The sequence below is a fragment of the Erithacus rubecula genome, assembly GCF_903797595.1.
Source record: "Erithacus rubecula genome assembly, contig: SUPER_Z_unloc_2, whole genome shotgun sequence".
Taxonomy (NCBI): domain Eukaryota; kingdom Metazoa; phylum Chordata; class Aves; order Passeriformes; family Muscicapidae; genus Erithacus; species Erithacus rubecula.
In genome coordinates this window covers 14297638-14429767 of record NW_027635860.1, presented here as the reverse complement: position 1 = coordinate 14429767, position 132130 = coordinate 14297638, and the positions used below count along the sequence as shown (strand labels likewise).

The following is a 132130-nucleotide window of genomic DNA, read 5'->3' as shown; positions in this document are numbered from 1 at the left end:
TCATGCCCTCTTGTGCTGCTGAGGCCTTAAAGCCCCTGCTAGTCCCAGGAGAACAAGGGAACTGCTGCACTTTTATCATTTTAACTTGCATGTTAAAATAAGGACCCTTTGCTGGTTTGACACCTGTGACTGGAAACTGATACTCTCATCTGAACCAGACAATACAGAAAACTTTGTAGTGCAATGTGATTTGTTGTGATTTGAACTTCTTTACTACCCCTCTTCAGTAAGTCAGCTCAGCCCTGTTTTTTTCATCAGGGTGTACCATGCAGGGTCTACAGTCTTGTCTAAAAATGTAAATTAATATTACTATTTTCTTCAATCAGAATAAGCTCTCTTATAGGTAAAATGACCTTCTGAGGGTGACTGTTAGCTCTGCTATTTATTAGAGCGTAATTAAACTATGAACAGCATTGCAGTAAAAACTGGCATTTTGTCTCATGTCATGGTGCCAACTCACACTGTACAGAGAAATAGCTTAATGGAAATCAGATTCCTCTAATCAGCATCATTTTATCCTTCTATAATAGGCAAGAGGAGTACTCAGAATGCAAAAGTACTCTCTTTAATAACGTGGATATTTGCAATTTTGGGGTATTGTAGGTATTCCCTCATCTGAAATTTACAGAGTAGTATCACAAAATTGTACATAATTAGGCAAAGTGTAACCATCTTCCCACTATCATAAAAATCCCTCAAAGTTGTTTTTTAACTGACACCCTCACTTTTCAAGGGTTCCTATAAATAATAGATGCTCACTTCAGACATATTCACCATATATTTAGGGGTCTGGGGAGGATTTCATGCACCTCACTACCAATCATCCACATGAATTTTGAACAATGTTTCTTGTCTGTGAGCCCTCCCAGCAAAAACAAAGCTTTAATCCCTCCTGTTAATATTTTGCAGCTCACAAACATGGAAAAAAATATTACCTCTCCCCTCTTATAGGAAAGAAGATTTTTGGGTCTTTTTCTCCCATTTTTGTCCACTTTCCTCCAAATGTCTGGGAAAAGTTCTTTCCAGCAGTTTCTCAAATTTTTTGTGTGTGGGACCTTAATCAGTTTCTTTAAGGAAACTGCAACTTAGTTGTCATCAGACAAAAATTTTGCATAATAAGCAGGTGTTTATTAAAGGGATTTTGCCTGTAAGCAGAGGCACATCCGATTTTAGTGTGGGCTGTGCATTCTATTCCCTTGAAAATTCATTACTATATGCAGTTTAAGGAAAAGGAAAACTTCACATCAAAATGGATGTGGCATTTGGTCACAGAGCTTTCAAGAGGCAGAATTCCTGGCTGTGCACAGACACACTTCATAATGCCAGTAAAGCTCGAATGATGCAAAGCAGCTCAGGCTTGCATAGTTTCAAATGAAATTTAAGCAGAGCCTAAAAGATAGGGACAAATGGTTTATTCTATGCTCTGCACCACTCAAAAGGTATTTTCCTTCTCTTGTTTTTTTGAAACTAGTGTTGTGATAAGGATGTAGAATTTTGGCAGGGAAAAAACCCAACAACCCTCCGTTCCAGCAGGCCCTCAGAGATCAGAGGGGCTGGAAGCAGCAGAGTTTCGTTTCTCTTTTCAGGCAATTTTGCACTATGAGCCTGATCACATCCAGTAGGAACTTTTGTGACCATGGACTCACAAATAATGCACTTTACCAGCTTCTGATGCCATGTCTCAGTTCATGAAGAACCCACACAACACAGAATCACTAACTTTTATATGAATTCACCCAAATTTCACAAAAGATTAGTGGATCGGTTTATTGAAACAACAGAGGGCAGACTCAGAACTACCAGTGAGAGGTGCACTAGCTACAGTGGCGGGTGCAGTAAGGGAGATCTTTTAGAGGCATATATATAATATAATATAATATATACATGCTTATATATATATATTTATAATCTACCTGTAATACACATATATAAATATATTTATAACCTCTCTATAGGTACATATACATATACATTTATATATATATAAAACCTATCTATAGACACAGTTAAATAAACATTCCCTCGCCTGCTCTGACCCCGCTGGAAGCGCAGAACTTACCCAAAGGTGGCTCCTCAGGGAAAGAGAAGAGACAGGAGTCGTGGACGGATCCCAAGCGGACTGCTTTTGCAGTCAACAGTCCCCTTCTTTTATACCCTAATTTTGGCCTTCCCCAAGGGATGGATGGTTGCCTGTCATAGGGTGGCAGGTTGGTGACCGTGGTCATACGTGTAAGGCGCGGGTTTTTTTCTTTTTTTTTTTCTTTTCGGTTGGTTTTGATCAGAATTTATAGTTGATACAAACGGCAGAAAAAACACTTGGGTCCTCCTCCACCCTCTGAGGCAGCAGTAGAAGCTCTCTGACCTTCAACAGAGAGTTTTTTTGTTATCTCCTTTAGATTTATAACAAGGCTGGTTTCTCACAGTGAAGGGGGAGTGAGGCCAGTGGCTGGTGCAGAGATGCAGATGTTTGTCCTACACCTCACTGAAAAAACATCAGCTGAGAGGATTCACTTGACTCCAGATATATTTCAGTCTTCAGGCCTTGCCTGAACCAGGTGCAAGATAAGCACAGGGCCCAGCTCATATTGTGATTCATCAATTCCTCATCAATTTAAGGCAATTCTGAAGCAAACCCAAAAATGTACCACAATCTGCCAGCTATTATGTAGCACAGACATTCAAAATTATTTAAGTATTTTTTTAACTTAATTATTTGGTCATATTCAAGCTTACTTGAAGATATTTACCCTTAAAATTAGTATTTGTCATAGTAGGATTAAACTTACACCACATTTACCCCATGGAAGGACAACTTGCACAGTATAAAACAGTTTTCAGTTTTTAGGCTTAAGTTATCAAAAGGGGCTCAGAATGTTGAAAGAAACCAGTCATTTCAAAATGCAATAATGATTAAGAGTTCTACAGGAAAGTTACCAAACCTGTATTACTAAAATAATTTAGGAACATGTCAAACTAACAGATTTTAAAGCACAGTTATTTTTGTTCATGCTTCAGAAAAGGAAGACAGCTTAGATCAATATGAGATGATGTGTTGAGAGGCAGAAGTCACTGTTTTCTAGGATTCAACAAAAAAGCAGGATTATCATAGTTCTAGCTCTGAAACCTATAGTGTCTTGGTAGATTGTCAAAACACAGGACATCCAAATACTCAAACTGGAAATACAGCCCCATTTCCAATTTTCTTTTTAAAAGAGTTTTCAAACATGTGACTTTAATTAGAAATATGCAGGACATGGAGTAAAGGAGGTGCAAAGTATTCCCTACTGAAATTTAAGAAGGATAGCACCTTTTACCCAAATCTCATCATTGAAGTAATGTAAGGAAAGAATACCCAGTTGGAAGAAAACAGAGGTGCTCTTGGATGAAAAGTGGCACAAAAAGAGATGTTAAGAATGAAAATTGGTACATTGGTGGTGTCAGGAAAACCTGTTCACTAGACATTCTGCAGACCCCTGTGAAGAGATTGGCACCCACCCAGTTCCTGTGAAAAAAAAAAAAAAAATTAAAAAAAAAAGATACTTATGCAGAAAAGACTTATGGCAACACAGAAATATAGTTATGACAACAAGGAACCTATGTCCTTTTCAAGCAGATGAACTGCATGCAAATGTAGTTCTTAATCCTAGGAAAATTTCCGCTGTGAAAATGAAGCTTGCATGAGGCTTACAGCCTCTCTTGTAACCCATCCAAAAAGAAAGACAGAGGTCTCAAAAATGCTGAAATTTGGAAGTGTATACAATGGGCACTGACCAGTGAGAACCTGTCTGGTTCCTCTGAGGAGGGGAGCAGGGGGTACCACAGGAGACAGCCCTCGTGGGACACTACAGAACCTCCACAGAGGCTGCTCACCTGTGGCCTTGCAAATATCCCTATTTGGTCTCAAAGCAGTTCATATCCTCTTTTTTTTTTTTTTTTTTTTTTTTTTTTTCCTATAAACAGGGAAGACTGAGGAAGTCAAGGACTGATTATCTGCAGGCACACCAGCTGCAGAAAATAATCCCCTATCTTGTTAGCTGTTTCCAGCTCCCCATGAAGATACTGCAGAACTCAGGCCCGTTCTCATTATCTAGACAAAGGAGAGTAGCATGATACTCCTTCCCTAGTCCTGTGGAAAGGGAAAAACAAAATATATTTTTCCCTCAAAACAGTTCAAACTCTTGAATTTTGTTACCTGGTGAAAGCTGCCTTTCAAATATATTCTGTTCAAACTTCAGCAGAAAATCATACAAGAGGGGAAAAGGAAAAGAAGGAAAATCAAAAAGGAAATAAAGCCATGACAGTAAAATAAGATTTTAAAAGAAATTTAAAAAGACTCCTCTTTCTCCTTATGCTGGAGAAAAAGTGGGACAACAAAAAAACATGGGAATCCCAGAAGTTCAATATAAAAAAGTAAGAATTGACAAGAGAAATATTTTCCTATCTAAAAGCTTGAGCTTATCCCCTGAATAAGCCAAAGTTTTAATTCAAATTACTGAGAGTCCATCTAAGTATTAGCTATTTCAGCCAGATTCTTCTACCTGGTAAGTGAGCAATGCCTGTCTCATAACTAGCATTATGCATTAACCGCAAGCCAACCAAACTTATGTGAAGAAAAGGTTTTATGGCTTTCTTTTTATTAATTTAACAAAATATTCTAATTCTTACACTTAGAATATAGCCATTTCTGCTTTCATTAATGTTATTCTATCATAGATTCTAACTGAAATACAAAAAACTCCACTTTTAAGTTTTAAGGGAAAAAAAAGAAAACCATACTTTTATTACAGAGGGCGTGAACACACACTAGAAAAGGGTTTGTAGAGTTTTCATCCTTGGAAATGTTCAAAACCCAGCCAGACATGCCTCTGAGAAATCTGCTCCTCCTCTGTCTGGTTTGTGGGGTTGAGCAGATGATCTGCAGAGCTGCCGTCCCACTTCAATTAGTCTATGACACAGGAAAAGAAAGAATGTACCAGAAAGAGAAGGAGCTTCTGAAATAGGTGCAGCTGCTCACAAACAAATCCCCTTGTTTCAGAAGGAATGAAGAACCATGGTAAAATGCAGTGTATTTTTGCAAACCATCTGGTGCTTTCTGAGGTTTTCGTGTGTGCTGCCAGTCTTGGTTGTAATTCCCTGTGAAGAGTCCAATAGTCTGATGTATAAGATGAGCAGATCTACTTTACACAGGGTAGGTTATGTGAAGGAAAGTCGAATAAGGAAAAAACTAAAAGGATAGAAGAAGGAAATAAAGTGTTTGTAAAAATACTAAGTTTTCCTGGTGGTAAATGTACATAATTGTGGTCAAAGGATCAAAGATCTCTCCCACTGACCTGTTTTAGGTCTGTTTGTGCACCCCAACATGATAATCTTTTTGTTCGTTGGTTTTCAGATAGCCCTGTATGCAACAAGAATTTAAGTAATTGCTACAAGAAAAATAAAATCTTTTAAATTAACAAAAAATGTTCAGTCTGAGCTGGCAAAAATGTTAATGCAATAACTTTCTGGAAGTAAAGCACTTGCCTTCTTGGTTACTGAGTGTTCCCTGAAGGTTTTGTGTGCTTTTGAGAAAGTGGCTCCTTCTAAACTGATCTCCCATGTCACACTTCCAACACACTTCCAACAGCCATCTTTCTGACAAATGAATCTTCTCATGATAGAGACACTTAGAGACTAAACACAAGGTGACTCCCATTAGCCAAGGCCACGAGTACAGCTGATGCAGGTGACAGGAGGACTCCTGGGATGGGGATGCCAGAAATCACTCCATCCTCCCTCCTCCTCTTACTTTCCCAAGATCAAGTTACTCAAGTGCTTCAATCTCAAATCACCATCTGTTAACAGTATCCACACAAATGCCTCTGGGAGATTCATAATGTTAGACTCAGTTACCCTGGAAATGTCCTTCAGTTTCACTCTAAATGAGGAGCTGTAAAAGCTCAGCCATAGTACTGGAAAGTTTAAAACACAAAAAATGAAGGACCTCTGCAATCCAGAGGTCCAGAAGAAATGTTTGGGCTTTACAAACATCTGTCTTTTTCTGAAGTTTGTCTTTAATGGCCCCTCAGAAAAGGCTAAGTTCTCTCACTATTCAGAAAATTATTCTTTAAGAAGCCATTAATATAAATGAGTGAAAAGGGAGAAAAAGTTAATTAGAAACTCTCCTGGCTGTGTTAAGGATAGATTTGTGTACATTTGTATGAATACCTGGGGATTCTAGGGAGGCGTTGGAGCTGAAGTCTGCTTAAAAATTATTTATCTTGTAAGGATGGGCAACACAGTGAGGGGTGTAAGTGCTAGAGTTAAAAAAAAAAAACAAACAAACAAAAAAGAAAACCAAAACCAAAAACACAACAAAATAAAATAAAATAATCAAACAAACAAAGAAAGAAGAAACTTTGAAAATCAGTAGTCTCAGGTTGAAGACATAAGTTTGTCCTGACCTGCCAAGAATATAGTGTAGTTTCCCTACTGTGCTCTAGAGGAAATATGAAAAGGACTACTTAGCAGTAACAGAGAGGCAAAGAGATTACTGAGATCTAAGATAGGACTTCAGCATTACCCACTGGGATGTTAGCTGTACAGAAAAGGACATAAACGGGTAATTAAAACCTTTCCATTTTCTTTTACTTTAAATCCGGCTAGGAAAAACAAAACAAAACACAACAACTTTAGTCCTAAGCTATCCCTGTTCTACCAGCTAGCAAACACAAATTTTATGGTTGACCTGAACAACATGCTGGCTAGCTAGTGAGGAATTTTCAGTGAGTTATGAGCACAATTAAAAGCTCATCTCAAATACTGTGATGACTTTTAGTTTTATGACTGCTATGTCATAAAGATATATAAGACCCATCATTACCTGTAATATCTGAGCCATAAAGACATTTGTGTGTGCAAACTGAAGATTTTAGAGCCTCTTAGTTCTTAACTGATCTGGTTAAGGGAAAATAAAACACAGAGGTCCAAGTATGAGAAAGCAGCTACAAAATACTTTAGTTAAAACTGTAACTTTTTGTTTCAGGATGAGAATGTCCTAGAGGAATTAATCTCAGGAATTACTATAAAATAGTGAGTGTACCAGAGTCAGTAAATAACAGTAAAAGTTAAGATAGCAAGAGACATACTCAGTAACAGCCATAAGTGCAGTATTTCAGCATAACTGGGACAGATAGAAGTAGCAATTGTTCTTGTCACTTTCTTCTTCAGCCTTTCCCTTTTTTTTAATATGTCAAGAATAAAAATCCCATTTTGACCAACACAATTGTGCCCTACGTACAGTAAAGAAGATCTTCAGCTGGCAGAAGGATGCCTCTAATCAGGTCTGTCAAATCCTCCATCTCAAGGGTAGCTGTTGTTAAGTGCTGCAATTTGGGGCAGAAAAAGTGTATGTGCCACTTCAGTCTGTGGAGAAACACTGAAATCAAAGCACTGCAAGGAGAAGTGTCTGTGTGGGCAGTAATTCACCAGAAACAAGAAGTCTGCAGCCCCAGGAGCAGGGACACTGAGGGAGCTTGGTGTGCTGCCCTGGGAGGGGCAGGAAATGAAGGATGGAGTGACACAAAGGGGTTGTGGTCATGCTCTGCTTAAAACAATGCAGCCAATGGGAGCTAAGCCAAGGAAGGGGCCAGCCATGAGAAAAAGCTGAACTTTGCCTCATTAATTCATAAATACACACTACTTTTCATGCTCTGCATAATCTAATGAAGTAAAACCTCTAAATGCTTTACACATATGACTGAAGTCACTCAAATCCTGATCGTGCAATTACATCGGCTTTACTTTTCCCTCATCCTCAAAGGAAATAATGTAAGTATAATTTCAGAGAGGAGATGTGTCACCCTTCTGTCCTGGGACAGCTGACAGACTGTATCCATATCTCCCCAGAAGGATGGCTATCAGGTAAACCTTACTCCATGGTAACCAGTGTGCTCATAAATAGTAATTTATGAATCCTGTTCTGTTACAGCAATCACTAAACTGCACTATTTGTGAGTCTCTGATCATCAGTGTTTCCAGGCTTAGTCTAAACCACACTTTGAACCTGTGGTTGTAAAAGTTCATATTGAAAATTAGCGTATTTGTTGTGTCAAACCGGTTAGTCTATAAAATTATCTGTGACTCTGCATCACAAAGGTCCTACAAGGACTTGGAAGACAGATAACATTCAGACTAATAAGAGCAAGGTCTAGTCAGCCCTGGGCCCAGTAATCTGTGGGTAATCTGGAAAGCAAGTGGGTCTCTCTTTCCTAAATTCTTACATGGCATGGTCCCATCATGCCTTACACTATAAACAGCAGAGCCCCTGCTTTGTGTCACACCAATTTCTTCCTACCAGCTGCAAGAGACAAATTCCTTCTTGAAACAACACAAGCTGTAGATCCATTTTAAAGTGTTCTGTCGCAGATTTTGCAGGTAGTGCTCCTTTGCTGAGGGCCATGTGACAATACTGTGAGAGCCTTTACTGGTTCACTTCACTCTCCTTCAGTGACTTTGAGGGCATTGTGGTAAAGAAACACAAACAGCTTATAAAGTGAACTTCCAATGGCAACAAGTTTAGAAACATTTCTCTGGTTACTCCTTCCTGGTTACTTCTTGCTCTGTACTGAGCAAGAGGGAAATTTCCTGATTAAAAAAGGGTGAATATACCAGTGATCTGCTGCATCGGTTTTATCTTTCAACAGAATTTTGATAAGTGCCATGTGGTTTTGAGCCAGACTTTCACTCCTCTTCTTGTTATCCATAAATTTCTGGAGAAACATGCAGCAATCAATATTTATCTCTACTGGACAATATAAATTCTGTTAAGCTTGCCTGAATCAATCATTCATAAGGCCTGATTTAATTTGTCTCAAACTTCTTACAACAGAGAGAGTAGTCTCAAGATTAATTCACTTCTGAGTAGAGAAGAGCAGAAATCAGGGTACAAAATCCCCTTTGCACTCTGCAGTGCTGTCAATAAGCATCAGGGGTATCAAAGGAAAACAAATTTTCTGTCTCTCCTAGAAAGTTATTGCTTCCATTAGGCCACTCTCTAACTTTAGTCAGAAGATTGAGACACACAACAGACAACCAGAATGAGAACAAAGAGGTATAGTTATCAGAAAAGGTAGGGATTACTCTTACTGCATAGACTTTACATCAAATACTCCCAAGAATCCTGTTGAGACACTGAATGTTGGGTTGATGGAAGCTTCCCACCTGGAACTGCATTTCAGTGAAACTGAAATTTCAGAAAATAGTCCCTGTGCTGAATGGCCTGCACTAAAAAGCACCAAGTAACATAGAAGGATGCACAAATATTTAAAATTTACCTTTGTGATTTCAGCTTCTGGTCTTCCACTGAGTCTGGGTATCTTTCCATGCCCAAATGTACTGCCTTGGGAAATATTGGTACTCCTTGAATTGATCTCTTGTATTTAATTTTAATGGAAAACTAATGCAATAGATCACATTCATTTCATACCAGGCACTGACAGAAAGCTGATGGGTAGAAGTATGCACTTCTGAATTATTATCCCAAGAACAAGATGTAAAAGACCTAGAAACTGTGTGGAACTGTGAGTCATTCTGACCAATTAAATATATTAATATTTTTTGTATCCTTACTCTCTTTAATGCAGAGAAGATCCCAGCTTCTGACAACCATGGAAGCAGATGTTTCAAAAACTGAAGTGATGTAAAGTTCTGTAGAGGGTGTTGAGAACAAGCAAACACCACCCAATCAGTTGCCACTGTATGCATGGATGCAGATCGAGAGGCAAACATGGGCCAGAAAGCTGTTGTCAGCTTTGATACTCTCTAGTAACATCAGAGGAACACCACGAACTGATGGGGGTCTGAGTGAGTATTTTGTGTTAACTCTTCTGGAAACATGAATGAGTGCCCAGAATAAATCAGTTTTATGCTAATTAGATCTGTGAGTCATTTGATATTGGATTATGCGAAATCTTCAAAACACCAATATCCTTCTTCCTCATGTGTGTAAGTGATACTAAAACTCTTCACTGGAATAAAACAGAACAAAAATTCTACTTCTTTCTTGGTCAAATAATTGACTCTGCAAGCAAATACCCAGGGAATGGTAAGAAGTTTGTCAAAGTTGAGGAGTGTTCTGCAAATGTATTGAAGGTGCTTCTGCTAAGCATGTGTTTTGACAATAAACTGGTATAATAAATATTCAAGTTAGAATGTGGCTTGTGTTTGATTGAATTTTGTGGAATCATTAATTAAGATTCCATATCTTAACTCAGTTGCTCCAGATAGGAAGATGATGTTTAGCCTCCACCTCATCCAGCAAAACTCCAGCTGACCATTCAGGAATGTCCATGTCTTGTCATACAAAAAATCATACCCTAAAATACAAATTTTAGTGGCATCAATCAATATTTCAGAAGTGGTTAATTTCTTATCATCAGGGAGCCATTAGGACATGTTTGCTGTAAGGCATTATTTAAAATTCTATCAATTCCTGCAGTTTTCATTTTTTTGGTGACCAGCCTATGTATTTAGGTTGTCTGCTGCTTCATAGCAATTACAGCATCTGAGCCCTTGTGTCAACAAGGGAGTTTACAAAAGCTTGCTTCAGCTCCATAAGGATGGAATCGGGGACAATCAGAACCTTCCTCCATCTCATTGTTATCAGCACCATGCCACATGTCTCCATGCCATATTTTGGGGTCTGAACAGTTTTCCATTTTTGGCTTTCTTTAGGTAAACCAAGAATTTAAACAGGTTCTGTAAGAGGCCTGATTTTTCCTGCAGCTGTTTTTTCTTCGTTTTCAGCAGCAGACAATACTTTTTCAAGTATTATTATTCCTGTTTTTAGGTTTTGGGTTTCAGTCATGAGGAGATCTACTCATATACAGAACTTTTCTCAGTACTCTCTTTCAAAAGTCAACAATGTTTTCAAAACTTTGTTTTTTTATTTCAAAATAGTATTCGAAATCTGGAATTTTGGGGGGAGACAGTACACTGTGATTTTCTTTCACGCATAAAATAAGTTAGACTATAATACTGTGAAAATAATTATTGTGTCATTATATTTTTTTAAATATTTTACACACTTCTATAGTTTCACAACTACTATAACACTTTATGCTCATTTTCCCAAAATTTTTGGGCCCACTCTATTCCCTCTCAGAATTATGCACTGTTATATTTTTGCAGCAGTTCATCCATGGCAATCCTGCTGACTACGCTTCTTTTTTTTCTATTGCATTACAGGATGAAATTTGGCAGAAAATAAACCAAATTGCATCCCAGCTGGTACTCAGAGATCAGAGTGGCTGGGTGCTGCTGGGCTTCATTTTTGATTATGATCAATTTGGCACTGTAAGTCTGATTTCATTCAGTAAAGGCTTGCACAGTTGCTGATTCATGAGTAGTGTGGTTTACTGAAGCAACAGATAATGCAGGTTCAGAATTGCTGTTGTTAAATGCACTTACCTCTGTTAGCACTAAATATACTGAGGCCAATGACTAACTAAACCCTGTTCACTAAGCTCAGCTTCACCCTTTATTAAGCCCAGTTTCACTTGTGTGTGCTATGATGCTGTCAGAGGCACAAATCATAGGAAAGATGAAGTTCCAGCTAGTGCCATTCCATTATCAGGCGGAGTCTGAGTGACTTTGGTCACATCTGTGAAGCATGTGGAGGTTTTTCTTCATTAACATATGACAGGCTAGCAAATGCCACCGGGTTGGAAAAACAATATATATTTTTGAGTTAATAATGCAAAGTTCAGGTTTCAGGCACCAGCTGGGCTCTTTCTTTGGCTTAGTTCCCACTGTATTTAACAGGGAACGGCCACAACACCTGCGTGCTGCCCCATCCTTTGATTCCTGCCCCTCTCAGGGCAGCACCCCAAGCCGCCTCATGCCTCTGCTCCTGTGTCCCTGCAGTTTGCTGCTGGTGAACACTTGCTCACATGGACATGTCTCCTGGTTAAGCTTCTTCTTTAAGTATTTCTCCACAGGAGTCCACCAGAGCTCCTTGGCAAAAATTAAACAAGTTGGGAACAGCACAAGAGAAACCTTCTCCCAGCTTCACCAATTTCCCAAGCAAGAAACCATGGAAGATTTTCAAACTCTCTCGAAGTTCAAGCCTCATGGTTCCAGCTTAACTAGAAGAGATAACAATTTCAGGAGTTCCTAGATCTGTCTGCATATGGATTGTACTTGGATAATTGAGTGGCTGACACTCTTTGCTTGCTAATGGAAGGTTTTCCAAATTTGGCATAAGAAATAAATTCTGTCCCACCACCTCCATCCCCCACCACTAAGGTCTAGTTTGATCAATTAAAGATATTTGTCAGCAGCAAACTGATTACCATGCCCTTGACACCTTTGGAGGAGGACGAGGAAGAAGGCAGCCAGATGCCATCAACTATCAGCATTTGTACTCGATAATACAAAATGTTAATCATGTTCCTTCTCTGTAGAGCATCAGGAGTAGTCAGAAGAGCCAAACACAAATTCTTCTCTTAGCTTATATAGAAGCGACTGGCTCATGACTAGTTTAGTACACCTAGAAAATATCTAGGAGATAAACCAATATTTTTATGCAAGGCATGTTTTCCTTGCCTGCAGCCTTAACTCTTTAAGTATCCTGCTAGACAGACACTCATTGAGCTGCAGATAGCTTCCTGACATGATTGATGCAGAGATAAAAAGGTAAGAGGGGAGAGTTTGACTTCCCTGCTTCAGCATGGAATGCATAAGTTCCTGTAATTTGAGGAAGATCACATATGCAGTTTTTGGATTTTCTTCCTCTGTACTGGGACTTTTTCATTATAAAAACATTTGTGTGTGTGATCTAGCACCTATTTCTATCCTGCCTAGATAAACAGGCTAAATCTGTGCTCTCAGTCAACATAACTCTAAGCACTCAAAATTAGATTAGTCTAATCTTTCTATTAAAAATTATTTATTGATCTTTTATTATTGATCACATAACTTGCCTTAAAACATGCTAATTTTTAAATGTTCTGGATAACAGTCTTGCTTTAGAGTAAATATCCATTGCATCCCCAAATGGCTACCTGCAACCACAGGTCCCTTTCTTCTTGAGGAAAAGCTGTAGATCTCCAAAAAAGCATCCAAGCCTCTGCAAGCTCCCACATTAACGAGATGAGCATCTCTAGACAGCCCCTAATGTGTCTCATTGTCTCAGCCCATTGTTCAATAAACTACCAGCTTTAGGCTATTTCTGTTAGCTTCTCTGTTTGAGATCAGAAACATCCACTGCCAAGAACAGCAACTTCCTCCTCTGCCCCTGATCCAACACCGGGATAAGGACTGGGGAGATGAAAAGTAAAACTTGTGGCAGGAAAAAGAATGGTATTTCTACCTCTGCTTTCTCTCCTGCTTGCAATTGCAGCCGACTTGGCAACATGTGTATGAAAAAGTATGACAAAATTCCCTTTGCTCCTCATTTATTTTCCTCAGAGCAATCTGTAATATCTTCGTATGGTACAGTGTATTAAGGGCTTGAGAGAGAATATAACCATCAGAGGTGCTGCTCCAGCAGGAAAAGTTCACACCTGGGGCTCTATAACCCATTGTGGGAGAGGGTCTGCATCTCCCCTCCATAAGGAATATGTCTTTCCAGGAACAAAGTTCTGAGTTGCAAGACTGGCAGGTCTGACTACTGTCTCATTTTGGTTTTCTGTGAAACAGATTATTTCAGTGTAAACTGAAGTTGCCTTTCATTCAATTGTTTGAACCTTTGCTCATTTCTGATTTCTCCTCCCTTGTCTTTTTTTTCTCTTTTTTTTTTTTTTTTTTTTTTTTTCAGTTTGACCTTATCTTTTATGCCCTTCAAAAAAACAAGGTTAATGTGATGCCTTTCAGTTAATATTTCTGTTATGGTACCAAAGGTTCAGTGCCTGTCTTCTGCAGAGTCAGTCATCCCTCTGGATATAGGAGCCTCCTAAGATTGCTTGGTACAAACTATATCTATGCTGAGAACAACTCTTTTCTCAAATATCCATCCATAATGGATTATGTTATGTTCCACTTTCAGCTCTAACAGGAGCTGTCCTAGCTGAGCACAGAAATGTTAACTTTGCTGTTTCAAGAGGCTGCTGACTGCTTAAACAGAAACTCCTCTCAGTCATCTGTGCCATCACTAGCTGTCAAAAAGGATCAGTTGTGCTTGCCCTATATTGTTCCTATCTGCATTTACACATAAAATATCCCCAAGACTAAATTATACCACTAAAGTAAAAGAAATTGTGGGGCCAAGAGCAGTGATACCCTCCTGTATGCCTGTCTCCAATATGTGCTTGCTATGACAGATCCTATGGCTGAACACAAAAATAACCTTCCCCAAGTTTGGCTCTTTCTCTTTTGCAACCTCTGTCTTTATGGCAATGCTCATAGCTGGAGCATGTCTAAATAACACTGAAAAAGTAAACACATTACTGTTGTGAAAGCTGCACACAAAATGCCCTTTTTAAAACTGAAATTATATCTTGGAAATGATAGTATTCATCCTTTTCTGATTCCTTTAAGTGCAGTGAGGTGTATCCTTGAAAATGTTCTTATCTCCTGATAATTGCATGGGAGCATCCAGTCCTGTAATAAAAACCATCAGAAATTTGTAGGCTAGGGATTTTTCTTGAAGGTTTGTTTTGGTTTGCTGATGTTGTTGTTGTTGGGGTTGGGTTGGTTTGTGATTGTTTGTTGTTGGTTTTTTTGAAGTTAATTTGTTCATTTTTCTGCACAGCTTTGCTCCAGTATTGCTATCTAGTGTTTTACCCAGATTTGAATCATCACATAGTACAACTCAGGGGGAACACACATTCTTTAATTAACAGTGAAGCTTGCATTGTCAGATATAGGCTATGAAGTGTCAGAATGTTAGTTTATTCCATCTCCTTGTGTGGAAGTTATTCTGGTTTTAATCACAAGATCATCATTTCTGCATAAACTCTTCCCTGTCAGCTCCTGTGCAAGCACTAGCTGGCTTTCCAAAATTAGGATTAGTAGTAGTGTTATATAAAGATAAAAGCAGAGTCACTTTTATTTGTTGTAGAGGTCAGCACTACAGGTTGTCACCAAATTGTGAGACATATGAATCCAATGGGAAAGAACTGTTAAATTTTTATTGGGTTTTCTCCTTTTTTTTTTTGTTTGCTTCTTTGTTTTTGTGGGTTTGTTTGTTTGTTTTGTGAATTGATGGATGTTGCCTCACATTTTGACTCATAGCCTGGATTGGCCAAGAATCTATTTTTAATACTGTCCAGTTTTGATCCTGTTATGCTTCATCTCTAAAATGAAGATAATAAAATTTGAATGTGTTGAACATCCTGGAAGCTAAACATTTTAGTATTTCATGATACCCAGATTACTGTGACACAGCATCACAAAGCAGTCTGAGGGAATCAAGGCTATTTTCAGAAAGAGGTTATAAAAAATACAAAATAAAATGAAATGTTTTCCATAAATTCCAGGTTTTCAAGCTCCTCATCCTAGTCCATGGCCTCCTGTGAAGAGACCTCCAGATGCAGCTTTGTGCTCTCCATTCCCTCAAGCAATTCTACAATTCCTTTGGAATGCCTGAGGAAAGTCTTTTCCACGGTGGCCTAGAGCCTTTCAGAGCATCTGTTTAGATACTGAGGGACACCCAGAAGAGATTCAGGAAGCTTTGCATTGCCTGTGGGGCAAGTTCAGAGGTTTTCTAATTTCACCCCACATGACAGCTCAGCCCCAACCCAGTCACTGCCCCCATGCCAGTGGGGGGTGTGGAGGGAGAGAACTGGAAGGATGAAAGCGAGAAAAACAATGGGCTGAGATAAAAACAGTTAAATAAGTGCAGCAAAACCTGTGTGCACAAGCAAAGCAAGGCAAGGGATTCATTCACCACTTTGTATGGACAGGCAAATGCTCAATTATCACCAGGAAAACAGGGACTTTGTGAGAGAAATGCTGCTTCTCTGAACAAAAACCCCTTCCTTGTCCCCCCCACAGCTCCCCATGCTGAGCACGGATATTATTCTGGAATATCTCTTTATTCAGCTGGGATCAGCTCTCCCAGCTGTGTTTCCCAGCTCCTGGCTGAGAGGAGCAGAAAGGCCCTGGCAGTGTGTAAACACTGCTCGGCGATAACAAAAACATCCCGTTTTCAACGTGTGTTCAGCACAAATCCAAAACACAGCCCACACCAAACCCTGGGAAGAAAACGAAGTGATTCCAGATAAAACCAGTGCAGGTAACCTGCATCTGTAACAGCATGGATTCAAGGAGCAGGGAGCAGCTGAAAGGGTGCAAAGGCTGGGGGTAACTCCACTCCTACCCCTTCCACAGCAGGCTCAGTCTGCTCCTGTTATGTTCCGTAAAGCAGTGGAAAGTAGCAGCATGCCTCAGTAAAACCAGCTGCTGAAAATCAGTTATCAGTGTTTATCAATACACAGGAGAGTGAACTTCCTTCAGACACTTCTCCAAGTAAAAGTTGTACCCCTGATTTCTGAACGGGGATTTGTAATATGGGTTGTTTCCTTATTCTGGCTCTAAAAGGAATGAAACACCAAAGTCAGACAGAAATTGACAGATTTTTTTTTTTTTCAAAGTAAAAAATCCAATATTTTTACTGCTGAAATCCATAAGTAGGGTTTGTAATTATATTTGTGGGCATCTCCATTCTTCTTGATGTCTGACATATGGCCATGAATACTCTAATTTGAAGTTCACAGCACCATTACAGAATTACGCATTCTGATACTTTCAGCTGGGCCATCATATTTTCAGAAGCCATTCAATGCCACAGAAATTTAGATTCCTGCTAGAATACAGCAAAATACTGACTGCTTCTGGAAACTTACAATTTTCAGTTTTTACTAAAGAAAGGAACCTGCTTAATGTTCATATTGTCTGGCACATGCTGTGTTAATTCTAACACTTAACATCAAAAATCCCTTATGTGCTCTTTGTTTAGATCTGCTTCCCCATATCTAAACAGTGCCACACACAGTAGGATTTTGGTTGTTATAGCAGCCTCTTGAAGCCATCACATCATGTATATAATATTCATAAAGTTATAATTTCATCCCAAGCATAGTTAAAGTCCAGAATTCATGCTGCATGTAAGAAGACCGCAGAATTGCACAAAACAATGGGCTGGGAAAGGGAAGAGACAGACCTTCGAAAGAATGTGGCCTCCAACAACGACCAAATTATTTTCTGAAAACACCTAATCTTTAAATGGCTGCAGTTTGCAAGGGCTGCGCTCAAATTCAGAATGTTTTTGGAACATTAGGAAAAACAATGGAAGTACAGCAAACACCACAGTTCATGGAGCACCCAAACACACTCTTGGAGAAATCAAAACTTGTGGTGGAAAACAAGGTCTTTTTTTCCAAGGCAGCAGATAAAATGGAAAAAAAAAAAAAAAAAAAAAAAGAAAGAAAAAAAAATATAACCCACCCAGTGTTACAAGGTCCATCCAAATTCACCCTTCACTGGGTATTTAAAATACACAACACATCCATTTTCCATATTTTCCTTCTTACAAGTGGCATGTTCTGAGTGATTCATGCCTGTATTTCCCAGAGCATTACTCAATCAAGCATGTATCTGCAAATCTAAAAATTCCTGCCCTCAGATCAAGAGCTAATGGCTTCAGTTCAACATATCCATATTCTGGATAGGGATATTCCCTTACATGGGCAGTATTGAAATGAATGACAATGTCATGAATTCAGTTTTATGGAATATGCGTAGAGAGAATTTGGGAAGATTGGGAAAATTTCTGAAAAGAAACAGCAGCTCACACGTGATGCAGCCTTTCTAACAGTGAGGTGTGGACTCAGAGTGAGTGTGTGGATGGGTGCTGGGGATTTCTGACAGCCCTGCTGAGGCTTCCAGAGCTCTCAGAGGGACTGGTCCCACTCTGTGGGGCTCTTACTATCCACTGCCCTCACTGGATTTTTAAGGAAGCAACCAGCAAGATTAGAGCTAAGTACAGTTTCATCTGCTGCATTTCTTATCAGCCTAGGAAATAGTTGTGGTTTTTTTTTTCTCCAAGTACTACTTATTACCAGCCTTTAAATTCTAATGCCTCCTCTTATTATAAGTAATTAAAATTAAATTTAAAAACTTGATTTAAAAATTAAATTAAATTTAAAAAATAAAATTTGAAAAAATTTTAAAATTATAAAAAAGAAAGTTGAAGAATGAAGCTGTGTTTTCCAGCAAGTGTAATTTTGATCAGCTCCATTGGCCATGTGTTAATGGTGAATGGGGCACAAAAAAGTCTGTGTCTCATTACATACCCTCTGCAGGTCCTTCATGGATTAAATACACCTGATGCTTGAACTCCACAAGGCCTCTAATAGAACCACTATCAAGATGCTGGATCAGGATAAAAGCCCCTAGAAGCAATACAAAAAATAATTCAGGGACTTTTGGGTTCCTTTTAGTGAGTTCTGTTATGCACAAATACCTTTCACCAATAAAGTAATCACCCCAGGAATAATCTCTACATCACTAGGACTTTGATTAGATTAGGATTATTTTATTCCTTAGATGCATTACTTTCTTATGTGATTGGCAGTTAATTTCTTTGCATTAAAAGGGTTTAAAATACTCACCATTCAGGCTAAAATTACTAGCTGTAAGAAAAAAAGGAGAAGTAAATATCAATGAGCTATACTGTAGAAGAGATGCTGGTGTGCAGGAAGACACCACCCCCTCACCTCAGCTGATTCTGCTGTAGAGCATCCACCACTCTGGAAGCTGGAAGGGGCCACAGGGACACAGTTTTCTGCTGGCATTGGTTAGGCACGAGGTCAGGTCTGCAAGCACAGTTTTCAAGGGAACCAGTGAAGTAAAACTGTACAAAAAAAAAACATCCTGACCTTTCCCCTGTGACAGGAGAGAAAATACACTCTCAACCCACCAAAATCATTGCACCTGAAACTTCCTTTGCACCCAGGCTCAACCTTTCCTCCTGAAACTGCTCCCACAAAGGCCACATAGCCAGGGTGAGAGATAAGGATGCCAATGTCTTAATATTTGTTTTCTCTTTTCAGCTGAATTAAACTATATCTCACAAAAAAAAAAAAAAAAAACAAAAACAAACAAACAAACAAACAAAACCCCCCCCCCAAAAAAAAAAGACAAAAACAGTAATAAAAAAAACTCCACTTAGCCATTCTGAAAGCAATTGCAATTATAGCCTTGCTACACCACAGACTTTCTAGGTTAAAATCCGTGGTTTTCACTCTTCCAAGCCATCTATGACTGCTGATGTTCCAGTACTCTTCAGTGGTTTTGGTCTCAAAGTGATCGTCTCTGGAAGAGGGCAGAAGAGAGAGCTGAAGGAAGAAACCTCTTAATTTGTTGCTGCAATCTGTGAGAAATCTTCTCTTAGAGTCCTTTAAGGCATCAGCATTGTGATGAGAACTGACCTGGTGAATCAACATAACCTTCTCCCCTGGGAAGGTTTCACTTGATGGTAATATTCAGAAATGTCTTATTTCAAGTCCACCCCAGCAGCAATCCACGTACACTAACCTGGCCTTGGTCCCCTCACAGCAGGCAGCCCTGTCCTGACCTGATGTTCTATTTAAGTCAGCTTCAACTCTTGTTCTCAATAAATATTTTTACTTTTCAGTTCTGAGGAGAGCAACCAGGAATACACCAAACACCAGACCATGACAAACTCAGTCAGGGCTGAGCTGCCCTTCTGGCATATCTGTGAGAGCAAGTCATCCTTTTCACATGTGGTCAAGCCTGGCAATTACCTTAACAAGGACAGCTCAGGAAACGAGTGAAGAGCTGGATATCAGCAGGGTCTAAGCTTATCAGGGACTAATTCAGCACAGCATGATAACAACTCCACTGACTAAACCTTGTGGAATCAGAGATTGACTTGGCCCATGGCAAAGAAAGGAAAAAGGCAAAAAAGAAGAAAAAAGGAAGAGATACTCAGAGGTCACTAGGGTAATTCAACACATTATAAAGGAACATTTTCTCTGGCAAACAATGATCCCAATATTTTGAAGTGAAGACACATTGCATATGGCAATTTATAGGTCATAATGTAGAACAATACTTCCAAAAGCAAACCAGTGACCAAGTTTCAATTGGGAAAAAGGGTTGCATGAAGTAGCAGCAAATAATTCCACCAGAATTTCTTATTATCCTTATGCCATGTCTCTCTCCATTTCCTAGCTCATTAGAGGTATTTCCAACAAGACACAGTTTTCTCAGAAGTCATTAGATAATATCTGCCTCACATGCCTTTTTCCCATAGAAATCTGCAACGATTTGCTAGTCAACTTGCTTTTTCTCACTTCTATGAAGAGATACCATATGTAAGATTAAAGCATTTATGTTCTCCTTGGATTTTTATCAAATATAGAGCTACCATAAGGTCTTGGGACAGAGAAGATTCTTGTCACCCAGGTATCTGCAGGCAGAAAAAAAGATACAGCAAAGGCAACAAAATTGGAGAGATTCCACTCTTCTCTCTGTAGGTTTAAAATTCTTCAACTGACAGCCATACAGCAAAAGTGCTGAGATATTACATTTTTATCTTTTGTCAGATTCTCTCATCTTTCTCATGGATGTACAGCAGCAATTACATTTTTTCTTTCTAAGTCATTAACATTGTTCTATTCATGGTAACACATATGTTGCTTACAGGCCAAACACATAACAAATGCAAACAAAATTTTTGGAGCTACACAATGCAAAATCTATTGCACTTGTATAAGAAAAACATGGTAAAAATCATGCACTGATGCACACCAATGTGCATGCCTTCAATTAATTGTGTGAAGGCATTAATTGTCCTAAGCAACTTTAATATTTTTAACTCAAATTGGCATGATTTTTCTTTTTCAGAAATAAGAAAAATATTTACTTAAGATTACTTTAATCTTTTACTTAAAAAAATCTTTACTTAAGTAGGAAGGTATTTCAGTTTTGGAATATTTTTAATAGAAGTAAGAGGCCAGATTTATAAAATCAGAGAAGTATGGAGTAACCCTACAACAATGAACTTTAGGACTAATATGGAAAATAAATAAATCAATTCCTTCAAGTTGCTACAAAAGCAAAGAAATTTCCTTGCATTCTTTCTGCAGCCTCCTAGAAGAGTAAGGTTATAAACCTAATTTACAGTGCTCTGCAAATAACTAATTTCAGTTACTCCTGCTGAAGTGTTACATATCTGCTAGACCTGAGACAGGAAAAATAACTCAGTAGCCAGTAAAATTCTTCCATGAGAATTGGAATTATACTTCTAATGTCTGTCTGACCTCTCCTTGTGGAACAGCCTTGTCCTGAGATGTTTGGAAAGTTTTGCTCTGGAGTTCTTCATGTACCACTTAAGGTAGTCACTAATGATGTGTGAGACTTTGGAGCCAGTCCTGCTGAATCAGGCGAGAGAGGATTTCTACCAAGGTTCCCATGTCCCAGGGGAGTGTGAACCTGTTCTGCTTTGGCACTTCTGCCTCTGCTGTAAAGGAGGTCACTTAAGCAGCCCACTGTCCATTTAGATCAGAGATGCAGTTACTGCTCGTAACTGTAGAGATGACTGCTTGCCCGAATCCTATATAAACCATTCACCAGAATATTTCCCATGCCTTAGTTTCAATAAAATTAAGAATCAAGACATTTACTGGGAGGACTATTTCTCATTGTCCAGATCCTCATGCTATCTGATATTGATGTTATGTCAAATAAGTGGATGGGAAGCACAAGATCAGCCTGAGGTACCCAGCTGGAGTTCTGCAGTATTTGTAAATCTCAGAGCCACAACAGAGTACTGGAGTTACACCCTTAATTAAATATTTGGGACAAGTAAATTTTCTTGGCTAAATACTAAAACAAAAAGCAAAAAGCACATAGACAACATACCAATACTGTGTATATCATGAATATAGACAAAATGGGACTTTCTTCAGCCTTAAATTAAGATTTTGGTTGCTTTTTCCTAAACAAATGTGTTCATTTTTGTCAGTGAAGATTTGGCTATGTACAAATTTTCTGAACAGGTAACCTATATTTACTGTCATTTACTGCAATTCAGTAGCCATTTCAAGATATCATCTGCAACATGGGCTTTGTTAAGTACAAACAGCTGGTAAGTAAGAAATCAAAAACGTGTATTGGGCAAGTAGAACAGAGCCCTGAGGGCAAAAAACTCACCAGCTCTGAGCCCTGTATTGAACCCACAGGCCACAGGTTTGTCTTATTAAAAGTTAAAATTGCTTGGCGTTTTTCCAGTCCCTCTCTGACCAGAAGGCAATGCAGCTGGCACCAGGAGTGGCATGCTGTGCACACAGCTGCTCTCTTCCCAGGTCACTGGAGAAGGACCCACTGTCAAACCACTGAGAACCTGCACGTGGGTGAGGCAGAGAATAAAAAGAGCCAGGGAGAAACTCCCCACTGCCCTGGAGGACATAGAGGTGCAACAGTGCAGAGACCGACACATCAGCAGGGATTACCACTATGGTGGGCTCTAATTAAAAGGAAGGAGGCCCCTCTTTCTCAAATATTTAGGTGGTCTACAGTCCTCTTGTATTCTGAACACAGACTGTCACTCATGAGCAAAATGGAGTCCACTGTCTCGGCATTTTAAAGGTTAAAGCCAAAGGAAGTTTAAAGAATGAGTGCAAGACAACAGTTACAATCATGTACTCTTTCTCCAAGCCAAAGGTGCAAAAATATGGTCCCTGCACCACATGTTATGATCATGTTTTGCACACAAGACGCACAGGTGAGAAATATGTGAGCACAGCAAGATTAAAGCATGAAGAGCAGAAAGTTGAAAAGACTCTCCAGAAGTACATTACATATATTACCTTGCAGGAAAACCACAGAAGAAAAGAATCTCCACAAACAGTGGATTGAAATAACAACATCTTAATAATTTGGCAAAAAAATAATAAGATGGTGGTAAATGAATAAGAATAAGAATAAGAATAAGAATAAGAATAAGAATAAGAATAAGAATAAGAATAAGAATAAGAATAAGAATAAGAATGGTATAATTAAAACCACAATAATAATAATAATAGCAGTAAAAGACAATTCAAGTAAATAAATAAATAAACAAATAATAGATGGGGAGAGAGGGAAAGAGAGGGGAAGACAAATAAAACCCAATTGAAAAAAGTGATGCAGGATACAATTGCTCACCACCCACTAATCAATGCCCAGAATATCTTCAAGCAGTGATCAGCAGCTCCTGGTCAACTCCCTCCACTTTGTACCCTGAACATGACATTCTGTGGTGTTCAGTATCCCTGTGGCCAGTTCAGCACTCCTGGCCACATTCCCTCCCAGGTTTTTGTGCAGTTCTTCACTAGCAGGGCTCAGAAACTGGAAAGATTGTGATTTATTGTGAGCACTACTTAGCAACAACCAAAACATCAGTGTGTTATCAACATTATTCTCATATGAAATCCAACACTAGCACTGTACCAGATTGTGGTGGATTTAGTATTGGCTAAATCACCACTGCACCTACTGGAATTATTTACTTATTTCTTGTTGTGAGATAGATTTAGGGGGAAGGTAAAGCAGGCTCAAACTTTTAAGGGTATAAAGAAGAACTTTATTAATAGGATTGAAAGAATAGTAAGAATTTGAATAAAATTTTCAGAATACTTCTCTCCTCTACACCTTTTTCTTTTCCTTACTGACAGTGTATAGAGACAAATTAGTTTACTATCTCTAAAATAGTCTTTCTCTAGTTTACTGAGGGAGAGGAGTCTCTCTTGACATTTTTTGAAGACTTCTCCACAAGAAAATTATTTTCTTTTGTGGCATTTATGTCACAGTGAATGAGCCACCCAGGAAAATGGAAATCTGATCACTGAATAAAAGTCTCTCCACTCGACTTACAGCTTTCCCCACATTTATTTTGGAGGGCTCACTCTTTGGCCAATGGCCAGTACATTTTTGAGGATGAGCAGATCAGAAGCAAAGGTTCTCTTCAGTCTGTCTCTGAGACCATCTCTGGGAACACAGGTCTTCTATTTCCCTGGGGGCAAAAGCTCTTCACCACTCTTCTCTCTCTCTGTTCAAACTTCTCCTGGGATCACAGGTACTTCAACATCTGCTTGTTTGGCATGAATGCTTTTGCTTATGACTACAATGTGAACCCTTCACACCCCCCACCCCGCCCCCTCCATGCTTCTTCTGTGACTTATAGGGATGTTCAATACATCATAGCTTACAAGAGAATTTCAGTTTAAGGCATTGCCTCATTTCTCCTCCCATGTGGGACTTGACTTATTTTTATTTGACCTTGGTGTTTTCATGTGTCTTCACTCTGTCTTTTTCTCCTACTCCTGAGAGAATTGAAGTCTCACCTGCAGTGAAAGAGTTAATATCTCACCCAAGGTCTGCAGTGGCCCATATGATCCCTGCTGGGTCATGGCCAGAGCTGTTTATGGTGGAGAATTTTTCAGCCAGACAGAGACATGACACCATCTATTCCAAATCACCATAACACTGTTGATTTCAGTATGATTCCTCTGGTATTCATTGATGGTGGATTGAATTCGAAGAACAAATGCAAGAAAAGCTTTATTCAGTAAGGGAGATTCAAAATTCACTTGAGAAATAAGTTTTAATTAAGAAATAGAAAAGTGGGGTGAAAATGAAACACCCATGACACCAGCAATGTTTCCACTGTTCCCAAAATACAAAATGGAGAAAGTCAAATTCCAGCTTTTGAAAGAGACAGTAGTTTCCCAATGAGAAAACCTAACACAGTGCTTACAATAAAAGCCCTAAATTTGATTTATTGATTATTAAAATGTCTGATAATGCAAGAAACAAAAGGAAGTGGGAACAAGTAGCAAAGGAGCAAGGGAGGGAGGGAGGGAGGGAGGGAGAGGAGAAGGACATATGAATACAGGAAGGAAGAAATAAAGAGCCAGCATCAAGGTAAAGAGATGAGGGTCTTTGGAAATCAAAAGGACTTTTGCAACTTTGCAAAAGGACTTTCTCAAACCAGACCAGAGTATCTACACAAGGAAAGTTTGACTTTAACATGTGCAAAACCAGCACTGTCTGTGGAGGTAGAAAACTCACCCTGTTCAAAGATATCACACATTTTCTCACGGCTTTACTTTCATGACCTGCAAGTTTGGTGGGTCTGGATCAGGAAAGCAGGAAAGGCTGTTATTTCAGAATACTCCTTTCAGAAAACTCTAAAAGAGGGAGAGCTTACCCATCTATACATAGTATGGGAAAGTCTGACTCACTAAGGATGCCACTCTGAATCCAGTTTCCTCCAGTGGGGAGGAAACCTTGCACAAGCTCAGAATCTTAAGTAGAACTCTGCTTCTGCACCAAAACCAGAGAAATAACCCCACAGGTAAAAAAGCCCTGTACCTTTCACCCCTTCTCTCATTATGCAGATGGTGAAACATCTGACTGTCCACATAATGTTCAGACTCTTCAAGTAAAAAGGAAAGAATGAAGACAAAGAAGCCATTATGGGAAAACTCTATTTCTTCTGCTTCAAGGACTGTGATTTGAAATGAGTCATAGCTCTCTTCCACTGAGTGTATAGAGCAAGACAGAATTTCACTGCCTGTATACAGAAGAAAAAACAGCAGCCTCATCTCTTCAATCCATTTCTGCCCTAGCACGGGGAGAAAAAGATCCAGACCTCTTTCCAGCACCACCATCAGCACAAGGAGGAGGATTAGCTGGGTCTGACAGACACAGTGAGCAGTCCAATGGACTGAGCCCACAGCTGGAGCACAGTGGGGAGAGGAGGAGAGCACCAGCACCGGCAGCGTGAGTGCCACCGGCACGGAGCCCCCAGACCCCGCTCAGCTGGCACCTCTCTGCAGCACATTTGGCAGAGACATCATGTACCCTTCCAGAGCACTCAGAGTGCATTCCCTTCCTCACCCTCCTTTGCCTTTCAAGAGCCATTATGTAGCTGAAAGTGTTTTGTGAATGCAGCTTCCTTTCCATCTGCTGGTGTTGCAAAAACATCAACACCACCACAAAATCCTCTCTCTTGCAGATTGCAGCAGCAACTGTTTCACCCTGTCGGAACAAGGAGTATTTCAAAAATGCACCACAACAGTAGCAAAAGAAATCAGTTTGGGTGGGAGGGGAGTATAAGGGAATAGAAATAAGGACTTAATTGTCCCAAGGACTTAGATAAGATGGACTTACAGGAAGAACAAGCAGGTTGTTAGTAATAAAGGAGTTTGAAATGCTACGGGTTAAGTTCCCACTATAAAGTCATAGCTTAAACTTTTATTTAATTACACCTTTAATTTACTTAATTGCTTATAAAAATACTTCGTGTGTTCTTACATCTACATTGAGGTGACTAGTGCCGTGCATATACTGAATGATATCCTGCAAATCTAGTCTCTTCTGACAAATCCTCTGCTCCTCTCCCTCTGTGAAAAGAGAAGAGTTTACATGAGAGATCTCCTCTTTGGTCTGTACAGAGAGAAAATTGACATCTTCAAACCTTAAAAGAGGAAAAGAGGACAAAAGACTATCTAAAAATGCTCTTGAATAGAAGAATAAAAAGACATAACAACAAATTCTGCAAGCTAAAGCTGTAAAAGTGAAAACAGATGTGGCCTGTGAGAATAAGCAACATGAAGGAATCTTAATCTTGTGAAGTCTGTGGGTGAATGCTGGGTAACTTTTTGCTTCAAAGCAACAGAAACATTATGACACTGCAAGCAATTCTCCGAAAAGTAAAACAAAAATTTCAACAGTTATTGCATTTTGCAATTGTGTTAGCTGGACTTTATTCTTCTAAACTTGATAGACAGAGCACACCAGATGTCTAATAAGACTTTTGAAAGGTCAAAAGCAAATGACAAATGGTTTGTGTCTCAATTTTCAACATCTGGAAACTATAACTCCAGAAACATGAATGTTAAAAGTCATTCTGTGTACCTTGAAAAGATTGCAGTTTAGTATAGGTATGTGAGGAACTTCATCATTTAGTCAGCATTATGTTCTTCTGTTCACAACTTTCAAACAATCCTCAGTCTCCAGGCTGGCTCTGTAAACACATTTGTCACCGTCTCAACAGTGCAGCAGAAATGACACATTGGAGCCTCATTTTCCTGAATCCCAGTCATCCTGCTGCAGGTTTCAGCACAGCAGAGGTGGAGCAGGCTTCAGAGCTGTGGCACCTGCTGGCAGAGGATGCTGCAGGTCCCAGTGACACTGGATGCCACACAGGCTCCTGAGGATGCCCTGTCCCACACGTGGTGTTGACTCCACATTCAGCTGCCCCATGATATAGGAAGATATCTCAACAGATAAAATATCTTAACATATCTTAATCCTCTCCTGTTTTCACCAGGAAAATGGTCACTTATTTTAACCACTGCACCAGAAGTAATTTAGTGATTACCTGGAGCAGAGTGGGGCTGTGTGATATGGAAATCCTTGTAGCCAGTTAGGCTTTGGGTCATGAGTTTCATAAGCAATTTCAAGCTGGGGCTGCTCTGCAGATTCTCTGCAGAATTTCCTTGTCATTGTCATTATTCTTCATTACTTTGAAGGCAGATTAGACGAAATGCAGCTCATCTGTTATCTCACCCTTTTGATGGTATGAGATTAATGGCTGTGGTAATAGCCTACAGCACAAGTCACAGTAAGGAATTCTGGAGAGTTCACTATCTTCCCTAAATCCCCACGTGGCTGGATTTTGTACTGAATGCAAAGGTTGAACAGAGCCACGATTAAGCTATAGTGTACTTGGGGACCCATCCATCCCCAGCTTTCAGCTGAGAAGCTGGTACCAGCTGGAGACCAGTAGGTGAGGACTGGTACCTCCCTAAAGTGCTGGAGTATGGAGCTGTAAACTCTTTGGTGAGAGAAGGAGAGGGCTGGAGAAAGGTTTTATTTTCAACTCTGACCAGGTCACACCTCACAGGCTGGAGATCCAGGTGTGGCCCAGCATGCAAACCAGCTGCATGTCTTTGTCCTGCACACACAAAGTAAGATTCAGGACAGTGAGAGCACCTTGGTACCCAGTCAGACTGAATTTTAACCCAGTTTTCAAGCATTGCTTCGTGGAATTATTCACAAGATCTCTCCAAGAGGAACTGATCGGGAGGTCTGATGCTTCCTCCTCCTCACCCATGGCCCTCTATAGAACACTCCAGCCAATATTATTGTGGAGACATGGACAGCTAATTGTTACTTTAACCACCATGGTGAAGAAACACATATGGCATTTATATCTTGTGTTTTCACAGAACACTTTGTTCTTCATTCTTGCCTAAATATGGTACAGGGGTCAGAAAAATGAGCTGTTACCTTAAAAGCAGATAAATTTGAATTATCACACCATTTTGCTATGTCTTCCAAGTACAGTATGCAGCTTACACAAATCACACACAAAGAGTCTCAAATATCTGCCTCTGACACCAAAACAACTACAGCAAAAAGAAAAACAAATAGAAAATTATTTTGGATGATGGCTCTTAATAAATATAGTCCATCAGAACATAAACAAAGAAACCTCTATAAACAGTGCACCAATTGCAATGTCAGAATTAATAACACAATCTAGCTAGAAGGTCCAAACTATTAATGCTAATTCCTTTTTTTCCCAGTTGTGTTTTCTCATAATTTTCAAATAGCAAAAGTAATATTTATTTTCAGCCCCTGACCTCAACCTTTTTACTATATTTTAAGAGGCTAAACCAAATAGCATACATAAAGTGGGGAAGCAGCAGTTCTGGCAAATGCAGGTTACAAAGTCTTCAGTCTGGATTTATCCATTTATTCAATTAGACAGGTAAACAGGCAATGAAAATTCTATTAAACATGACCATTCTAATGATTTGCTATATCGGCTCTTTTGACATCTGCATAAAACAAAGAGCAGTTTCTACTCATTAGAGCCCTGGGGAAGGCTCATCTATGATTACTACGGATTGTTCTTTAAGTTTTTTGTGCTTCCCACACAAAAGGAAATAGATGTTTTAAGTCTGTACCCTTCTAGGCTGGTGGGCCTGCTGGCTTTCACATGTGATGTCACTCCTCTCTGTATGGACTGGTAGAACTAATCTTACAAGATATAGGATTGTAGCTTTTGAAACTGAGAAAATCAGAGGGTTTTCATTTTGTTTTTTTCAAAAAAGAGCAGCTGGGAAGAAAAGAACAGAAAGATAGGAACAGGAAGGCAAATATCTTGTCCATCATGAATCTTAATACCCATTGATTCAAATGTGTTTGCACATGTAAATTAAAGGTGTCACAGAAAGACTGTAATTAGCCTCCTAATTTGTCCCTATAACATCTCAGGCTGGTGGCTATTGTTAAAAAACCAGGCCCCAGGCAAGTTTCCTCATTTTCCCTCAATAAAGTGCAGCATTCAATAGCTACTGATTTCAGAGCACCTGTATTCAGTCCTAAATTTGGGAAATATCAGTTACTATATCTTTCAGGCATGCTCCATATCTTCTTGTTTTCACATGGGTGCTTTGCTCTAACAGAAGAAGTAAAATTAGAACGAAACCATAAACCACTATCCAAATCTGGTATCTCAGTATCACCAAAACTCGGGAAGAAAACAAAAACCCTCTAATACTATATTTGAAGTGATAAAGAATCAGGCATTACTTTATCCTGGCCAGGATGTGCCATGTAAAACATTCCATACACACATTAGTTTTACTAGATTTTCCCACACTTTGTACAGTCCAAAACCCATAGAAATGCATTGGTTTAATGTTCCTTGGACCTAAGCTGAGTATTTCTTAGTATTTGGTTTCCTATTGGACCTGGATTTCTTCACCTGTGATATTAATTAGGCCCACACTCCTTGATTTCCAATCAGCCTTTTCCAGACCGGGTGTCTCCAGCTATGCCGGGGGCAGTGTCTGGGGTAGATGTTTGTTGATGTTTCCTGATGGTTGCTGATGTTTTCTTGATGGTCATTACCTTTTCCAGTATCATTTGGACTATTCACAGTCTGTTGAGATGTTAAACTCATCGCTGTTAATCTCATTGAGTGGTACAATGTTCCTTAAAAAAAAACCTTTTAAAATTGCCCCAAGGCAAAAGCAAACCAAAAAGCCTGACTGGACAAAGTAAATAAAAAAAATTAAAAAAAAAAAAAAAAAATTTAAAGTTATTTCCAGCAAAAGGGCAAGATTTTAGTCCTCTAAAAGTCACTGCCAGGGCTGAAACTCCTCCAGCTGTACCTGATGATGTCACTGACACAGACACTTTGGGAGCTGGTGGCTCTTGGATATCAAAGAATAGATACATGCCAGGAAAGCCCTGTTTGTGTTTGTGCTGCCTTTGGGGTTAAACACTGGGCTGGCAGCAGTGCCCTGGGATTCGCTGCTGCAGTGCTCACAACTACTGTGAGCAGAGCCACAGCTGCTGCTTGCACTTCAAGACAGCAGAAGAAACACCATTAATTGCAGGAATTCTTTAGCATCTTGGTGCTAATATTGTCAGCAGACCCTTTATGCTCCTTCCAGGGTATCTTTCGGGAAAGCCTGAGCTCTTTTTTTTTTCCCTGTGGCTGATCAGTGGCTTTCTTGTCTAATAATCTGTGTCTTGGCAGAATTAACTCATAATTTCTTAAATCCAGGTAGATCATGGATATATTTTAAGTTCTTTGCAAAAGTGAGAAACAACGCTCACTTTTAAAATTTGAAAAGCTTATTAAACCTTGACAAATACAACAAAGGACTGAATAAGGAAACAGACACTCCACCTGGAGCATATGACCATCTGCCACACCCTCCCCCTACACAATGGCTGCTCCACCTTTTATACCCCTGGGTTGTGTCAGCCAGCCTTGGCTCCTCCTAAAGTCAGTCAGTTCACTCCTCTTCACCTTCCATTGGTGGAGACTGCTTTCTTGCAGCTTGACTGGAGGTCAAATGTTGTCATGCCATGCCCCCCAGGCTTTTCCCATCCCACGCAAAGGGCATATTTTCACACCTTCCTTCCACAAGTCCTTCACCCCCAAGGCTGTCTGGTGGCAACAATACTGAGGAAGGGGATTGTGAGAAGAACAGGGGATGTCTAAAGAACAAATCACAATAATACATCAACAAAACCTTTCTTAACATATCCACAATATTCATCCCTTAATTGTGAGAGGCAACCATCACATTATCTATAACAAAGCCAGTAAAGGGATTAATTCCTTTCATTGTTAGGGCACCTGATTCTCCACAAAGGATATCTAGCATAAAAAGAGGGATGTGAAGAAAAACAAAATACGCAGATTTATTTCTGTGAATACCAAAGAAAGCACAGTACTGTACCCATGAGATCAAACTCCTTTTTCTCTTTGAAGCATGGTTACATGGCCAGACCAGATCTTCATTTTCTCCTATGGCTTTCTACCTGTAAGGAGTTTAGTGCTGGCCAAATGCCAGTGTACCCACTAGAAATTATTTTCTCATTTCCTGCTGTGAGATATGGACTGGGAGGAAGAGGACAAAAGTGGCTCAGAACTTTGCAGGATACAAAGAAAAAAAACTTTATTAATAAAAACCAAAAGAAAAATTATAAGAAAATTGGAATAAACCTTCAGAACACCTCTTCTACTCCCCTGACCCTCCTTTCTTTCCCACTGACAACACAAAGGCCAGAAGCCAAGAGCTTTCCTAGGCTTTGCTTGTCTATAATTGTGCTTTTCCACAGGAGCATAACAAGCTCTTTGGAGTGGTTTAACCAGGTGTATTTTTCCATGCTAGGCATTTGACTGGTTCTGCTCAGACCCCACAGGGAGGCACTTCTGTAGGGAGCAGAATTCCTCCCCAATCAAAAACCAAACCCACCTTAAACTATGACATACAAATGCCTTCATAACAACAGCACTAAAGAAGGATCTTCATTTTTTAATGCCCCTTTCAAATTTTGTTGCTTTAACCCTCTTATCCAATGTTAGCTGCAGTGTCAGCGTGTGAATGCTGCTTTGCTTTCCCAGTCATTATCAGGCATTTTATTAATGCATAGCCAGTGCCTGCTGTAGTCAAGCTCAGCTGGGAGAAAAATCAGTAATCAGACCAAAAGAAGCAAAATATTTCACTCTATTAAAAAATAATTTTGAATTGAATTTTCTGTTATATTTATTTCAGTGTCACAATCAGAAAGAATTTTATCTAATCTTCTTGCTGCTACTTATTTGGATTTATGTTTTCACTTTTTATTTTAGGTTTTCAGGTAGAGTGTATCAGCTGAACACTGTTCTTCTCTTCATTCAAAAGTATATTTGGGGCAGATGAAGGTCTAACTGCCAAATTTCTGATGCCTCTTTTTTCCTGTCACACTTAACTTACTCAAACCCCTCCCACACACCCACTATTTAAATTACTGAAGAAACAGTTACCTTTTATTAAAACTGTCAAGAAAAGTGCTTCCTTTTCTTAAAAACATGAAGAGATTGATGAGATAGGGAATTTTTTTTTTCTTTTTTCAACAATGAACCAGACAAACCACAGTTTTTACTAAAGCTAATGGATTTGGAGTGTAAAAAAAAAACAATACTCAAACAAACAAAAGCAACAAAACCAGAGGAAAATAACTAAAAAGCTATCAAAGAAAAAAAAAATGCTACTACAGATCATCTGTAGGGGAGCTACAGAAAAGAATGAGTTTGTAACTGTTTCATTTTTGTCCCTCCCTTCCTTCTCAAACACAACTTTTAAAATCCCTGCAATATCCTTTGCTGTATTAATGAATGTATTTGCACGACCTTGCAAATAGAATAATTCATGAAAATGGGTTTCTCTGCTGCACAGCTACTCAGCAACCCACTTCCTCAGTCTGAGTCCTAATAGCAAAGACTGGAATTAATAAATCCTGATCCTGAGTTCTATTTTACCTTCTAAGAGCCTGCAGTGCAGACACAGTTATGTCTGAATTTGTTGTAAACAGAGGGGTTTGGTACTTTTAATTATGTAATTAGATTTGCTTCAGCCGCACTGGGATTGAGGATAGTAGCTCAGGAAGATAAGGAGGTGCTCTGGCGCTCATGAAGCAGAGAACACAAAAACCCAAATTCTTCTCTTGTAGAAACCATGGCTGTGCCAGCTGGAAGGTGTCAGCTCAAGGTTATGGGCTGCAGGAGTGAGTGCTGGGCACTCACCCTCAGACAAGGGTGGAAACCTGTTATTATCCACCCAGACAATTCTGTTCTGAGCTGCTTGGTGGGCCTGAACCCTTCCTACAGCCAGGCTGTGCCACAGGCAGAGCTTCTCCATTCATGACAACCTGTAAGACACACAGCATGGAGGAAAGCATCAATGAGTCGTCCTCAAAATTACCATAAAATGACAAATCCATACATTCCTGCTAAAATAAGCAAGCAGGCAGATTACTGGGAAACAATTTTAAGAATTTTAGCTGTACTTTTCTTTGCTTAGAAAGGAGAAACATCTTTGCAGCCCCATAATTGCTCTTTTTGTCCTTAAATGAAAACATGATGATCCTAGGATTTCAAAAGATAAAAAAAAACTTGTCTGCTAAAATAAAATAAGAGGATTAGTATTATTAGTATTGAATAAATTTAATTCTCTTTTTTCCATGTAGGTCCCTATGCTAAGGGCTCCATCCATATAAAAATGTCCTCCCAAAATCTTCCATGACAACTTATAAGATTCTCTGAGTCTACAGAAGACCTCTGGTTAGAAAAAGGTGCAGAGACCATCGAGGTCACTTTACTTCCTCTAGACATTACCACTTTCCTGGCTGTATTCCAGGTACTTTCCCAGAAAGGTGTACATTTGCCACCACAATGTTCATTTCTTTTTGCATAGAAAGGTGTAAAGATCCATGAGCTCCTCCCTGCCTGAAAGTGTAGGAAAGGCTACCTAACTCCGTGAAAGGAACAAAAATGGTCCTTTTTAAGGAGGTTGCCAAGAGATAAAATTCCTCTTTTCACACACTCTTTTCCATTTAACAAAATGGAACAAAGATCTTTTAAATCCACCTTTAGAAGAAGATGAAAGTGGAAAAGGTCTGATTTAACTAATAGAAGATCAAATGTTTCCTCGTCAGCCTGGTACATTTCTGGAGATCTTCTGAAATTAGAGCTTTTGCCCGGAAAGCTCACAGAGGAAATTCAGCAGAAACCATTTCTGACACCTTGTCTCTTCACTGTCACTACTGAGTTAAATAAGAAAATGGAACAATTGTACATTTAAAAACATCCAGAAGCAATGCACTCTTCTGCTGAAAGAGAAGAGGAGGCCTACAGTTCATGTTGTTTGCTCCTTCTGATTAAGTTAACAAAAAAAAAACAACAAAAAAAAAAAAAACCCAAAAAACAAAAACAAACAAACAAAAAAAAAAGATTCAGTGAAAACAAGTGCCTCTTCAGCCCCCTAGGAGTCCTGAAGGACTCCTAGGAGAAGTAATTTTTCTCTCCTCTATAGTGTAAACCTTATTAGAATTCCTGTATTCTCACCTGTCATGCTTTATTTTTTTTTTTTAATTTTTATTTGTCAGGGGGTTGCAAACAGAAGAAAAGACATGTTTCCCCTGTGTTTTTCTCTATTTAGGCCTAATGAAATACATCAGTAATGAATAGATCAATACAATATGAAAATACCAATACATCTCTACTTTAAATTCCATGCTCAGGAATATTCTCTGAATTTCTTGTGTTTGAGTCATGAAGAGATAAACATAGAATCAGTGAAAAAGTAAGGCTGGAAGGAATTTCAGAGATGTCATCCGATTGCAACCCTTTGCCCCAAGCCAAGAACATCTTTCAGGATTTTAAAATCTATATATATTAATTGTGATCTATTAAACCACACTTGCAAACTACCAAAAGGGAAAAGTAAAGCTTTTTCTGCAGGAAAAGATTGCAGATAATGCAGAGTAGGGAAGAGCACAGCTGCCAAAAGATTCAATACATTTTATTTTGACAAGTCTTTGGTGAAGAAATGCAAGATTATAAAAAATGTGATGGATATAAGCTGCTGTTTACAGGCTGTCTTGCCTACTACCCTCATTGCAATCATCAGCAATTTCCTAATGACAAAGAAAATAATTGACTTTTAAAGCTATATCTATCATGTTTATCTGTCTGCATTTTCATTACATTATTACTGCTTCTGAACACTTCTACAATGTGTTTCTGGCTACCTGAATACATGTAACTGATACTCTGGATACTCTGTCTCCAGAAAAGCAGAAGATTTCTTGAAATGCAAATATCCTTTCAGAAGGACAGAGGCTATGGATATGTACACTCAGCTTCTACTTTCCTGATCCCCAAATTCCTGCAGGAGAGAATTCCCTTTTCCAAGTAGTCCCATCTACCCCTCTCCTGAGGTATAATTTGGTAATTTTAGACCCTGACTAAGTATCTACAAAATATTACTCTCTTTTCTCCTTAAAGCATCCAGAAAAATATATTTCTTAACTTCCCTAGGCAGATACTTTTATTGATCACACATTCTTAGTGTAAAAAGTTTCACCCAGTTTCTCACTTGGTCTCTTTTTCTCTTTTAAGCTATAAGTTTCTTTTAACTTTCCCCAAGCAGAGGTCATGCAGAATGGTTTATTGCTGTCCCTTATGAGAGTATTTTAGTTCTAAAAAACAGCTACTCTTCATGTCCCTTCAGCCTTATATTGCTAAGGTGAGCACAGCTAATTCATTCAACCTTCCCTCACAGGCCCTGTTCCATAAATCTGTCCTCACTCCTCGTGCTCCCTCCTCCAGTTTGCAGAAAACATCCCTGCATCCTCTGCCTGAACTGGGACACAGAGCCTGCCCCTGGCCTCACTGGTGCCCAGGCATTATTTCCTTCTACATTCAACATTTGATCTTCCTTAGAGGGGATATTTTAATTAAAAGTGCCTTCCCCTCCTCCGTCCTTCCCAACAGCACAGCTGATGCAGACTCATTCTGTGATCTCTGCTTCTCTGTCACCCAACTTTTCTTTGTTCACATTTGTTTTTTAACTTAAAATAGTACATTGCATTTGCTCTTACTGGATTTCATCTTGCTGATACCATGCACTTTCTTCAATTTATCAAAATCAAATTTAATTTTAAACCCATTACCCATCATGCTCGCAGCCCTTCCCAGCCCCACACCACCTGGATAGGCACAACATTTCCATTTTATCATGTAAGTCATTAAACAAGACATTATCTCCCTGCTGCAATTGACCCTCATGGCACTACTTGCAACATCTTTCCAGAATAAGACAGAAAATAGGTTCACAGGCCCTAATTTTGCATCATGCTCCACTATCCCCACAGCATTGTGTCAGGAATCAATCACATTTTTGCTTTCTCTTGTGCCCAAAAAACATGTGCCCTGTCAAGAAAAAGCCTTAGATTAGACTTGATATTGACATTTATGGGACAATTTTAGGGCTGCAGCCACAGCCCATGGAAGGCTGCAGAGAGTTTTGGAATGATCAATCTACCAGGTACTGCAGTTGTTAGTTTGGTCTCTAGAGTGGTTTTGGTTTATTTGGTTGTTTGTAGCTCCTGTATGCTCAACTACAATTTTTTATGGAGTTGAATTCATAAAACTGAAACATTCTTCACACCTGAGATCCAAAAAGGAAAGTTCAAGGTGAAACTTCAGGCAGGTTCCCAAGGAGCAGGAACTTCACTCCTTATGGGACATCTCTCTTCCTCCTCACTCTTCAAAATCTTACAACTGCTGGCAATATCAGCCTGTAGTTCATGTTGCTGCTTTGTGGAGTCCAGCTCCAGTTTTCTACATTCTGTTCACAGCATCCTTCCCACTGGATGGTACTGCAAACCTCAGCTACCTGTATGTGAGTACACACAGCCACACAAGCAGATCCAGAGGCTGAAGACAAATTGGAGAAGGAGGAAATGATCAAAGATGTTGTTAACCAGCCCAGCTTCCCGAGTTGTACCTCTGAGGGTGAAAACTGCCTTACAGCCATTGCATCTGAAACACTCTCAGGCTTCTAAATTCTCCCAGCAATGCTTCAGGACCTGGATTTAAAAAGCCACAGCACCTGAGTAATGATGTCCTGATCTTCCACCGCCAAAATCAACAAGAGAAGTGTCTGGAGTGCATTGTGTGGATTGATATGTCACTGTCAGAGACAGGCAGCCACTCACTCATCCTGCAGCCTCTCTATGTTGCACAAAGCACAGGACAAAATGGTAAATAAATGTCCAATCCAAAACCAAGCAGGAATCAGTGATCTTTTACACAGTCAGTGCTCCTGTGCTATAGAAATAGAAAGAAATTTGGTCTCTGTCCCACACATGCCTGAAAATTCTCTGTTCATCCCTGTCTTCTCATGGTCTTCCTCTCCTGTTCACTTTAATACAGACCCCAGACTCAGCAGACTGTCACAAAATTGTGTATCTGTGCTTCCTTGTGGCCCCCATCACTTTGATCCAATTATACTTTGGTGCATAGATAAGAAGAATCAGCAGGAATCGGTTTCTAATTCTGCCACTTGTGACAGAACTATTTACTGACTTGTGTGCAGAAAGCAGCCTTGCTTTGTTGCAGCTTCTTTTTATGGTGATCTAGGACAAGCTTTATCAACAGAACAACTAAATTCCTGCTCTGTGGCCTTTCTTCATGATCTGAAAGAAAATTGGCACTTGATATGTCTAAAATAAGTTCCATAATGGCAGCAAAACTGCCATTCACATTCTGTGTGCTGAAAATATCAGATAAATGGCAGGCTTGGCTCATGTTAACAAGCTTTGCACTTCTTGTGTTCATTTCATCTGTGACAAAATTCAGCACTTACAAGCCATTAAGGCTGCATTGTGCAAGTCAGAAATGCAGGCAGATATTCTGAGAGAATTTTAATCATGTAATCACTGTACAAGACTGTGAGATATTATATGCTCAGATTTTTCTATTTATTTTTTCCCCTCCTTACAAAACATGCACACAGACAAAATAAGGAATTTTAAGAGACCAGCTTTTATTTATGCTCGTCAAAACAGCTGTTTTCAAGGTGGCAGGACAGATGATGCTATCAGAGACCAGGCCAAGCCAAAAGGTCATATCCTAAAACAGAGAGGAAGAGACGTGCTATGATGGGATGTTTTCAGGCTGCAGAAATTTACGAATGGTGTCAGAGGCCTTTAGAGCAGCTGGAGTCTGCACAAGCTGTCACTGGATAATTTAATTGATGATATTCAGACCAAAATCTGCCTGAAATGAACATGGCCATTGCCCCCTCTTGTTTTTATTGCTCCTGGTTATCTGTTCAGTGTGTGGTGATAGGAAGCACTAGCACTTCCTTCCCAAGGACCTGGGGAATGGGGCAGCAATTCAACATTTCAGGGCATTTCATGGGAGAACAACAAAGCAGAGCCTTCAAAACTGCTCACAGATCCAGAACACAGGGAAGGCAACAGAAGGGCAGCTGCAGGAGGTCAGGAGGAGCTACACACAGGGTGCTCAGCACATCTCAGCCTTCCAGCTGCCTGCCCCTCTGTGAACTCTTCAATTCTTTAATACTGCACCCACAAAAACCATGGGAAAGGAGAGGAGTACAAGGTGAGTAGAAAAATGCCTTGTCTCCTGCCATCCATCTTCAGTCCTACAAATTTTTGCCTTTACAAAGAGCAAGGCTTCACTTCACTTGTTTTAATCTGCCTTTCACCATACAGAACACATGGAGGTGACATCCTCAAGTGCACGATGAATGGATGAAAATCAAACAAGAAAGGATCATGGCTTCATGCTGACTTCACTTTTGCCACTTCAAGTTTTCTGTGGGTTTCTGGGCCTGCCAGCTCAAGACAGAGTTATTTCTGAAAATTTGATTTCTGAAAGATAGGAACACGTTTTTCATGGTAGCCATATTTGAAGTTCAAAGCAAACAGAAAGTACAGAAAGGCTGGTGAAACGTAAGAGAGAAAGAGAGAATCTTTCATGCTGTGCTTCTGAATTTCCATGCTTCAGAAACTGCAGAGGAAAAAAATAAAAAAAAGCCAACACTAGAGAGCTTCCAAATTAGGCCAGTTTTCACATCCTTTTCATTTCAACAAAAAAAGTAAGTAAGCTTCAGAAAAATCTTGTCTTTCAGAGCCCTCAATCTCCTGCCCCAAAGGAAGGAAAACCAATACCAAAGAAATTCTCAAAGAGTAGGCAACTCCTGCAGCTTTTCTTCAAAGCAATTAAAAGGCCAGCCAGTGTCTGTTTTGAGAGCAGAGCTCCTCAGAATTGCTTTCTAGCAAAGCTTTGGCTGTTTGCAGAGCCAAAAGATGTGGCTTTAACAACGTGGCAGCTGCAACAAAAGCAAGACACTCTGTGATATCAAAATTATATTTATGAGCCAAATTCCTGGTAGGGACCAGAGGGACAGAAAAGCAGAACTGGACTGTGGTTCTGGTGGGGAGTTTATTTGATTTTAAGATTATGGGTGCTTTTCATCCTGAGATCTGAGTATTTATCAACCTTAATTGGTCAATCATTACAACATCCCAATACCATGACAGGGAAATATTATGAGACTCTGAAACATTACAAGTGAAGCTGAAGTGATGAGAAATTCCTTTTCTGCTATGATTTCAGAGGTTATCTCTGGTTCCTTGGTTGGTATGAGCAGTAAGACAAAGAGACATATTCTGTATGTTGTGGGAGTGGTTTTTTTTTTTTTTATTCTTGTCGAAGCACTGCAGCATTTCTTTATGGTACTGCATTTAGCCAATGGCATGGGTTATAGCAGGTGTTAGTTTCATCTTCATTTTCCTTAAACTGGATGACTTTTTACCATAAGGATTCCTAAGAAGTCTGTTCACATTATGACAAATGTCAGTGAACATCCATGAATCACTGCTCATTTGCTCAGGCCAGTGGCCTCTGGCTATCTCAGCTCCTGACATATTAGCCACATGAAAATATATGTTCCCATTCCTAGTGCATTTCTAGAAACACATCTTTGCCTGACTCTTGTGGTTAACAATCCCACATCTCATTCAGGAGCTTTGTGAAAATCATGGGAATTGCAGAAGAAAAGTTTGTCATGTGGAAGATGTATTTCAACCCTCCTACTTTAGTCCAGAAAAAAGCCTGAAGAAAGACAAATCTAGCCAAGATCTACAAAAAACATATCTGAAATGAACAGTATGACTTTTTGTGTCTATAGCCTAAAGGGTAAGAAAATAAAGACAATAAATCTGTGTATTTACTTATAATTTCATTCAAGAGACTAGGAGCTCTGACACTAGGGAAACAAGCTGCACCATATTTTCGGCTTTTCATTTTGCCTGAAAAATCCTGATTTAAGAATCAGGTTCAAAGAATACAGGAAGTTCTAACTTGCATGCAAAGATATGTTGTAAATTCATAGTACAGCTTTTCCACTTAAGTCAGGCATGTGCAGAGTGTTTATTTATATAGACTCTAAAAAATGAGATGTTTCTATTGTGTCTTTGCCTCATCATGAAATCTGAATGAAGTGGCACATCAGTGGTCAGAAGGTGGTGAACTCAGTCAAAGCATCTGCCTGAAAAGTTTCTAGTAAATACTGTCAGAAAACTTCCTGAACCACTATGACCTTAGTTAGCTGTACCAGAAGATCAGCTCAATCACAATCTGTTTTCCTTGATTCTTCAGAATCTGCAGGTTGTAAAGACACAATGGTCACTCTCTCCTCTTGCTTTCCTTCAAATAATACCAGTCTCTGTCTGGTGCCCAGTCTGGCATTTGACCTTTCACAACATGGAAAAGATGACAAATAACTTCCACTGTTTTCTCTCTGAATGTCAGAATTTAATGTCTCCTATTTTATTCTTTCATGTACTGCCATCACACTTTTTTCACCTGACCAAGACTGAGTATATACTGAGTTGTTGTTTTCCCATTTGATTTGTTATGAACACAGAAGTCTTTTCTTCAGTCCAAGTACATTTCATATATTAGGTATAGGAAAACATTTTAAAGTGTAAGAAATGCATTTGATTCTAATAATAGATGTCCAGAGAACGAGGATTTATTGTTTAGCTTCATTTTACTGGGTTCACCATAAAGAAAATAGGGCAGGAAGACAGCAGACACAAAATTTAAGTCCAAATCTGGATGTGAATTGAGGTTCCCCATTAACTTTTGCTATGATTTCTGATTTCCAAGTAAAACTGACACAAATGCTGTCACCATATGCTTCCAATTGCTCATACCAAGCTGGACCCAGAATAACCCACACAGGCATGATGTGCAACTTTTCCACCAGTTTAGAGGCTGCCATGGAACTTCAAACAAGTTATATTTACTTTGAATTAAAATATATTTTCCAAGAAAATCCTGGGTTTACCTGCCCCTGCAAATGGAGATGTTTGATTAGCAGTGGCAATCAGAGTGGCAGAACTCCCTTTCCACCAGCCTGAATCAGGTTTTGGAGCACAACAGGGAAGATGCAGAAACAAAAGAGGTTCCCTGTGTCACCACAGAAATACACAGCTCTCATTTCCAAGCCCTTACTGCTGCCCAAGCCACAGTCAAAAACCTAAAGGAAGTTATGAGATCTCAGCACTGTGGCAATCTTTTCTGTAGTCAAAGAAGAAAAGACGCATCCATCTGGCTAAAATATTGTATAGGAACTAGATCTTACATGTAGATTTTCAGCTTTATTGTGAGGAATTCTCTTGTTTTCTAACCATGATGTTCTCAGCTACTTCAGACATCAGGAACAAATATGTAACTAGTTATAACTACTTATTTCATGTCCCACATACTTAGATTTTGCTAAAACTGATCAGGATAATGGTATGCTGATTTTCAAGAAAGGAGGAAAAGAAATGCACCCTTTTACTTTAATATGTCCTTGGATCTCTGCAAGATGCAAAAACAATATCAAATTACTGCACATCCAAATATACAATGTTTCTGGGAAAGAAAATTGAATTATTAGGTTAGCTTCATTATTCAAGAATGAAAAATAAACAGGAAAAGTAAAACTGGAAATACAGGCAAATTTTCAATACTACTGTTGTTTTAGTAATGCAGAGTGTCATTAACAAGAGAAGTCAGGTTTTTCCTGGCACGGATGGTATATGAAGCACCAGTTAAATCAGAGCAGGGTGGCAGTTACCTACAGCTGTTATTCCATGTTTTCTTTTACCTGCTGCTGGTGTTGACAGGGTTACAAGACCCAAAATACCTCCTTGCTTTCCCATTCAGGGATCTGCATGGAGCTGCTAGGAATAATCTCAGACAGTTCCTCACTAATGCCAGCTTTGTTTCCTTCACTTGGCCTACCCAGATACAGTAATCACCCAGGACTTGAGGAAGCTCTACCAGCTGTGAGAGCTTCCAGCATGCAGCCCTTCCTGCTCTTCTGTGCTGCACAGTGCAATGTGGACCACAGACTCTGAGTACCCAGAGACTCTGAGAATCCTGGAGTCACTGAGGGTGGAAAAGACCTTTCAGGATCACTGAGTCCACCTGTGAGCACAGCAACCCCAAGCCAAACCATGTCCCCAAGGGCCACATCCACCTATCTTTTAAATCCCTCCAGGATATTTAAAGCCCTCCCCAGGACTCCATTCATTTTGGTGTCACCTTCTCCAAGTGCCATCATCAGAAGTTTATGCAGTTCAGCTTTTCATTTCTCTCACCTGAAGCCTCTTCCTATACTTGGCAGAGCACAAGTCTGCAGCTATAAGAAGGACTCATGTTTGTATGTGGTTCTGCCTCTCATCTCAAAAATCCTTCCTTGGTGTGCTTCAGAGAAAGCATCTAATGAGCAAGATTCCTTCTATAAACCCTTAAAACTTGTTAGCAAGCCCACTGCTTGCTAGGAGCTGAACAGACACAAATGTTTGACATTAAAAAGCTGCACTCAAAGACAGCATAGATTTTTTTAATTTGTGGTAGGTTTTGTCTGCTTTGCAAATTAGCGCCCTGGACAACTGTGCCGAGACAAGGGTGGGAATATATCAACAGCAATGTTACTGAGCCTAGAGTACCTGATATGGTTTAAAATACATTTGGCTGGCCATTGGCTGTCTTTTCTAACTAGCAGCTCAGGAAAAATCGTAGTGCATCATCACATAAATCAGTGCAAATCCTAATCTGAACACGTTCTAGTAGCCATTTACTACCATATTAATAATACTTTCAAGCCTCTTTTCTTATTGTTTAAGCATCTAAATTCTCTTGAATATCAAGCGAAGCACAAAATATCCAGTATCCTCCATGAAATATCCATGGGTTAGAAGAGACAAAAAAACCCAAAACAATTGTAGGGGAGAGATTAGGAGACTGTGTTTATAACCACATTCTAACCAACTCAAGAAAGAATAAATGGATCAGAAGAGAAACAACAGCAAAACCACTCAAAGGAAAGAGGGCAAACCTTGAGCTTGTGTAAACTGCTGCTTCATTAAAGCCAGTGCATCCAGCCCTGTGTGCACCAGCAGAAAATATGGCTTTGGATCTCTCCATCTTCTGGTGGGGACCATATGGCAAACCTTCACGACTGAGTTCTCTTCATAAATAAACGCCTGTGTTGAACTGACTTTTTACATGAGTTTCCTATTAGTGACTTGAGTAACACCCATGAATAATTCATGATGGAAAATTACAGATCTGTGGTGCTTTTCCATCATTTTGCCACCAGGCTTGTGCTCAGTACACTCAGGCTGTACCACTTCTGGAGGCTTTGGCAGCAAGGCAACATGTTTCTTGTGGAAGAAGCACTAGTTTGGGTAACACTGATGTCTGCAATGTCTTTCTCACATAACTCCTTGAATTATGGCAACACTGCAAAGGACAAAACACTGAGAATGAAGACAAGGATGCCAGACCACTGTGGGGACAATTTGATTTACACAAGTTTTCAGCATGGTGAATGCAACAGGTCACCCTCCTCTAAATTATCTGAGAGATGTTTTTCACCTGCTGTCTCACACCCAAGATCACCTATGGCACAGGGCAAACCTCAGCACTGCCCAGAGGGCTTCCCCTTTGCAACAGAACCACTTATTTTGCTCAGTTAATCACAGCATACAGAGCGATTCTCAGTGCACAGACTTTTAATAAAAAAGCATGAGTGCCCTCCCTGCCTCTCCAGCTGCAGAGCATGCCATTCCCCTGTGTCCATCCTTTTCACACTGCTGGCACAGGCAATAAATCAACCTCATCTCTGGCTACAAAAACTCCAATGAATATTCACTTGCAGACATTTTGGAGCTTGTCTGTTTGCAAAAGAAAAAAAAGAACAAAAAACTCTAGATTTGCCAGTGTCCTATATAATGGGAAAATCTTAATCTTAATTTTACTTTTTTTTTTTTTCTTAATTTTCTTTTCATTTGCTTTACTTTTGGTTTTGTGGGGTTTTGTTTGCTTTTAGTTTTGTTTGTTTGGGTTTGTGGTGGTGGTTTTTTTGCTTGGTTGTGTGGTTTTAGGGATTTTTGGGGGTGTGGGGTTTTTCGTTTTCTGGTTTAGTTTGGTTTTTTGCATTTGGGTTTGTTTTGTTTGGTTTGGTTTTTTGTTAAGTTGGTTGGTTTGTTGGTTGGTTTGGTTTGGGTGTTTGTTTGTTTGTTTGTTTTTACTTTTGTTGGTTTTACTTGTTTGGGGGGTTTTTTGTCCTCCCCTAAGATGCTGGCCTTTTCAACAAAATGAAATTCTTCAAAATCAATTAGTAATTTTGGACTCTCCATTTTAGAGCATCCCACACCAGATACATTAATACTACAACATTTTCTGAAATAACTCAGTATTCAGACTTGGAAAATTGGACCTTCAGGATAACTAGTCACTAATCCTTAGCTCTTATTTTACTCCCTAGCCCCTCAGCCACAAATCTCTTTTTTGATGAAAGAGAGAAACTGAATTTGTTTCTTCAATGACATATTCATTTACTCATCAAAGGAAAAAAGTGGTGAAACAAGATACAAGAAAAAAATCAAGAAGCAGCAATGAACCATGAGTCAGACTTGAATCTGCAAGGAATGACTGTCTGGAGTTAGGGCTCTACTAAATCCAACCCATCACAGATTGATGAAGAACACCCTCATTTATTGCCTACAGGAATTTTTCTAAAAGGATTTCAATCCAAAATTCAGTTTTGAGAAGGAGAAGGAAGTTGGTGAGTCATAGGTTGTAATGCATCAACTTTGGCTGTGTACTTGCAGGATGATCTTACTTTCTCTTGCTGTGGATTAATGAAAGGAACTGAGCTGCCCTTGACAACAGCTTGTCAGAATGTTGTCACCTTTTTCACCCAAGATCTTTACAAATTACCACCTGCTTTGCATTATTTAGACAAATTAAACCAACATGAACTATTAAAGAAAAAAAAAAAGAAAAACAAAAACCTTTCAGAGCCTATTTTATGCCTGGCTCTGTATAATGGAGAGCCTGGAATATGATCCATCATGAAAAGCAGAAGTGTCTGCCTGAGTCTGACCTTCAGGGAAGAGTTGATGCTCAGAGATCAGCATCCTTTTCCTCCATTTGCCAATGTTCCACGAGGCAAATATCAGAGAGAAGAGCGGATTACATGAGACACATGGACATTAGAGGAATTCTGTGCAGCAGCCATTAGGATTTCCTCCCCAAAACTGACCTGGGAAATCACTGCCTGGCAGATCATCCCCAGAGGAAGTAGTAGAGTGTGTTTGAAGCAGCTGATCTGAGTATTAATAGGCAGACTCCTCCTTCAGTACCAAATCCAGACCCAACAAGGAGAAAAGAAGGGTGGGAAGAAAAATCTCAGATGAGACTTTATAAAACAGGGCAGAGTACAGAGGAAATGGAAAATACAGGGTTTTTTTGGGGGGGTTGTCCTGCAAAATGGAGTTGTTACAAGAACAAGGAGGGAATGAACTTTCTTCAAAATTCTCAAGAAGAAAAAAAATTATAAAGATTAGCTCTGAAAGCACTATAATAGCTTATGGACCAAAACTCAGGGTGAATATTATATTCTTATAAATATATATTTTATGTAAATATATATTCTTATAAATTAGAAAACACTTTCCGATTCTCTTTGAAAACACCATCATTATCATAGTTTTTTCAAAAAGTTAATACCAATGATAACTGTTCTAAAAGAGTTTCATGATTATGGAATCCAGTAAAGCCCAGTTAAATGATCCCCAAATTTTGTTTGCATGTGTTGCAAGGGTGTGGTTCAGGTGACTTAGAGTAGGACAAGCAAGGAATCAGTAATAGTAGATTTAATATAATTTGCAAAAGCACCACAAACTTTGATGGCAAGGTTCACTCTATTACTTACTACATATGGAGTACACAACGAAAAACTGGAATGAAAGAAATCTGCAATAATTTATGTGGATGCAACAAGAAATTAGTATCAGAACACCCAAACAAAATTAGATCTCTGGGTAATTACCACAGACCATGCTAAGTACCTTTCCTCCCTATGAACATCCTAAGCAGCAAACTTCACCCTTACAACAAGTTCAGTTCTTCCCACTAAAATGTTTCTGTCAGCAGATTAAAAGGGCTCCATGCAAAGGAGCATAAACCAGCTTATTCAGAAAGTTATATTCAGAAGGAAGTTCTGTTCAGAATCTCTTGTCTCTGCTACAGATAAATAAAACTAGTTTATTAGTTCCATCACCTGATGGTGTATAGTATTGAACTAGCAGAAGCTAGATCATTATGATGATTTCCACACCTACAGATGGAAGAAATTACTACCTTATGTTGACAAAAGGAAATAGGAATCCATATCCTGTTCACTCACATTTCCCAAGAGAACTTAGTTCAGATAAAGGCCAAGTAGTTAGTTCAACATATATGCAAATTACAACATAATAAATGTACAAACTTTCTTGGTTTTGTTGTTTAGAAGAGAATAGTTCAGGAATCCTCACATTTTATTTAAAGAAGAAAAAAAAGGAGAAAAAAATCAACACAAATTACATCTGTGTCTCTTTAAAAGTTCCCCTCAGACTGGAAAAGAAATCCCACTTCATATGTACTACATTCAATGCACTATCATGGTTATTAAAATAGCTGAAACAATTTTACAAGGTGATAAAACCCTATACCCTGCATAGAGGAGCAGGCCATGGTTCAAAACTCAAGGTTTTGAAAACCCTTCCTCTGAACACCCCCTCCCATGGGGTGGGATAAGAGGGTGATTGAGGATCACAGGACTATTCATTTTCCAGCTTATGACAAGGATAATCACCTGAGTGAGGTTCACGTCCTAGCCATGATGAAATCAGCTTTGATGGTATTTCTTGCCTATGAAATAGACATAATCCTGTCTATTTCAGGCTAAGAGCTAAATTGGCTCAAATAACAATGGTGAACCCCTAAATTTACAGAAGGTGTATATTTAGAAGATTTCTGGTTCTAGTAGTGAGCAAATCCAATCTACCCATCCAACTATGAATCTGCCAGCAGTGCCTGTGCTGGTGGTTAGAGAAGGACTAAAGCATAAAAGCTGGGCAGGAGTAGGACATAAGACAAATCTCAACAAAGAAGAAACCCCGGACAAACAAAAAACCCAGATCAATCAAAACACGTCTTGCAAACTTTCTGGTTTTTTCTCAGAAGTGGAATGATTTTGCATTCCTTTCACTCCTCTAGCTCCAGAGATAAAACTCGTGGTCTTCACATAACCACTGTGTCCTTTACCAGTACTTATTTCCTTCCTAAAATCAGAGAATGTAGCATCTGCTGCTCTTTCCTTATCACTAGAATCAAACACCTCAACTGAAAGAAGGCAAGCAGGATGGTCTAGATAAAATTGCTTTGCATTTCTGTTGCCCACAAGTATTTGCTGTCCTCAAGCTTGGGATAAGAAAATATCAATATTGCAGCTTTCTTAACTGGTAATATTCTCACCTTTTTTTCTCACTCTTATTTTTTTGTATTTAATTTCCTTTTGGATTACAAGCCTCTGTTTTCTCAGAATTTCACCTTGATTCTTGAACTCATGGAGGGGATTTCCCTTTTAAGACTAAATACTGAATATTGTCCCTTAGCTACACTGGCACTACCTTATAGAGAGGAAAGTGAAATTATCAGGTCTGGAATAGAAAAAGGTAGAAAAAGTATTATAATACAAATCCACTGCAAAGCTTCCATAACTGGGAAATTCTTCCACAAAGTGTCATAAAATAAATAGGAAATATTTTAGAAAAAATAAATAAATAAATGAATAAAAACGACAAAACCAAAAAAAAAAAAAAAAAAACCCAAACACTTAAACTAAAATCTTAACTCTTCTTTGTACTAATCTCCAGAAGCTCTTGTTTTAAAGCCTTTCTCTGTTATGAAATTCCAGATATTAATATTGACATTTTACATCTTGGTGTCTGAAAGCTGATTTTTAAGTAAAAATCTTTTAACAGATAGAGGAGGTTATATCCATTTCAGAAACCGTTGTGAAAATATGTGAAGTTTTTTCAGGGTTTATACACTTAACAGTGAATTCAAAGTGCTGCCTTGTCACACTCCAAGGTGTGTAAATTCTGACTCTAATCTCTAGGCTCAAGGTTTTCTGTTCTTATGACAAACCCTAAACTCATAAAGCAAAAGCAATGTGTAATGTTAGCATTTGCAGCTCTTTTGTTACTACTAAAGCACAAACCTTACAAATCATACACCTGGAGTCATCATTCCTCTAATTAATTTGCCTGTTTAATAGGCCTGCTCCTGTTAAATAACCCAATATCCACTGTTGCGTCTCTATAATGAAGGAAAATTTCTTTGTCACGCCAATACTAACAGAAGCCTGTCATTGGTCATTGTCATGAAAATGAAGAGAAAAAAATGTCTTCTGGAGACACTAGAAAACTGGTTTTGGGAATCTCATTTCAGTCCTAGTGGTCATGCATAGGTGACAGTCTCTTGGAATACAAGAGCTGCACAGGGCACCTTTGGGAATTTGATCCTCAGTCCCTTGAAGGACCCAGCACAAAGAATACTCTTTCAAGCAGTTTCTACTTGAAAATAAAAAGGAGTGGGACATTTGAAACATGCAATTTTCCCATTTATTTCCATGATGTGAAGATCTTTAAATAAAAAGAGAAGCAGTGAGGCAAAGGAAAAGTATCGAGTTTTAAAAAAGACTCTGAACCAACATGAGGAAAATTGCTTAGATAAGCCTAACCAGGTCCCAGAATAGGCTAGAAATAAATAATATTTACATTAGGAATCCAATATTTTGTCATTTCATAAGTCAATAGGCTTGGGTTTGATTTTGCTCATATAGCTTTTATGGCTAACACAATGTGTTAGTAGACTGCAAATATAATTTTTATGGCATATTTCAGACACAGAAATACTCCAGAACTTTTCAGGTGTACCTCACAGAGCTGCAAAAACCCACCGTGCACATCCTCATCTATGCAACTTCACCCTCATGTCTCTTTGAGTAAAATTACTAGCTCACTCAAGGTTTGCAGAGTGGCAGAAAATGGATGTATGAATTACAGACAGGACAGAAAAAGAAATGTTACTGTCTGAGGGGTGACTACTGATGGTGCTTGGAGGTGGCAGAAATTTTTAAGGCAAAGTACTGAAAGATTTCAGGCTGTGGAGATGTAGACAGTGACAGAACAAGGCAAGAAAGAGAAAGAAACAATGAAAGGACACACCTGTCTGACAAGCTCAGCTGCAACCAGCCTCCACTGTGGTTTGATATCCTTTTTTTAAGTGAGAAAATAATTATGCACCACCAGGGAGTTACTGAGTTCATCAGAGTCAGGGTAGAAATAATATTCTATAAGAAATATTCTGAAACACCTGTGAAAGCAGTGATTGATTGATTGATTGATTGATTGAGTGACTCAATCACTCACTTGAGTTATACCACTGACCTTATTTCCACCACTGATGTCACATTCAGACACCCAGATGCAAAAAACTGTGAACACAGAAGAATTACAGAAGAGTTTGGGCTAGAAGGGATCTTTAATGGTCATCTAGTCCAAGCCCTCTGCTGTGGGTAACACATTTACAAGCAGACCAAGTTGCTTAGACCCTGTGTAGAAGCCTGACCTACTAGGTTTCCAGACACAGAATCAGCTCTCAGGAAAACTCGTGCCAGTGTTCCTCCCTTCTCTTTGTGAACAATCTAGCCTGTCTTAGATCAAAAACATTACTCTTATCCTATCACTACTGGCCCTATCATTAAGTCAGCCCCCTCCTTTCTTGTAGGTCCCCCTAAAGTATTAAATGGTGTCAATAAAGCCTCTCTGGAGCTTTCTCTTCCCCAGTAGGACTTAGGAGCAGGAGACAGCAGCATAACCACCAGCAGACAGGAAAACCATCTATTTTATTTCTGTGTGAAGAAAAATGCACAGGTTCGGGGATGAGTAAATTTTTTTACTCTCTCAGATTTGTGGGATTTTCACATGACCTTTCTTTGAACCTCATGAGCACATACCAGAACATAAGGCTGATACAATCAGACAGCTCTGCTTTTGCCAGGTACTCCATGGCCCTTCCTCAAGGAAGCCATCCCAATCAGGAAAGGGCTGACCTAAGAGCAAATTTTTCTTTAATTTGCCATCATAGGTTTGGTTCAAGGTCATCATGGTTTGTGCCATTCACAAACTCTTGCCCTTTAAAATCTTCATTCCCATTGCTGTGAGTTCTCAAATGCAATGGCAATCCTCAGCACAGGCAAAGAACCTCCCCACAAAATGACATCTGTTTTCCACAACACTAATGTCTGCTGTAGGAAATCCTGCAGTCTTTTGGAAGCAGGTTGCTTCTAAAGCTTTTGAGAATTTTCTGAATCCTTCACAAATAATTATTATCTTCTCCAAACTCCTGATCCTCACGTGGACGTAAAAATAAATCTCCACTTTATTTATAACTGCGGATAGAATTAGAAAGTTGCCCCTTATCTAACAGAAAGGAAAATGGCATTTAAAACACTTCTAATTCATTTGGCTTTCAGTTAATTCATTAGTTGAACATACTTTTCACCTGTATTTTTCATTATTCACAGTAAGTCTACTTTTACAAGAGAATTTTGCCAACTTTTTAACTGCAAAGCTCACTGATTTTGTGGCAGTCCTCTGCACAAAATATGCAACAGGATATGCTTCTCTGGAATGGTACCAGCAGAACTCAATGTTTGCTCTTCCTTCTTAATTCAGTATTAATGCCATTTGGAGGGTTCTAATATTTAAAAGTACCCAGTCCTCAGCAGATGCTATGGATATGTAAAACCACATGGACCACAGGAGAGAAACAGCAAATAAACCATCATGGACTCTCCCCACTTTGCTTAATTCTGCCAGGACCCTGCTGTTATTGCAAGTTATGAGATCTGATAAAAAGGCCTTCAGCTGAGATAATTTGATGTGTTCAGTGTGATTAAAGCATTACTACACTCATATGCTTATTCCTCCCACGACTGATGACTTCTTGCTGGAATAGTCAAAGGGAACCTGGTTTCTACTGAATGCCTATTGGCTTTATATTCACAAACTCATTTAGGTCTAGTATTCCATTAACATATGATTCATCTGTATCCAAGCTAACTTTAAACACACAGAATAAGCTCAATTACATTCTCTGCTTTCCTTGACTTTTCAGAGTCTTCAATTTGCAGGTCACAAAGACACAATGGTCACGCTTTCCTCTTGGTTTCCTTCAAGTAACACCATGGACAGCAATCTATGGCTCATGACCAGCCTAGAATATGACCTTTTTCCACACAGAAAATACAATATGCAGCTTTCTAAAAACGTAGTTCTATTTTTGTTTAAAATGCAGTTAACATGACCACTGTCAACACAACCTCAAGTTTTGTGAATAAGCTCACAGGAGAATATAAGTCTTGAACAAAGAACAAACAGTGACAGCTACAGCTGGTGTGTAGCTGCACAAGTAAAATTATCCATAAGAGACCCCCAAACTCGACTAGCCTAGAGTAGAAGTAAATTAATCCCTGGGTGAGGCAATAATAGCTTAGATTCAAACTCCAACAGGGGAGCCCGGCCAATCCCATCCAATCCTGAATGTAAACATCTCGTGGGTCAGTGAGCTGGGCAGTGCTGACACCTCGACCATCAGGTGCTCAAGCACAGGAATTTTGAACCCCCTATAAAAGGGGGTGAACATCAATAGACATTGGCTGCTGTTTCATGTTCTCAGCATGTTCAGCTGTGTGCCTGTCTCCAAAACTGCGATCCAACGCAATAACAAATAGCACAGTTTTAAACAAAAATGTGTTGGATTTTTTTCCCCCTAAAGGACTTATTTAAACCGGTTTGGAGGACTGCATAAAAGAGTTCATATTTTATTCTGAATAGTTCTTATTTTGGATTGTGGTTGTTTCTGTGGGTGTTTGGCACCACTGTAGCCAACTAACATTTCCTATATTAGGCTAAAGAAATTCAGTTTCTTCCTGTAGACAGGTTTAGCTCCTTGACAAACTTGCAGTATTCCTCATCAGCTGTGGGTTGTTAGCAAGGCAAGGACAGCACATCTAGACAAATAATTCTGAGGGTTTTTAATTATTATTAGTCAACAGTGAATAACTCATGGCAGCCTTAGTCAATCTTGTTTCTTTTCTGCTCTGCAATCAGAACAGATTCTTTCTGGAATATTGTTGTTCCCCCAAAAGATTTGTCAGGTGCAGCCTCAGCTTGAGGATCAATCAAAAGCAGCCTTTTGTAAGTAGCTGCTGGACAGAATTCAAATTCGTGGTAGGTTTCATCAGGCACACAGGGCTCAGGACAACTTTCTTGTTCTTTTAATTGCAAAACTATGACTGGAAGGCATGGATTTGAGTTGGAACTCATTCATTTAATTAACCAGGTGGGGATTTATTAGAGAGACTAAGGGAATATTAGCTTCTTCTTCCCACTCTAAGAACACAGGACACAATTATGCAGTTTCCAACTAACCAATATCATTTAGGACTCTGATCACATCTGAACTGATGAAATAACTTACATTTTAAAAATTCATTCACTGAAGTCCAGTGTCCTTATGGAATTTTCTCTTCTTAGTTTGGTAGTACATCAGCAGAACAAAACAAACCCAAGACAAATAAACTTACATGTGTAAGTAATTTCAAGGGGAAAAATACACACAATTCACTCAGTTCAAGTACAAGAACTGTGTTACACACAACTGAATCCACTCTTGTAAACAAACCAGTAGATTCATCCAATAATAAAACAAAACAAAACAAAACAAAAACATTTTCCCAAAATACTAGCTGCAGAAACCACCTGCTATTTTTGGTGGACTCAGGTCATATCAATTTGTCATGAGGCTGTTGAATATTGGATTTCCTGTGCTCACTTTTCTCCATCCCAAAATAATCATGATTCCTTATTAGACAGAGATTTTATCTAAGTCACATTAAGTAATTCTTGTCTTTTTTTATTATCTATTCAGTGGATATATTCCTGCATTTGTCTCTCCCTTACTTTGACCCCCAGCCAAACAAGTAGCTATGCACTCCCAGCTTACAGATCCATAAAAGATATCTCCAAGGCTGGGGACTTTGGGACATTTAAGTAAGGTATGCAGCTATATTATAGCTCTGCTGTCATCCTTACATATTGTTCAGGTTTAGATCATGAACAACTTGTGTGAGTGTGGGAAACAATTCAGCTTGCAATTAAAGATGCCTCCTCCACGGCAAAAATGCCTCTGAGAATCTAGAACATCTTCTTCCATTCATATTGAAATTCAGCAGCTAAAATAGTATCTTCCCAAGTGATGTTCCCAAGGAGTTTCCTGCTGCCTGCAGAAGAAGTCTGAGGTAGGAGACCCTGAGCACTTTAATCTGATCTGCATTCTGAACAGACTCCAAATTTTTTTCTTTCTCTTCAGCCTTTGTTAGCTATAAAAGTGCTTCTGCCATTAATTTAGGAGCCAATGCCCAAGTGGCCAGCTGTTAATGTCACTGACAGACTGTTTGCTCCTGTTGAGTGGTGCCTCACTTCAGCCCTGCTCCCACCGAGGTCAATTTGCCAGGGGCAAGCAGTGCACAAATTCAGCAGTATTTGGCCTTGGTGGGAGTCTGAATCTCTTTATGAAAACTGAATAAAGGACTCTTCTGGTTTCCTGCCCAGTCAAAACTTTTGTGTAATGTAGAAAGGGATAAAGTTCCTGCAGCACACATTAAAAATATGCTGGGGAAAGCAGCCTGGGCTATTTCTGCCTCAGGCAAAGACAAACTCATCTGTGGGATTGATTTTGCTCAAGGACCTGGCTGCACTTGGTGTGTAATTGGAGAGGATGGGGAATTCTGGAGTCTGCCTCAATGGGGTTGATTCTGGGTGAGCATTGGCTTGCTACACCAGCTGCACATCCATCACCAGACCTGGCACACAGTGCCCATCTCTGCCACTCCACATCTGAGCCCAGCCACACTGATGAGGAATGAGCTGTGACCAAATGGGACAAGTGCTACAGTCATGGAGCTGGGGCTGACTTCAGCACAGGACAACACAGCACCACACACCCTCTGTCCTGCCTCTGATTGATCTTCCCAAGAGCAGGGTCTAAATCACAGAGTGTTTGAAGGGGCCCACAGGGACCAAACGAGGCCAACTCTTCAGTGAATCCCCCAAGACAGGGATCAAATTCCCTGCCTTGGTGTTATCAGCACATGGGCCAATCTCAACTCTTTAGCTTCCTTCCTGAGTAAAATAATTTTTATTTCTCACTGTAACAGCCGCCTCAGCCAGAAGCAACAGCCTAAAAAGTGCATGGCAGAGGGTTGACTGTGTGAAATGTTTCCATTTCTGAAATGAAATGCTGGTTTCATTGGGACCCACTGGCAGTTTTAAAATGCCCTTTGCTGGCGTATTTTGAAATTCCTGACCTTTGTTTTTCTGTAATTGTAGAGATGGAGGTGACTAAGAACTACATTAATGGGATGTTTGCATTTACCTTCCCCACTGTGAGTCCTGGTTGCCTTTCCATGCTCCACTCTTCCCGTGGCTACTACCAAAATCAGCCTTCTCCCACATGCTGGTGGGACCTGTTGGCTCACAACCTGGCCAAGAGAACCCCAGGTGTGAGGTTTTGAATGTGTTTTTTGAGTCTCTCTGCAGGTACACACATTTTAAAATTAATTTTAAATTAAATTAAATGCCAACAATGGCACAACTTAAATTGGAAAACATGGAGCCAAGCCTCCTGTAATTGTGTCTTGGCATTGTACAGCAGCAAAAATCCTGGGGTTTTTTAATTTTAAAACCAAAATAATCAATGCACTCATAACCTTTGTGGAATATCACAGAAAAAGACACTGGTAGATTTGGGGGTTATTGGAGATGAGAAGGATTTAACAATTACACCAAATTAAGTAATAAAATACTGTGTTGTGTGTGTTTGTTTGTTTGTTTTTACAGGGCTTTATTAATTGTGCCTATGTCATTGTCATGCCAAAACTGCTCTGGGCATAAACGAGGATTTAAAACAAAATTGGAAAGCTATGCAAGTTCATCACTGTTCATCACAACATAAGAGTTGTAAAAGACTTGCCTGAAAAGCTAAAAGTTTTGTCCAAGCTTCATGCTGCATATATTTAAACCCAGACGTTTGTCACTTTTTCAGTGATTTACTGTGGTTTGGACTGGGTTTCAGTCTGAAAATTACAAGTTGTTGCCTTCAGTCTGCCATAGCTAGACTTTCCCTAATCTGAAATAAGTGTGCTAAGTGTGAATTTTTCTTTGTGTAAAATAGCATGAAATGTGCTACAAACACAAGTTTACACAAGAATAACACCAAACTGCTGCCACTAAGAGGAAAAACGAGCCCTTGATTACTCCCTTACTATACAAACACTGCACCTTGCTATTAGATTTTCAAGCCAGAGAGGCAACATTTTAATTACAGTAGATGAAATAGACTTGAGTAGGAATTAAATATTCTGGCCATTAAAAAACCAAATTCGGTAGGCTTTTATAGGAATGGTCCATGAAGAAAGGGAAAGATAGTTGTTAGAAAATCTATCAAAAGATCAGAAAGTTAATGGCGCACTGGGAAGCATGAGACCTGGCATGACCTAAAGGGTGCCTAAAGGATGGACATTGTCCTGGTTTTAATTACTAAATAGCTCTCATCTCTCTCCATCAGGTGTTGGGGGTTTTCCCCCTCCCCTGACTCTCCTTCCCATCCTACAGGGCAGGCAGTGAGCTGTGTGGCACTTAGCTGCCAGCTGGGGTTAAAACACAGCAAGGACAGATCATAATTTTGCTTCTCTATAAGTGAGAGAAGCATTCAAGCTCAGGGTACCAGTACTCTGTAATTTCTTTCTTTCTAGAGGCATGTAGCAGATTCCCACTCTCACCCTCAGCTCAGTTACAGAAGCTGCTCTGCTGTGCAAATGACCAGCAAAACTGCTTTCTTCTGGAGGCCTGGCATCTTAACTGTCCATGGTCTTATCAACCCAACCACCTTCTCACATAAAATCCTTTTAAAATACAGAAGACAAAAAGGTGAGCTCGCTGAAGAGCTTTATTTAATAATTATAGAATCAGAGATTAGTGTGGATTGGAAAGGACCTCTAAATGGCACATGGTTCAATCTCCCTGCAGCAAGCAGAGACTGCTTTGTCTTCCTATTCAGTACCTCCAATGAAAAGCAAAGATGCAGTTTTCTTCCACAGATCTTTGTCAAGGGATAAGAACACCCAAAGCTTCTGACAAACACACACAAAAATGTTGAGGTCAATATGTAATGATTATATCTTCATTTCTGATGCTTTGGGGTTATCTCTGGAGATTCAAACATTAGCATCTCCATCTCTAAGAGTTACAACTGACATTTAGCTTTTCTCCAGGTTTGCAAACAAGAGAGAAAAGCCTTGACTTCCTTCCTCTTCATTCACAGAGCTCTCGAGTGCTTAAAGCCAATGGCCAAGAGGATGTTGGCTTCAAGATTCTCTGGTGCTGCAAAAGTGGTGCTCTGTTTTCTCAGAGGTGTTTAATTCCCAGAGGCACCCATGTGCCTCCCTGTGGTGGGACAGAGGAGTGCTGGGCTCTGTGTTTGACAGCAAGAAATGGAAATTCAGAAAGGGCTCACGGAGCGCGTAACAGAGCTGGAGAGCACCATCAGTTTCATAGCACAGGATTACATTATCAAGCCTGAGCTATTTCTATCCTTTCTTTCCACATCACACACCTATCCTCTGCTATCCAGCACCATGTTAAAAGTACATGAGTTTATTTCTGTTGTGCAAGTACCCTCTCTCAAAGCAATTTGACACCAGCACTTCTGCTTGGGAATTCTGTGAATGTGCTATTTAAGGGGTCTTGTGTTTTCCAAAACAGACTTTATAAAGATAAGGCTCCATTTTCATTGAAAGATTGTTTTAAATTCTTCAGTTCTTAGGTTGCTTCTGAGTATGACAAAAACCATTTGTCATATGTACATGGCTGGTTGGACTGTTGCTTCTCCTCCACCACTTTACCAGGAGAGCATCCAGCATCACATTATTTAAAGGCTCCCTGGAACAAAAGCCACATATCCAGTTCATTTATTTCCTCCTAAAACCACAAGCTTGGGTAAGTGCTATTCTCACTTGTACTTAATCTCATGTGTCAGCATTTTACAGACATTTTCCTTCTGCCAGCGAAATCTCCTATGTAAGCCTGATCCTGCCAAACTTCAGAATTATTTGCCCTTCTAAGACATTTTCTCTGTCACGTATGTTTTTCTGATACCAGTTTGAAGGGGATTTAGTTGTAATCCAGACCACAGTAGACAAAGCAAGTTATTGGAGAGATCAGCAGCCTGCCCCTCAATATCACAACCATACAGGAGTCTCTTAACAGGTGGTACCACACTTGGCTGGAGGCTAGAATGGACACACCGGATTCAAGGAGGTATTTTCTGCTGTTGAGAGGCTAGGAGGGAGTCTGCACAAGGTTTGGATCCTCACAGGGACTCATATGTATCTTTCAGGGTGGCACCCCTGACAAGCTGCATTTTCTGCTGTGCAGTTCCAGACAGTGCCCAGAGACACTACTGTGTGAGCCCAGAGACTTTCAAGAATGCAGCTGACTCCTGCCCAAATCCATTTTGCTTGTACCAGAAATCCTCATTAAAGCCAGCAATCTGGGTAAGGTCACCCCAGCTGATTTGAGGAAGGGTTTACAAAATCAGTTTCTAAAGCATCAAACAGGAGGGTTAAGCCTACATTGCCTCTATGCTTCTCCAAGGAGATGAGGCAATTTTGCAGCCCTCAGTAAACTTGACAGAATTGTTTAGCTGGACAAATTGGGTGAATTATTTCTTAAATACATGCTGCCGTGGCCTTTCCCTTAGCTTGCTTTTTTCACAATTCTTATAATTCAACTTTGATAAGCACCTGTGATTTCTTACTTTTCCCCCCTCCCCTGCCCTTTACCCCCACCTCTTAGCCAGAGAGAACAGGAGGGAACAAACAGAAAAAAGCCTGGGATCCTGCCAGAGTGATGCAGCAGTGGGTGCCCTCCTAACCTTGTGAAAATTGAAGCCTTTCCCTGAAAGTTAAACAGTCTTTATTCATCTTTATTGAGTGTTTACACCAAGTGGCCTTTTGAAGCCAACCAAAGCAGTGCAAGGGTTGTACACAGCCTATAATAATTTTATATTTGCCACAGAATTTGAGTAGGGGAGAGACATATTGCAAAGGCACCATGATGCCAGCAAAGCAATATTGATATTTTTTTCAAAACTCTGTGTTTGTTCTGTGAAGTGTTTGTCTGACCTCACTACCCAAATTACATTGATGCTAGTAACATTTTGACACTGACTTCAAACAGATTTTTTTCTTCTTCTTCCCACTTCTTTGAATTTTCACAAGCAGTAAAATTGTCATATTGGAATAAAGAAGCAAAAATATACAGGGAGAGATGCATTAAATCCAGCCTGGTCTCATAGAATGGTATTGTGTTTTCATGAAGGATGTCCTGAGCAGGGCCATTATAGGGAATCTCCCAGTGAAACAAAATTTGGGGAAGCAATCTTTTTTTGTGAGCCTGCCTGCTGAAAAAAAAAAAAATCAGGTAAAAATCAGTGTATCACAGCAAAAACACACAAACACATGAGCACACCATTCCAGGAACCAGTTCCATGCTCTGGGTGAGGATGTGCCAGCTCAGGGAATGAGCAGTGGGGATGACTTCTTCAACAACTTGCTGGATATTGGGACAGCATCTTTCTGGTACAAAGCTGGTTCTTTTTTGGCAGGGCTCTGGCCTGATCTTTGCTGTGCCTTCTGGAATATCCAGACAGCTCTTTTCTGTACAATTGGTATCACAAAAGTTCAAGACCCAAGAGAAAGCCTTTATACCCAAGCAGCTCCTGGAGTCCCAGATCACCACCTGCCTAAGACCAGGACCTTCTAAAGGCTCTCTGTGCCACCCATCACGATGCTGTGAACAGTGCTGTGATCAGTCCTGTCTACTGGAGCTGTTTACATCACTGTCATGTGAATAAACAAGAGAGAAGATATGGCAAAATGGAATAGATTTAAAAGGAAAAATAACTAAATGCACTGACAGAAACTTCATATAAAGGATGAAGGTACTAAGCCAGATGCTTACTAATCAACCAAGTCACAACAGAGGCTTTTCTTCCAGTTGTTCCTCTGCCCAGCATTAATGTATCTCCAGGATGAGAACAGCAGGGAGTATTAAAAACTACTGGCAAAGAGGAAAACATGAATAAGTGTCAAACGCAAAACACATGGCACGAACAAAATATGGAGCAAGTGGGGATCTCAGGAGGATTTTACAGCTACTTGTTTAGAAAAATACACACTGTCTACTCAGACAGGGAGCAATAAAAACATTCGACTGGATCACTCACACTGACAGAGAGAACAACGCTGCCATGTGCAGCTGAACACTTCCTCCCTCATCCTGGCAGTGGGAACGGGGCTCATAGAGATTATTTGTGTCTCCTTTGGGCACCTTCAGTCAGTCCCAGCAGTAGAAAGAAGCTGTGATTGAGTACTAGTGACACTCTTTTTTTTTTTTTTTTTTTTTTTTTTTTTAATTCTTAGGTAGTTGTAATGTCTTGAGGCCTTCCTGTGGCAGCATTGGTTTCAGAAAGGAGACTATCAAAGCCAGAGTGGGTGGTAGACTCTGTGCCACTTCCTATCAATGTTACAAGGTCCCCTGCTGCTCTTCTATCCCAAAGGGTCCACAAAGTGTTTGACTGCCTGTTTTCCTCACTCCTGCCTTGAGCATCCTCTGACAGGATCAGTCTGTTTGGATTTATACTGCCAAAAGAAGTGAAAGTTTTGTTCAGGTAGCAAGAGCTGTCTCAGTCTCTCTTGTGTAGCACACAGCCCCTACTGGTGAAAATCCATTTGACTTCAAAGCAGTTGTTTGGATTTGACACTAGGCCTGCCCACAGATGCCTGCCCTGCAGGCATTAAGTGTATGAATTTTGGCAAAAAATAAACCTTCTTGCAGATCAGAGGGGCTGGGTGTGGCTGGTCTTCTGTTCTGATTAGAAGCATCTCAGCACCATTAGCCTGGTCACCTTCAGTAGGAGCAGTCATGATCACAGATTCACAAATAGTGCAGTTTATTGAAAAAACAGAAATAAGATATTCAGAATTGCCATGGACAAACACACCATCTGTGAAAGGACTCTAATGAAAATCATAGTACTGTGTTTACCTGGGTAATAGTAATCCTGCACAGAGGGTTACCAAAAAGGTGACCTCCCTGAGAAAAGAGAGAACAGAGTAACCAATCATCTGTCTCCATCTGGTTTTCTGGGTCCTCCTCCTAGTTAGGTGAAATTTCTACCCTTCCTATATACAGCCCAAACTTAACCTCTTCCTCCCTCTTACAAACAGCAGCATCAAAGTGGACATTGAGACATATAGCCATATATGTGGTAGCAAATGCCTCATATGCAGGAATGTGAACTTTTAAAAAGTGAGGCAAAACTCACTTTTTGGCTGTGCTGTCCTTCAAATTTTCAGTCGCACAACCTTGTTCCATTCTTCACATCTTATCTTCACAGGACCTCCCCCAACAGCCAGCTCAGCCTTCCCTGATGTCAGCCATGCAGATCTCGATCTGCAAAGATAACACAGAATGAGCACAGCATGTGCTGCACACAGCAAGCCTTGGCCCTTCCCTGACTCCTTCAGGGATCACCATCCGTCCCACAGTACATCTGGAGGACTGATGATCCACCACAGCAATGTGAAGATTCTCAAACTCAACATCTTTAATGCAGTTTTAGGTATCTGAAAGTGTTTGAAATTTTTTTTTTCCCTAGCTGGTAAGAGTATGGAGGACAGAAAGTAAGGAACATCCAGATGACTAATTTATTTTCCCTTCAATTCCTTAATTCAAAATCATAGCATTGAAATCTTGAAAACTGCATTTGGATAAATTTGAGCATCTAAATAGAAAAAAAATAGTCCATTCCTAGTAAATGAAAGGATTAACTTTATCTGAACAGTTTATTTTTCCCTAACTTTCATTTTCTAACTATAGTTATGAAGTGAAGTGGGGGGGAATCATCCCAGGCTAACCCACCCCAAGGCTAAAGAAATAGTGTGAGGTGTCCTGCATCTCAGCTCATGACTTGGGCCTTCTAGAAGATGTGAGCAGCTAAAAGATGTGGCAGATTAACATGAATTTAAGTAATACTGTGCTCTGCAAGGCCTTGGTTTTTTTTTTCAGCAATGGGAGCAGAACAACACACATCTGGACAGGAGGACTGTGGTATCCTATTTCCAAACAAGCCCAGTGGCTCAGAGGAAACAAGCTTTGTAGAAGGTCACTGTGATACACACAGGACAAATATTCTGCAGCCCAGAAAGCAAACAAGCCAACCCTACTTTAAAGAAATGACAGTGAGCCAAGCAAGCGGAAAGAGCAGCAGGAGAAACACAGGTGGTGATTTTAATCACATTTCCCTGCTGCATTTTTCATTGCTGAAGGGCTTTCACCAGCTCTAACTGTGATGCCCAGACACCAATCAAGGATGGATAAATTGTGTGGCCACAGTTCTCCAGCAACCAGTGACACCAGCTCTGCTCTGCTCATGGTTACACGGGGTGACAACCAGCTCAGAGGAGGTGCATCCACTTGCCTGGTCTTGTTTCAGTGAAATAACTAACACAAAAAAAGGGCAGAGTGCACATTCCTAGAGCAGCAACCACCATGAAAAAGGGAAAAGGAGGGAGGAGTGCTGAAGGCAGCCAGTCCTTGACATGAAGTTGAAAAAAGTCAACAACTCTGTCAAAAATTATATTCTGTATTTTATTCAGACCTGCAAGAGAGACTCCAGTACTTCTAAAAAGCAGGGTGCAACTGATAGCTGTCTCCAAGTACTTTATTTGACTAAAATAATTGTGCTCTTTTGCACATGAATATTTATGAAAAAAAAGCAGAAAAATTAATGATCCAACTTTCCAAACATATAAACTTCGGTGACAATTATATGCTTTCTCAGGGTACTTTCTGGGAATATTCCATCCTCTCAGAGAGCATTACTTAAGGAATGTTTAAAACAAAGCCTGTGTTCATGCACTTTCTTATATCAGGGACATTGCAGAAAATTTTATTAACAGAAATAGTTGAGCAAAAAATAAAAATAAACACAAATGTCAGAGAAGACAAATTCATTATTTATTTATTGCTATTAATAATCAAGCTGAAAAGATACTCTCAAGATGTAGAGCCATTTGAGTCAAAAGTATTACAAACAACAGTTTGACCACTCTGTACAGTTCAGGTTTCTAACAGTGACCACTTCCTATTACTTGCTCAAAACTGAGTCCAGAGCAGGAATTCTTTTCAGCCATAATCCCCAGAGTTGCCCAGACAACCAAAAAAAAAAAAAAAATCATATGGCAATCTGATTATAAATGAGCCTCAAATGAAAAACAAACAAGCACAAAAAACCCAATAAAACAAAACCCAAACCAAACAAACTAAATATTCACCAAAAAAAAAATCACAAGCAATCCAGGAAAAAGGTAGATATTGAGTGATTTCACTTTATTAATTGATTTCTAGTGTAATTTTCAGAGCCCTTTCAATAATAAGATTTATTACCTTTCCTGAAGCACTTCCATTTTAAAATTAGAGTCACCTGTGCCCAAAAGCCAAAGGAAGATTTGCTCCTGTAATGAAGCTTTACATGAAAGACAATTTAGGGCTGTCTATTAAGATACACACAGGAGTCACTATTTGTTATAAAAATAATTCTCACATGAACACTAGTAAATATCGAACTACAGACCAAAAAGTTTAAGTGCTTACCAGCTTTGGTTTTTTTCAAACCTGACAAACAGGATGCAAACAAAGACAACCCTTCTGGAACCGTACAAATCTCAAATGATCTCTTTCTCACTGCCTGAAAGGTAACTCCTGTGGTTCAGGGAAAAAGTTTTCTCTGCACTGTGTGAGATTTACTATATCCAAAGCCAATTCTCCCAGCCAATAATTCCTTATTACTAACAGAGGAGGCTTGGAACACCTGTATTAATACAATCAATTCCTTCAAAGAAAATGAGGAAAAGTGACAGGAAGAAGCCAGACTGATCAGACAAGAAATAAAAATGTGATTACAAGACTTGAAGAAATAAGAAGAAAACGGGAAATAGGAAATTGTTGCAAACTCTTAGACGCTATCAGCTCAGCTCTACAGGCAGAACATGGAGCAGTCTTGGCTCACAGACCACCACTCAGCCATCTGTAGTTTTCCACGTTTGGAATCAATTTTGCAACCTTGTACCAATTTAGAGAGAGCAGTGTGAGAAACACTAGCTTTGCAGGACGCTGGGGCGGCAACAGCAGGCAGGTGCGATGTGAGCACGCTGGGGATAAGGAAATGACCGGGGAAAGGATACACGAGACAGAGAATCAGCACCACCTCTGCCCAAGACCTGGGTAAGACCTCCCTTTGAAGGCTTTGTACACCTCTGGTGACCCCCACTCAAGAAAGATGAATTTAAATCAGGAAACACACAGTTCAGACCTTTTGACAGGCAGTATCTCCTCTTTTGATGGGAAGTGCTTATTTCTATGCAGATTTAGTGCATACCAATGAAAGAAAAACTAAGGGAGGAAAACTAAGTTTTTTCAGCAAGGGTGGTAAAACACTGCCAGAGGTCCTCCAGAGATGTGGTGACCGCCCCACCCCGGGAACAGTAAAGGTAAGGCTGAATGGGGTTTTGAGCCACACTGATCTTCTTGAACGCGTTCCCCTTATACCAGGAGGGTTGGAGCAGATGGCCTTTAAAGGTTCTTTACAACCTCAACCACTCCGTGATTCTATGATTTTCTTTTCCTTCATAAACTTCTCTGAAGCTAAACCTCAAAGCACTAGGTCGGGGTAAACTGCTGGAGGCATTGCCAAAAGACTTCTAAACACTGCAGGAGTGAATGTCTCAAACCATCCTCCCATGCTGACCAGCAGGACTCTGCACCGCAGTCAGGACTCAGTCAAACGGGGAAAGATGACTGGAGTCCCACGGGCAGAAAATAACATTCAAGGTGTGCTCAAGCAGGCACCCTCGCCTCGCTGCCGGGGAGACCCGTGAGGCGATTTACCCCGATGGCCAGAGTGGCCACAGAGAGGGATTCCTCTGGGATCCCGGCGATCCTCCACAGGCCGCGGAGAGTGTCAGTGCTCCAGTCGTCGCATTGGAGTCTCAGACCACTCAGGATTAAACCCAGCTACCTAGACAAGGACGGGGCTTTCCCCTGATCCTTTCAGACGCGTACAAAAACGCCCATCTCAGATCTGCCCTGTTTTCCCTTAGGACAAGGGTGTTCTATTATAAAAGCCATGTTAGGCAGTGCTTCAGGATTGCGGAATCAGGATCCCGGGTCCCGCATGTCAGAAAATGATTCCGTTTGAAGCAGCAGCGTATGGGAAGGCACCGGGCACTGCCAGCGCTTCCTTCCTCAACAAGCGGCAGCGGCAGAAGCGGCTCCCCCGCCATCCGAGGGGGGGCCGAAGCCCCACAGTTCGCAGCCCTCGGGACACGGAAAACTTCCGCTGCTCGGGTGCGGGGGATGCCCGGACAGAGGGCTCCGTCGGGGCTGTCCCGGCACGCTCCCGAGGGGTGCAAAGGGGCGGCCCCCCCGAGCCCCTTCCTCCCCGGGGGGACGAGTCCCGGAGCCCGGGGAGGAGCCGAGCGGGACCGGCGCTGGCCGTCCCTCCCGGCGGGAGCGCAGCGCAGCCCAGCGACCGCCCGCAGCCTCACCGGCAACTTTGCCCGGCCCCGGAGCCGGCGGGGAGCGCTCGGAGGGCTGCGGGGCACAAGGGCAGGGGGCTGGCGCAGGGAGCCGGGCTGGGATTACAGGGCGGAGACGCTGCGAGGCGGGGAGCGCAGCCGGGAGCGCGGAGCGGCGGCGGAGAGGGGCAAGCCCGGCGGGCTGGGAGCGGAGCCGTGTAGAGCCCCGCCGGACCCCGGGCAGGGGGAGCCGAGCAGGGGGAACCGGGCAGGGGGACCCGGGCAGGGCAACATCCCGCCCCCGGCGGGGCAGCCGGGCGGAGCGAGCGGCGGGGATCTCAGGGGCGGGAGCCGCCCCGGCCTCGCGGAGCCGACGGGGGCGGTCCGGGGGCTGAGCCTCCCCGCAGCCCCGGGGCGGGGGCGAGGCGGCGGCAGCGGCCCCATGGGCGGTGGCGGGGGCGGCTCTGCGCGGGGCTCGCCCGCCGCGGCTGATGCCGCTGTCGCCCGCCCGCGGGGCGCTTGATGCGGGTGGCGGGGCCGGGGGAGGCGGCGGCGGGGGGCTCCCGGCCATGTGTCGGCCGGGGGTGCGCGGGGTCCTGGGCCGGGCGTGCCTGCTGCTGCTGCCGCCCTGCGCCCTGGTGCTGGCGGCTGTGCCCGGCTCCGCGTCCCACCCGCAGCCCTGCCAGATCCTGCGGCGCATCGGGCACACGGTGCGAGTGGGGGCCACCCACCTGCAGCCCCGGGCCGGCCCCGCCGCCGCCGGCTGGCCCGGGGAGGCGTCGGGCGGGCGCCCCGAGGGGCCGCGGGGCCGGCGGGCGGGGGGCGCCGGGGGGACGCGGGCTCGGCCGCCCCCCTCGCCGCGGGACGCGCTGCTGCTGGCCGTGGCCAACCTGAACGGCGTGCCCGGGCTGCTGCCCTACAACCTGTCCCTGGAGGTGGTGATGGCGATCGAGGCGGGGCTGGGCGACCTGCCCCTCTTCCCCTTCTCTTCAGCCAGCGCCTCCTGGAGCAACGACCCCGTCTCCTTCCTGCAGAGTCTCTGCCACACCGTGGTGGTGCAGGGGGTCTCCGCCATCCTCGCCTTCCCGCAGAGCCGTGGGGAGATGCTGGAGCTGGACTTCATCTCGGCGGCGCTGCGCATCCCGGTGGTCAGCATCGTGCTGGGCGAGTTCCCTCGGCGGAGCCTGGTAAGGCGCGGCGGGCAGGACGAGAAGGCGCCGGGCACGCTGCGGGAAGGGTCGGGGGAGCCGGGCAGGGGTCGCGTCGGGAGGACTCCGGCCGAGGGAGAAGCGCTCGGACCCCGGGCCGCCGGCATCCCTCTTCGCTCCCTCCCTTCTTTGGCACCCCGTTCCGCTCTAGCCCCGGAGTGGCCGGGACAAGCATCCTCTCTGTGGAAAGGCAGACAAGAGCGCGGTGGCACAAGCTAAGTTGTTAGTCTGAAGTCACGCACTGCGATAAGTTGTAGAGCCGAGAGCAGAAGGGTCCAGGACCCGCTTTGCATATCAAGCGAAGGTTGTTAAGGGGGGAGGGAGAAAAAGGCAAACAGAAAAAAAAAACCCGAACAGCTTTCAGAGTGTTTGTTACTGTTCTTAATGCTGTGGTCTGGATGTATGGGCACTGCAATTTCTTCACCAGGTGACACTTCTCAGGGAAGTTGTTCAGTGTAACTTGACTTGGCGTCTAGCTGAGCTGTAGCACCCGGATTTTCTGTAGTTCAGTTTCACCTGTAGTTCATACACTGGTACAAGATCAATTTTTTGCTAATTCGAATTGCCTAACTAAAGTAGTGGGAACTGCAGCCCATCCTGTTTCTTTGATTGCGTAGCTAAAATAGCAGAAACTGAATTACTTCGTGTTTGATTAAAGTCTTAGGCACAAGTAGCATCAGGAGTTAAACTTTCTATCATACAAAGATGTCAAACGTAGTATTACACACTCTGGAGAATGGTGATGGGTGCAGTATTTTGCACCTATGTGTTTGATTCCAGGAGTGATCTTCAGGTGAAAGAGTTGGAAGAAAATGCTCTATCTGTAAAGCCTGGGCAAGGGAAGTCATAAGTAAAATGGTATAAGCTATCTTTTAAGTACGGGATAAATAGCTGTTTTGTATAAAAACAGGTAGCTCAACTTTGGTCACAAGATGTAATCAGAAAAAATGATTGCCAAGTGAATTTGCTTTGGAAAGACAAATATGAACCACAGCCCGGAACACATTTCTGTAGGTTTGGGTTTTTTTCCCAGTTTATCTGTGTTTGAATTGTGACATAAAAGATAGAAAAAGTCTGTGTTAGGTAGCTCCTGGTCTGTAACTGAAGGTGTGACTGCTGTTTGCTGGTCTGAATCACAGAATGGTTTGGGTCAAAAGGGACCTAAAAGATGATTTCATTCCACCCCCAGCCATGGGCAGGGACAGCTTCAACCAGATCAGGTTGCTCCTTGGGCACCTCCAGGGACAGGGCAGCCTGTGCAAGGCCTTCATCACCCTCAAAGTCAAGAATTTCTTCCCAATATCCCATCCAACCTTGCCCTTTGATATTTTGAAGCTGCTGCCCCTCCTCCTAGTGACAGGAGGATGTTCTTGTCAAAATCCCCTCACCAGCTCTTTTGTAGCCCCTTTAACTCAGCCAGGCTTCTCTGGCAGAGCAAAACCCATGTAACTCAGGTCTCCCTAGATTTAAGCACAAACTCAGAGGAATTAGTGCTGCTGAATTCTGTTGTTGATGGTGTCAGTAGCATCCAGGTTTGCTGTTACATCTACCAGCCTTGCAGCTGCAGTCACAGTGGTGCTGGAGTCAACAGCCAAAGCTCCCTGAGGGCCAAATCCTGAATACAGGATTTGCTCTGGCTGCTAGCATTATTTTATCTTCCATCTCAGAGAAGGGTCTAAGTTCACCCAAAGCTGCCTGAGTTCTCAAAATGTGTTCAACACATGCAGCACAGGGTTAGGTTTCATTACTGTTTTCACAGACTTCAAAGCTCCTGCTTAACTTTCAGATTTTTCTTAAGTGGGGAGCCCAGTGGATCAGTCTGTTCAAATTAGGACTTCGTTCTTAAGTACATTTTAACTGGCATTGTCTTCAGTGACAGTGAAACAAATGCCTGACACTGCACCTGCTCTGAACATACTCCATTTTTCCGTGGGAATGAGTTAAAAAAACATACTTTTTAAGAATTTGTGGATTTAAAAGAAAGAACTCAGTCTTACTCAAAGGCCAGCAGGTAATACAAATGTGTTAGTCTCTCAAGGTTATCTTGAAGGGACTGACATCTTTCTGAACATTGTTATTTTTTATCATTTTACTTATTACATACCATTTTAAAGCTAATGCTGGAGGCAGTGCTACAGCAGCCTTGCCCTGCATACTTCCTGGAGTTACAGGATTTCCAAGAGCGCATTGGACCCAGGAGTCCCTGGAGCTGTTGCCCTCAGCAGTCTCTGGCAGGTATTTTGTGTTGCTCACACAACACCAGCACTGGCATAAAATGAGCACACCACAGACCTGTCACTTTTGTGTCTCTGTAGACCTGAAGCTGCAGACTGGTCTCTTCTACTGACTGGCCATCTTAGAGGAGGCAGTTGCAAATGACATCACTGTAGAAAAGGCAGATTTTGCTGATAGACCCAGCATGCAGATTTCCAGAGAAGACTGATTTCCAACCCTGCTTCTGAATTGGCACCCCTGGGCTCACCCCTCCTACTGATGCTTGGATAAATCATCTTCCCTCCCACAAAACCACTGCAGCATGCCCTTGGGAGTGCCTGCAGGTATCTTTCTTCCACTCAGGGACAGAAGCAGACACAAAATTTGTTTGCTCTGGAGAGCATTTTGCACTGTGTGCGTGTGAGGACCACATGCAAACGTACCAAACCCAGTCTCTAGATGCTGTCTCATATTGCTTCTCCTCAGCTTTCAAATATTTTATTGGGGTGGTTCTAAGGTAGTAATATCTAGTTAAGTCTCATTTTCCACACTCCATCAGGACAGAAACATACACATGCAACGTTTTGTGCTGCTGCTGAGTGTTAATGTCATTACTTCATGAAGAAATTTATAACAGGCAAATGTTCACTGTAATTGAAAAACACATTGGTCTTGGAGCAAATCTTCTCTAATATAGCAAAAGGCAATGCTTACAATGAAAGGGAAGGTAAAGAAACAGAACTAAAATACATCTCAATAATACCGACTGTTGTCTCTGTGGTATTTGATGATAGTAATACTTCAGATGTGTAACATGAGAGGAAATCCACAGCATCACAGATGGGCAGCTACAGTCATGTAAGATACCTAGACTGTGTTTTCAAAAGTTTTGTGTTTGCTCAAGCGTATTTAAAAATCAATTTCTCATTAACTTCTACTACCCTGAGGCAAAAAAAAAAAAAAAAAAAAAGAGAGAGAGAGCAAACAGTCTTTTGGCATGAACAATCACAAGACAACAGCCATCACAAGGTGTGGTCCTACACTTGTTCTCCCACAAGCAGAAGCTTATTCTGGAGGTTCAGGAGTGTGTTGGTTTCAAGGGAGGCTACAAAGAGTAAAGTGTGACACAGTTTTTATTTTATATCTGTGATTTAATTGCTAATGTACACTAACAGTGAGTCCAAGTGCTGTTGTGACCTGAAAAAATGCTGTTTATTTTTCCCATTTTATTATCATTTCAGTAAATTTTCATGCTCAGTAAGCAAAAGTAACAATTTAACACTGTCATTCAGCAAGGGAAAAAGCCCACTGGATTTCTTCACTACTAACACAAGTGCAAATTTGTTGTGAAGCTTTGACAGCTCATTATTTTGGAGACAGCAGCTCACAAGCACTGATGCCACTGAGGCAAGGCTTGTCACCTTATGTATGTTTGTATCAAGAGAAGCACTTAATTTTTTTATTCCAAGATTGCCGGCATCATTCATAATTTTCCCATGGATGGAACAGGGAGAAGATCCAGGGAACATGAACCATATATAAATACAGTGATACTGCTTCTAGAGTACAGCTTAGAGCTGAGAGTCTGGGAAGAATAGCCCGTAATATCCATTTATGTTGCTGATAGTATCAGAAACACAAGGGAGGTCATGTTTGCAGCACTGTTCTCTGAATTTAAAGGAGTATTTTCAGTGGGTTTCAGATAAATTGGGACCTCTGATGTCCGTTAACATGAAAAGGAATCTTCTCAGAGAAACTAAACAGAATAAAGTAATTGCAAGTCATCAGTCCCTGCCAGTCTATGCTTTACCTGGTTTCTTGAGGAACTGAAACTGCAGTGCTGCTGATTGCTGCTATGACTTCAGAAGGGGTCAAAAGAATAAATAAACCAAATCAGAGTTTCATGTTAAACTGAATTTTTCAGTGAAAAGCAAGCTCAGTCTCAGAACAGATGCTGTAAAAAGAAACTGCCTATAAGCATTTAATTTTTTCATTTGTTTTTAAAGGAATTAAGTCATACTTTTTTTAACAGCTTCCTAATGTATGTATATCTATCTATCTATCTATCTATCTATATATATATATAGATAGATATATGTGTGTGGATATATATATATTATATATATCAGATGACCCTGAGTGAGGAATTATAGGTCTTTTTGAAACTAGACAGGAACGCCACTGTGAATACAGTGTCCTCAGAAGTTACACTGACCTGCAAGACACAGACTATGCATTGTACCAGTGAGGGCAGGAAGAAAATTACAGCAAAGGGATGGAGATCTGGGAAAGCTGCTGCCCAGTTAAATGCCCAGCGACATTTTTTTCTTTCCTCTTGGAGCCAGAATTTCATGAAAAGTGAATTTTGTCAAAAAAAGAAAAGTGGTTTAGATTGGCTGGGGGAAAGTTTGAATAATTCCATTTTCCAGGGAGAGAATGCCACACACACATTTGGCTGCAGGCTCTGGTCATTCAAACTGTCACTGCTAATCTGGCTTAGTCCAGACACTGGAAGCTTGTACTAGTTTCTGTGTAGATGAGGAATATGTGTTCAGTCTTTCCCTGTGGCCAGCAGCCCTCCTCACCTCACACTGAGTAAATAGTGTGGGGCACTTCTCTTTTGTGTACTTCAGGAGGGTTTATGACAGGGGCCTTGGGAGGAATCAAGGACAGAAATTTGAGAGGATGTACAAACAAATGCCCAGTTGCTTCTCTTTCAGCCAGAGACCTTGGTGATATTTCCTCTATCAAAAACCTTTGCTTGGAACATCGAAGGGGGGGAAAATCCCAAACCAGTCTCTTTATTGGAGTTAGAGAGTTTAAGGAAGATACAGTTACTCACAGCTGCAGAAAATCCCTTTTCCAAGTGCAAGAAAGTGGTGAGAATGTTTTTACTTCAGTTTTCTCCTCTGTTTCTTTAATTTTAAAGTACCTTGGAGACAGAAAGAGTCAGAAGTCTGCTGGAATAGCACCCATTCAGAGCTGGCCAGTAACAAGGTTTTCCTCATTCCTCATCTCATGCTGATTCTTTGATGCAGAAAACTTGAATTAACATCAGATTCAGTACTATACTGATGTTTATCTTGGGTTTGTCTCTTTTGTTCTATTCTGGGTGTTCACAAACAATGTCTTCCTCGCTGCCAGGTCTTTCATAATGCAATGCACAAACTCCTGTCAGTGATAAGTGATTAAAATATGACAGTGTTGTATCATTGATTATTACTTTGCTGAGCGACAGGCGTGATCAGAAGAAACATCAGAGAATACTTGGCTTAATCCACTAAGTAAAAATTATAATTTTGCCTAGACAAATTTGAAGACAACCTGTTGTCAGATTCTATATGAGTACATAAGCTACTGTAGTGAACAGATTGTTAAAAAAGAAAAGTAAGTTAGAGTATTCAATATCATTTCCCCCAAGAATTTGTCCATGAAAGCCAGTGGAAGTAGAGCTACAGAAACCAGAAATCAACAAAGGATCTTATAATGTGTTGCTCAATTTATTTATTACGATGAAAGTCATATACTGCTTACAAAAGTTCTCATTTAGGGTATATTTAATAAATTGTTTACTATTTAAACTCATGAAATATTGAAAACCCATAGTGTTAGGACTTTAGGTTGCTGGATCTACTTACAGTTTTAAGCCCTCAAATAAAATGTTTATATCATATTCTATTATTTCCCTCTCTGAATGTCCAATTTATTTTTAAATGTGAAAGAAAATTAGGCATAACATGGCTAGAGTTTATGTATTTATTGTAATCAGCAGAAAACCGGAAAAAGCAGTTTGTTTCAGAAACCTGTATTTGCCTTCCACCAAAGACTCAAAACTATAAAACCATGTTTCTGTAGGTCTTACTGAAGGGGCTTTGAAAGAGTGGAAGGGTTGTCTTCTCAATTTGATGGAATGAGAGTGCATCAGATCTCACTGCAATACAAACAGCTGTGCATTGCAGAGTTTGTTCTGAAGAGCTGAAAGCATCCAGAGAAAAGAGGAGGAAGAAAACAAGAAAAGGAAGCAAGAAAACTGGAAACATCACATGTCAGTGACGCAGGGGGAGAGAAGGAGAAAATAAGCTGAATTGGGAAGAGAAAGAAGAGGTGCCTTTCCCTATGTCTTTACTCTTTGGGGTTCTAGCAGCATAAAACAAGGGAACTGAATTTTTAAGAAAAAGCATTGGACCTGGGATCACCAAGAACAGAGAAAAATGGCTTGCTCAAATCAGGGTTGAATTCACAGGGCTGTCTTGATCCTGTCTAAAAATAATTACTTCCAATGAGTAATGCTTGCCCAAAAAAGCATTTTGCCCCTCTAAAATGCATTGTCTTCCCTGCAGACTTCTCAAGAAACTGATTAAGCCAGCATCTAGGCAACAGTGATGGGAATGGGGATTATGTAAAAGGGAGAAAATGGTTTATTGCTGTTTCCAGAGGGATGTCTTGCAAAGGGTGTGAGGCCTTGGTGTGGTTGGGTGTGATTGATGGAAGCCTCTTTTTGAACTTCATACTGAGAATCATGGTGAGAGTCCCTCACGATGCTTTGGGACCTGGGGTCAGACATGTTCTGGTTAGTATTTCAGAGCACCAGGTTACTGGGACACATGCAGCATCATGACAGCAGGTACCCAGAAGGGATTTCATAATAAATGGGAGCAGGTTCAGGCACAGGGACTTTAGGATTGGAACTCTGGACGTTGGTGACTGTTCTTTACTTCTGGTCTGGCCCTGAAAGACTCCACATTTCCCCCAAAATCCTGTCAGTCAGCCAAACTGGTTCTCACCACCACAGGGAAAGGATGTGCAGATGGTGGAAGTAGCAGGAGAACTGGGAGAATGATTTAAGCTTGAGTAGGCAGCGCTGATAGATGATTCATTTATTAAGGGAGTCACACTCCAGCAAAGCTGCTCGTTCAAGGGGCTCCTCATCAGCGTGACTCAGAAGTTCACAGCCTGGCCCAAAGTGCTTTGCAGCTGTCACAGCAAGCTGGTAACGTTGCTCTTGGTAATTGTAGACAGTTCCATGAAGAACTGAGGCAGGCATACCACAGCCATGCTTACATTACATGCTGTCCTTGTGGGGCATTGCAACTAAAAGTTTGTGTGCAGTTGGCCTTGAGACTTGGATTTGCCTGCAGAGTTCCAGAGCATCTCTCTATTCAGGCTTAGTGTTCACCTGTCAGACTGAGCTCTGTGTGTCATTTTCCTGCAGTGTGGGTCCATGCAGCCACTGATGAGCACCCTGCATCCCTGCAGCACAGGAATACCCTGTTGGTACAAGCAGAGAGCCTGCCAGCCCCTGCCAGGCAGCCACCCCTGTGCCTCTGTGAGCTCTGGGTGCCTTCTCAGTGACTGGGGAGATGATGCTGAACCTCTCGGTGCTCCCTGCTGCAGCAGTGGTGAGCTGGGAGAGCCCTCAGAAGCTGCTGGGAAGGTTTCCAGTTGGCAGCAGTTTGGAAAGGTCTGGTGTGCTGTGTTAGTGCTGGATAATTGACTTTTATCTGAAATGTTTCGGCCTGGGTGGCTGCAGGCTGCAGATGGGGGGAGTGGAGGAGTGGAGGTGGGCACAGGTGTACCCTCAGCTGACACTGAAACCACAGTAAGTGGGGAAATTACTGCAATCGTTTGATTCTTATTATTGAACAGGAAAAATCAAATGTGGGGAGCTCAGAAGAAGCAGCCACTCTTTTCCCCTTTCTTTCTACAGTATTTTTATTACTCTTTCTTCACCCGCTTTTATCCCTGATGATAGTTTCCACAGCCTGTTTTACAATGTGGAAAATATTTGAAGTGGATTATAAAAATCTATGAATGTGCTGCACAGGCGTATTTTAAACTCTTAGTATTTCCCTGAAGGCATGCTATCCCACTTCCAGCTTCTTTAAGACTGTGAAGAAAATGATTGCCCATGCTGTTCATATGACATTTTACAAGACTTTCTAACTTGAGATAGAGTTAAAAGACAAGACAGATCTTCAAGCATCAACTGAGATTTTAAAAATGAAGCTTTGCATTTGTTGCAGAGAAAGAGCTATTAGACATAGCAAATAATAACCAGAAAGAGCAGCTGAATTATGCACCAGCCTCTCTCAATGATGCTACTGATAAAGCAGTTGCATTACACTAATTTTAATAGCATACTCACTCAAACTGTCTTTAAAAGATCTTTTTATTTCGCAGATCAGATGAAAAGTCAGTATCACTGAGTTCACAGTTTGATAATTTTCCAGAGCTATTTTAGGTGAAAGTAAAATTATTTATCACTTTCTGAGTGTGTAAGGCTCACTCACATGTATCTGCTTTCTGTAAGACAGCAGTTGTTTTTTTTTCTGTACTCAGTGTAAGTATCAAAAGTGGGAAGAAGAGATTTGACCTCTACTTGGAGCTGTCCTCCTTTGAGAGTGTACTGAAAGTGTTTTAGCTGTGATTTACATCGATTTAGTGTGCTTACACCATGGAGCTGATTTTACCCCTACCTTGGAAGGGCAACAGGATGAAGGGTTTATGTGTCTGGGTTTCCTCTGCTTAAATTTTGTGGGTGATAGGAGATAAACTACAGAGCCCCAAGGTGACAAATAGATACCCACTGACAGGCAAACACAGGTAAATAGTTAAAGCAGAAAGCACTGGTACTTTTTGTTTAGGCATCAAGGCATGAAAATTTCAGATGTCCCATCTTCTGTCCTTGGAAGTGTTGAAGGCCAGGTCATATGGAGCTCTGAGCAGCCTGGTCTGGTGGATGGTGTCCCTGCCCATGGCAGAGGCTGGAATGGAATGGTCTTCAAGGTCACTCCCCACACAGATCATTCTGTGGTCTTTGAAAGTGTCTGCTGCAGACCTCATGACCAGGGGAATGGTGAAACATGGCATCAGTGTTTCTTCTTCAGAGATAATGAGTAGAGAAAAAAACACCTATTGATCACCTCTGTAAAAGTTCCTGTCACAACGTATCAGTATAGAAATATCCTGGGTAGGCTGGTATGGTTAACAATACTCCTGTGGCATCTGATTAGGAATCTTGCATCAGCAGTCAACACAGGGAAGCCAAAACAATGATTATTCACTCATCCTTATGATCATCTTTTTATATACATGAATTATTTACATAGTACAGGGTGCTTACAAGCTTGTTAATTAAAACCTCCTTTTTCACTTCAGTTATACCCCTAAGATTTCTTCAGAGCATGTCATCCTTCTAATGACTTTTATTTCATGTTCATTAAGGCATATTTTGTTTAATGTTTTCTTCCCTTGCCTAAATTGAAAATCACTTAGTGTGGAATACTCTCGGGAAAGGATTTCTTCACACTGAGAGTTTGTTTTTAGAGAGAGAGAGAGAGAGAGATGGGTGGTGGGTCTGCTTTGGCTGTTGACGTCCAGAATTGCCAGGAATGCTCAAATGTTTTTTCAGATGCTCTGTTATCTATCTACTCTTCCATTTCCAGTGTGGCATGCTCATTTCACCCTTTCTTTACCTTGCCCACTGGTGTTTGTTCTGAGGCCCTGTCTTCCACTGTAGGATACTATAGATCCTGAACTTACAGAGTCTAAACTGCAGAAAAAGACTGCAAGGCTCTATTGTGATACAAATGCTCAGCAACACAAATTGCTCATCACTCCCTGTTCATCTGCACTGAAGAGCACCAAAAATAAGGCACTTATTTATAAATAGCTCAGCCTGCTGGATTCCAGTGAAACACAGTTTCTTCCCACCATTTTGACAGTGCATATAAATATGTAACATGCAGTTTTGTGGAAGTGAGCTGTGCCACGATGTCCTCCTGAGGTGTTCACAACCCTTACAGGTTTATAAGTGGTAAATTTAGACCTGTGGTGGGATGCAGCAGTGCCACATGATTACCAGAAGAAAGATGCTCTGTTTGATAGGGAATGGGAGCTTGTTGACCAGCTCATACTACCCTTGTATTCCTCTCCAGAACTGTTCTTCAAGAGGAAAATGAAAATTCACAATGAATAATACATCTGATAATCACAGATTTTTTTTTCTCTGCCTGAAAACCACCTGAAATTTCTGGAACAAGCCAGAACAAAGGAATGGCAGCATCCCAGAACCTTCCAAAACATCTATAGTAGTATTTCCTTTTACATCACTGGCTTTGAGTAAGGAGAGTTTAAGATACAATTTTGGTTGCTTTAACTAAGCCCATGATTTCTTTTTTTCCCCAGTCCAATAAACACAGGAATTGGAGATATACATGGAATCCAGAACTTGTAAATACACCAAGTGTTTGGTTTTGCTGTGCATTTTCTGTGAGCATTTGTCCTAATGTAATTTGATTACTGAAATGTTCATGAAAAGGGGTGAATGTTCCTGTTGAGGAGAACAAGAACAGCTGAAGCGAATCTTTTTAGTCATATGAGTGCCTGCCTGCTGTTTCTGATGCAATTGACATCATTAAAAATATATATATATTCAGGCTTCATTTAAGTGTGGTATTGTTTTGCTTGCTTTGAATGAGGAACTAATCCAATAGGATCTGTGGTTTGTTGCTATGATACTAAAAGTATATTCATAAGCAAACTTCAGACTTCTGTCAACTCTAACCTTTAATTTTACCTGAATTTGATATATTTTCACCAGTTCCCACTTTGCCTAAAAACCTATAGAAAGCAATTCACTAACTATGATCGAGAGTAATTGAGACAATTCATCTTTTTGTGGATCCATATTACGCCAGCACTATGAGAGCAAATCCATGTCTTCCAAGAGTCATACAAAATTATTACAATTTTACTGGAGAATAATAAGCAGCAAAATGGCTTATTATTGTCAGTAAGAGCAGGAGAAATGAGTCTGCAGTCTGACCACTGATCAGGAGACTCAAATGGGAAATTCAGTCCTCTTCAATTCAGTTAAAACCACAGGAAAATACACTGGGCTGAGTACTGGAATAGCTACTAGTCTACCAGTCCAGGCATGAAGAAGTCCAGATATATTTCTGTGCTTTTTCATAAGTCTCCTCCAGAAGATTGAAAGTTGCCATGGGATGTCAGAATTACCCATGATGTGTTGTCTGTCTGTGTACAATGACTGCCCAATGTGACAATGATGTGGCTGCCACTAAAAATGTTGTGTGGTGCTGTGGCATCCTTTAACAGAAGATCCTGGTTTCTGTGAGTCTCTCTTTGTTGTTTTTATTCTCACTGCTAGCTGTTTCCCTCCAGTTTGCCTGGTACCTCACAGAGCACTTCTTTATTGCAACAAAATTCGATTCAGCTTATAGTTTTTCACCTTCTTTAGTTCCATCCCAGGTCACTGAAGTGTGTGGAACTATAATTCTGCACATTGCTGTAATAACTGTAATGCATTCCCCATCCCTGGAAGTGTTAAAGGACAGGCTGGATGGGACTTGTAACAAGCTGGTCTAGTGGGAGGTGTCCCTGCCTTTGGCAGTGGGGTAAAGTCCCTTTCCAACCCAAAGCATTTTAGGATTCTGTATCTTAGACTGACCAAGACTTGCACTTAAGTGCTAAGATCATGTAAACAATTGTAACTGAAATGTGGAAAGAAATAAAATCCCAATATTCCTCTGTCTTCAGGGAATATACTTTTTTTTGTGACTGCTTTCTCTCTCCCTGAAGCAGTACTGTTTCCTACAGAGACAGAGACAGCAGTTTGCATGCTCTTGCCAAGCTCTTAGGAGTGGAGATCTGTTATCTCTTCCTCTCAGGTTGTCTGGGGGAATTGGATCCTCCCCTGCAGCACTCCCCCTTGTTCGGAGCGTTAAAAAGAATCACAGCACCAGAAATAGTCAACGTGAGTTCCTCGTCCCCAGGCTTTGGTTCACCAGACTCTGCAGAGTCATCATGGATTATTTGCATGGGGATGGAGAGATGCAAACATCTTGCAGAGATCAGTGAGATGATGCTCCGTGCTTTGTCGAAGGCGCTTACCCATGTTAAGCTCCCGGGCGCGCCTCATTTTCGCTGGTTCTTACCCTCTCCTCCAGGAGGATACAGTCACCCACTCAAGGAGCAGAAATAGTGCATGACTAACTATGTCACGGAACAAATGATTAATACTAAGTAGTTTGTGCAAGCTGTTTGCAAACAATCCACGTGCCGACAATTACGCTGGAGCAATTTTGTGAATACCTAACTCAGTGTGTTTTGCATAACTCAAGACTGGCTTCCAGATCATTAAATTCATAACTTCTGTCTCATTTGCTAAATTCATGAATGTCATTATTTCTTCTAGCCTGTAGAACTGGTAGTCTCAGACTTGACTGTGCTAGTTAGTCTTGCTAACACTGGTCTGGTGAAGCTGTCAGAGGGATGCTGGCTCTTGTGACTGAGGAGCTGTTTAAGAGGGATTTGAGATGACTGAGACCTGCTGTGTTTTTAGAGTTTCTAAGCCACTTGCAAGCTAACTTACAAGTTTTTAAGTGCAGAAGAGGGCAGGCTACACAGGCAGGTGCATTAATACATCTGATGCTCTCAGATTCTCAGCGACACATATAAAAATTCTTTTTGGCCCAGGCACACCTGGAAGACCCAGAGACCCAACCACTGGCTGCCCTAGTGGATTAAAACACTCTTAGAGTTCATTTCTGAGAGATGAGAGTCTCTTTTCAGGGTCAAAAAGCTGACCTGCAGAGAACATAGCAGCTGTAGGCATCGTCCCATGGATCAGGGCAGGGAGAGCTGAGCCACGAGGAAGAAAGTTCTTCTATGCAGGGAGCTCAAGCACAGATAGGGGTTTGTTGATTCATTTGGTTCAGAATGTTTGGGAGCCTTTTGACTCGCAGAAATGTGGAGCCCAAGGAGATGCTAAAGATTTTAATAAATTATGCCCAATATTATGCCCAAATGCCCAATGTGCTTGTGTAATTGGTGCTCTGCAATGAGTGTAGTGGTTTTTCAGCTGTCACAGCATTTTTCTAGCCCTACATAATTGTAAGGAGGTGGTATATTAATTTTAAGGGAGATTATAAGATATTATTTCATAATAGGAAGATATGGAAGCAGTGGAAATTTAAAGGAATTGCAAAAGAGAAAATATAACCAGTATCAAAACTAGGCCTTTTTCATAATTTCCGTACTGCAAAGCATTCTTCCCACCATTAACATCCAGGATATTAAATTGTTGCTGTTACTTTCATTATTTTCTAATAAAGAAGACCAACTCCTCTTAACCTGCCACAACAGGTTTTTTTTTCCCTTTCCCCTCAAGCAATGTTAGGTGTCAGTCAACCTAAGTTTTTACATAAATAGGTAGGACGAAGAACTTTGTTTACAAAGAAGTTAAATTGGTATTTAATTATGTCTCAATAATCTGTCCACCTCCTTCTGACTGTCTTTTTTTCCTACAAGTGTATTGAGCGTCCCTACCATGAAAGGTCCTGCCTGGTAAGAGCAGTATGCTGAGTTATTTATGCATGGACACATTCCTTAAAGCCTCAGTTACCACTGCTCCACTGAATCTAAACATGATTCAAAGGAGGGATTAGTATGTATGATTCATATTTCATTGTGACATACAAATTTTGTGCAGTTGCTTCATTCTTGGTCCAAATGACTGCAATAGGTACAGAATTAAACCAAACTGGTAGCAGTAGTCATGCAAGTGTTTGTGTGTAGTAGGGAGGTGAAGGTGTTGTATATTTTTTGTCAGGCATTTAGATGAGCCCAGGAGGCTGAGTCACAAGTAGGAGCTGTAAATGCTCATTTGATGATCTTGCACATTAGAAATCCAAGAATCAGACAGGGATGGGTGATGATTTTTGACACATTCTCCCAAACTTTCCCATAATACTGGCTGTAAACCACTTTCTGCCCTCTGAGGTACCTACTACAGCAAGGCCTTGTTTCGTGGCTGTATCCAGGACTCTTTTGGAATACAGTGGAACATTAGTAACTTGCTTATCCCCTTGAAACTAGTGAGGAAATCACAGTACCAAAATGCTCGTAGACATGGGGTCCTGATGAGGGGATTTTCAGTGAGATGTTGGAAGGACACACCAGTACACCAGAGCAGTGTAATGGTGCAAATTATTTAGCAGCACATAAAACAAATGGCTGTCACTTCCCATAGTTTTTATGTATTGAGGCAGTTGTGTCTAGCACAGCAAAGAAGTTGAGATTTGGGCCTTAGATTCTGCTTCTGGCAAAGGCTTGATGGATTGCTTAATCCCTTTTTAAAAAATCTTTTCCCTCTGATCCATGCCTGTGTAAAAGGCAGTGAAGTATTTTATCTTGCTGTAAGGCTTATGGTGGGTGAGAGGCCTGTGTCCCCCTGGGGCACTGTGGAGAGGGTTATCCCCATTTTACAGGAAGGTTTGCTCACTGAGATGAGGCAGAAATCTCAAACTGGATTGCTCAGCTTCTATATTCTACAGTCAGCCAAGACCCCTTCCTCCTCCTTCTCTTCTCCTCCTCCTCCTCTTCTTTCTCCTCCTCCTCTCCTGTGTGCCTGGTAACGGGCTCTGTGCAGTCACACACTTTTGTGGGTCGTTGCTATAACACTTTATTGGAAACTCAAATGCTTCTGCCTTTGGGGGCGGGGGGTGGGTGCCTCCTGATTACAGGATCCTGCCTGATTTTGTGGCTTGCATGCTCAGAAAAAGCAATTTCAAAGCATGGCCACGAAACTTCTACACAGTGGCTTGTCTTTCAGGTTTTTGTTTGTTTGTTAAAGATAATGTTTTTAAGTCAGTATTGGGAATTAGAAGTAGGGAGCAGTGGTTAAAGCATTTGCAGTGGGTAAAAGCCACTAGGCTTTGGTGCATTTTCAAAAGTTTCAGATTCCTATCTTGTGTTGAAAGGTAGTAGGTTTGAGCTGAGGACCTTACAAACATCACAGCTCCCAGCTGTGTGGGAGCTCCCAGCTCCCAGGGTTTTCTCCTGCTGAGGCAGGGAGCATCACTGCCTGATTAGTGAAAGGTACCCAGCAAGCTGAGGATGCCCATGCAGGATGAGACCCTCTGTCCCTGGCCAGCACTGTGGGCTTCAGGTGAGCATGAGGAGGCATTTCAAGTCCACTGGGGATAGCACATTCCAGTGGCCCATCCCCTTTGTCAGCTGCCTGCATCCCATCACATGCAGACTGTGTTTGTTTTTAAAAGAGATGTTTGATTTTTTCCCCCTGCTCATCCCATGCCTTCAGAGCCAATTTTAACTCTTTTTTTTTCTAATTTCCCATCTTTCTAATTAAATCCTTGGTGTATTAAATAAGAAACCTCAAATGGAGCTGTTTAAATTCTGATCCTGGTTTTAAGCCAAGCCACGTACACCCAAGAATTCACCTTAGAGCCATGTTTTTAATGCCTAGCCTCAGAAAGATGAACTACTAACTTAATCTACCCTGGCCTCATTTAATAGAGTTAAGAGATCAGGCTTTGCAAGCTTAATTCTCAGCTTTCTTTCATACAAAAAAATCAATATAGAACAAAATGCCCTTGTAGCTAAAATTAATCCTGTGAAACACGCCTGGAGCAAGGCCCAGCAGAAGAGGATGCAGTGATGAGCTGGTGCTGGCTCTCTGAGGAATGGGACCTGGGTCAGCATTCATTTCCCCTGCTGGGTATTGCCATACACAGCTATCATTTCAGAGGTGCCCCGTGGATCACTGCATGGGTATTTCTTCAACAGGCAGAAGAAGAAGGAAACTCTAGAGAAGAAGAGGGAAACTTCTCAGGGACACAGCTGCTGAGGGTATGGGGAATGCAAATGCTCTGGAAGGGTTGAAAACACTTTCAAGCCGTGCTGTAATTGCACTGGTGAGTGAAAAGGGTGCTCCATCAGATTTTATTCCTTGCTGCAGGTGTTAATGGTGAATATAATCTAATTAGATTAAAATGCTGTGTGCATTCAACAGGTACATCTCAGAAAGGGCAAGAGCTGCTTTTGTAAATGTGACCAGACTCTTTTTACCAACACAGCATGAATCAGTCTTCTCCATACCCTCTTTCCTTTTATTCTACACTTCCTTCCAGAATTAATTTATTCTTGTTCAGTCACTGTTTCACTTGTGCCAAAAAAGTTAAGTCATACAGAAAGAGTACTCACAGCCTGTCATGCCTCTGAAAAAGCAGCATTTTCCAGCTATATGCTGCAGCATATCTTATTGATGGAAAGGTGGAAGCTGCTGAAACAGGGCAAAGATGGGAGTGCTGTTTCAAGAGCCTTTTATGCTGAGCAGCCTGGCAGGGGTGACGTGCCAAGGAGCAATGCTTGGGAATGTGCACCATAATTACAGCCCTGGTTGCCAAATTCCCTATCAGCTCTTGTGCTGTGTTAGCAGTGGTCCTCAGGAGCAAGGCATTGGAGCAAACATTGCAGTCTGCTAATGTGAGCTTTAGAAACCCTTTCTATGTGCAAAGCCAGTAATTCATTGTTCAGCAAAGTGATATTGTTGGTCCCAGTGATGCAGGGGAATTATGCAAGAGACAAAGCTCATTGTCAGTAACAACACAGTTCAAAATGTTATAGTCAGAGTCCCTGTATCTCTGGGGTCATCCTCTGGGTTCCCAGATCCTTAGAGAAACAGAGCACATGTGTGTTTTTGGTGTCTAGGTGTTGTGACTAGCAAGTAATCTGTGTTCCAGTGTTTCTCATGGCAGGAGCATTATGCTGATTTTTGGAGTTATTCCCACTTTTGGACTCTTCTATATATTCATTAATGCTGCCTGCATGCCTGCTGTATTTACTTGCCCATTCCTCATTTGTTTGCAGTTGTACCTTATGTCCACACTTTTGGTATGTGGTACATTTTACTCACTGGGTAGTTGTCCTTTGTTCTGTGTAAATCCTGTTTTACTCAGCTCTTGAGGTGTAATCTCCTAGTGACTAGTAGCTGACCACTGGTGAGTGGTGAATTTTAGTCCTGGCACTTCCTGGTGCTGTTCTATGCTGGCAGGGTTGCTTATTGCTGTTACCTTGTGATGCCACTTCTGAGGATCTTAAATATAACTCTGTTTGGTTTGTTTGTGTTTTTCTAATCAGCCTTCGAACTTTTTATTTCTTGATAATCCACCTCACATTTTATTCCTGTAGTCTGGTCACACCTGTATCTTTGATCTAGGGTTGTTGGTAATCACTCTTAAAGGCTAATGAGAGTTCTTCCATTAGTAGGCACACACACACACACACAAAAACACACAAAGAGTGCCCTTGTATCTACTTGAATGGTTTTCTTCAAGTTAAACCAGAAATGCTGGTGTGTTAACAAAAATTCTTTACAACAACAGTCTTCCTTTATTACACCTCCAATATGAGAAGAAAGGAGACAAATTTCAGCAAGCTCAGTGTACTTATTGCATCTGCTTCAATGTGCTCCTGCTGTTTTTGCTCTGCTGGTGTCAAGAATTTAATTGCTTGAACCAAAAACCAGGGGAAAAAAGCCCCTCCCTTGAGCATTGCCTGAATAACACATGGGAAAACTCAAGAGTGTCTGCTTCAGGACTTCTGAAATCCCTTTGGACTGATAGTCAGGATGTGCAAAGCACCAGTGCTTGTGAGGTGCTTCTCCACAGTAAAGCACTCAAACATGCCTAGACAGTCTGCTGAAGGCCTTTGATTGAGTAGAATGCTGATCAAATTCTCCTAAACACCATTTTCCAGTTATCCAGGCCCATAGTGGCAATCAGAAGAAACCCCAAAAGATGCTCTTAGTGGGGCAGCTTCTTCTGGCGAGTCCTCACCTACTTCAGTTGTCCATTCTGACCTCCACACACAGCAGCTCAGCTTTTCCTCAAATATTTGCAAGGGCTTTTTGGACACTGATGACAATCCGGTGGCACCTGGGATTGAGTGGCACAGATATGGACTTGTCCACCACTTCCTCCCATCCAAATTGTTCTGCCATTTTAAAGAAATGTTATAGAGAATTAGCACAGCTCCTCTGGTCTATTAGCACAAATGACCTGATCGTGTGCCCTTTTTTAAAGGCATACTTTAGGGAAGGGAGAACTGTTATCTCCCTTGGATCTGTGTGAAATATTCTTTATCGAACTTTGAATGTTGGATTTATTTTTTTTTTCTCCTGGCTAGAGCAAAGAACACCTTGAAGCTTTGGAAGTAATATTACTTAGGATAATTTATAAATGTCTATTCAGATAAATAATGGACCCTACATTCCAAGAGCAGCTGAAAGTTCATGTTTCACATTGCCTCTTTGACCTTGTGGAGAGCTGTACATATTCAGGTTAGTTTGGAGTATTTTTGTGTAGCATTAGAGAAAGCGACCTCAAGTCATGTCTGTCTGGTCTAATAAAAGAAATAATTTTCAAGACAAACTAAGTCAAGATTTAAATTAAGCTAACTCCTGTGGTATAGTGATTTTTAAAATCAACAGTCTGCCCTTTTAGGATTTGCATGTAAGTATTGCCTGGATGGATGCCAGGCTTCTTTTGCTGCAGGAACCAGGATAGCTCTGGCTAGTCCAGGAAAGCTTTTCATTCTGAGGTTTTAAACCCTTTGGAAAAAAAATAGTCTTTAGTGTGAGGACCAACCCAATATGAAATTATGGTCTTGGTTAAACAAAGGGGCATAAGGACACGGACAAGTCAAGGAAAAAATGAAATTTTGGCATCATCTTACTGGGTTTTGGTCCAAAGCAGATCTGGGATTTTCTTCCCCAGAGATCCAGAAGTCTGCATAGCAGAAGCAGCAAAGTGCTGAGGCCAGAGCAGGGTTTTTGCTGCAGGTGGAGCACACCTCCACTCTGGAGCAACCTGGGCTGGGCAGGGACTGGGATATGGTGCAGAGGGGGCAGCTGGTCAGAAAGTGGGGGCAGTCTGTCAACTCCAGCTCCCACAGTCTGTCAGCTGCCAACACAAACTCCTTCTTGAAGCACTGCCATTTCAGCAGAGGCAGCACACATTAAAAAATTTGAAATTGCATTCTGTAGCACCTTTTCTCATAGCAAGAAATTAGGAAGTGCCCATTGACTTTAAGCAACTGGGCTTTAGGCCTAAATTTTCTAATTTCAACCACGGAAAAAACAGTCCTTCCAATTTTTGAAAAGGTGGCATCAGCTTGCTCAGCTTGTTGTTAAGCTCTGTAGACTTGTGAGTCCCCACAGTGGCTCTGCAAGCCAGGAGGGCTTTTTTCCCTTCACTGGAACTTTCTCTGATGTAATTACATAGCCTGTTTTCTCTTTTGTACTTCTTCTCAAAAATGTGTGTATATATATATATATATCTATATATACCTGTAAGCACTGCCTTTGCCCCCAAGAGTCAGAGGGGAATAATATTTTCTGTGTGTTGTTTACTTTTACACAGTTAGCAAAACAATGTTCCAAATCTGTGCTTTTAACTCTGCTAATGAAGCTATTATAATGTCAAATAAAATGTCACTGTGACTATGCCTAATTAGCATTATAAATTCGGTTGAAGAAATAAATGACCAGATCCCTCAGGGTGCAGGTCAGCCCAGCTCCAGGCGCCTGTGCTCGCAAGATTTACAAGGATGGGTCTGCAGACTGATGAGATGGAGGCCTGGAAAAGGCTGCATTAATGAAATGCAAACTGTGTTTCAGCTGTTAAATGAACCTGCTCTCTCAGGTGTCTCAGGCAATGGGAAAAGCCTGTAAAAACCGCTCTGGTTGGGATACAAAAAGCAAATCAGTAGTTACAGTCTCTGCTGATGGGCAGGAGAAGAGACACATCAGGCCGTGTAAAGCTTAATATTCCATGAATGGCTTGGTCCAGAGCCCACTGAAAGTCAGTGGAAAGACTGTCAGCCTCTGATCCAAAGGCAATTAGTTAGAAATTAAGGATTCAAGGCCTGTTCTTCACTGAGTAAACAGTGAAGTCAGGTGGTCATGGCTGGTTTATAAAACAGGAGCTAGTGACGTGCAATAAAAAATTAAACACTCGTGGACAAAGAAAATGTTTCTGCTAATGTCACTATGTAAACACATTACTAAAAACAGATAACCATTAGCATTATTCAAATAAGGTTTAATTGTCTGCTTGTGTAGTTTGAAGATAAACTGGCGCAGATCACCAATCTTCAATGGCAGCTTAAAGTCAAAAGACATTTAAACTGAATTTCCATGTGAGATTTAATTGTCACTTTAACTGAAATAGTCAAACTCTGCTAATTTCAAAGAAGTTAAAGAAGGAGTTTGCCTGAGAACTTTAATAAGGGTGCAGCAGAGTTCAATATACAGATGAAATCTTATTCCATGATTACTATGAAGTTGTACACATGTAAATTATCATTTCATTTGTCAGAAGCCTTCACTATGAAATTACACTGTCTCAGCAATTACTACTGAATGATTTAAGAACTAATTTGTAGTTTTTCATTAAAAAGCAATAATTGTTGATTTTAAAGAGAGACAAATCAACAAAAATTATGTAAAAGCATTAAGAACACTGTAATATTTAAAGCTCTCTACTGAAATGTAGTTTCTCTGTATTCTTCTTCAACTGCAACCTACACAAAAATGGCAAATAAACCTTTCAAAATATAGTTAGGAAGACATTAAATCCAAACATCTTCAAAGAAGTGTTCCCCTCCCTCAGTCCCAGTACAAAGGAAACACTGATTAATCTTCCTCCCCAACACCTACAGAGATGTTCCCATGGTGTGCAGAGACAATCAGCTGAAACCTAAGCAGAAGTAATGCCTGGTGACTATAAATTTTATCTATGCTATTGTAGCAGAAGAATTCTGAAGACAGGTGTGCAGTCCAGTACTCCTGACAGAGAAAACTGCTGCTTTTTTCAGGGCTGAATGTTTACCTTTCAAGCACCTAAGCGGGAATTTAGCAGCTAATAAATCACAGTGATGATAAGTGCTTGTGTCAGTGCATCTGTGGGCTCCTGAAGGTGATGGCTGAGGAACAGATGGTCTCACTCTGAGGAGCACTTCAGGCTCAGTCCAAGCCAGGTTATCCCAAAGAACATCTCTATTCAGGGAGGAGGAGTGTCTCAGCATGGGAATAGGCTGTTGGACCACACTGGCACAGCCAGATGTGCTGAATATAGATCAGGGATCACAGTGCTGAAGTTTCTGAGGACTAATCCTGTAGTGCGGTTCTGTAGGAGAGCCCAGCCCTGCACTTGGGAACTCCCAGTCAGGTGGAAACTGCCTTCACCTGCATTGCTGAGTAAAATTCCTTCCATTTTTCTGTCCCTGAGGTAGAGTTTAATCTTCTCTGAACTACGTGTGCTTGGGGAGCCCAGGGTAATGCCCAGTCATCCTCAGGTGTGGGTATTCATCCGTTCAGAGTGTCCTAATACAGGAAGAACAGAACTGTAGAGGAACAGAAGTAGTCTTGCATTTGTGAAACTGCACGTGTGCACTGGGTTTGGCATGAGGACATGGAGATCTTCAAAGAGCTAAACCTGCTGACAGGTGGAGAGCCAGTGCTCACACAATTTTATCCATTCTGGGATATTCATGGATACTCCTACTCCCAAACATGCCAGGACCTTTACAGCTAGTGCAAGGTATGAGACAGCTTATTGTCAGGTGTCAAAACTAGACCCAGGACAAAGTAAGATGTACAAAAGCTCCAGTTTCTGTTTTGTTTCCCAGGCTGTTTGATGCTACCATATGGATGCAGCTGTTGCTGCAAACATTTGTCACTCTCTGGTTGTTTTTCTGCATCCAGTAGATTTCTGTAGTTGATCCCTGAGCCTATCCCATAATAGCCACAGTACTGTTCTTGGGATGTTGCACCTCTCAAATGCTCAAGGTGTTTGCTTCTCCTTGCACAGGTATGTTCAGGTTGTGTGCTGTCCTTTGTATGTGCACAGAGTATATTCTGTGTGTACTGAAAAACTCCTTTCTTCTCACTCGCATTAACTCAACTAAAGCTTGCAGAGTTTTGCTGATGGGAGATAGATCATTGTGTAAAAACTATTTGTACTTCTCCTTAATCTTGGACAAAGGCAAATCCCTTCTACTCCCATCTATTTGCAGTGACAGATAAATTGGAGTTAATTTAACTGATTTTCTCATAACCTTGGGAAAAAAAGTTTGTTGTGATTCAGTTTGCAGGGACTAGTTTATTCAAACCAACTTGCCAAACCCACTATGCACAGTGTTTATTTCTCTCCTGAACTAATCATGTGTTTTAATTAGCAGGTAATGTTTTCCAGCTCAGAACTCAGAAATTCTGCACAGGTTAGCTCCTTGTGCACTGAGTGACTTGTCCTTTATCAAAGAGTCATTCCTCTTGTATCTTGCTGGCAGTACATGATGTGCATCGATTGTGGACAGTGATCCGTTTAATTAGCTTGTTCTTGTGTCTCAGTTAAAAAAAAAAAAAAAAGGGCCACAGGTACCAAACCCAAGAGATAACAAAAGAACTGAGAACATCTTCAATTACAGCATTCTTTTTATCAAGCTCTGAATTTAAACTATCTGGAAAACAGATTATGAGTTCATATAACTGCAAATTAACGCAATGAGGGCTTACTGCTTATAATTGATACATAGCTCTTCAGGGTTTGTTTGGGGGGTTTTTTGTAAATTTCACCCCTTACATCTCTGTTGGAGAGCCCAGGGTTTTATTTAGTAAAACAATGAGTAAATTGACTCATCATTGTATTATTCTGAATTCAGAATGACATTTCTAAGACCCATACAAACTTGACTCTGTTATTATCAGTAAAGTACTTTTAAAACCAAAATGGCATTTTTAAACGACTTTGAAAAGGTTTGGTCCCTCACATAATGCACATTAATTAATAAGGATGTAAGAGAAGGATGAATAGACCTGAAGTGTTTAGTAACATAATGGATAAAAATATAATATCCTGGTACTTGTGGTGGGTAATATACAATTTGAGTGGACATGAATACAAATGTTTACATAAAGTCACAACAAAGATCTCACATACCAAAAGATGCACTGGAACAGGCATGACATTTTTTGGACAGTCTCATGGCTGGAATCAAATGCCAGTGTCAAGTGATACAACTTCTTAGGAAAGCTACAGAGAAGTTCTCAACTAAAAGCAAAAGTTGGACTAATATATAATATGCTGGCTGAAAGCCTGGTGGAACCTTTTTCTAGGACAGAGAACTATTTCATAGCAAAAGCCAGAAATTGCTTGGATTCTTTAACTTCTTTCCTGTCTTAGAAAAACTCTAAATAAAAATTTATTTTTAAGACCAGGGAAACGAGAGGTAAAAAGCTAAGGTAAAATAATCATCAAGTAATAACTACTCATCTTAACAGAACAGAGGAGTGCACCTCAAATCCTTCGTCCTTTTCTGGAAAAGATAAATCCAAGGGCAATGGTGTTGGGAAACATAATGGGTTAAGTTCTGTAATAGCATCAATGACATGGAAAAAATTAGTATGGAATGCTTATTTATCAAATATTTTCCAGCTCAGAAATCACAGTCTACATATCTTAGCCTCTTGTGCATTCAGTAACTTGTCCTGCTTCGTTGGCAGTACATGATGTGCCTTGATGGTAGACTGTGATCCATTTTATTAGGTTACTCATATGCCTGTGAAAGATCCCCCAACTGTACACACAGAAAAAGAAAAAAAGAAATATAATAAAAAGAACTGAGGAGTTTTGTTAATTTTTTTTCTTTTTTGTTTATCAAAGAACTTTTCAGCATCGATTTGTAACTGGGTCTGGCTGAACTTGAGCAGTAAGGAAATACCTTCTGATATCCCTGTTAGGGGTGCAGGGAAATCTTTGCTTGAGAATGCTTTGAAATCCAAAAGGACAAATGTGTAAAAAGAAAAAAACATTCTCAGAAACAGGCTCATTAATGACTGCTGCATTTGAGTCAAGCTAGCAGAGGAAGCCCATGAATCACAGTCCATTTAAACTGGGTGGGTATAAATTTTCCTGTTGCTCACACAGTTCTATTGATTGGCAGGTGGCTATTTTCAGCTATAAGAGTGTTTAAAAATTAATCAGAGTCATTAGCTTGTGTCCAGTATATTTCTGATCATTGTCTTTGATTTTTTTAACCACAGAACCCCCTTCACCTGCAAATGAGTTTAGAAAACTCACTGAGCTCTGATGCTGATGTCACTTTCTCAATCCTCGCGATGAACAATTGGTACAATTTCAGCCTGATGCTATGCCAGGAGGAGTGGAACATCACAGATTTTCTCTTCCTCACACAACAGAGCTCCAAGTTCCACCTGGGGTCCATTATAAACATTACAGCAAACCTCACTTCAACCAGTGACCTTCTGAACTACTTGCAGTTTCACCTGGAGAGCATCAAAGACACGACGTCGACCATGGTGATGTTTGGGTGTGACATGGAGAAAACACGGAGGATTTTTGAGATAACCACACGGTTTGGTGTGATGCCTCCAGAGCTGCATTGGATTATTGGGGATTCACAGAACGTGGAAGAGCTGAGGACAGAAGGTTTGCCCCTTGGTCTGATCGCTCACGGCAAGACAACTCATTCGGTCTTCGAGCATTACGTGCAGGATGCCATGGAGCTGGTAGCCAGGGCTGTGGCAGCAGCCACCATGATCCAGCCTGAATTGGCTCTCATTCCAAGTACAATGAACTGCATGGACACGGATGAAAGGAATATCACTTCAGGCCAGTATTTGTCAAAGTAAGTTTTACCTATTTTTTCCTCCCCTTAGGTAATATTTACTGTATTGCAAGAAAAGCAATTTTCTTCTGCCTCCCACCATTCTCTGTGGGTTAGCTATCATGCTGCTAACCCTCCCTCACAAACACATTTATTCCAGTGTTTCCTCCTGCTTCTTTACTTCTGGGCAGATAATGAAATTTTAACTTTGTCACAGTGGGAGGGAAGCCACAATTTCGAGATTCTGGTAGAAGAAGACACTGTTCCACAGAAGTAGAGATCACATAGTAAACATAGGCTAGGTTCCAGACTGTGCTCTCAAACTTCTATTTATATTTATTCATGTTAGGTGGGCTACTGTCAAATTCTCTGAGATTTTGAGTGTACAAAACACAGAATATTTGCACTGTCTGAGCCCTCAGAAAATATGAAGACGTGTAGAACCCATGATAGTATGCTTCCATGGAAAAGAAGGAAAAAGGTGCACCTTCATCTCAGGGGATTTCTTCTGCTGAGAGCACTCAAAAGTACAAAGTGCTGTCCTTGCTGCATGACACTATATAGTGTTATTCCCTAAACTACTTGGGTCTTCCTGTTTAGAAATATTACAGTTTTTAACATATGAGTGGAAAACATGCATGGTTCTTTTGAAACCAAGCAAAAATGTCTTGGCTAACTACATGAATTCATCACTTAACCCACATCCAGCAACTGTTGCATGTCTTCCCCCCATTACATCTGGTTTTCAACTTAAAGATTTTGTTGGATGGAATTAGGATAAAAGTTCTTCAGACTTTTTGTGTTGAACTGTTTTTTGAAAAACATAACTTTTTCTTGGATATGTGTGCACAAAATGTGTTAACAGCACTGCTCAAAACACAACCATTTGAGATCTCAACATTTCTGTAGGCCATTCATCCACTTGGAGTCAAAAACTCTTTGTTTCAAAAGAGTGAAACAGGGCTTGGGAAGTAAACACTGGCCAGACTCACAGTATCCCAGGGACTTGTGATGTTTATTTTGCCTCAGTATTCTGGATATTTTACCTAGATGATAACTGAAAAGTAAAAGTCAGCAGGAGGCTTCTTACAGTAACAAGAGGGCAGCAGCTTTATGAATAGGCTTTTTGAGGTTTGAAGAAGGGATAAAGGAAAAGGAAAATGAAAGTAAAACACTTTAATGTAGTAATGAAAAACAATTCATTATCGTTGCTCTCTACAGAAAACCATTAGCTTTTGTTATATTTTGGGAGACAATATGCAATTTCACATCTGTGAAATTTCTTTTCCCTTCACATTGGTAAAGGTATTGTGGAAGCTAAAGAAAGGATTGTGTGCTTAGCCTTGTTTTTTTTTCTCTATACATTTGTTTGTGAACCCTATTAAAGAGACAATTACAGGTTAGAGAAACCCTTGTCCTAAATCAGTGCAGCTGTTTTTGCACAGCCAGACAGGTACCTGGTGGCCAGAGCTGATGTATTTGCATCAGCAGCACAACTTTAACTGAGGGGTGCCATTAACTTCTCAGGTGTGACATGCTGATGAGTGGCTTCACTGTGACTAACCTGGCCCATCTCACCAGGGCTTTTAGGCTTTTTTAGCCCCCAAAGATGAAAGGTTTGGGTGGTGCTTAACTGCTTGTTTAATTATGAGCGCATTTTTCTGTCTGAATGAGCCCATCTGTCTTGGTGTGAAGCCTTGGAGCTGCTGTGGGTAGGCATGGAGAAGGGGATGGAGAAGAGGATGCTGGAGAAGAAGCAGTGCACAGACCTCCACCTCCCCCTCTGCAGAGCGTGGATGAACAGCAGCCCCAGTCTCTGGCACAGCTGGAGATCTCATACCTTGGCTGTGCAGACATTTAAGTGCACCCAGGAGCAGAATAATGAGCTAGTGCATGGCAAAGCATGCTTGTATCTGTGTGGCTATGGGTATGGATGTACAACCCCCTGAAGATTTTACTGTTGTAAGTCACTGTCCATCATTCCTCTTAAAATGAGATTGATTCCCTCATCTATTCTGCCTGCTCACAGGAGCATCCTTGTTAATGGAACAAGGCATTAAAATTTCAAAGCCTCATCCTGTCTTACAGCTTCAATTAGTTCTTACAGCTTTAACTCAGCTTCTTGGGTAATTTCACCAGCCTGCTATTTCGTAGATCCATAAAATCACAGAATGGTTTGGGTTGGATGGGACCTTAAACATCACATCATTCCACCCCCTCCTTTGGGAAGGGACACCTTCCACTCTCCCAGGTTGCTCCCAGCGCTGTCCAACCTGGTCATGAACACTTTGAGAGATGGGGCAGCCACAGCTTCCCTGTGCCAGGGCCTCCTCACCCTCATGGGGAAGAACTTACTCCCAGTATCCCATCTGATCCTGCCCTCTGGGACAGTTTGAAACCATTCCCTCTAGTCCTATCACAAAGGAGTCTCTCCAGCTCTGTTAGAATCCCTTCAGGTACTGCAAGGCTACTAGAAGTTCTCCCCTGAGCCTTCTATTTTTCCCTGCCAATTCTAGTTCTTGCCTCCAGCAAGCTTTCCAAAAAGAGAGGTGGAATGACCCAATCATCAAGTTTGAGAGAAAAGAATTTCATTAAGTCATTCTTAGATATACTACAAAGATGCTGCTACTGGAGAGGATAGTACTGCTAAAGATCTAAGGAGCAGTTCTTGTAACAAAGCACGTGAGAAACAAATCTGAAATGAGCAAATGACACACTTTGGACTCATTGTTCAAACTGAAGTGTTTCTGATAAAGCCTTGATGCGGTTATCACAGCCTGTCAGTGTGAATGTCAGCTCCCATATATTGACACAGCATCAAGAAAATTCATTCAGCTGTCTGACCTGAGGATCTGGCCCTTCACCTTCTGAAATTTGTGCAGGCTGTCTTTGCATACAGATCTGTCAGCAGCCCTTCTGAAACACTGCTGCTCAGATACTGCCAGCATGTCTGTGCAGTACCCAGCACTTGTAATTCCCAAAGATTCACACTGGAGATTTCTAGCTTAAGAAGTGTAGTCAGAGCCTCTTATCTGTTTCCTAAAGTTATTGAGTAAAGGAGTTTTCTCTTGGAGTTGCTGGCATGAGTTTTACTGGTGCTGCTCACACTGCATGCAAATGCTCAGCAGCCACAACTGCCTGCGTATAAAACAAAGTGTTGTTAAAATGCTTCTCCAGCCTGGTTCCCATAATTTATTTTGATTCATGTTCTGTCACTACAAAAAAATAGAGAACATGCAAATCAGGCGCAAAGGTAAGCCAATGAGGTGGGGAAGTTGTACTTTTAAATGCTGCTAAATCTCTGTCAGATTCCTAAAAAAAACACAGTCTGAGAAACAATGCTTGTTTATAAAAATTTTAAGGATTTATTAAAATCTTTAACAAAATATAGCAAAAGGACCGAATAACAAAAAAAAGGACAGACCTCTGGGTGTTGGTGAGAATAACAAGCCTTCCCTCCTGCCAGATACCTTATGCAAGGGGCCCAGGTGCATGCCCTCCCGCTGCATGTCCCGACTACCAAGGCTGTCCCCTGGCAACTACCTGGGGAAAGGGGACTATGGGGAGAGCAGAGGACATCTAAACAACAAATCCCAAGTACATAACCATATATCAATAAAACTTCCCCTAACATACACATGATATGCATCTCTTAATTGCGACAGCCACCAATCACATTATTTATAACAGCAGGATGGGTACACAGGGCTCATTCTGCCCTCCTGGGTGTGCTTACTTGTACTGTACAAGTCAAGGAATACCATGCATTAATTCCACTGGTCTCATTCCACCTTCAGAACATTAATGTAATGCATTACCCCATAGCTTCAGTGACTCCCAAAGCACCTGGCTTTGCAGTATTCTCATGCCCAGGTCGTGCTGTATTAGCAACATGAGGCTGAATTCATGAAAGCTATGCAAGCTTATTCTATTTGAGGGCTTGTCCCCCTCCATTTTTTTGGCATTTTTGTGAGCACCTAACAGTCTTTTGTGCAAAACTCCTAAAGAAAATTTCATGCAGGCCCATCTACACACATGGAATGGTTTCGCTGTTGCTGTCACAGTGATGGCTTCAGCCTGGATGCCCTGCAAGGCTCGTAAAGAAGTTGCACAACTTTTTACAGAGACTGAGGGAGATAAAAGTAAGAGAGAGATAAAACCCAAACAAGTTTATGGGCACATAAACCTTCCTTTAGTGCTAAAGATTGCCTGTTCCCATAAACTTTGTCTTGATAGTGTTTACATACACAAACAGGGAACTTACAACATCAGATAGGAAGTACAGATTAGGAGGGATGAGTGGGCAAACAGTGGCAGATGCCACTGATTAGTGGAGCTATGGTCCAGTCCTTTAGCACTGGACTAAATGGTAAAGGATTTTAAAAATGAAAACTGCATTTATAGTTTATATATGTTTATATTTATAAACACCTGTCTGCCTTTTCAGGCGTGATTTCCAGACCCAGGCTAACACATATGCACATCATGTGCTTTTGAGAATTTTGTCTGTGTCATCTTTCTCCAAACTCAACCTACTCAAAAAAGGCTGAGCCAAATATGTGAAGCTGCCTCAGAGAAGGCTATCACACACACAACCACAAAACTAAAGCATTTACTTCCATAAATTTACCTTTACAAAGAGCTAAAATTGATATGACCTTGAGACTTATATAGTGCAGAGTTTTAACACCTGAAACCCCATCAAAAATCATCAAAAGTCATCAAAAAGTGTAGAGGCTAGACAAAAGTATGCATGTGCACACACTTGCAATTGACTTATCCTTCTCAAATCAATTTAAGGTTATTTTTTATCCTCTGTAACTATTGATCAACAGTTAACTCTACTCAAAAGTTTACATCTTCTTTATTGAGACTGGAATGACAGCCTTTTTGCTTCTTCCAACGCTCACTTTCGTCCAATTGTCAGGACTAATGTGAAGTGCTGCAACAGCTGAGTAGTCTGTCTTCTGAATGCCTCTTACTGAAAAAAAATGCACGACTTGCCTTTGCACCATATTAGCAGCAATTTAACTCAGTTGTTTTTAATGGAACCAGTTTTGTAAGGCCTGTGCAGCCTCTGCCAAATGCATAGCAGTTTCACTGTAAAGCAGCATGCAGTTCAGCTGGCCATAGTGCTCACACTAAAAAGCATTCTCTACTTCAAACACTTAATTCCTGCTGAGTTCCCAGCTCCTTTATCTGTGTTGTTCTTAGCATCTTTGATGATGGCTTGCCAGAAGCTGAATTCAACAGGCAGGGAGGACAACTGCTAGCAAACACTGCCTTTCAATACAATGGAAATACACAACTTTATTGTCAGTATCTGGAATAGTAAAAGCCCAGAATTCTCAATGCAAAATGTGCAAAACTGGCACACTTCCTGAGGTCTGCTTCAATGGCAGCATTGCACTTTTAAGAACATTACTTTTGCACATTAAAAAAAAAAAAAAAAAAAAAAAAAGCTTTTTCGGGTATTTATTTTTATAAGAATTAAACCTGACTGTCCTAGAGTAACCATCTTTCACTTTCTTCCCTTACTTTATTCTGAAGTGTCTAACAGTGAATTACCAATGCCAAATTTGCATTTTTGAATCCAGATTGGTTTTCTTGAGAGTGCTTGAAAGCTGTTGACAGCACTTCAGTAGCCCCTCTTATGTAAGCTAGATCTTACTGAGATTATTGCATTTTTCTTGGAAGGACATTTCATATATAATTTCCTCTCTTCCATTTTCATATATATTTTTATCTAGGAAAGTGACAGCAGATCTGGTGGGTTCAGCTTAGAACTAACCTGTGTTTCATCAGTTTGTGAAGCAAAGGTAACTGAAAAAATTGCTGCTCTTGTACTCATTTTTTTCTAGTAAGCAAAAAAATACATCTTTCCCCAGGAGTTTTGATTTGCATTAAATAGGATGGGGAACATCCCTATAAAATTTAGTCATAAATTTCGTGGCTAGTTCATTGTGCCATAGAATCTGTGTGCTATTAATGGTCTAGGTGTTCAACAAATCCCCATCTACTCTCCTCAACATCAATTCATGGTTCAGCTGTCTGTTTCTGATTACTCTGCTTTCTCCCTCCAACAGGTTTTTAGCCAACACAACTTTTGATGGTCTCAGTGGCCACATTAAGGTGAAGGGCTCATCCATTGTCAGCTCAGAAAATAACTTCTTCATCTGGAATCTGCAGCATGACCCTGTTGGGAACCCGATGTGGACACGCCTGGGGAGCTGGCAAGAAGGGAAGATCATCATGGACTATGGGATATGGCCAGAACAGGCACAGAGGCACAAAAGTCACTTGCAGCATCCCACCCGGCTGCACCTGAGGGTGGTGACTTTGATTGAGCATCCCTTTGTCTTCACAAGGGATGTAGATGATGAAGGTCTTTGCCCAGCAGGGCAGCTGTGCCTGGACCCGCTGACCAATGATTCAGGAGTGCTGGACAACCTGTTTGAAACCCTCCAAGGGAGCAATGACACCGTTCCCATTGAGCTGAAGAAGTGCTGCTATGGCTACTGCATTGACCTGTTGGAGAAGCTGGCTGAAGATATGAATTTTGATTTTGACTTGTACATTGTTGGGGATGGAAAATACGGTGCCTGGAAGAACGGCCACTGGACAGGGCTGGTGGGAGACCTGCTTGCTGGTACAGCTCACATGGCAGTGACATCATTCAGCATCAACACTGCCCGAAGCCAAGTAATTGATTTCACCAGCCCTTTCTTTTCAACCAGCTTGGGGATCCTGGTGAGGACCAAAGACACTGCAGCTCCTATTGGAGCCTTTATGTGGCCACTTCACTGGACTATGTGGCTGGGGATATTTGTTGCTCTTCACATCACAGCTGTATTCCTCACCTTGTATGAATGGAAAAGTCCCTTTGGAATGACCCCTAAGGGGAGGAACAGGAACAAAGTCTTCTCCTTCTCCTCTGCCCTCAATGTCTGCTACTCCATCCTGTTTGGAAGAACAGCTGCCATCAAACCCCCAAAGTGCTGGACTGGAAGGTTTTTAATGAATCTCTGGGCTATTTTCTGCTTGTTTTGTCTGTCGACGTACACAGCCAACCTAGCTGCTGTCATGGTGGGAGAAAAGATCTATGAAGAGCTTTCTGGAATACATGACCCAAAGGTAAGGCATGTCTGTTGTTACAAACTCAGCCTTTTCTTCTCTCCACTCAAAATTCACTGCTGCATAATTTATGGTTTCTAAGAAAATCGGAGGGTGATCTTTGTGGAAAACAGTGGTTGCAATTACTTACAACCTGGTGGCATTTCAGGAGGAACGTTCAGTGAGATAGGACCTTTAAACACCCATTGAAGGTGAGGACAAAGGTGAAGTACTCTGGTTTTGCCACTGTAGAGAGCAGTGGGTTCTACATGCAGATTAAGGGTTTGAGTTCAGTTCCAAGCTCCCTTTGATGGGAGTTGCTTAAATCAGTTGCATGATTCAGATCATCCTGAGATCTACTCAAACAAAACAACTGCACAGAACAAGACAAAGCCATTTGGTCCTCTCTAGGTAGGATTTTTCAAGTATTTCACTGGTCATAATGCTCCTGGCAAAGGCATTGCTGGCAAAATTCCCCATGAATGCTAAATGAAATATAGCAGAACTGAAATATTTTGAAAAATCATGCCTTATGCTTCAAAACAGTGGAATTCACTTTACAAGTAGTCAGGCATTTGGTTTTCAGTGTCGTTTCTGCTGAGGAGCTGTCATGGGAGGAGATGAACAATTGTAGACAGCCCATCTGTAAAGAGCTTGGATTTCCCAGAACTTCCTCCACCTGCTCTCTCCTCCTTCCCAAGGGGCCTTCAGTTGGAATCTAAGACTGTGCTTCATCTGTTTGCCACTAAGCAATGATGAGGAAAGTAAGGGGCAGAATGGCTTGTAGAGAGGATAGATGACCACAGGTGACACCAGAGCATCCCCTGCACCCAGCAGTCATTCAAGGGGACACGATGGCAGCAGCAGATTTCCCCTGCTCATGTGGCATTTTCTGCAATGAAGGTCTGATTGTATTACCCACAGTTTTGTACTTGTGACCTAAGTGCTGGCACAGAAACCATCCACCGTGTGTTTGTCTCAAGGGACAGAACTGATAGATTATTGTGCCACTGTAAAAAAGTAACTTTAATAGCACAAGAGCAGGGCATACATCTTGCTTTTGTAAACTTTGTGAATAAAGGGTGCATATGTCCCTCCAGACAGCAAGTGCCAGGCTCCGTCTGTTACATTCGTGAAAGCTTGCAGTCAGGCTAATGACCAGAAAGTTTTGACTTTATAAGTGCAGTGCCTGTCTCACTCCCTGCAATGTTAACTAGACGTGTTCTACAGAAAATGTTACAAGCAAAGAATAACAGTTTTGTGACTGACCCAGGGTGGTCTAAAATTGATCTATGGCTTAAAGCAAATTGTTTCTAATAATCTGCCATTCCCCTCCCAGCAAAAAATACCATAAATATTACAGTAATATCTACATCAACATAAACAGAAGCCCATTATATGTGATTTCTTCAAAGCATTCTGAAGAAGCTGAATTTCCCCTGTTCCAGAGATATCTCTGTTACAGTGTTGAGCGAAGCCACAATGTTGGTTTGAAAATGAAGTGGGGTTACTAGCCTTTCCTGCAAAAGCACTTCCCTCTCTTACGGAATAAATCTAAGCCTCTGAGTAGTTACCAATTCCCATTGTGGGAATAAGACAATACAGATTTTAGGAAAGAAGAAGATTGCCTGCCATTACATGAGCTGCAGAATAGTTTTGTGCATGTCGTTCATGCATTTGTCTCCAAAGTCTTTGTCTGAGAGAGCAGTTGTAATAGAAAATGCACTGGTTTAACCTTTGCTCACACAGAGCCTGAGCTGTCGCTATTCAGAGTTCTCTCTAAGAGTTAAAGCCTAGGTTTAGGAAATGTTTTGGTCACAACAGTCACACAGTTACAGGCACCACATTTTAGTTAGTTACTTAAAGCATTTTTTATGTGGATAAAAGATTGTATTCTTGGGTTTTTCTTCACAGATATGTTTACCTCTTTCTTTTTAAGTGATGGAGACTCATTTCAAAAAGAAAGCAGCGGGAGGGAGGAATACCTTTTTTAAATTTAAATACACTTCTAAACATGTTTCTGCTGCTTTCAGTTATGTATGTGCCCTTTGTACTGTGCTTTTGAAATTATTTAAAAAACAAAGCCCAAAATAGAGGAGCAGCCTTCTCGAGGTGATGTAAGACATGTAATTTCTTCAGGCTGTCAGCCATAAATGGCAAATCCCATCTGAGGTTGTGAACAGTCAGGAAGGACAGAATTAGAGCCATCTCAGTTGGACCTTTAAATGCACTAATGATATAGAAGAGAATACAGAAATATCATCAAGCTGCTGAAAGGAGGAGCAGCCAGCGAGACAGGAACCAGAGCAGAAGAAGGAGAATTAATTTACTGGAATATGTCTTGGGAAACGTGCTATGTATTTTGTGTATAAGAAAATCTTAACCAAGGCAGGTCACTGAAGCCACACTCCTGCAATGTCCATAAAAGCTGGCTGCCCCCTTTCCTAGGAGGTACAACAGGAACCAATAGGTTGTAGAGTTATTGAAGCAATGTCCTGCCACCTTAAAATCTAATTCTTCTAAAAAATTGGCAGGTTTGGGCCACTGTTTCCTCCTCTCCCCTCATTCTCTAATTGTAGAGGTTTTAGACATCATCTCCTGCCAGTGGAAACTGGCAAAAACAGCTTTGTAGTCAGTGGGTGATGTTCAGCCTCCTGTTTGAGGATGGGGGGATAGCTACAGGATGAATGTGCTGTCTCCCCAAATGGAACGTGCATCCATGTCCTGAATCCCTCTTAAGAAGCTCTCTAAAGTACATCCCAAAGAAATTTAAAAGCTTGTCTGCAGACAGAGAGATAGAGGAAAAATGTTGTGTTCGTATCATTACATCTAGTTTTACCCCTTCTCTCATCTGAGTCACAGAGGCTCATTTCACTCTTCCTTCTATCATCACCTCTTAGGTTGCACAAAAATATTACAACGCTATTCTTTGACAGAGTGCCTGGCAGCCCAGGTACTCAGCCAGAGTGGAGTTCTTTCCAGGATTCAGATATTCCTCCTGCAGGCATGCGGACCAGGAGCCTGCCTTAGGGATGGTCTGATCACAGAATCACAGAATGGTTTGGGTTGGAAGCGACCTTAAAAGCCGCCTGGTTCCACCCAGCTGCTGTGGGCAGGGATATCCTCCACCAGGCTGCTCAGTTGTATATGATTTACTCTTTGGTACAGTCACACATAAGTCCTGGAAAGAAAACTCCCCAGAGAGTGGCGGTTTTCTAGTGGCAGAGGGGACCTGAAGCAGGGACTTGGCTTATGGGTCTTTTGTGCAAGAATTCATATTAGAGACACACCATGAAGTCCTGAGTATCTTGGCTAGTTCAGGTTATTTGAGGCTAAAGGGTTCTGGTAACCCATAGGGCAGAAGAAATATTTCAAACATGCCAAGATGGAAGTAAACAGCATCAGCAGGAGAGGAGCTGGGCAGATTTTCCATAAGGTGTTCTAGCACCTGGCCTTCCTTTCTGCAAAAAATGTTTTTATTTCCACAACTTAATGAGCTTTTTGGGTGCTATCCACCCATTGTGACTTCCATGACAGCTTTCTTTCCCATCTTTAGTACACACTTGAGTAGCCATGCCTGTTCATTTACTCTGGTTATGCTTTTATTTCTCTGCATCACTTTACCTTTAAAAACACCTCTTGGCAGTGACAAAGTTCCTTTCGGTGTTATATTTTGACATAAAATATTGAACCTATTTAGCTTAATTTAACAAAAAAGAGCTACTCCTCTGGGTCCCATCACCAGCAATTTCACTGCATTGTCTCTTCCAACTTTGCATGCCTGCAATGAAGATATAAGATATTATTTGCACATTCTACTATACCTTTGCAGTTATAGTTTGTACAGGTAGGCTCTTGTTAAGGCACTGGCTTCAGGACAAGATCACATAAACAATTCCCTGGAACTGCCTCTTCTCTCTACCATGAATGGTGGTGTTTTCAAAATTCCCCCTCCCTCCCCCCCCAAAAAGTGCCCCAAAGAATGCACTGCAAACACCTACATTCACTCTGGCAAGTTCCACGCAGCAAGCCCTTTAAGCAGCCTTGGTGTGCATTTGGATTAATCCCCAGAAATCTCTGAGCTCCTCCTAGCTCACTGCCTGGATACTCACTCTTATGAGATCCCCATCTGTTTTTTACAAAACCAGGCACTTTGAGTGATCCAGGCAAGGTATTTCTGGGGTTTTGTTAATCAGGAATTCAGTATGTACAACCACCCAGATACTTGTATCTAGATATATAAAACATGAGGGTGCAAGTGCTCATTTCTGCTTTATGAGCAACTCAATTAATTTAGAGGCCTTATGGCTCTTACTATATCAGTTGAATACTTTGTGTTACTGGTATTAAAACTGTCCAGAAATACAACTGGCAAGTAACTGCTGATAATCTTTAGCAACACCAAATCATAGAAGAAAGGTCAAGCCACTCTACAGGCCTTTTTCATCATTAAAGGCATGATTCAAATAATTCTTTTAATGATCTTTTCCATCAAGTTCAGCAATTTTTAGAGTGAGGCCATAACTGTTGTGTGTTTATTGATAAATTTTCTTCCCAAAGAAGGAATTTTTATAGGAATTACACTAATGGAAATTACTGCTGTGGTCTTGCACTGCAGCAGCCTGAGATGAATTGTTATAACGGGCACCACTTGAACTGCTATGTGTTAAACAGATAATGAAATAGCATTTATTTAAATATGCATTAAATTGTATAGCAAAAAGTCAAGTTATATATGGCCACTGTGGGCATCTATAAGAGGACTGGGCCAGCTGGGGAATCTGTGGTGTAATACAGGGAGATGGGAACGACAGAGTTGCCAAAAAACAAAGAACTTTTAATGTAAAAATAACAAACATAGAAACTGCATGGTACAAGGGCAACCTCCAAAGACCCAGGGGTGTGGCAAACATAACAATGCCCAGGGGTATCTGTATATCAGCAAAGGTCCAGTCACAAACACGGTCTAGGAGCATGCCCCTGCATGTGAGCAGGCCTGAACCAACTGAGAACAAGAAGCAGAAACATGACCTATTGTGGAATAACCCCATTGACATGTCACCTCCCATGGTCTCAGGTTAATGCCTCCTGCATCTGCAGGTGAAGCCGCTCCCCTGTCCACCCCCATTTCCACAGGTACAAACTCATTGGAATTTAAAGAAATCTTGCTGCTGCCATGGGGTTTAGTATTTGTGCAGGAGCACAGGGTTCTTTTTGCAATTAAAAGAAGAAACTACAGAGCGTGTTTTTCTGTGAAGGAAGTTACTGGGCACAGGAAGGTCATGATTCACAACATCACAGCCTGATAATTAATACATGGTGTATTTTCTGGGTATTAATGAGTCAGTGAAGGATTTGAACTCAACAGGACTTTCAGTGTCACAGAGAGCAAAGTGAAAAGCTCTCAGACAAACACAAAATTGAGTAGCAAGCTCCAGCCAGAATAAAGAATTGCAAAGTTGCCTCGTACAGGAATGAAAGGCACCTACAATTTATGGAGGTGAAATCTTGACTTCTTTACCTTCCCCATGCAATTTATGCTGGTGAACACTTGATTTATTTAGCTTCTCCATCACCTCTCTAAAGATTTCTTGTTAGAGTTACAGCTTTGGAGGCTCAGAATCTGTCCAGCTCAGATCTGCATTGTTTTGATAACCTTTTTATCAGACAGTGCACTGCAGTGTCATGCAAATCAAGTTTCCTTTCCTGATGAAATATACTTTTTATGCCTTCTTGCCAACAATTATCTTTTTGTTATCTCTGCATACCAGCCCTTACTGCTTCTGAGCTCTTCATCTACACACATTGCCTCACACTGTCCCTTCACCTCCCCTCATTGTTAGATCCAAAGAATTTAGGGGTAGGTATGGAGGAGAGGAAATCCTGCTGACTTCATTGTGTGTGGTGTAGGTCGTGAAGGTTGATCTTCAAGCAGGAATTAGAAGGAATTAATGTGTTTAAGCATTTTCTCATTAATGTGGGTGCCAGTTTCTTACTCTCAAGCTAACTACCTAAATACCTAAATGTCATAACATATTTTGAAAAAAGGAAAGTGAGACCATCACCAGAAATAGCAACTGCATCATAGGTGGGCCTCAGATCCTTGAAAAAACAATGCATGTGGAGAATTACAAGAAGTTACTGAAGTAATTGGCAGAAAGTAGCAGAGAACAGTGAAGGTGCATAAGCTGATCCTACCACCTGGCAGGTAGACAATCATTGTGTAGCTGACTTAGCAGAATGGAGGATGTTTATCATTGTTCACAAAAGTCACAGCTATTGTGATCTACAGAGATCAGCGTGCTAGCCTGGCTTACCCTCCTGGAGCCAGAAATCCTGCACTGATCCACTGGGTTCAGGGATGACAAGGGTCCAAGTGCTCTGGAAGAAATAGTGGTTTTGATTGAGTGTATTAAGTTTTGACTGAACACCAGGCAAAGTCAAGTATTAATGTCTGATTTCACTGTGCAAGAGGCCGGGTATCCAAATATGGTTGTAATTTATATTTACACTTCATGCTTAACACACTACTCACTGGTTCCAGGAAGGAAAAAATCTCTTTCTATTCCCATGTTGGATCTGTCAGTAACACAGGACTCCCTCTGATTTACCTTCATTTGAAGGTCTTGAGCCCAAAGTGAATAGCAAATAAGGTGTTGAAGAAATGGGGACTGTGCAGGTAGACAGTTCCACCACCTACAAGTGGAAACCTCTTCATCTTGGTAACTCATTATTCCTTTACAACACAAACCCATTGTTTGTTCCTTTCCTGGAAAACACAGAGCACTATTCCTTCCTTACAGGTTTAGGCAGAGGACTGTTTTCAGTGCTGGCACCCAGGGGACAGTTACCATAGGGTAGGAGGACTGACCCCCAACTGCAACAGCTGGAGCAGAAGAAATTTGTAAGAAAAAGGATTTTAAAGTTGACTATTTTGAAGATGGTAAACTACCTACACTCTAAGTTGCTGCCACATTGGATTTCCTCCTTCAGCCCTGAGATGCTTGCAGAAATCTGTAATAGCTTTTCATCCAGAAACTGAAGACTCAGGATGGAAGGACAGGAGGAATTCTCTAATGAAAAATCTTTGGTATCTCATTGGTAGCTTGAACATGTTCTCAGCAACACTGTTCTCCTCTGCTTGCTTTTAATTTGAAAAGAATTTCACCTGCCTGACAGTGCATTAGCCATGTTTTACAGGGAGCAAGCAGAAGAACATGCTGGATGAAGTGACTCCATCTGGAACATCTTTATGGCTGCTTTGTGCTGCTGAAGTGGAATTGGAAGCAGTGATCTACTGCCTTTTGGGAATTGCATCCCTTTTTTTTCCTCAGTCTGCCCTTTTTTTCTTACAATATTTTACACTTTCTACCTTACAGTTCTCAGCTCCCCAGAATAAATCAGCTCCAAGATCCCTCTGCCCAAAAAACTCTCAGAATACTATTAAGAAACAGGGATAAACACATCTGCAAATTCATATTCTCCACAGTGCTCTTCTTACAGAGGTTTTTGCACTGCCCAGCACCTGAATCATCAGGGCAGCCCCCAGAAATTAACAGACCTGAGTCCCAAGTCTCATCCCTGAGCAGAACAGCTTTTCCAACACACAAAGGAGCAGAGCAGGTCTTACATTTAATTATCAGCACTCACACAGTGAACGTGAGCACAAAGGTTCATATTTCTGAGCAGAGACCTGGGTCACAGTTTCCTTTCACTTATTCCCTTGTTGCAGGAAGAGAATAAACTGTCAGCAGTGCACAGTGCACTTGTGTTGAGATTGAAGCTGCTCATTAACTTCAGTTCAGCTGTCAGATTTTGTGCCAGCTGATGACCTCTCTGAACCCGGTTCAAAGTGACAGAATTTTCAGGAAATCTGTCATTATCCTGGCAAGGAAAGAATCAGCTCCACCAGCACTTTTCACAACAGAGAAGCAAAAGCATTGATCAGATACATTCTGCAAACACCCTCTCCTGGAGGCCCTGGGAATATCTTGGCTTCCGAAGCCTGAACACGTAGGACATATCCTGATCAAAACCTCCACTTCCAGAAGCTGAGCTGTGAATTTTCATCTGCTGAAATCTGAAATTCGTGTGCTTCACTGTGAATAATTTTCTTTCATCTCCCTCTGCACCCCATAAATATTCACTAGTTAGTTTCACTAGTTAGTTTTCAAAAACTCCTGCAGATGAGAAGGGAAAGCCCACGAAGAGTTTTATATTGGTTTGTGGCTGGAATTATTTTTTTTTTTACTATTATTTCATTTGTTTTGTTAATTTTCCCCTGAAACTTTGCTTGGCACTTCCAATTGCTTATATTTTCTCACTGGGCTATGGGAAAGCTAATGGTGACTGGGAAACCACCTAAATATGTGAGTTACATAAGGCAAAGTAAGACTATTGCTTTATGTGCAAGGGACAAGTGTCATTGTAAAACATTTGCTTTCTAAAACCACATCAGTTCTTACCTAATGCTATCCTTCTCTAGTGATTAGCAACTGCAACTGAGCAGATTTTCAAGATTCTGCTGCAGTTGCCTGGCAGAGATCAGGCTGACAATTCTGCTGATGCACAGGGTGCCCATTAAACACTGCACTTGGTGTTATACCAGGTAACCAACAGTGTTGTGGAAGTGAGCTACTAAAACCTTTTGCACCATAGTTTTTCCTCAGAAGTTGTTGGAAAATTAGGGAAGTATTTTCAGCCATGTTTCTCCTTTCTATACCCTATTTAAATTAAAAAGCACCTTTGTAGGTGGTGGAAAAAGCTAAGTCCAAGTTAGCCCTGTCACTGAAGTGAGTGGTCACTGGCGCTGCTGTCAGCTACACATTGGATTGCCTTTTTCTCATTTCCCTAAAAAAAAAGTTGAATTTGGACACTGAAGAGACCAACAAAATGAATGATGAAATGCTTCTCATGAGTTGAGATCATGATTAGATATGGAATTCCCAAAGCATTTTTCCTCCAGTCCCATTTCACAGAATGGTTCTGAACCAGACTCAGTGAGGCAGCTGCTGCACCCCATCAATCAATCAATCAATCAATGCTGGGAAGGCATTTCCCAAATTTCAGTTACATCACTGCTTATAGAAAATAGCCATCATTTCCTTTTCCAGTAGCTGCTGTGTTTAGATGTTTCTTGTCTCCTCACAGGTCCTAGCAAGCACAAACTCCATGGGATCAGAAAGTAATATTGTATTACCTACTTTTGTGGACCTGGGACCATAATTTTTCTGTACCTGGGGTTCTTACTGCAAAAATAAATGGCAGCTGAATGGGATGCAAACCTCAAAATTATACTAAACTAAGCCAGGGCATCAAGGGGAGGAAAGTCCTTGAGGCAAATCATTTGGCTTTGCAGCAGTGAAAACTCATACAAAAGCCAGAACCTGCTAGAAAGACCTCAAAGCCCCGCAGTCCCACAGCCTCAAGAGTGCCAAGGTTAGCTGCTGCATTTTCAGCTTTAAATCCCAACCAGCACTGGAGATTTCTGAGCCTCTTTCCTTTCAGGCTGGCATCTAGGTGTTCTCCCCAGCTGACAGCACTGAGTGCAATGGCATTACATAAAATGAAATGTGCCAAGTTATGCAAAACCTCTGTCATTCAGGATTGTGTTTTCCTGTTTCTGCTACTGTGGTTTCATCACATTGGTGTTTATCACATTGGTATTTTTATGCATAATTGGCACCCCAAGCCATAGATGTATGCAGATGCCCAGTTCATCTCAACATCTTCCCAAACAAAACAAGTTCTCCACTTCCCACTCAGCAGATGTTTTTACAACAGCAGACAGAAACCAAGGAGATCTGGAAGGGGCCAAGCAGAGGGAGCTGGTAGCTGCAGTGTTTGCTTTCAGCAGCAGGAGCACAAACATAATTTGTCTGAGAGCACCATGTTGTGCAAGGCACAGAAGACTCTGAGAAGTCCCAAAGCTTGTCCTGGCACTGTCAGAGAAGTTGGATGTACTGTAAAGCTCTTGTGTTTTCTTGAACACTGCATGACCTCCCTGTCTCAGGGCTCAAGTGACCCAACAGCCATTTAACCTTCTCAGTGCTTGGCAGCATTCACATTTCCCTTCATTTCCTCACACAGTACAAGAAAATATTGCCTCTTGTTTGATTCCTTACCCATGGTACATTTTCTTTGACAGTGAGACTGATTCTTGAAAATGCTGGGTACAATCCATGTGTCCCATGGTATATACTGTTCTTGAGAGGTCACAGGGACAGCAATGTTCACAGGGACACCAGTTCCAGAAATCATAACTCTTTGGCCTTTTCCCTTCATCCCCTACTTCCCAGCAGCATGTTCTAGTCCTTCCTCCAAAGACTGCTGCCTTCACAGAAGATGGGACATTCTCCTGAACCTCCAATCCCTGTCCTGTGCAGCAAGATCCTCTGGTCTTGGCATTCCACAGCCCTGCACCTGTGAAATCCAAGCACCAGTGCTCAAGACAGGTGCTCAGACCCCTCTGGCTCCATATCCCACTCATCTCTTGAGTGTGCCCCAAACAGTAAACCAGGTCCAAATGGGATATCACCATGTGCATCATCACAACTTCATGTGCAACTTCATGTTTCCTCATGGTGTGAAGCTGGTTCTTAAACTTCAGGGTGCACCTAAAGAATTGCCCCTCATGGTATACACCATTGCTTCAGGTACAAAACTCAGGTCACTGGTACAAAATCCATGATCTCCAGTATTTGAGATGCGAAAATGACACTGCTGGCTGCTGGAGCTGTAACCCTTTTTAGGAGAGCCACTAACCAGCAGCACTAAATGAGCTTTTAACCCCTTTTAGCTTTTAACAAATGAAATACTAAAATATATTAGCAGTTAAATGCTTTTAACATAGCTGCTCAATTGGTACATTCATACCCTTGTTTCTGGACTGCCCAGGCTGTTGGTGTTTCCCTGCTCAAGCTCACAGTCAACTGGCTGTGGTGGCCTTGGCAGATAACACTCCAAGGGCTGGTTGTTTGATAAACACTAATGGGTCTTCAGAAGACAGATCCAGGGAAAATTTATTCACCATAAGGGTTGTCAAGCATTAGAGCAGGCTATGCAGGGAAGTGAGGAAGTCACAATCCCTAGAGAGGTTTAAAAGACCTTTAGATGTGACTCTTGGGGACATATTTTAGTGATGGGCTCAGCAGTGTTGGGTTACTGGTGGGGGTCTGATCTTTAGGGTCTTTAAAGGATTTTGTGATTCAATGATCTGATAGTTAAAGAAATTTAAAAATCTTTATTTGACATACTGCTATTTTTGCAATATTTGTACCCATGACAATCTTCACATCTTGTTCAATGAGTTGTCAAGCCAGGACAATTGTGGTGATGATTTTCTTGGGACAGAAAGTCCATAAACCCCACATCACTGTTACATCAGAGCCTCCCTGCAGGTCGGAAGAAACCTTGTTCTTTCCACTTCTTACAGCCATAGATGTCTGATTTTGAAGGGACTTTGTAGCTCCATTAAGCCAAGTGCTAAGAAAACTCATTTCTGGAGATGGATCTGCAGCTGTTGAATACATTTATTTTATTTTATTATTTTTATACAATTAATTTTAATCGTACTAGAGTGATCAGCAAACCTTCAGGTATTCTGAATACAAAAAGTGTAAACATTTCCATTGCCCTATACCTGCTTTGTGATGGTTATTCACCTCTGACACTGTTTCATGAAGGAATAGTATATACACAGAAGTAGAGAATCCATGAAGTAGAAATTACTCTAATTTCAACAGCAATTTCTTCCATTAAGGTGGTCTTTGTATTTGCAATTACTGGTAAAAAAGTAAGTAACTGTCTCCCCTGAATTACAAGTTTAAAAAAAATAAATACATAGAATCCATTCTTGATTCTTCAAATGCTGTTTTTTCAGTCTTTATGATTTTTCTGAAGCCCTAGGCATTGACATTCCATTACTCATTATAGAAAACAGAAAGACTCTTTCAATATAGCACTTTCAAAACATAAAAAACACAAAAGAAAGAGAGCATGAGAAACAGAAAAGATTAGAAAAAAGAGACAATTAATAGGGCAAGATTCAGAGCAAGACTATGGCATTTACCTATCCTATCAGGATACAGATATTTGTGGTTTCCATCTTGTCACATAATCTTCCATGTGGTGAGTCTTTTTCATCCTGAAGGTTTTATCTTCTGTTGAAGCAACTAACCCTTAGCAGTCTTAGCAAATCATCAGTGCAGTGCTTTTGGCAGCATTTTGCACTGTCAATCCAAAGAGCTGCAAGCAAGCTTTTTCCTCCTTTGGGTAAACAGCAGTAAGAAGAAAACAAAAGTCCTTGAAAGACCAAGAGGGTTACAACCACTGTTAACATTTATGCTTTGTAAAAGGAATTGATTAAATACGAAGTTGCAAACACGTAATGATGCTTAAGAGAAAGCAGAGATTACCAGAAGCAGGTAGAGCACTGCATACAATGGATTGCTGACCAACTCCCTTATACAGACTTCCCAAGAATTCCCACCAGGTATATCCTGTTGCTAGAGACAAGATACTAAGCCAGGTGGAATTCTGATCTAATAAACATTCCGTTGTTGTCCTAATTTGGGGTGAAATTTGACAGCGTGCCCAACACAAAGCAAAGCATGGGCAGTCCTCAATAAAGAATTTAGAATAGAAAATTGCATAGAGGTGCAGTTTACTGTTTTTTTACCAGCCTTTCTCATTCAGGCTTAAAAGTTTAGCCAAATGCAGACATTGGTGACAGTCTGAGTGAGAGATGCTTTCCAGTGAAGTCAGACTTCATTTGCAGATCAGATGTTGTGCTGCAGTTGGTGTCACTAGGTAGGCCACAAACTTCACAAGAAACACCTAAGTTGACTTGGGAGATGCCAGTGTGGTTCAGTGTTGGGTGTTAATGAGGTTTTCCATATCTTCCCTGAAACTGCCAAGAAATAAAACATAAAAGATAGTCCTGACTGTGGGGATGACCTTCTTGGGACAGCGAGTGCATGAACCTCACTGACCTTCTTTAGCAGGTCATCTTCAGTGCCTCAAGACTGGGCTTGGCAGCATTGTGCTGGAAGTCTCCATGATGTATTGTCACAGCCCAACTCCTGTTATTTATGTCTTCTGGCACTTGAATGCTACTCCCACGCTCTCAGGCAAGAACATTTCCCTCTGTGCCCACAGTCCTTCTGGCACAGCACTATGGCCAGCTCCAGATGGAGGCACACCCTGCGTTGCTTATCCCACAGCCATCTACACCAGAATGAAAAAAAAAAAAAAGCCAGCTCCATCCACACTCACAGACTTAGACTAGATCAGCAGACCACAAGGTGGTAACCATCTGCCTACTTTAATTTTCAATTTCAGGTAAAAATTACCAGAAATACAGAATGTTAATAATTTCTGTGACATCAAAAGCATCATCCAAAAGACATTTTTCTGTTCCTTTTCAGATTAAACTGGGTGACAGTGAATTTACATCTTACCTCTGCCATTCTTAAAAAAATATAAACGCTCTTTTATCCCTGGGGTCATTGAAGAGAAGACTGGGAAAGGTCTTTTTGTGGATTTGTGCTGCCCTGCAGTCTGTTCTGTGTAGATGATAATGCAGAGGCCAGATGGACTGGTGGAATGTTTCTTTATTTGGTCTTTGCCAAGGAGAGCGTGGCTGTGGTGAGATCATTTTTGCAAGTTGTGATGTCCAGGAGCTTTGTGGGAAGCAAATACAGCATGACTGCTTCAGCCTTAGCTCTGCTTGGCTTCCTGTCCTCTGAAAGCTGGGCCTGTTAGAGGCTGGTGGGTTGCTGGAGGCTTTTTAATTAGTGTGGCTTGGGAGCACTTTGACACCTCAAGGAAGTGCTTGGCATAGTGGAAGATGCTGGCTGGCACCTCCATGTCAGCTTGAGACTTTTCCCAGAGCCACTGAATGCTCCAAAGGTGAACAGAAACTTCAGAAAGGGGTCTGTGAAACCTGAACTGAGCTCCCTGTGGTTGCAGAGTGTGCAGTCAGTTCAGAGAAGGGCAGGGCACAGAGCTGCAAAAGGACTGTGTGTGTATATGCATGGTTGCAGCCTGAGCCATGCAGAGGGAAATTCTCCCTCCATCTCACAGCCAGGGGAGACTTTTTGGTGACCATTCAGTCCTCAGTATGTCTGTGAGGAATGGCTGTGAGGACTGTGGTATGGTATCTAGACTTGTAGAAACGAATTGGGAGTGCTACCCTTCTGCAGAAGGCTAAATTTCATCCCTGAGGACAAAGTAAAACATTCTGCCAAAACAAATCTTTGCTGTGTATCTAGAGCCAAAGAAAGTGGATTGTAACCAGCCCAGAGGCTTCTCATTACAGTTCCTGAAACATGGTCTGTTCTAGAGACAAATAATCCAAATAAACACCTGCATTTGGGTGTTCGGGGTGTTTAATGGGAATTGTTTTCAACATTTGAAGAAAACCCTGAAAGTACACAGACAGGCTCTTCAGTCATCTGGTGAGCCTTTCCAGCTCTTGCTGTGGGGTGGGAAGCTGCCTGCAGCAAAGCATGGAGAGGCAGGTCCACGAGCACCGAAGATTTCTGGCACTCTAGGGTCGAGACAGCAGGTGGGACGGGAGCAGATGGCTCTGCTAATGCTCTGCTGTGCCCGCAGCTCCACCACCCGTCGCAGGGGTTCCGCTTCGGCACGGTGCGGGAGAGCAGCGCGGAGGATTACGTGAGGCAGAGCTTCCCCGAGATGCACGAGTACATGCGGCGCTACAACGTCCCTGCCACCACCGACGGCGTGGCCCACCTGAAGTGAGCCCCTGCATGCTGCACCACACCTGCCTGCCTGGCCAGCTGCCACGGTCTGGTTATTAAACTGTTCAGAGAGGTGCCCGAATTGAGGCGAAAGCAAGGCCAAAGTCAGTAGTGAGGATTTGATTTGACAGTAAATGCGAGAGAGAGAGGGGTGGTGGTGAGGATGGTGGGAATAGAAAAAGGTGGTGACCGAGAGACAGATGTAGCAGAAAATATAAACACCATGTCCCCTTGGTCCTCTCCTTCCCGGTGCTGAGGGTCCCACAAAACACAGGAGTTCAATGGATTAATTCACATTTAGGCCAGGTGGGAATGGCCACCTGGTTGTGGGGATGCCGTCAGGCAAGGGGAATGAATAAACTCCTGGCAAGCTTCTGAGCTTGGGAGCCCACCATCAGGCAGTGAGAAACATTCAGAAAAAAACATCCAGTCCAAGCAAAAGCTGCCAATGAGGTTCCTCATTGTGATGGGAGGAAAGGAGGTTCATAGAGAGGAACCTTAATTTATCATTAAAATGAAGAAAAGAAGCACTAGATTGGTAAAAAATAATAAAAGTCTTGTTGCTTTGGAGAATCATGGTGTCAGTGTGCCTCAGAGACATCTGCGCTTAACAGTCTGGGGGTCACACAATTATTCCAGGAAACAAGAGAGGTGATAATAAGCCTGAAATCATTCATTCATTTTACCTTAGAAGTTGACAAGCAGATAGCATGAGAACTTTTCTCCAGGAGCCTTTTCCTGTTGTTTCCTGTTTATATATTTTTCCCCAGACATATCTTGTTGACAGTTAAGACACATGGCAGTTCTTTGGGTCAAACTGGAGTCAATGGATTGAAATCAATGAAGTAACCACATCAAGAGAATGCCCAGACTTTTAAGGGGACAGGAATGGAAGGTGCAGTCCTGGGGCCAGATGAGTACCAGGCACTGCAGCTGTTCTTTTGTATCATTATTTTATCCAAGCATGCTGTTCAGAAATTATTATTTTAGTAAAATTCAGTCATTGTGTTCATGAAGACAGCGCAAGGAAAATATAAATTGGGTGAAGGAAATAATTTACCTCATATTCAAGGAGAAAGGAGAAATACCTTTGAATAACTTACCCTTCTGTATTTTCGCTCTAGTATCCCCCAAGTTTAACATCACAAAGAAACCAAGACAGCAACAGTATTTTAGCAAGTTTTGATCTTCTCTGTTAAAGCCTTGTGCTCACTTTCAATTGAACCAAAGTAGTAGAATAATTTTGTAGTGATTTTTGTCTTTCAGAACAACAGTATTTTGTGGGAACAAAGTAAGTCCTAAACACACTGACAGTTTTTAATACACAAAGTTTGCATTTCATGCATAATTTCCTCCTTCAAAATAGAAATCAGCTTTCATTTTAAGCACAGATATGCAAATAGCAGTCTCTGGTCCCTATTTGCATAGAGTAATCTTCCAAAAAAATGGCATAGGCAAATATTCAGTGTCATTTAGGCTGTGAAGTGATTGTGTTTCTGACGTTGATGTTGAATACAGGCATGATCCAGAGAAACTTGATGCCTTCATCATGGATAAAGCACTCTTAGATTATGAAGTGTCCATAGATGCTGACTGCAAGCTCCTAACTGTGGGAAAACCCTTTGCCATTGAAGGTAAGAACCAGTTTTATAACACACTGCTCTGTTCCTCGTGTGCTGAATTTGCTTTGTTGTGCTGTGGTATTCTTACTGAAAATAGAGAGGTGAAACTGAAGACCCCTTGGGGATTATGACAAAATCCTCACTGATTGGGCAGAACAAAAGCTCCAGACTTTTCTTGTGGGTTTTTTGAGACTCACTTTTCCCACCTGTTTCAAGGCCAGGTTTGGTGAAGCTTTGAACAATTTGGTCTTGTGGAAGATCCCCCGTGGCAGGCAGTGGAACAAAATGGTATTTAATGTCCCTTCCAACCCAAATGATGTTGTGATTCTATGACCTGTTGCCATGCTCTACATAGAAATTATTCCAAGTGCTCAGACAGTGTGTCTCCAGACAAGTAGGAGGCAGAGTCCATTTACCTGCTCACCATGAAATAAAGAGGCCCCTGAAATGAGGCTTCTCTTCTGCCAGCTTGCTATGTTGACATGTGTTCAAAACCCAGTTCAAATGTATTCAAAATGTGGGTCTGCAGTTTCACTCTCATCTGAAGCAAATACTGTTCCCATTTTGAATGTCAGCTCAAGATTCCCACTGAATCTGTAGTTAATTGAGAAAGGAGTCTGCCCTGGTGCTTGGCCTCATGCAGCCTCAAGAATTTAGCAGGGATAGTTCAGAAGCCAGCCTGGAAGCAAGACTGGCGTGAAGCTGCTTCCAGCACGGATGAGCACATGAGTAGCATTAGAAACCACTTTTGTGATAGATAGCCAGTGGAAAGGACTGGTGCTTTCACTTTCCTCCCCTACAAGGGCAATCATTCCAGCTGCTCCCAACACACAGTAAAACAACCTCCTTCAGAAACCTGATAAATCCCTTTCAGAAAGGTCAGCTCTGCTGAAATAAAACCAGAAGCTTCCACAACTTCAATTCAAGTAGATTAGATTTTGATATAGAAAAAGAAACAAAAAAATAGGCCCTGAACTATATGATTTCAGATGATTTGACTTCATATCACCCAATTACTAAAAAAGTATGCTGAAAATGTGATATTTATGAGTCCTTGCTGTGCCAGCTCTGAAACAAACCCTTTGATGTGAGCAAATTCATTCAGATGGAATTACAGGCACAATGTAAAAAACTCAGCAGAAAGGGAGACTATTGCACTGTGGGAACAGTGATCACCTCATCACTCGTCAAAAGTGAGCCACTTTGGCAAATTAAGCACTCACCTGTGAGGGTTTTTCTCTTTCTTCCTGTATTGTTGTTGGGTTTTTAAGGAGACAGTCTGAAACTCTGAATTCTGAACTGAGAAACAAAAATCCACAGTGGACTAGAAATTAATTTCTGCAGGCAACTGGCATGCAGCTGCATGTCTTCAAGGGATCAAGTGTATTTGTTTAGAATTTCTAAAGCCAAACCCCAGATTCTGCTAATAGAAATACCACATTCAGAGTTACTGAATTCATTTTCACTTACACTAAGTCCTTTACCAACACTTTAACATGGTGAAAGACAACCCAGTGGCTAAAAACTGCATTTATTAGTACCTGAAAGTCCCTGTCAGTCCCAGAGTAGAAGTACATGAACTGAAAGTATAGCCCCTGGGCTTTAAATTGCTGTGTGATAACAATGAAGATTGCTTCTGTCTATATTTACATGCATACAGCTTCTCATCAGAAAATGAGTAGGAAGAAAATGTCACATCTGACACCACAGTCACATCCACTGCTCTAGCAATGCAAGGAGATCACACAATGGTTTATGTGACATTGAGGCCCTTTTGCATTGCTGAAAGAATCCATGGCAAGGGCATGAAAAAGTCTGTGTTTCTAGAGAAAATATTTATTCATCCATTCTCTCCATTTCAAATTTCTGAACCTCTTGTTTTACGTATTTCTTGTGTGGCCATAATAATTTGGAATTTGCTTGTTCTGTTTATATTGGGGGACTTATTTTGCACCAAGAAAAGGTCTTGCCTCAGCATTCTCAGATCACAGTAAGCCAGGTTTGAGCTGGCTGTCTGAAACAGAGTGCCAGCTTGCTCTTCCATGCTGAAATGAACATACATCAGCTAAAACCAAACAGGAAAGAAAGAGATGATTGTACTGTTCTCCCTCCTAGGATATGGCATTGGTCTTCCCCCCAACTCTCCGCTCACTTCAAACATCTCTGACCTTATCAGCCAGTACAAATCCCATGGCTTCATGGATGTTCTGCACGACAAGTGGTACAAGGTTGTTCCCTGTGGGAAACGCAGCTTCGCCGTCACGGAGGTAAGCAGTGAGCTGGGGTCACGAGAGTGAGGCTTTGTGCAAGCTGGCAACTATTTCCCCTCATTCCTAATGACATGCCCACATGGCAGGGATGGGTGGCAGCTGAAGAGGAGGAGGAGGCTTTGAAAGGAAGAGCTGCTGACCCAGGCAGCAGTCAGATCAGAGCAGGAGGGGTATGCCAGTGGGACTGTACTGCTGAGTAAGGCACCAGGGAGCTCCTCTGGAGACAAGCAGGGCATGAAAAGGGCAGTAAAAATCCTGATCTGGCACAGTGTACAGCAAAACTGTCCAATTCCACTCAACTGTGTGTGTATCACCATCCACAGAGAAAGGGGGAGCTTAGGACATCCTAAATTTTTAATACACATCCCAACTTGGGTAGCAGCTACCTGTACCAAAGATAGGATTTCAGACTAGAAGTGGTCTGCTAAGATACCACACAACAAAGAGAGGGGGAACAGGTCTCACTTCCAGAGTGAGATCTATGAGAAATGGAAGTAAGTCTTCATGGATGTACATCCAAGTACCAAATCCGAGGAGTTTCTTCAGTTCATGACAGCTGAAGAGGTAGAACATTATTTATGAGAAAAAAATTACTCTTACCAGAACTGCAGTTTTTCCTTAAGTTCTCCAGACTGTCAAGTGAAAAAATAAGATAAAGTATTGTGAAATAAAAAGCACCAGCAATGTCTGAAGCTTAATAGCATTCTCTTTTAGCTCAAGGTCTTCCAGGAGGAATAGGTTATGTATTCTCAGGAGAACAAAACCATTGGAACTCTGCTGTCTCCTTCTCAGATTGTTCTACCAAACACACATGGTGTTCCCCAAGGAAGTGGGAAGCATTCTCCTATTAAAGAGAAGCTCAGTTTCCTGGGATCTGACTCCCACTTTTCAATGGTTACCTGCAAAACTCTGGCTGCTGACTAAATCACTAGAAAGTTAGCATTTTTTAGAGATACGACAAAGCAAATCTTTATTTGGCATTTTTAATACATAATTTGTTGGGGTATTTCTGCATGTCTTACTACATATTTTACTTTTTCATTACGATTGTGTCAATAGAAAATAAATTATATTTTAACATCAAATATTCATAGAAGAAATTCAATTTATTTTTATCCAACTTAATAATTTTTTCTCTTTTTTTATGTGATGAATTCAACACAAGAAAACTTAACAAGAAAACTTAAACAGAACTGTGTATTCACTGCTCCTTCTGATTTAGCTTATCTGAAGATTGTATTATAACCTAAAAAGAGAATTGTTTTTTTAAAATAGCACTTCCTTCATGACTTCTTGTTACTCTACATTTTAACAAGTCTTGAATTAAATCTCTGGAAAATTACAAGGTGGTAATGGTATAAATTATCTCAGTGTTACTTAAAACTCAAAACTCTTACAGCAGAGAAAACTTACCTTCCTAATAAATCCCTAGGGATTGGACAAAAGGAGACTCCTCTGGTCATGTCTTACCCCACAGCATTCATCTGGGGCTGTATGCTCTCTATGCTTAGTCATAGAGTAAATTCGAGTTAAAAGTACAATTTTGATTAATACTGGTTTTCTCCCAGAGCTTGCTTCTTTAGGTCAGTACAGTGAGGTGCTTAGATCCCCTGGGATGGCCATGAGACGATCCACTGGGCTGCAGGAGTAAAGTACTAAAACCTGAGTAATACCTACCTATAAAATTGTACATAGATGTACATGTATAAGGGTCCTTGCTCAAGATGTTACCAATAGAGATGCATGATCAACACAAGATTCCTCAAGGCCTACCAACAAAGGGAGAGGAGGTGGGGCAAAAATCTGCTCCACTTTGAAAAGAAAATTCAGATTTTGCCCTGTGAATAGTCCCATGGAATTTGTTGTTTGGTTGTGGTTTTTTGGTTTTTTTTACTATTTAATAGGTTTTGACCACAGGATTTTAAGGGAGGGCTTAAGCATGAGGTCACTGCTGGAGGACATGTTGTGCTTTAACGTAATTACATCTTTTGAGTATAATCTCCATGTGAAGACCAGAAAGAAGAGCAGGTGTAGCTGCTCCCAGGCTGGCTGTCTGACCATAGTCCTTATTCCATCTTCAGTTGCACTAATTCAACATGCACAACTGAGTTTTTTGTTCAGAAACTAAGTCCAACAAGTTGGTTCAGAATTCAGTTCATGCAGTCCAGCAAGGCCAAGAGAAAGGTCCTGCACCTGGGCTGGGGCAATGCCGAGCACACATACAGAATGGATTGAGAGCAGCCCTGGGGAGAAGGGCTTGATGCTTTAGTGGATTACAAGCTCAAGATGACCTGGCAGTGTGCTCTGAAAGCCAAAGGCTGCATCAGTGGAAGTGTGGGCAGCAGGTGGAGGGAGAGGTTTGTGCACCTCTACTCGCTCTGGTGAGACCCCACCTGCAGAGGTGCATCCAGCTCCAGGATCCTCAGCATAAGAAGGATGTGGCACTGTTGGAGGAAATCCAGAGGAGAACAAAAAAGTGATCAGAGGGCCTCTCTGCTCTGGAGCCAGGCTGGGAGAGCTAGGGGTTTTCACCTGGAGAAGAGAAGGCTCCAGTGAGACCTCAGAGTCCCTTCCAGTGCCTAACTCCAAGAAAGCTAGAGAGGAACTTGGATAAGGGATGGAGTGACAAGATAAGGAGGAATGGTTTTAAGCTGAAAGAGGTAAATTTAGCTGATAAAAGGAAAAATGTAAACATTTAGGTGGTGAGGCCCTGACAGAAGTTGCCTAGAGAAGCACTGGCTGTCCCACCCCTGGGAGTGTCCAAGACCAGGTGGGAGAGGGTTTGGAGGAACCTGGTCCTGTGGTTGGCATCCCTGCCCATGGCAGGGGGCTGAAATTAGATGGTCTATAAGGTGTCTTCAAAACCACACTATTCTAGGATTCTGTGAATCTAAAGTCACTCAAAGGTCTTTATGCCATCAGAAAGTGAGCAGAAGCAGAACACCACTTGAAAGTTTGTGCCATTTGTGGGGTAAGCTCTGCTAAGACCAGATCTTCATTTTCCTGAGTTGCCTCATTTTTAATGCATCTACCAAATGCATCCCCTCTTCTTCATCCATTTCTTTTGGCCAAGAACTTGCAGATTTTAGAACATGTGATTTCTTAGTTGGGAGAAAATTACTAAACTTAACAGCCAAACAGCAAACACTCTCTAAAGCACAAGTTTCCCACTGTTGCAGCAAGAAACAGGGAAATTAATCTTAGACTCACCTTTGTGTTGGTTTGTATCCTTTACTGCTCTACGGCCCAGAAATCTCTGTAACTTAACTCCCTGCACTCAGTCACAGTAGTATTCTACAGATTCACTGAAGTGTGGATGATGTTCAGCACAGAAGCAGATGATTCATTTTTGGAAAAAGTCTTAGCTTCTTAGTGGGTAGTCATTCACAATGGATTATATGGCAAAGTGAGATCCAACAATTGGCTTTTGACAGCAAGAGTAAGGCTTTGTATTTTTCTATGTCTTTTTGATAAATTAGGTCTGTGACATGCTGCACTTGTTGGCCAGAAGTAATGACCTCAAAATGGGAATATATATAGGTGAAATACTGATCAGTATAACCTTTAAATTGGTAGGATATCCATCACCCGTTTTTTTCATTGCCTCTTTAACTTTGCCTGATTCTTATCCACCTGCCACTCCTGCCCACTGAAGCTAATTTTTCCTACAGATTTCTTTCAAGATCCGTCTTCTTACTCATGATTTTTTACTGATCTTACACTAGGAAATAATGTTTCCTGTGGCAGAACTCACTGCTAGCTCTTCCCATTTCTTTCTGGTAATGGATGAGCACTGTGCTCATTCTAAATTGCACTTCAAAACAAAGCTGTCCTGGAAAGAAATTATTCAGCTTGGGGCTGGAAGGTTTGCAGTGACTCTTCAAGCTATGAAACCAATAAAGATGGTTTCTTTTCTGAAAGTGCAGCGGTCAGAAGTGCTTGACTCTGCTGGTTTTTTTAACCTCTCCAGCAAAGTCACTTACCCAAAGCATCTTATCCTGGTCATCATCCACTGACTGGATCATTTATGGGGGATGTAGTTAAGTCAGGCTTGGGAAGAACACTGCAGTGAATTGCACTTCACCCTCTCCACTGCAGATAATTGTGGGTGGCAGTAGCTGTTTTTGGTGAGAGCTGGCATCTAGCAGTACTACTTGAGTACTCTTGGTTTAAAATTGTCATATTCTAGTTTCAAAGGAATGCCTTTGTGGCAAAACTGCTGGGTTCCCTACTTAGGGTGAAACATGGTGCAGGAGGGATGAGGGGTTGACAGAGTTATATTTGCACATCATATCTGGACATAATCATTGTAATTTGTTTTTATTTTGCATACAGTACATTCAGCCCTTCCTCTACCCTACTGTTACTCTCACTAATGCCTCTTCAGAAGGAACCAGGCTCTTGGGACTTGCTCTTCCTTCCCATTAGTTCCACCCAAGCTTAGAAGAGACTGCAGAGAGAAGGTTTTTACAAAGAGGGTGGAAAATCACTGGCAGATGTTTCCCAGAGGGGTGGTGGATGCCCCATCCCTGAAAGTGTTCAATCACCCCTGGAAGCATCCAAGGCTCTGAGCAATCTGTTCTAATTTCATATGTCCTGTTCATTGTGGGGCAGTAGGACCAGGTGGCCTTGAAAAATCCCTTGCAATTCAAATCAGTCTATGACTCTGTGATTTTTCGGAACAAAAGTTTTGCCATTTTCTGCTGCTGGTAACAGCAGCTCTGGAACTCAGACAGAAGGGCAGCAGGCAGGGGTATCCTTGAAAGGCAAAATATTTGCAGTCATTGGGTTTGGCTGCTCAGGCCAGGCACTGATGACCAGGGCTGGGTTTATTAAGATAGTACAAAAGAGAAGAGCCCTTCCTGGTCCATGCTTTGGGAGAAGCTGAGTGTATTCTTTCATAGTTTTTTAGCTTTTTTTTTTTTTTTAATGTTACTATTGAAATTGTATCTTGTATTTCACTTGATAGATTTGTGTTTCTCCCTTTTGTATTTACAATGGTCACAGGACAGGTGGAGCTCTAGAACTTAGACTGATTTTCCACGTTGACTGGCAGTTCAGTCAGATAACAATCAACATATGGAATATAAAATGATATATTGCCACATACCATTATCTCCCAGCTATTAATATCACACAAATGATATCTAACCTGACATTTAAAATAACAGTACATGAAAGCACACAGACCCTGGCAGCCCAAACTGACCCTGTCACTGCAGTCCCACTACTTTCCACAGTGGTGATGCTGGGGAAGGCACAGTGCCATGAACCTACTCCCAGTGCCTGAGGGACAGGTCCATGCTAGTGGGGATTAGTCCTCGACCACAGCATTCCCTCTGATCCAGACCAGAAAAAATAAAATCCCTTCATCTTAGAATTATGGAATAATTTATGCTGGCAAAGACCTCTACAATCAATGAATCCAACCATTAACACAGCACTGCCAAGTCCACCACTAAACTGTGTCCCTAAGTGCCTCATCTGTAGGTCTTTTAAATCCCCTCAGGGATGGTGATCTCCCATGAGTGGTGGGGTCCATGGATGGCTTTTCTCACAAGTCTCTGAAGGAACTTGCTCAAACTCACTCTGTCTTTTTGCCTGAGTTGATCATCTTTGGCCTCAGCATCACTCAAGAGGCACAGACAATACCTTGTTCATCTTGCCATGATTTCACCCAGATGTCATCCAGAAAATTGTGTCTTTCTGCTCTTTTTTCTAGTGCCCTTAAAGGTCAACAAATAGTTTCCTTTTTTGTTACACCCATCACCTGACAACTCAATAGTGACTGTTCCAGCCTTGAAGCTCTGGTTTATGTTTGTCCTTGGTGCACTGCAGGTGTCAAGGGGAGGCCATGCAGACACTTCCAAAAAGGAAACAAACTGCCATGTGCTCATAAATAGCAGCTGCCCATCAGTCACCTTTCGCAGCACCTTGTTGCCAGAGTGTGAAGAACAAACACAAAGAACAGGGAAAAAGGGTTCTGCTGTGCCAAGATAATTTTCTCAGTCTGCACATATGCTGGCTGGGGAGGAGAGGTGGCCCCTGCCCACAGGAGAAACTGGGAATGTCACCAAAAAGGGTCTCACAAAGTGACAGATGTTGAATTGAAAAGGGGTCATTTCAGAGTGGGAAGAGACAGTGAGTTCTGGGCTTCTACTGTAGAAAAAAAGAAAAAAAAAACTTTGCACAACAGTCCTGCAGAAAGGAGTGAATGAATATTGGCTCTATCTGAGTGAGGAGAAGATGTCTCCTGCAAATGAGTAAAAGATTAAATTCATCCATCGAAACTGAAAACAAACAAAAGAAAAAGGTGACGGTCTGAAGAGGCACTGGCTGCAAAATTTATTAGTTGTAAATAAAACATTTATTACAAAACAGTGGTTTTCCAGCTCTGTGCAAAAGTCTTCACAACAAGCAGAGAAAGGAACTTGTCTTGCCAATGCAAGACAATATTTACAGACACATGAAACCCTAAAGCCATGGTCACCAGTCTTTGCTAAGGATAATCCCCCTAAAGAGATTAATATGTATTATTTTTAATAATAAAAATAATGCTACTTCTTTGAGAGCACACAAAGCCATAAGAATGAAAATCAAGTGTAAAAATAAGTCTCTCTGCAGCTACAAGAAATGCTACAATATAGAGAGGGGGCACGTTTTAACACCACTTAGCTGACTAAACCAAAGCATCAGCATCAGTAGGATTTTGCAAGCCTACTGAGATGTGTAATTGAGTTTAGAATTTTGCCCTTCATATCCATTTATCCCTGATAATTACTTCTCAGCACAGGTGCTGCAAAACTTAACTTCTGAATATCAGCAAACCTTTTTAAAATCCTTATAGGGAAAATGCAATCAAGAAAATACAGCTTATTATTATAGTTAACACACTCATGATACCCATATTTAGTATTTGGGTTCAGCAGTGTGTAGCACCAATATCTGTGCTGTGCTGGCAATCTGCAGATTAGCCACAAGAATCTTTACAAGCTTCTAATTAGTCAAAGTTTGACTACAGGAGTATTTGATGACTTAGTGTAGCCAGGGAGAGTGAAGCATTTGCAGTCTCCTTTAGTAGGGAGTAAAACAGAAGCTCTTTCCATGAAAACAAATGCTGAAATCACTAAGTGCTGTTTTTGTCTCTGCTCCCTGCTCCAAAGTGAACACAAATGTAATACTGTCTTCTCTGCATCCTTTTACTTCTATTCACAGATAAAATAAAATAATAATAAAAAAGGCATATAACTACAGTGGAAACAACAGGAAATATCTGGATAGCAACTGCATATATGGGTTGATAAATTGGAAAAGTCTCTCCAGGGATTACTACTTTCTCTTGAATTTACTGGAATCCAGAAAATGCCAATTTGCCAGTGAGAAAAAACTTGGAGGCTGTTGGAACTGTTGTGCATTAGCAGTAATTATCACAGTATTGACTACACTGCTTATTGCTCTAGAACTATTACATAGACATAACTGAGTACATTCTTCTAAAATACAGGGAGCTACCTCCTGGATTTATGATTACAAACTGGGACCAACTACTATGTTTTTATCCTGGCTTAATAAAGAATACACTTCATGGTAGGCTTTTATCCCTTAAAAAAAAAAAAAAAAAGAAAAGGAAATGAAAATAAGATATTGCAGTATAGAAATCCATCAGTTTGTTCGGTCCCTACCCTTGGAGCATAGAGGAAAGCAGTGATGCAGGTAAACCAGATTTTTCTGCTCTTTCCACATATATTCTATGTATGTATCTAAAAAAACATAAAGGAGCATCAAAACAAGTACTAGAGCTTGCTTCTATAGTACAGAATGAAGCAATGAAAATGAGAGGTGCCTCTATTAGAGAGTTTCCTTTACTATTTAACATGTGTCTATAAAGTAATTATGGACAGCTGACAGACATTTTACAATGGTCTGTGAATGTGCTGATACAGCTATGCATAATCACTCCATACACTCCACACTGTGTTAATTATTTCTCCCCAACTGTGTTTTCCCCCTTGATTTAGTCTCAAAAATTTTCTTCTATTTTGCAACCTTTACCAGCCAGCTCTCCCGATGTGTAACCTTCTTTATTGCTAGATGAAATATTATTGATGCTTTGTTTTGGCACTTCCTTTCCTATGAAAAGATGTCCTGTTTGGGAAAATTTCAAAAGCTATCCATTACAGGTGAAAAACTCATCCGGAATGACAGCTGGAATTTCTTTCACCTGCTTCCAGGGGAGGTAGAAAACAATTTTGCAGAGCTGACAGGACAGAGAGCCAGACCCTCATCAGCATAAATCACAGAGGCTTTGCTGAAGATGAGGGAGTTATTTTTCATGTAAGGAGCTGGCCAAGTGTGCTCTCTGCAGCAGTGCTGGAGTGGCATCAGACCCTGACCCCAAGCTGGAGGAGACATCCTGTGGCCACAGGGGAGGCAGCAATTTTGGGGCTGGTCCGGCCCAAGAGGTCTGTGACAAAAATAGAGGGACAGGAATGATGGAGCTGCCTGAATAATAAAGAACTTTTAATGAATAAAATGGCGAACATAGAAGCCACATGAACTGAGAGTCATTGTCCAAAAACCCAGGGGTGTGGCAAACATAACAATGCACAGGGGTATCTGTTTATCAGGAAAGGTCCAGTCACAAACACGGTCTAGGAGCATGCCCCTGCATGTGAGCAGGCCTGAACCAACTGAGAACAAGAAGCAGAAACATGACCTATTGTGGAATAACCCCATTGACATGTCACCTCCCATGGTCTCAGGTTAATGCCTCCTGCACCTGCAGGTGAAGCCGCTCCCCTGTCCACCCCCATCAGACCCATTTCCCCAGCATCCCAGCATTCAGGAACCCAGACTGCAACAGGGCTTTTTATTATTATTATTTAGAATTACTAGAGTTTTATGATATTACATTAAACCTACATCTCATGGCAAGAGCCACCAATAAGCTCTTAATCTCTGATATCCAACAGCTGGAACCTGGGAGCATGAGTAGATAAGTGTATTCATCAGATGACTGAGAAAATACATTCCCTTTTAATCATTGTTCTGTTTGTTCTTATGTTTACTGTTAGCTCTGTATCTCTAAGTAAGTTGTTGCATATTTGTCTTTGAGCACCCTTTCTGGGAAGGGAGTGATTTGCTTTAGAGCTTCCTGGAGAACTGGCAAATGCACCTTTAACCATGTTCAGCTATTTGGGATAGCAGGATTTCTGCTTCTTAAAGATTCTTACAGAAGTTCCAAAGTCAAAGATGGGCTATACTGAGGTCTTAGCTCTGAGACCTATGAATAAAAGACATGGGACCTCATTATGATTTTATTCTATCTGAGCTGAAATTTGGGCTTCATTGCCAATTAGAAGAAACAGGTCACACAGACCTACAGTCAAACACTCTAGTGCTTGAGCAGTGTAAAGCATTACCACCTCTAAACTTTGTGTCACCCTCCTGTGCCCCTAACTGGAAGGACAAACTATGGACAGCAGCTATTATTCTTGTCAGTAAGAAATTGTGATGTGAAGAGGAAAGTTTTGCCTTGAGGTTGAACTTACAAAGTCTTTATTTTAAAAAAACCCTTGCGCCAAAACTCTGGCATACTTCTACCTCAGAGCCATTTTGCTGGGGTTTTTTTTATGCTTTCCATTTTGCAGTAAGTTTTCTTTAGAAATTGCTTTTATACCTCCATTATACCCTTCAACACCCTTGAAGTGTTTATTCACTGGTACAAAAATTCTCACCCCAAAAGTTCTGCTCAATGTGCTTTGGGACAAGGAGGTTGATTTTGGCAGGGTATACCAAAAACAAGAGTTCATTGCCAGTGCCAGCATGGAAAAGTTCTCACTCTGCTATACTGCTGAAGCTCTCTTCTTCTAAAAAAAATCTGTGAGATGCTATCTCCTACCATTGTGTTCTAAAGAACAGAAATCAAGTATGCAAACCAGAAATCAAATATGCAAACCAGGAGAAATAGAGCTCACAGTCACCCAACAGAAGTACACAGCAGGACTTCCAAGCTCTCACCTTCAGTGAACTCATCAGTTACCAACCAACTAGTGGCTTAATATGACCTTAGAACAAGACTTGACAAATATTCTGTCATGTATCTTTTGACTAATTCCAGTTTCTTTTTCCAGCTTATAGAAATAGTCATAATAAAGCACCATCCCCACCCCCACCCATGGAGCAAATGAACACAAGGAACACAACAGGTCAAGGGTAACAGCATCACAGGTGACACACAACCCTTCCCAAACTCTGCTCCTTTTTTTTTTTCCTTTCTTTTTCTTTTTAATATACTTGCCTGGGGAAAAACATTGTTCAATAGAAAGACACAACTGGATTTTGTATTCCTGGAAATATTTCCATAATAATCCGCGGGCAGTAATTCTTCATGAGGGATTTTAGTTATTGATAAATTTAGTTATGGAGACCTGAGAATAAAAGTACTAGAAGCATACCTCACCCACACATTGCAGTGCAGGTATCTGTGGTACAGATTGCTCTACAGAGTTTCTTGGTGTTCAAATGTGATTAATGCCAATAAAACAAAATAATTAAAGGCTTCCTACGCTACATGAAAAGGGTGGGTTGGCAGGAAAAGGGGGAAATGTTCCTGTTTTCCATAGCTGTAGTCAGAGTTCTTAACAAACACAATTTACAACTTAACGAGCAGTCCTGTTAATGTAGGGAGTGGAAGATTGCCATGTTTGTGCTACTTATTTCACATTTTCTCCATGACCCTCCATCAAAGGTAAAGTACAAAAAGGAGAAGTTAATGATCAATTCCCTGAAAATATGAAAATTAGCTCCCTGCTGATGAAGGACTTGCTTTACAGTTCATTGACTACATTCTGTCAAGCAGTACTTGCTTTTACAAATGCAAAGACACTGCAAACACCAGATCCTTGTACACATTTAACACTCCACCTCATTAGGGGAATGGCACCAAATTCCCTGGTGTTTGGCTGACTTTTTTGCCATGATAGATCCTTTGCTCTGACTGAACACCAAGCAGCACAGAAAGGCTTTGCTGTGAGATATATCCAGACTGTTCTGCATTATTTCACTACTGTGTATTCAGACCATATTTCCACATGAGAAAACAAAGATCTGCTTCAGCACACTAACAGCCTCCTGCATGAACCTCCCCTTTTGATTTTACTCACAGACACTGCAGATGGGGATAAAACATTTCTCAGGGCTCTTCGTGATGTTGTGCGTTGGGTTTGGCTTGTCCATTCTCACCACCATGGGGGAACACATCGTGTACAGACTGGTCCTGCCACGAATCAAGAAGAAATCCAAGATGAAGTACTGGCTGCATACCAGTCAGGTATGTGTACTGAAGTTACCCTGTGAAAGTTGTGTGGCTAGGAAAGCCTGGGCAAGAACAAGGTATAGAATGTAAGAGCACTGACAGCTGGCATTTGAAACACAACAGCAGCATCAGGAGCTTGAAGAGGCTGACCTAAGGATGGAGTGGGATGCACAGAGTAAACAATTTAAATATTCAGTTGCAAAGTTCACAGAGGGACCTTTCCACTTGCACTTGTAGCCTCACAGCTCAGCTCCTCTGGATGACAGAAGCAACAGTGTTGACTGTGAACTGACAAACCAGAACATTTTATCTCACTGTTACAGGTTCTCAAACCTCTGAGGCAAGCAGGAAAGGCTGGGTAACCTCCCTTGTTATTCTAGAGAAACTAATGGGACAGAATTGTTCTGGGTGCTTGCTCTAAAGTAAGAACTTACTTTACAGCAAAAGACACAAAAGGGAAGAACTTCCATTGCTTTAAAGCAGTGCATTTAAAACTAATTTAACAGCCTGGATTGTTCCCAAACTATTCAAGCCTTTCAGCTTGTCCTTCTTTGGGAAAATACAGGAAAATAAATCTGTTGTAATGACAAAGCACAGACAATTGCTTGTATCCTTCAATGTGCAAAACAATTTATGCTTAAGTCCATCAGACAAAACCCAAATTGTTTGCCTATTTGTGGAGCCATTTTTAATCTTGCTTTTACTAATTTATATTCCTCTTTTCCCTCTAGAGATTACATCGTGCTCTGAACAGTTCATTTATTGAAGAAAAACGTCAGCCTAAGAAAAAACGAGTAGAAAAGAGGTAGGAAGTTCTCCATGCCTTAAAACACAAACTATAAAAAATTACTTTGAAATTAAATACCTTATGTCTGGATATGTAGTTATGGATCTAATACATCCCAAAGATAATAGAATTAAAAAAAAAAAAAAGGAAACAAGTTAAAAGTGACAAATGAGGGAGGCAGAAATTAATTATTTTTTCCTAGTATTAAATCTAGAAATCTTGTTCTTTCATGATTTTGCATACAGCTAATAAAAAAAACAACTCCCATTTTAAAGATGGGCTTTGCAATTGAAGCCCACTGCCCATGTGTTTAGGGAAAGAATGACTGCCATGCCACAGCAGAACAGATAACCAGGGCTCCAGGAGGCTGAGCCTTTAGAGGGAGAGGTCAGGCACTCACATGCCTGAAACTCCTTCAGCTCTCTTCTTTCATCAAATGACAAATAAGAAAGCTGAGGAGAGGCAAATGCAGTCCTTTCAGAAAACATTGTGTCCAACAAGTTTTGTTGGAGAAAAAAGGAGACAACAACCTTGCCTTGTTTTCATAGCCTGTGTGTTCTACAGAGGAGAGAATGGTATGTACAGCTTCCAGGAACACAAGGCATTGCATGGAATTGTGCACATTCTCAGCAACTCAGTCCTACTGTTGCACTTTGTAAGAACACAGACAGCAGCACTGCTTTTCTACAGAGAAGTTCAGACACATAGTATAGAATAGAAAAAGTCTTCCAGAATGTTACTGGATGTTTGGCCTGACTGAAATCTATAGATGTCAATGTGTTTCTTTGATACTCCTCTGCTAAAGGCAGCAAATATAAACAAGTAAATGTCTCTAAATTCCTAAGCTGCCTTTATACACACAAGTGTCTTAAAACACCTGCAATTGAACACATCTGTTCATTCCTTCATCTTATCAAAGATAAACATGATGCCCTCCTGCTTGAAACATCCCCTCCTGCCTCCCTTCCATCACATCTCTTGGAGAACACTCCTGATCAGCACCTCCTTGAACAAAATGTCCACTTTCCAAGTTCCTTTAGTGCAGGCACATGAGAAAAGTATCCACCCCTGAAGCCAGCTGCCTTCAGCAGTCACAACCCTGAAATATCAACCTCCTTCCTTCACCTGTCCACTGGCAGCTCACACCAAGAGGCCTTTGGTCCAAGGATACCCACAGAGGACCTCAAGGAGGGAGCACTTTGAAACACAACTCCTTCAGATTTTAAACCTCCCTTTATCAACTGAGCACACATCAACCTGTCCCAAAGGGAAAGCAGCAGCAAAGAGAAGCCCCACTCCCACAAGAGAAGCTCTGTGCTTCCTTCTGTCCCAGCTGGAGAGCAGAGGCCACGGGCTACTCTTCAGTTTGGGAAGGAGTCCTGGGAATTGGCCTGATGTGGGAGCCCAGCAGAAAGAAGTTCCTCAAAGAGAAGGGAAATGTTCTCCGGAATCAAAATATTACGGAAACATTTCTTCAGGAAAAAAAATTTTAAAAAGCATTTTAAAAAGTTCCCAGACTAATTTGTGCCCCAGCACAACAGCCACAAAGTCTCTGTGGTGTGTCAGAAAGCTCAGGAATGAACCTGCAAGGTTTGGCTACACATCACTGGTATCTATCCCCCAAAGCACAGGCAGCTCCCCAGCAAGACTGAGGGATAAAACTTCCCCATTCACCTCTCCACACCACCTCTAGGTAGTCTCTTTCCTTCTCTGTGATAGTAAATACTCAAGCCAAGACAGAGTAGTAACACACAAAGGACTAATGTTGTAATAAATTTGCACATTGCAACTACAGTAGCTTTCAGAAGGCTTTGAAGCTTTTTTTGCTGAGCTGAAGCTGAATAATTTCATACCTAAAAGAAAAAAAAAGTTTTGGGGAAGATGACATTCAGCATTCTGTTCTAGCCTCTGCAATGGTTAAATCACAGAAATTTGGTCATTTAAATTCATGATCTGTGGCTTGCAAGAAAACATAATTCCACGGATAAAGGAATAATATTTCTATGTAATATATGTAACAGCAGCCTTATATTTTTCCAGTAGGATAGCTCACATGGGAGGTTTGCACACACACAAGAGCAGGCTCTGATGTGGTATTTACTCTTCTCTCTCTGCTCAGGGTCCACGTGGGAAACAGCCAGCATGCAGTGTGGAACACAGCTAACCTGGGCAACTGCCACCGAAAAAAATACATCTGCAGTGATGAGGGGCAAAATGAGGTGACAATCCATCAGCACCAGGACATCCCCCTGCCACAGGGGAGGAGAGAGACTCCTCCTTCCCTGGCCACCAACGGGAAAGCAGAGTCCCTCAACACTGCAAGGACCTCAGTGCTGCAAGAGCTGACAGAACTGGAGAAGCAGATTGAAATCATCAAGCAGGAGCTGCAGCTTGCCATGGACAGGAAATCAGAGCTGGAAGAGTATGCAAGGACAAACAGAACTGCAGAGTCCTAGGCCAGCATACCTTCCCCTTTTCTTCCTTTCTCCCCTTCCTCTGTAAAATTTGTAACACACTTTTGTAATGCCAGAAAGGGGTGCAAAAATAAAGCAGGCAATAAGCTCTTCAGAAGAGCAGAATTGCAGCAGCCCACAGCTACTGCCACCCTCCCGAGTCCTCCTCCTTTCACAAGTTTCTTATTCTCCTGGAAAACACCAGCCATTCCCAAGGGACTGGAGAGACAAGGAGCATCTCAATGAGAGTTCCTTATTTCTCCACCTGACAGTACAGTGAGGTTCCACTTTTTTTGCCCTTTCTGTGCATTAATTTAAAAAAAAAAAAAAAAAAAAAAAAAAAAAAAAAAAAAAAAAAGAAAAAAATTATATATACCAAAAAAAAAAAGGTTTAAACTGTTCATTGGCAGTATGTCCCTTTGTTGGTACATTTTTGTTGTGTTCTGTATGGGTCTAGTCTCTGTTCATGTGAAGGCTCCTCACGGATGCCTCTTTATGGCAGGTGCTGTTCTGTGTTGGCAGTCCCTTCCCTCCTGGCACAGGCTCACAAGACAAATTCCTGGTGGCAAACCCACCACACACCATTCCCTCAGTTCTGTCAGCACAAATGGAGTTGTGGCTGCTCTGACACTGTGGTGAAGGAACTCACCCAGCTTAAAATAACTTGGCAAAAACAAAACCACCACTTCTGTCTGCCTGTGAGCCTAGGCTGGGCTTCCACTCCCTCCCAGAGAGAAGCCATGCAAACATTGCACCAGCAGGTGAAGGGATGGATTCAGAGTGGCACAGGGCAAGTATGAGAAGGGAGAGGGGGGCACTAC

At 41.2% G+C, this 132130-nt stretch overlaps 1 protein-coding gene across 1 annotated transcript; it reads left to right on the top strand.

Annotated features, from left to right (window-relative positions):
* The first annotated feature begins 65182 nt into the window (after window positions 1-65182).
* GRIN3A (glutamate ionotropic receptor NMDA type subunit 3A) lies at window positions 65183-131622 on the top strand. Its single transcript, XM_079331169.1, has 10 exons — window positions 65183-65264; window positions 65307-66235; window positions 90399-91003; window positions 97069-98116; window positions 112712-112857; window positions 114379-114494; window positions 116598-116749; window positions 127920-128084; window positions 128801-128874; window positions 130976-131622. The coding sequence occupies exons 2-10, from the start codon at window positions 65540-65542 to the stop codon at window positions 131310-131312; spliced, it is 3339 nt and encodes a 1112-aa protein (XP_079187295.1). The 5' UTR covers window positions 65183-65264; window positions 65307-65539; the 3' UTR covers window positions 131313-131622.
* Window positions 131623-132130: the final 508 nt, after the last annotated feature.

Coding starts and splice junctions, on each gene's coding strand:
- GRIN3A (XM_079331169.1), top strand. CDS start 65,540: ATGCCGCTGTCGCCCGCCCGCGGGGCGCTTGATGCGGGTGGCGGGGCC. Junction 98,117..112,711: donor CTGGAATACATGACCCAAAG/GTAAGGCATGTC, acceptor CTGTGCCCGCAG/CTCCACCACCCGTCGCAGGG. Junction 114,495..116,597: donor AAAACCCTTTGCCATTGAAG/GTAAGAACCAGT, acceptor TCTCCCTCCTAG/GATATGGCATTGGTCTTCCC.